The sequence below is a fragment of the Leiobunum rupestre genome, chromosome 5 (genome assembly GCF_980474605.1).
Source record: "Leiobunum rupestre chromosome 5, qqLeiRupe1.1.hap1, whole genome shotgun sequence".
Lineage (NCBI taxonomy): Eukaryota > Metazoa > Arthropoda > Arachnida > Opiliones > Sclerosomatidae > Leiobunum > Leiobunum rupestre.
This window is the reverse complement of record NC_143388.1, coordinates 62,686,395-62,830,573: the sequence shown is the minus strand read 5'-3', so window position 1 is coordinate 62,830,573 and position 144,179 is coordinate 62,686,395. Positions and strand designations below refer to the sequence as shown.

Here is a 144,179-nt window from a genome sequence, read left to right as displayed (position 1 = left end):
CATAATCTATATTTGATATTAACATCTTCTTGTGAAATAATTATAAATTCATCGGAATTTTTCAAGAGTCGAATTCTTAAATTCACTTTGTTTAAAAGAAATTTGTCTATTTTACAAGAGTCTACATGAAGTCTACCCATATATTCACAAAGTTTCGATCCCCCAATATCTTTACTTCTTTTTAAAATTCCATTGTTTTTTTTATCTTTATGAACATTGTTAAACGCTAGCGTTGGGTCGCAAAACCCGTCTTCGTAATAGCCCTCGGCGGTTTTGTAAGATTGTTTGGCTCCCTTATCAAAATTTAAAACTGTTGCTAAATATGCTAAATATGGGTAGCAGTTGTTGCTAGATTGTACTAAAGTCTCATTCATAAACACGTCTATTTGGCTAAAAATAGAATGCAATGGAAGTTTACATAGTGATACTTTTTTTTCGGCTGCTGGAATATCTATTAAAACACCGTTTTGTTATTTTTTAACCCGAATTCGAATTTTAAGCATCAAGTTTGACATGTCAATATAATAATCTCCCCCGGGGATAGAAAAATCAATCTGTGTAGCATTAGACAAGGGAGCTATAGGGAAATAGTCTACAAATTTATTCCCCTCAATATTGCCATTAATCAGGGGTTCGTTAAAAAGCTCTAACTCTGAACACATAGATTCAAATTGAGGCATAATGCTTTAGTCAAGAAAATCGGTTTTTGTTCTCTTGCGTTTTCTTTGCTTATTGCGTAATTTTGATTTGCGCTTCTTTACTCTCCGAGCTCCAGAGCCTTTCTGTGTATTTAATATGGTATCACCGAGACTATTTAAAAGATTTGTTCCAGCAATTTTACTATTTTTTTTAACGACTCCTTAAAATTTTGACCCGCAACGACATCGTCCATAATTCTCTTCCCCATAACCAACCCTTGAATACCGAGTGATTTAGCTACGGGTCGAAAAAGAGGTGTTACGAATCTTGCTAAACTTTTAAAAATTGATCCAAATCCACGACCAGTCTGATATTGGCTTCCTCGAAAGATGTTATATCCGCGTCCTGTTTGTACATAATGATGATAATATCTTTCCATGATGAGCTTGTTTTAAGTGTACTTTAGACTAAGCATCCAGTCTTTTAAATATTAATTTAATTATAGTCTTGCCTGTTTTATATGGCAGGAGTTCACCGTAATCCGACCTTAAAGAAATTTCTATAGTCTGTATTTGATCGTAGAGAACTGGAAAATAGTCTAAAAAATGAAATCTTTCAACCTGTGCTCGATTTTTATTTTCGTTTAATTTGATAATTCTCAGCAGGGGCGTATTAGTGTGTCCTGTGATTATAGGTTGTATAATATTTGTATAGACATAAATTCCGGATATTCCGTGGTTGAGATCTGCGGGGTACATACCTATTTCGTTAAAAAGAGGCCTTTCAATTTGATTGTTTGAAAAACCTAACATTCGCCCGAGTTTGGGGTTATCTATTGGAAAGGTTAAAAAACTGTTTCCACCCAAACCTTTAACTGAAACTGTCGAATCTGAATTAAAATTAAACTCGAATTTAGCCCAACTCTGATGTGGCAATGATTGTTTCATCGCTAATAAAATATCATCAATAGTGTGGTACACACCAGTTGGAATTCGACAATGGAATTTGTCTACAATATTTAGTTTTTTTTACCATGTTCGTAATTGTGGAAATCAATATCACGTTTTTGTCGTCGACTATTCTCAACTCTGTTTAAATCGTTTCGAAAAATTATAAAATTAGCCGTATTATCTAATTCTAATCTAATTTGAAGTGGGTCTAATGCTTTGCTTTTATAAACTGAGGATATATAATCTACTTTGTACTCAATTTGTAAGAGGTCTGCTAGAGGACCGAATATTTTAATTTCCAACCCACTCATTAACTCAATTTGAAAATAATAATTTCCATTTTCTTTGAAAATAAAAAATCCAGCCTTAAGTGAGATATGTGAATCAAAATATCTTTGAAGTTCATTCAAAATTTTGAAATGAACAGATAACGGTTTAAAATTCCCGCTTAAATCTTTATCAGACTCGTAATAGTTGCGTTCAAACGTATAACTGTCATTTTCCCTGTTAGGGTGTTCAATTGGAAAATTTTTATTGTACCTAAAGTCTATAACAGATTCTTCATCTGACATACACTTTTAAAGGATTTTGACTGCTAATTACACCATTTTGAAATTCTGGCGCGTTTATATTAAAAATATTTGCTAATCTCCCCGTGAAGGCCATCTGTAGATCTTTAGGGAATGAAATTCTTAAGTAATGACCTCGATTTATTTCTTCTATTGCGTAACTAATTTCGTACCGATTCAAAGGGGGGAAGTTAGTCGCCTGTTGAATCTCGTTTTTTAATTGCCTATGCAAAGATAATGGGATAATATTTCCAAAATCATCTCTCTGACCTTCAAATAAAAAAGGCTGGATAATTGATACGGAATAGAAAGCCCAATCTTCCTGCTCAAATTGCGGTATTTTTGTAGTTTCAATACGTATGTCGATAAAATTGTTGCGCGAATTAAAAGTAATATTATTTAAATTATTTAACGGGCCAAATTTTTGAATACCCGTAAAATAAGTGTCTGTTGGAATTTTAAAAAGATCTGCTAATGGATTTTGAAATTTAATTTCCATCCCTACCGGTATTTCTAAATTAAAATATAAATTATCTTCATCATCGGAAGATATTGCGGTTTTTAATCCATCAAACTGTCTTGGTTTACATCGTTCTAATAAATCGCGTATAATTAAGTGTAATGTGAACGGTTGAATTTCATTATTATATTGTCTTTCTCCCTCATATCTGTCCGCTTCAAAAACAATCGCGTAATTATTCCATTGTATTTGTTTAATAACAGGCTGAGACGGTGGATTAACTGGTATTGGGAGAGAACTTGGTAAATTATTTTCTTCGGAAGGATTTAAAACTTTTGGTTGGTTGACGTCTTCATTAATATTTAGAATTAAAGGTTCTGTTGGTAAAATTTGTTTTTGGTTCAAGTTTTGGTTTTTCCTCTTGTTTCACTTCTGGTTTTAGTTTCGGTTTCTTGTTAATTTTCTGTTTTTTTCTCCTGGGTTGTGATTGTATTTCTTCCACGGGAATTTGTCGTGGTAAATATTTTTGTTGATATTTATTTACAATTAACGCTTATTTTATTCGTACTTCGATAAAATTTGTTGCGTAAGTTAAAGAAATAGTTTTGGCGTGATTCGAGAGTGGATAATTAGAAAGATAATCACTGTCGACAAAATCATTTTCTCGAAATTCCAGAACAGATGCTAGGGGCGATGCTTGAGGTATTCTTATTTGCACATCTTTTTGTAACTGTATTTTTAATTTTGAACTGTCTTCGTTTTCACCAACTTTTACCGTATTTATTTGTATTTTTCCTTTAAGTGTTTGATTGGCCTCAATAGTTTTAGCAAACTCGTTGAGTATATTATTTTGAAGAGATGTTGGAATATTATTCTTATTTCGGTCTAGATCACCCTCGTAACGTTTGGGTGGAATTTCAATTTTAATATAATCCCATTGATTTTCTTCGGGTGAAATAACATCTGACACGTGCCCTACTTGGAAATGCGAATACTCATTTGTTATATTCGAATAAGTTTCAGGAAGAATTATTTCTGCTAATGCACAAGACCATTTTTCATTGTTAAAATTTAATGGTTTTGATAATTGAACTTTAAAGCTAGAAGGCGTATTTTCCGGGTAAATATCGGGTGATGCGTTCGAAGGTAGAAATACTACGAAACTTGACATCTCTATAATGACCGTTTCAGTTGGGCGACATCTCGTTTTATACTAATAAAAGATTTAGCGTGATAGATCGAAAGGATTGGGATTTGAACTTGAGACTGTTTGAATAACATCCTGCAACGCTACCGATCTACCACGCTAAACCTTAACATGAAAGAGTTAAAATATCTATTTTTACGTAGGAAAAATAAAAACAATATATTAGAAAATCAGCTTTATTCACATATTTTCAATCATTTGACAAGTTTGTTCAAGATTTTCCAAAACCTCGATGGGTGTTTCAACTTGATTAAGAGTTAAAATTTGATTATTTTTACAATATTCTTGAAAAAAAATAATAGCTTCCATCTGCTCATCAGATGGCATGACAAAGTCCGGTGGAAATACAACATTTGATTTCATTGTTGAATTTAAAGTTTCTTCGGACTTAATACCAGTTGTCTTTTTTTACGTTGAATTTTCTTTGGAGTTCCAGTACCATTAACAAACTCGTTTAACCATTCTTGATGTTTTACGTTAAACTCGTTCAAATAATCAATAATTTGATCGTCTAATATTTCTTCTTTGTTTGTATATTCTGGTTTCTTTGAATGAAGACAATCGCAAACATCAATACGAATTTGATTTTTATAACTACTCGATAAGTGATCCATTAAGTGTTGCTTAAAAATTGTCTTGTCAAGATATTGTTCTTGACAAATCCAGCATTTAACACTAAAGTTTAAATTATCAAAGAAATTAAAAGCGTGTTTGCGACATGTCTCATTATAATAACAAGGATTATCGGTAGGCGATTTGCATTTAATTTCTGGTTTCCCCATAAATAACTTCATTTTCTTAACCTTTAAAGAGCTCGATGTTTGAGACGTCTTACGCTTACACATATCCTTTGACTTTTAAATGTAAAAACAATTATTATTTATAGAAATAGTTATTATCGCAAGTTTAGACTCGTTTATTAGCTGTTTAAAGTACTTTGGGTGGGGCCAAAACCGCCAAGGGTATAAAGCGAAGGTCGCGAATACGTTTCCCCATCTCGCAAATAACTAATTAGCATTTTAAACCGCTAAAAAACGAAAAACAAAAAGTAACACCAAAAGTAAATAAGTGGAAGTATTTGGTGGGGTTACATATTACCTCCGATATCTCGGTTCGACCTTGTCCGATCGTGACCAAACTTGTTGGGGTGATAGACCGAGGCTTAGTGGTTGTGGACAGGTGTCAGGCGTCGAGGTCAAGGATCATCTTCAAGGTGAAATTTGAGATTTAAATTTTTGGGGGATGGGGGGGGGGGTTGTTTTGGTGGCCATCTTGGAAAAAAGCGTTCATATTTAGTCCATCTCTACTACCGGAACCGATCCGCGGCAACCCTAGTAAGTTGGCGACCCATGGGCCAAGGTTATATTCCCTTTAAGAAGTCATTTTTAAGACTCATTTCTCCTACGTCAAAACGTGTTCTGTTCCGTCCTCTACCATTAACCATAGACGAGTGCTACGTAGGGGTAGTATATCTTCGCTTAATATGAGTAATAAAACTCACCCAATGACTCTTGAAGTTAAATTATTGAAAAGGTTTAAGAACAATTAAATTTCAAAAGTTACAATTCCCCATACCCCAAAATTACGTCTCTTATCCAAGGACCTATAATGTATTTTTCGCATCATACTTTTAAAAGTAGCCAAATCTGGCGGGAAAACTTTGCAACTGGCAACTTGAATCTCAAAAGGAAGAATGAGAGACCTTTGTTCTTTATCCGTGGATAATATTGCAATATCCATAAATAACTATGAAGTAAACATTATTTACTTAAAATAGGTACAAAACTGCTTGTTCAATAGATATAAAATATGAATAAATAATAAATAATAAAATAGACTTATCTGAAAGATAAGTTATTTTACAGCTTGGAATTTTTTTTGGATTAAAAAAAATATTTATACGCCACGTTCTTTATACGTAAATACATATCTGTGGATAACCCCCCGTAGTCATTTTATCCATTATTAACATTTCATGAGCTCTTATCTAAACGAATAAATTGGATAATATTTGTTTCGACAATGGATAAAGCGTTTATCCGTTATTCATTTGTTTGATAATCCAAAGTTAAAGGTAGGTGCACTTTATTCATGGATGCTTATCCAATAAACAAATTATCGAAATTTATACGGTTTATCTACTATATTCATCTTGTTCGTAATTCCGAGCACTAATTACAATCATAGGAAGAAATGGGTAAAAGCTGCGAAACTACAGGTTAATGATGTACAGAAGTCAACACTAGTTTGTTCGTTGCATTTTGAAGAAAACTCTTTTTTGAGATCAAAGAGGGTAAAAAAAAACCCATTCTGAAACATGATGCAACACCATCAATATTTCCCTGGTCACTTAAAATATTGAAACTAAGCAACATTCAGAGCAGCCTTATTCTGTACCAGCAGAGCCTCCCAGAGAAACTTCGAAAGAACATTCTTATGTGTATAACACCGTGCCTGAGATATTTTAAAGTCAGACAGTAGCAGCGAAGATGAGGAAACATTTTCTCTAGAGGACTTAGAAAATCCCTACCCACAAGTTGAAGAACCAAATATTGAATCTCAATCAAGTACGAACACTCCCAATGTGATATTTAGTAGTCAAGCGGCAAGTAGTACTGGATCTGACTACAGTATCATATCACTGGAGAGTTTAAAAAGCCCTACTAAAGAGGAAGTGCAAAGAACCAATTTGTTGCTGTTAGAACTTCGCCAAAAGGAGAAATTTACTTCTATGCAGAAATAAGAAAATTAAATTTTATACAGGATTTCCATCGTACCAACAATTTTGGGCTTTTTATCAATTTTTGTTGCCTGAGGCAGCATCGCTTACATCAGCCGAGAAATAGCCAAAGTCCGTATTCACATTGAAAGAGCCATAAGAAAAGATAAAGAATTCCAAATTCTAAGAGGCACCATCCCTATAACATTGACACCTGTGCTTGAACAAATATTTTTCCTGTGCTGTCATTTGTCAAATTTTACTGGAGCATTAGTAAAGAAATGAACTACTACAATCCAATAATCAAAAATACCATATCGTATACCAAAATGGTCAAAACATTCCGTATCAAATACCAAAATGGGCAAAAAATTCAATATCCAAAACCAAAATGGCTAGCACTACCCAAGCCAAATAGTCCAAAAATACCACATCAGGTACTGAAAGTAAACTAATAGTAAAACAAATACCATACCAAGTGTCAAATATTACATCTATTTCTAGATTTAAACTTCTGCTGTTACTAATAAATTTTTCAAGTTTTTTTTTCATGAAGAATATTATATTGTGATCACCTGAAATTATTATTTACCACTTTTCTCATTTTTTACCATAATGTTATGTACCATTATTTACAACCTGTTTGGAACCCCATTAAAAGGTTCGAAATACCAACCAAATAGTTAAAATGCCTTATCATATACCTAAATGGTCAAAAATACCAACATGATTGATCTAAAATTCTATATAAAATACCAAATGGTTAAATATACCCGAACTGAACGGGCAAAAAAATACCACATCCGGTACCAAATAAGAAGTCAAATAGTACATATATTTCTAGATTTAAACTGCTGCTGTTACTAACACATTTTTCAAGTTTTTTTTCCAGGAAGAATATTATTTTGTGATCACAATCCCGTCTTCAGCAGAGTATAATAGGAGCAGTTACATCACTAAAAATTTATTTGCATTTTTATTTATGTAACTGTTGAAGTTCTCTGACAAGTCACTAAAAAAACTAATGAGACAGATGTGCTTTACCTCTAGGGTTGTCTTGGAAATTAGCACGAAACAATTTAAAGTTACGCCGATGATATTAAAATCCTTGTTACTGGGAAATTTGCAATGATAGTCATGGATGTTATGAGGAGGGCTCTTGCATCAGTGGAATGCTGGTGCAAGGAGCTCCATAACACAGTCAATCCTAGCAAGACGGTTCTGGTTCCATTTACCCGTAAAAGGATACAGGTTTCTTTCAATGGTATTTTCCTATTTGGAACTAAACTAGTGGAGAGGATGTAGTTTTATCTACACCGCAAAAACGTTTGTTCGCGTCAAAGTTGAGAAACGTTCTGATAACTTGGCTACTAATCTATATTTTAGTAACCCCTTTGGGTTAACTTCCTTATCCGTACGGAATGGTCTCATATCGCCCTCGGTGCCAGGGGTGAGGTTGCCTGGTTCACCGATGCCTAATTACTAATCTTGGCTTTTTCGAGAGCATTGTGGAACACGCCAGTGTTTTTCAAACATAAATTTCTGCTATCTGCTTCTATTGTCTCAAGAAAAATTATTGGGGGAAGGTTATCCATTTTTTTTGGATAACCACTTAACCAGGCCACTCTTAATGAATTAAACCAGTATAGTATTACTTCTAAACTAGTTCTTAGCTGTCTGGACCTCCTACGTTTACTGGGAACAATAAGGTTCAGCTTTATGGGGCTCCTCGACATAAAGGACATTACGGGAATGAAAAAGCTGATGCCCTGGCCAGAGAAGGTGCGGTGACCAAGCTCTGGGGTCCAGAGCCCGTTGACCCCATCCCCCGTGGCCTGGTGTGCAGGTTGGTATCCAAGCATATGGTTGACCAACTTAAGCTCTGGATTCAGATGGATGGTCAAAGGTAGGCCAAGGAGTTCATCCCAGGCCCTTCTACCCAAAGAGCGAAAGTAACTCTTACTTTCTACATCTAGTATAAGGTTGGTCACTGGCCTACTTACTGGTCACTGTCAGGTTAAGACATTTAAAACTTTAAAGATGACCCAATCTGTAAGGCTTGTTTAGCCGTGGAGAAAACGGCCTTTCACATTCTTCGGAGCTGGAACTTTAAGTGGCTCAACGGTTTGAGCATCTCGGGTTGCATCAACTGGAAACTCATGATTTCTCTAAAATTCCGGGCAAGCGGTTTTGAAGCTTTGTATCGGATATAGGACTTTTTCTAACGTCATAGAACTGGGGTTGCATAATGGACTTAAGGTCGAAGTGCGCAGTTCTCCACCCCTTTCATTAACATAGTAATAAAATACATTTTGTAATTTAGAGGGAGTAAAACCTTTGGTGTTTTAACCAGGTCAGTCACTCCCACCATGTAGAACACTATGGGGTAATACTCCCTTTAAGCAGGATTTTCAGTTACTCTACTTGATTAATCAATCAATTCAATTTTGGGGGAAAAATATTGTAAATATGTGTTAAATTTCTTAATTGAAACACCTCTTTTACAAAAAGAGGGAAAAGAAAATATTTAATTATGAAAAAATTTACGATAGTTGTATTGATTAAATATTTTAAATGCAGGACAGATACATCGTGCATTTTTCCAGTTTTTTAAAATAATAATTAATATTAATAATTTAATATTAACTTTAATTCGTTTCGTGCTAATTTCCAAGACAACCCGAGAGGTAAAGCACATCTGTCTCGTTAGTTTTTTTAGTGAGTTGTCAGAGAACTTCAACAGTATTATAAATAAAAATGGAATTAAATTTTTAGTGATGTAAATGCTCCTATTATACTCTGCTTAAGACGGCATTGTGATCATGAATTAATTTTCTTCCAGGAAAAAAAACTTGAAAAATGTGTTAGTAACAGCAGCAGTTTAATCATAAATGCAAAATTTAACCATGGTTAGTTTAAACTAGTAAATAGTAAGTAATATACTATAGAGACAGATACTTCATGGTTTAAAATAAACTTTTATTAAAAATAATATTGGGGAAGCTTTTCGAGCCCACTCGCTCCTTTTCAACCCAGATCTATCTGGATTGAAAAGGAGCGAGATGGGGTTCCAAACAGGTGGTAAATAAAGGTACATAACATTATGGTAAGAAATGAGAAAAGTGGTAAATAATAATTTCATGTTAAATATTGTTTTATATTGTGTATATTGATATATTCAATGATTGCAACTTAAGTTTAATTTTACGCAGATAAAACGGTGTGCATCAGCCTCGTTATCCTTACGTGCCCTTTAAGGAAATTAAAGTTTAGATATCATTTTTCAAATGATTTTCTTCATTTCTCATATTATTATAAACTATAAACCAATATTTACCATTATTTAGCACTATTTACCAGTGGTATGCACAATATTAAAAATAAAAGTTGTATTTTATAGGTCTTTAGCGAAATGAGGCAAAAGCCAGTCATAATAAGTTGTACACAATTTAGGGTACATTTCTGTATTTATGAAATTTTGGTCAACCTTTACAACAGTATACTCCAAGTCATTTGGTGGTACGAAAACAACAAAAAAACAGGAATCAATATTTGTTACCATCATTTGTCCTTGCACCTGATAAAAATAGTCGTGTTTCCTTTTCAAATTTATCCGGCCCACACTCTTGTCCATTTCCAAACAAAATTGTTTGTCTTCACCTAGTTTTTTGACGATGCTTTGTTTTTTGTCATAAATTGAGAATGGGCATTTTATTTCCACTAAATACAACTTGTTTTGATATAAAACAATTCGATCTGGGCTTGCATCTAAAAAATAAATTCATGGATTTACTATCAAACCTACCGTTGCGTGTTCTTGTACGCCAATTTTAGTGCAAAACAGTGCGAAAGCCTGCTCCTCATATTTTAATCCATGCTGAACTGATGGAGATGTAAAAAATGTTCTTTTCCGTTTGAAAACTTAAACACGATCTGTGTGGTCCTTCATTTTACAAAATGATCCAAAATTAGAGGCGGTTAGTCTTAGAGCCCTCTGTTTGAACCAGAATGGATTCTTGCTTTGAAGCCTGGTTTTTTTCTCAACTACTTTTGCTTCTTCAGTTGATAAATCTATCAATTTGAGCACATATTTATCTTCTTCGGATAAGTTTAAATGTTCACTAGGCAAATAATATTGAGGTGTGGATGAAATAAACTCCCATAATTGATCATAAATTTCACTGTTGTTTTCTTGAGTGCGAGTCTGTACAGGCATACAAAAATTACTCTGCAGAGTTGCTATCACTGGGAGGGAAGTTTGGCATACTTGACTGTACAGCCGAACTAATTTCTCAATATGGTTTTGAGTTACGGGAGTAGAGTTGCTTTGCACTTTTGTTTTGACTAAAGAACCCAATGAATATTTTTTTGGCTTATCTGGATCATGTTTCACGAAAGATATATCACTAAGCAAGAGTGGTTCGTCAGTTTTTGGGTGTTTCACGTGCCACATTTGTAGTTTACTAGTGCATGAAGGCTTTGAAACAGTTTCTTGGTCCAATTTTGATAAATCCAAAAGTTCGTATAAGAGGGTGGCTATGTGTTTGCATTGACCCTCGACACCAGCGGGACAAGAACATGATGCCCATTTCAAATTTTAGCTTGGAGTGTTTAAACATATATGTAGGAGATAGTTTTTCAGCTTCATTGCTGGTTCACAAGCGGCTTTTACGAAGGCAAATGGTTCTTTCAGATTTGTTTCAAGGGCTATAATTTTGTTGTCACGGAAGAGACCGTAGCCCTCCTTTCTTTGTTGTCCTGATTTTATGAAATTGACTATCACAGTATCATCCAAATCTTTCAGAATTACTTTATCTCCCCATCCATCTTTAGGAAACACTCTGCCTTGTAAACGGACTAAACCTAGATCTGAAATTGAAGGATTTACCTGTTGAATTTCTAGACAAGCGGTGCAAAATATATGGTCCATAATCTCAACTTCTTCCTGGGTAAGTTTCATACATTCTGTATGGTACCATTCTTCACACATATCACATTGTACCAAGGGTTTATTTGGATCAATTGCCTGTTTGCATATGCAGTACAGCCTAGTTTCAGGATCTATACATGTCTGTTTAGATGGACCTGCTTCTGCCAAATCAGCTTGTGGAATCGTTCTTTTCCTGCCTCTACCACTTCCTCGTCCTTTTGCCATAACTATTCAAACTATGCAAAAAAGCAAAATACCTTAAACTTAAATATTTTAATGACAAAACTAGGCTTTTATAACCCTATATATCATGCAGTATATGGCAAGGCTTAAAGTTTAATACGCCGTAAAAAGCATTAGAGACAAAATTTTGCTTTAAAAACTTATTACGAAAACGAATAAGATAAAGTTTTTTTGTTTTAACTGAAAGGATATTTCTACTTTATTTATTGGATAATTTATCCAACGAGCAATATTTTTTTTAAGATAGACCTCCTAATTGGATAAGCTTAGTCGATGTTCATTTAGATTTATCCATGGACGAGGGAATTGTGAACATACTCGACACTTTATTTAGATTATTTGAACGTTTTGTAGATAAGAGGGGTCAGAGGTGAAACGTATAAAATTACACGTTTCGATATAGTTTTAATTTTATCTGAATTGGTAGATAATAAGGTCTATTTTCATCAAAATGGATAAACCAATGAATATTAAAATAGACCTTATCTAATGGATAAAAATTACACGAATTCCGAGCACTAATTGTAATCACTAGGAAATTGAAAGAAACTTAATGATTTTAAAGATTGTTTATTTCTAGTGTCACTATGACACCCTGTCACACAGCACACTTTCACCATTTCGCAAAAAGCAGAATACCTTAAACTTAAATATTTTAATGCCAAAAATAGGCTTTTATAACCCTATATATCATGCAGTATATGGCAAGGCTTAAAGTTTAATACTCCGTAAAAGCGTTAGAGACAAAATTTTGCTTTAAAAACTTATTCAAAGTAAAGCACAAGTGTAAAATAATGAAATAAAACACTTATCTGAACCGTACGACCAAAATCCGTAACGGAAAGAATCGAAATAAATCTCCTAAACAAATGTCGAGCGAAACTATGCCGCCATTTTAACAGTATAGGCTCAGAGCAAGGTTCCTAGAAAGAAGTTGGCAAGCCAAAATATACCTCTCCTCGGAAGAATTGTCCCTAGTGGTATTAATCTCTCGAGATAACCCTTAAAGATATATCTCCGCAATTCAGAGTTATTTACTAAAAACATAGATTTCTATGAGATTTCTATGACTAAAAACGTAATCCCGGTTCAATCCCGCCCGGTATAAAATTTTAATTTTAATTTAAATAATTGAGACGAAACAACTGAGTTTAATTTATTCAGAATAATATAAATTAAGTAGTTACAACAGCGAGTTAGACGTACTAAAACCATGCACAATTGAATTTAACCCTATTTACAGAACAAGTTTATCGGTTAAATATAATACGAAGCAACGCACGCACGCACGCACGCACGCACGCACGCACGCACCCACGCACGCACGCACGCACGCACGCACGCACGCACGCACGCACGCACGCACGCACGCACACACGCACACACTCACACACACACACACACACACACACACACACACACACACACACACACACACACACACACACACACACACACATACATACAGTATCCTTGATTAAATACAATTATCAATCATAATAATATATTTCTGATAGACTGGCATTGCATACAAAATTGTCCTTGGAAAAAGATTATAGTGGTAAGTTTTCTTCGAACTGCTTCTTTTGACTATATCATTGTGTATCTGCTGCATTTTCTTAATCTTATATTTACAAGTATCCTATGGGGACTCCCCAATGGCCGTTGATAGCCACAGTCATAAATACAAGGGCTGATGTGTCTTGAGTTTACGAATCCGGAAAATTCATTTCCTGTCCATTCAGTATGTTTCTTGATTGACTTTTCACCAATAGATAACGCTATTAAAAGTTAATGATCTGATTTGTCACTCACATTTTTAATGTAGTTAAAACTCGGAACGATTTTGTTTATCCATTCTTTTAGAGGGTTAGGATGTGGTAAACAAACGTATTTTCTCAAGAAATCGTATGCTTTCGGAGAATAAAAATGAACAATCATGGCAAAGCTTCGTAGTAACCGAGGGTATTGCCGATTTTTTATTCTTCAATCCAGTTTGGTGTAAAAACTTAAACAGTTCTATTGAAGTTGGACCAAATCTTTCGTCTAAATTCAATAAAAGATTTTGTTTTCTCATTTCATAAAGAGTTTTTTAAAAATGAATCATCTTCCATCTCGTCCATTTCAGTAGATTCAAAATCCATCCATACTGACTACAAATTTTAAATAAAGTGTCGAGTACATAGAATGTTTCATATTGGACATCCGAAGACGTTTTGGGAGTTGCAATGCTTCCGTGCAACAGTAGGTAGATGTATATTATTAATCTCGAGTTTCTCCGAACTGACCAAATCATTATGTTAGGTGTAAGTCTGCTATAAAGTTGTTTTTGTACATACCGATATCACTAATATTATTAAACCCTTAAAATTGTATACTTTTCTCCCAGTTTTGTTGAATCTCAAGGGAAAATACAATTTGGAACTTCACAAGCTTCAACTATTTTCAGATTTATTGAAATTTACATAAGTACTCTAATTAAATTATTATAATTTATTCAAAATTGTATGTAAAACAAGTAATATTTCAAACTTCAAAAAAAAATTACTTTATTTATGATAATAAAGCCTATTACAAGTTGAAACTTCCTTAGAGCCTAAAGAGTTTGGCTGTCAAAAGCTGTAGTTAGTTTCTCACGCCTATTTCGTTGCCTGAAATCAAAATCCACTTAACTTCTTAAGACTTCTGTATATAGTTACGTGGATTTTGCTTTCAGGCGACGATTTTTAGTTCCTCCAGAACGGTGTGGTGGCGCTACGTGTTTCTTCCCTATAACGCATGCCACGGGGGGGGGATGAAATTTCCATAACAGAAAAGCAGCTCTTTTTTCCCCTGTCTGGGTCTCTACTTATTTTCTATCTCTATGGTTGGCGCATAAAGCCCCTTTTCAAACGAGAAAATATAAAAACTCGCGAAGGAGAGAAAAGGGGAAAGACATCGACTTATTCCCCTAAAGAAACGTCACTGGATGTCAGACAACATGTCGTCCCTGTTCCTTTTTTACAAGAATTTAAATCTTTGACTGCGCACGTGCGAGTCAGCCACACTGAGGCTAAAACCTGTTGGCAGGTGGGATTCTTTTACAATGGTGCTCTTGCCAGCTTCTAGCACTCTTCACTTGACAGTGGAATTTAAGAAATGTAAAAGTTCTTTGTCACTGATTTCAATAGATATACATCTGCCTCTATTGTTAGCCCCAAGAAAGTTTTTCGAAAAAGGAACAGTTTCAGTCTTAGTTTCTTCTTCCTTCGTATTGGGCGCGTAAAGTTTAAAATTTAGCCGTTATAACAAAAGAGAAAAAAGGTATTAACATCGCTTTTTTTCTATTTGACTCTATTTTTAAATTAATGCGCTTCATCATTCGAATTGTTCAACTAATATTCAATTAAAAATAATCATATAACTTAGCAAAAGTTATGAATTATCAATAATCGCAGGTTATTATAAAAATAATTACAATTAATTATGTATATCAAGTCAATATTGCTTAAGAAGTCAAGTTATTTTGAAACTAATAATATAACTAGTGCAAAGCGTTGCTTAAACCTGGTGCTGTTTAGATTTGTTTATTTTACTATACTATCGTAGAATTTGTAAAGCTCAGTATCTAACCTACACAAGATGTTGGCAACATAACATGTTTTTATTTTTTATTTAAATGGTCCAAACTAATTAAAATAGGTCTCAGAATTTTTAAGACAAAGCCAAATATTTTATGTATGCTATGTTTAATCTATTCTAATTAAAAAATTAAACTTTGAAAATTTTCCCAAATAACCGTATGGTCTAATATTTACGACTGCTACGTGACTACGGAGGTGACAGACAAATACCGGTAAGCCGAAAAGGTCCCCGTAAATAGAAAGCGACAGCCAGTGACATCACTCGCGTCTGCGCAACAGAAGGAAGGAAAGAACGAGCTTTTTCACCAGAGGAGCAACTTTTTTTTCGAATGCGCCCCCGTTGGGCTCAGAGCAGTGCTCAGAGACTACTTGATAACCTATTCGAGCCATCTTAATGTATATGGCGCGACCAAAATCTCCATTGTCCCCCGCTGCAGTACCCTGATTCCGCCACTAGGCGTAAATAGGAAAAAGGTCGATTAGTTGACTGGTATTAGGACAGATGGCGTTATATTTCCTAAGCTTGAAGCCTATATTTAAATATAATATAAAAATGTGTTATATTATATTATAAAATATTAAGTCACATATTTTATTATAAGATAATTTTTTTCTAGGATCCTTGAAAACCAATGGCCGGCTGACTAAATCTACGTAGGGAATTTTCCGACGTTGAGACCGACATTTAATTTTTTAATTTTGGGAGAGTTTTTAGTTAGACCAAAGGTAATTTAAACTCTTACCCTATATTCGAATACTGAGAGCTTTCCCATTGACGGTTTTGTTACGAAGCGTCTACCCTTTTCCGGCACGTGACCTCAGTAAAATCGGGCTCCATTGGTTGCGGTAAGGCGCAAACCATGGAACTAATTTTTTCTAAATTCCAGCGGGAAGTGAGTAAACGCTATCGGCAACGCGCGAGAGAGTGATTTTGAATCTAGGGTACGAGTTTAAATTATCTTTGGTTAGACGCGGTGGAGATTACGATACTGTCGTCACGGGCAACTTTGTTCACGCGCTGTTCGCGCTACAGCGGTCAACCTATTCGTTGAAGTTTCTATGTTACCCTATGAACAAAAAATATCTGTATGGTTTGAGCACCCCTAGCGGAATATTATTTTTAGAATAGTTTATGCATTGAAGCCAATATAAAAACTAGCGTGGAGTTGAACGGTTCTAATCGGCCCACCCCGAAATATTATAAAAATCTTTATAGTTATTTCTCCGATTTCTATGATTAAAATAGTTCATTGAAAATACTCAAAGATTTCTATGGAGACAACGGTTGTAACGGCTTTTGCATTAATGGCAGCACTGCATTAGTTATATTATTGCAAAGACTACATAGGTAATCTGTTTTCGTCTGTAATCTGTATATTCGTGAATGTTGAACCACGGCCAACTTTGATCACGCGCTGTTCGCGCTACAGCGGCCAACACATTCGTCGAAATTCCGCGAGCAAGGATTTTCCCCCTATAAACTGTACTATAATGTGTAGGAGGTCAGCGCCACGCTCGGTTGTTTTATTGTCTTCAATGTAAAAACTATACTAAAAATAATAATCCGCTAGGGGCGCTGACGTCATACAAATCCTTTGCTCATAGGTTAACACAGAAACGTCAACGTATGAGATGGCCGCTGTAGCGCGAGAGATGCGCGAGACATCAAAGTTGGCCGTGGTCGAACCAACCAATCCTGTTTCGATTTATTTTATGATTAGGGTTTGAATTTTCTGTTAGTGTTTTCAATCTTTTCGCTTCTGTTTTGATGGGATGACGTGAAATTTGCAGATACAATTAATTTCCAACCATGGATTGAAAATTGGTAAGGTTTTCCTCTTAAAAGAATGTTTATATTTACTTAATAATTAATATAAATAAATAGTCAAATAATAATATACTATATCGATTTCATTCTTCATGATTAAAATAACCCAACAACAGTTTTTAAAATTCTCTATGGTAAACTAACATCTTAAATTAAACTGATTTTAAATTTATTGTTAATTCGGGAAGATCTTATATGTGATGCTATATTTATCCCATTTTAGGCATTTTGATTTTCAAAAATAATCTTTTTTTATGGAGAAACATCTGATCTTTTCATTCCCTCTCCTTACTATCTATTCGGTTGAAACATTGAGGTGCTCAAGTGTCCGATGATTTAAACTTTCATACTCATGCCTCTAAAATTTGCTGGTCTTTTGGCCACTATCAAAGCTACTTTCTCAGGAGTCCGCCCTGAGCTACTCATTAGACTTTCCTCTCATTTTATGAGATAAATAAATAAAATAATAAAAATTCAAAGAGTATTTCTCTTGGATCTAGAACCCTTACTGGTCCCAGGATATTAATTTAATAGGGACTTAGCAGCCATTGGAAAAAAGAATACCAGCATGGCAGCCATAGCATGGTGTCATGCTGCCAAGTCCCTATTGGTGATGTACAGTCTAGAGCTTCTCGTGTCCCTTGATCACTTAGTCATTTACACCCGAACCCAATGTCTTGCTTAGTTTAAGTGTGCCCCTCTCTCTTCTCGTCGCAAGCTCTTAGATCTGAGTGGTCTATTCAAAATTCTTTGTGACCCTACCCAATTTTTTTTTAAATTCAGTATGATCATTCAAGAAAATTGTTTCTCAAACGATCTTAGCAAGGAGTTCCTCAAACTCCTTGAGACTTGTTCTTCCTCAGTGTCTGATGAGGTATTTTTACCCTCATCTTGGAAAGGGGGATGACACTAGCCTTCCACTACAGCGATGATGACGTCATGAGAATACACCCTATTAGGCTGGGGGATTATAGAATGAGAGAGAGAGAGGGTTATAGTAATCTATGACACTTTGGGAAAAGGAATTTAAATGGGTAGCAGTGACTGCCTGGGGTTTCGAATGTTTGAGGGAATGACCTCTTGTTTTTGACCCCTCACTTTAGGTAATCAGTGAATTTTAGAATTAGGTCATAATGAAAAAATTGGTGTAAGAAGCAAATATTGTGAATTTTATGACTAGTCCCGGTAGATTGAATATTAAGAAATTTTAAGCAGGCTGGGGCTGGAAGTTTATTAAGTTAAATGATAAGTTTGGTAAACTGATTTGAATTTTTTGGAGTTGAAGTTTATTAGATTCTAATGACTAGTGTTCGTACGGGGCCAAAATAAAGTCGGGGTCGGGGTGGGTGTAACCCCGTGAAAAAAAGTCTGGGTTGGGGATGGAAAATTCTTTGTTTTTATTATGAATAGAAAAATTATAAAAATACCCCAATTTTCTGAGCCTAGAGACTATTAGTAATAGTAACAATAGATAAGATAGGTAGGTCTATAGCTTAGGCAATTGTTTAAGTAAGTTGTTCCATAAATTCACAAGTTATTTACAAACGTTTTAATTCCACACTCCTTAGCTGAGACTAAGAGAGCCCACGAAAAAAGGAAGAGAAGGAACCTATCTATTTTATATACGATTTTACCGGGCTGCGTCGGCGTGAAAATTTAAAATTACACTACGAAAACATAACCCCGAAAAATGGAAAACCCCGACTTTGTTTGCGTACGAACACTACTAATGACCTTATGGGAATCATGCATTATTTGGAAATTCCCCCGAGGGTGGCCACACCTATATTTTTTAATTTTTCCCATATTTTCAATGCTTTCGTACATTCTCTGTTGCTACTAAGTGTTTTGATACACTCTGTCATCAAAAACTGCAAATTTTGAAAACATTTTGGACCAGTATAAGTTCTCAATCAAAATGGTAACTGTTTATTAAAAGCTTTTTTGGTTACAGGCCGATTTTTGTGATAAAACTGAAATGGCGCAGTGCTTGGCATTCAACATTAGCCCGCCTGCTAAAAAGGCAACAACGTCGTTGGATGAGGATGGTATCCCAGTCCTAGTTCTTGGAGAATTTTTAGTGTCTCCAACAGTTATGTTTGGGAAAATTCCACTTGGATCATCAAAAGGATCTGTTTTAATTGTTCGTAATCCGAATAAGGTATGCGAATGATTAGTTTTAACTTTGTTAAATGTAGTATTTAAAAGTGCCAAAACTGTACTAAGCTTTGAACACTCTCAAAGAGAGGGTATTTTGAGTATGCGAAAAATGTTTTGACAAATCGTGTTGCCCTTGTTATCTATGTACTTTATCCTAATATTTCATGATCAAAAAGGAGGGAGAACTAAAACAATAAACCACGCTTGGAATATGCTCAACAAAGATCTACACATTTATTCATTATCTCATTCTCTTCCGTACAAACAAAAAACCAAATTAAAAGCAGACGACGCTTTCGTCTGCCTGGCAAAACGGTCAACTATGTGAAGTACCGTATAACAATATTTAACAAATCTTAGTTCAAAATTTCTTACCCGATATTTTCAAAATATTTTAACTCTTACACTTTCAAAAAAACTATTGAATGTTCAAATTAGTGTTGGCGGATATCGTAATTTAACTGATAACAATTCCAATTTTGAGAATAAACTGTGACCAAACATTTAACTGATTTGGGAGATTCTGTAAATCGTTACCAATATATAACTGATAATTACTGATCAGGGTTGACTGGTTTAAATCACACTGGTTTTTTAATCCTTTGGTGTTTTAATTATAACTTGTTTCATAGGGTGGTTAGTCGTGGTTTCATAGGGTGGTTAGTCGTGGTTTCAAATTCTGTGTGTATATTAATTAAGATTTTGGAAAATATTCAATTTTTATTATGTGCAGAAGCCAAGGTTTGAAAACAAAGTTATTTTCAAAATACCCGCCCTTATGGTTTTTAAAAAAACAAATTGGTTAAACCAGCCAACCAGGTTTAAAGTTGTTGTTTTAGAGCCCAAACATGGCTTGCAAAGGTAGAAAGTTTCCTTAAATACTTTTAAAACATGACTCTTACCTCAGTTCAATATTGAAGTTTCACCAAGAGTGTATTTACTTCGAAAGAATGAGTGTTGAGATTATTCTTGGCCTCGCTACCAATCCCTCTTATGCTTGAAAAATAAGTTTCTTTAACCTAAAAAGAGTCAAATCGCCTTATCTTATTCATTCCCTATAACTTAATACCTTTTGAAACTAGACTAAATATTTTTCCTATGTGAATTTGGTTTTTTTAAGGTTCATTCGGAAGTTACATTGAGAAACATACCGGAGGGTGTTACTCTTAAACGAAAATGGCTTATCAGGGCGCTAGAGCAAGTGGAGATATCTATTGAGTGGACTCCCTCAAAACTTGGTGCTTCTAGGAAAGCTATAGCAGTTGGCACTGAATATGGGCAACATTTTCAATTTTTTATTCTTGGAGAATGTGTGTCAGAATCAAATCGTGCAATGGTAAATCTTTCTAAATGTTTAACGTATAACCTATGGTTTCAAATAAAATTTACATATTGAGGATTGTTTCCATTAAATAAAGGGTTTTTAAGAAACGCTTAATTTTTTCTTATCAGTTCAAAAAAAGGAATTTTGCTATAAAAGCTTCCTCAAATTCAACAAGAATTAATGCGGCTACCAATAAGCTTCATTTATCAGATCAATTGAATCCAATTAAAATTAACATCCAGGGGAACATAGATGATAGAGAAAACGTTTTCAAAGAAATAGAAAAATTACCTTTAACTCCAATCAGGAGGGAAACATATATGGTTGTGGATGAGAATGCCAGAAGAAGGGCATTGATGGATATCCCTCCTGAAAATGCTGACTTAGACATTCAGAATGAGATTTTTCTTAATCTTAAACCAAATCGAGAGTCCACTCATGAGAGAAAAAACTGGTCTCCTGTGCGACCTATATTAACGGAGAACCTACTTGGACTCCCAGAAGCCATGAAAGAGAGTCTGTCATCCAACGAAACATTGTCTTCCCTTGCAAGTACTGTTCCTCATCCTCCACAAACTACGAAATCATTTGGAGACAGTTTGGTACTAGATGACAGTCTAAATGAACCACATGATGACAGTTTAACTGATCAGAATGGTATGTAATTTTATTGTGAGTTTGGTTTCAGTGAAATATATTTTATTTCTATAAATATTTGAAGTCCACCTAGGAACATGGCTTTGAAGGGTTCTGTCAGCTTTGTAAAGAGGGAAGAGAGAAATACTCTATAAATTTAGTCTCTAGCAAATATTTTTTAGTGGCAGTCAGAATCTACTCTTAATGAGCTAGTGCAACCCTTAGTTATTTTGGAAGGAATTTTATTTTGAAGAATTCTTAGAATTGTTATAAGTATCATTCCATACCTTGTAGCCACTGCAACATTAGTAACCCTTTGCTTCAATACGTAATTTGAGAACTTCCCTTAAGTAGAAAGTTTAATGATATAATGAGAACTATTAGCTTCATACATCCGTTACATTTTCTGATGTATTTCTGGTGTAATAAACATCACCAACAGGAATTGATCTTTTTTTTTAAATTTCAGTGTAATTATAGCCAAAGCTTAGTTTTTATTATTTGTTTCCAAGATTGTTTCCCCTTTCTTTTATTTAATCCTATAGATCTGCCAGAATCTCATCGTAGATATGGAGAGACCATGCCAGTATGTGACACCAATTCCGTTGTGGTTGACAATGAGAAAAGGAAACCCAGACGTAGCTATTCAGATTCCCAAGTTCAAAGATTTCGTGCAATGCTCAATGAGTCTTTGCATTATGAAGTTGAGCCCTCTGCAAAAAATATTTTTGATAATCGTCGTGTTAGTACTGCTAAAAAAGAAATTAACACTAGAACTTTATGCCCCATTTCAAGTAAGACTTCTTTCGAAGTTGATTTAAAATATTTCAATCTATTTGTAACTAATTATTTCCATTAAACAAAAATTGGATGTCTTGACTTTTTCATTGTAGAAGTTTCATTCAACCTCCCTGATGTTTCTGGTTTTGTTATTGAGAATAAATCCAGTTCAGGAAGTGAAACTCAAAGCAGTGTTTCTGAAATTAATACTCCACTGTGTGATAGATTTATGAAACCTCATGGATTTCCTAACACAGTTTCAGCTTCCGCGTGGAAAGCATCCACAGTGAAAAAGAACAAGTCTTTTGTGTCACCAAGCAAATCTACAGGTAATTAATAACCTAACACATTTTCATGAAGTTATATGAATCTGTAATATACGTATCTTTAAAATGTCCTAATTAAGTTAGGAAGGTATATTAATTTTTTGAGGCTTTCTATCTCAAACGCAGAGCACAAAAACGTGCATGTCTTGTTTGACGGTATCTCTACTTCTGTGGCTGTTGTCCTCCTCTCAAAATGCACAGATGAAAATTTTAAAGATTTGGCTAGAAGGGGGAGTGAATGCCAAGAATGAGAGAGATGCAGAGGGAAAATACCATTGACGTTATTGCTATCAGATAACCTCTTTTCATTCAGGATTGGCTGTTTTAAACCACAGTGGTTTAAATCATGGTTTAAACAAGTTTTATTTAACTAAAAATTATTCCAAAATGTTTGTACATTTTCTTACCAAAATAATTATATTTCTAAAACATTTACAAGGTGACCACATTTCCTATAGTTTCAATACCTTCCTATTCACCATTGGGTTTTCAATGGATGTAGTATATAACCCGTCGTATATGATATAATTGTGTACCTTCTTCATCCAATATTTCACTACTTTTTGACAAGAATCCTTATTTTTGCTTAGAGTTTCATATTTTTATCTATAAAATTTTCGAGGCCTTTTCCTGCATTTATACAAAATATAATATGAAACTAAAACCAAGTTCGTCCTGGTGAGACTTGTAAAAAACGAAACTAAAACTTTGTTCTGATCATGTGAGACTTATAATAATACTCATTAATTTTTAGTTGATTTGTAATAAGTATGCACTATTAAACAGAAGCGAAAACTAGATTAAAAGTATAATAGAGCAGCGTTTATAAAAACCTGGTTTAAACCAAATTAGAAAAAACTTTTTTCAACCCTGTTTTCATTACCGTCTGGTACTTGGGCTAATTTCTATACTTAATTTTGACCAACTGAATTCAAATTTCATTTTGAAAAATGTATAGAAGTATTTAGAAGGTTGGTAAACTTAAAGCACATTTTGTATTTTGTGGATCACTTTATTGAATTCTTGGATTTAACAGTACCCACCTGTTCAGTTTTAGCTTTTAAGTAGCATTTAATTTCTGGCTTAGACAAGTCAGCTAAAGTAACCATCCCTGCCTCAGATTGTTTTTCGTTATTTTAACCAGGGACCTAGTTATTTGATTCTTATTAGATATTTTTTTCTGTGAACTTCAGGTAGAGTGCAAAGAGCCAAATCGTTTAGTCATTCCGTGAAACCTGTGGCCCAAGCAAAGTTATCACTCTTCGCATCTTCCACAAGGACTGTAATTCCGCAGCACCCGAATATGTTTGCTTCTAAAAATATATTCTATGATGAACGCTGGCAACAGAAGGAAGAAACCGCTTTTACTCGTTGGATTAATTATCTATTTACTCCTCCAGAGGAGTTTTTGTATCAAGATGATAAAGTAGATGGTCAGTATTATTCCTTTTTTTGTTGTCAATGATATGAGGAAACATTTTAACCATCTCATCTTTTTGCTGCATTGAGATGGTAATAGAAGTTTTCAAGTAACATTTATTGCTAATTGGTATTTGAAATAGGAAAATTCAAATCATAAATTGTTCAAACTAAAAATATTTTTGCAATAGTTGGTGTAGTTAGCTAGTGTTTCTCAGTGGCAGGGCTAGCCACAACTCTCACACGCGCTTTTAATTCCACTGTATCGCTCTTAAAAAGGGCCTGTGGCCTGTTGCAATGCAGGTTATTATCTACACCAAGTTTCTACTAGAGGATAATAAGAAGAGGCTTAAGCTAAAGCATGGTTATTGGATGAAGGTGGGATACAAAATAAATCGGTTTGGGGGGGTCTTTGTAATTTAGTAAAGCTGTGGTTTTAATTTTTGTGAAAATTTATTGATTCTATTAAACCAGTCAGTTTTCAAGAAAAATCCATGTGTAAAAAGGTTTTTAGGTACAAATTCAAACAAAGATGTGAATCAAAAGAAATTAAATTGTTTTGAATTATGAAATAAATCGCTTGCATCTTCCATCTTTTATTTTTATGAACCCTGTTGTATATGTTAAATGATCAAGCAACTAGCTATTTAACACACTAACATTTTTTTTCGCATTATTAGTATATTTGAGTTTTATTATTGGTTCAAGTTCATATTGCAATTGCAGTTAAAATATCAAAGCTGTGGACTGAATCACTGAAATCTTCTGAAAAGACATCAAGAATGCAACTAGCCCCAGATAAAGAGTCTCTTTCTTTGAAACTCTACACCAGCGAACAAAACAAAAACAAGCTTCGGCGAGCTGCCTGTTTGCTTTTTCAATCTGAAGAATTTGTTGGGGTTCTCAGAAAAATTGAAGAGCAAATTACTATTCGGAGAATTGCCATCCGTGATGATCGTAAACTTCATGCAGATTTTGGTATGTTATTTTATTCTTATATACAGGGAGACGTGAGTTGGAGTTGGGATTTTCGTTTTTGAGTTTAAGATCTTGGTGAAATGTCAGGTTTCAGTCAGATTTCACAAGTTAGGTGAAGGTGCTAAATAGTTTGTGGAAATTATTTTGCAATTCAATAGGCTTATGCGAGTATCAAATTTAGTCTAGTTAGTTTTCATTAATTTTTGTTGTATGTTGGAAAAGCAAACACTAACAAGGAGAGTACCCGAGGTGTTTATTGCCGATTTTGTTCAAAGTCGGGCGTAATGTAGACCTAGATGAGATATGAAATTTCCCAAAAGGAGACGTTGCACTACCCGTTTAATTTGCCATGGCAACCGAAAAGCTTTTTGGATACTTAAAACAAAAATAAGATATTTTCCTTATTTTACCCCAAAAATGTTCCAATTTACCGAAACTTGATGAAATTTACCTAAATGTGGTCCAAATTACCCATTTCGTGATATTCAAATTTTTTTAAAATTTTCGTGAAACCTAGAAAATCCCATGCTTTTTTTAATGGAGATTTTTTTGTTTTAAGTGATCAAAAACATTTTCAGTTGCCATGGCAAATCGAAGGGGTAGTGCAACGTCTCCTTTTGGTAAATTTCATATCTCATATAGATCTACATTACAGCCGACTTTGAACAAAATCGGCAATAAACACCTCGGGTACTCTCATTGTAAGTTTGACTTTAAATCAACTTAGTTTTTAATGATTCTTTAACAAATTAAACTATGTACAGTAATTTAGAAGAACTAATTCACAAACTCAACGTAACTAAGTAGTCATTAGAAGAACTACACCAAGACCTGACTAAAAAAGAAAATAAAGGCACTCGGAATAGATAACGGATTGGAATATTGCGTGGGATATTTTCAACAGTGCTGCGAAAAGAATGGAATACGACATGAAAGGATGAATACTTACTCGCCTCAAATGAACATTGGCTGAGAGGATTAATCAGACTTTAATAGATATGGTCAGAACTTATGAGATTATGGAAAATATAATAATAATAATAGCTTTTTATTGGAGTATCTTTTCAGTTTTACACTGGTTTTCAATAAGGTCTGGATTAACACTTAATACAAATGTAAAATAAATTGAAAGACTGGTACAAGAGTAGATTGAAAAGTTAAAAATAATTCAGTGATTTTAGATTTAAAAACTGTTTTAGATTCTTTTGTTTTTACACTATTTGGAAGGCTATTCCATAGGGCTATCCCCTTGTACTTAACTTTTTCGCTCAGGGAGAATTTTTCATTAACAAAGTCAATTTCGTTTTGTCTGCTTTTAGAAAGTACTATTTTAAAGGGTTCTGTAATATAATTAAGAGCAGATATAGATTTGACTGCATGGAGGAACATCAGCAGATGTATCTTAAATCTTGCTTGTAATGTTTTCATTTCGCATTTCTCTCTGGCTTTTGTTGCTGTTGCGCGTTTGCTGGTTTTGGTTGCAAATTTAGCACCTTGATTTTGGCATTTCTGTAAGAAGTCTGGAAGTTTTTTCTTGCCAATATTGTAAAAAAATGTGGCCATAGTCAAATAGTGGGGAGATTATAGCATTATATAATTTAACTAATGTCTTCATATTTAGAAATGGTTGTAGTGGTTTTAATAGCCATAAGCGTTGTTTGGTAGTGGATATTATAGTTTTTACACTGTAGTGAGTCTTCAATCCAAATTCCTAGGTACTTATAGACTATTACACGTTCAATATTTGTGGATCCTAGTTTATGAATACAGTTCGTTTGGAGATGTGCTTTCTTTTTTGTGGAGATTATCATAAATTTGGTTTTTCCTTCATTCATTAAAAGGCCTTTATCAAGTAATCCCTTTTTTAGTGTGAGTATATCATGTTCCGAATCTTGTATTAATTTGTTAAGATCTAGGTTTGAGGATAATATAGCATTGTCATCAGCATGTTCATTTGCTTCAGAATACTTCAGACATGTGTGCCGTGTTTCTTGTATAGATGTTAAAGAGATGTGGTGCCAAAACTGTTCCTTAACGATTTCTTTATTATGGCCTTGAAACCAGCTTCATCGATTAATCTCCCTGACACTAAATTTCTTCTTATATTGGGAGTATGAGTAACGTTGTTCAGACTCCATAATGTTTGATTCTCATCGTCATCCATTTCATTGCTATGATCTTTACTAGTGTCACCCTCATCTTGATTTTTATCATTTCTGAGTAGTTCAATTTCATTTTGAAGAAGCGTAGTGGCCCGTTTTTCATGTCTTTTCAAAAGAACTGCTTTATACCTTATGTCTACTATCGATTTTAAAGTCTGAATCTTGTTTGCAAAGCCTTTAGAAAAAAATCTGAAATATTTGTCGAAGTTCTTGAGGTAAAGAACTTTGTTCTAATAATTCAACTTGCAAGCAATGAACTGGAAAAACCATGGATAACGTTGGATATTCTTCAGCACTCAAATGCCTGGTTGCTTCTTCGAATGGTTTCATAACTTTAATTACGCTTCTCACAACTTTCCACTCCGTAGATATTAAGACATCATGATCAGTATCTAAATCAGTTAACAGGAATTTTCAGTTCTAGAAGTCTCTCTAACATGTAGAAGGTACTATTCCAACGCGTCTCCACATCCTGAATTACTTTTTTTCCTTTTTGGTATGGACCACATGCAGCTTGTTTTTTATCTAATTTAATCACCACAGGTTGTTCCCTCTGTAAATTATTCCAAGTGTCTTTGATAGTGAGCTGTAGTGTATGACAATAACAGGAAATGTGAATCCTTTTTAATTGTGGCGACAATATTAGCTCCATTATCAGTTTAAACGTAACTTTGAACAACATCTTTAAATTGATCATTTTTGAATGATTTCATCACATCAGTTATAGCTTATAAACGAGTGCTCGCATAGCCCTCAAACTTGGTAATACGGAAACTGTTTAACGAGTCTTTATCAAGTTTAACCTTAAACAAATTTTAAAGTTAAGCGAGTTTCTGGACAAGGCTTAAGCGAGTGCTCTCACACCACTACAATTTGACATTTTTTTCAACTTTTAGAAATTGTTAAAATTCAAAAGGTTTTGTACAAAGTGGCTGGGCAATGATTATTTTCAATGTGTCTTCTGTTGTGTTGGGACCCTTCCTTTTTATTTATTAAACGAGGTAAGAAATGAGTATTTTGAAGAGTTAACTGCAAAATATCATGGCATAAACCCCAATGCCTAGGCTGACTTGGGATGGCGATTTTAAATGATGTTCCCCATAATTACTGTAAAAAGTTTCAAAGCTATTCACTCTTTTAATTAAAGGGTTTGGAGTTATTTGTAATATTTTGTCAACTGGTTTTCCTAGTGATTTTATGGTTTATTTTTAAATATATCCCCATATTTCGATATCTAAGTCCAATAGAACATTCTTTATCGAAAACTACAAATATGATTTGGAAAACATTGCATTTCAGGTTTAAAGCAAATATTTTTGGATTTGCTTCTTTGCTACAACCCTCTTTGGCTGCATTTAGGACTTGAAGTAAGTACTGATTTTCATAGTGTTTAAGTCTTATGTAATATAGAGAGATCCTTGGATGTTTTTCTTTCAAATAATTACTATTTTTCCTATCATCATCATTAATTTGTGTAATCAGTTTAAAAGCTTTACTAGTTAGGGATAAATAAAATAGCTTTTTAATTTAGCAATTTTATTTAACTAAAAATTATATAAATCAAAGCTATGTTAAATACTTATAGTATATTGAGAAAACACTCAACACCAAGTGTTGCTAACCATTAGGTAGTCTAAATATTCTGGGACAACTTAACTATGTTATTTGAAAGAGAAAATAGTTGAATATGGAAACCTATATCTTACTCATTTGGCTTTTATATATTGGTATGGTTATCTTGACCTAAGAGGGAATAGCTTGGTGTTTTCCATTTGACTTATCAAGATTCGCTTCATAGCTGCCTCTGGAATTATTATCCTCACCCCAACTCAAAGATAAATGAACTAAACTAATCCTTTACTGAAAACAAATGCTAAAAACAAATTGCACAGCTGTTTGAACATGCAAAAATAGTTAATTGAGCAGTAAATGGAACATGAAATTTTCATAGGGGCAATCTTGAGCGCTAAAGAGGATCAAATTGAAAATGATATACCTGTATAATTTGTTTTAAGCTCGTATACCTTTTTTTCAGACTGTGTTTGGAGAGTATATTTATTTGCCGAAATCTAATGAGGTGGTTACCCTTTCCAAATTCATAGTCAATAGACTTCTTTTCTGCCGAGAAATTGCTCATGAGTTTCAACACAGGCTTGTTCCAAATTCTTATCGTGAAGGTATTAAAATTGAGTTAGTTTTTGATGACTGTTTTAATTTATTATTTTTTAGGGTATGAAGTTGAACTTCAAAAGTTCTTGCTGAGGAAGTTTTTATTCTTAATTTTGTTCTTGGATAAAGCTAAAAATCTCCACCTAATTGGACATGACCCTTGTTTATTCAATAAAACCTCAAAATTCAAGGTAATATCTCCAGCTTTATTTGTAAAAGAAACCTATTTTTTCACAGGACTGAGTTATGTCAGCTCCCTTTTCTTAAACTTTGATGATTAATGAGTAACGGCAATCACTTTTATAACCATGGCAACTCAGCTGAGGTTGAAATTAGCTTGTGCCAGTAGCACGACTGTTTTAACCTGTGAAGGTTTTTCTGTCTGTGTGGCACTGTGAGTAGGGTGTTAAGGGTATTCATTTAAAGTATAAAGTGGCACTGATTTTACAGCAATTCAGAGCGCTAACATTTTTTTATAGTTTAAGTAAAATTAAAAATAAGACTTATTTTTTAAATTTATTATTTTCCTTTAAAAATTGCATGATTGAGAAACATTTAGTGAATATTACTTATCATATCCCGCAATAAATACTAATAGTTATTTGTGTATTACAAAATCTACTTAATTTCAGGCTAGCAAAGACATTCTGATTTGCTTTTCTTGTGAATTTCTGAAAGGAGAAGGAGACATAACTCGTCACTTGCTTCAGTATGGCTATGCTGTTTCATGGCAACAAAAGCCACTGGAAGAGTTTAAGTTTGCTGTCACCAACCTTTCACAAGATCTAAGATGTGGAACGCGTCTGGGGTAAAACTCTTTTTGGTTTATATGAGATCAGTTCTGTAAGTGTAACATTTTGAATTTCTATAGCGCTCTCTAATTTAAAACGCCTGTTATACTTCATATTGTAATTGTGTAAAAATTATTTGTTGCAGTACTAGTACTAATATATTTTGGTTTGCATTACCAATGCACTGAAATAATTTATTAATTTGCAGAAATCCAATTTTGTTTTTTACATTACTCGCTATTGGGTTCCAATTTGATCGTAACTTTTGAATTTGGTTTTTCAGGCGTATCTGTGAACTTCTATTCCATTCCTGGATAATTGCTGACAATTTAAGAGTACCTGCACCAAGTAGAACTTTAAAAATGAGAAATGTTGACCAGGTTTTAAACGTTTTGAGAAATTGTTCAGTCAGATTATCGCCGAATCTAAAATCAACTGACATAGTGGATGGCAATCGGGAACAAACCTTGGCTTTGTTATGGGCCATAATTTTCAAAACTCAAGTTAGTAAAGTTAATAATTTCGACTGAATTAATTTAGCTAAGGTAAAATATTACTTCTAATGAATGCATGAGTGGAAAACCTATACCAGTTTCCAGTATAGCTATAGGTTTTGCACTAGGCACACGGAAATGTTTCAAAAAATGTATTGAGGACCCTCAATCATAAATATTTTGTTATGACCAATTTTGGAATATTCAACTGATTTGAGGGTCTATTTTGGGCAAACAGAATTAATTTGGCTATGGGTAAAATATTACTTAGATGAATATGTATGCCAAAAATCTTAATTAAAGTTTGTCTATTTATAGCTAGCTGTAATTTTAAAAGATATTTTGTGATTATGTTTGTAGTTAGTTTTTTTGACTCAAACGTGATCATTATAAGTTGTATTTAAAATATGGAGAAGTTTTTTTTAAATTGTTATACCTTTAATTAGGTCGAACCTCTTATATCTGATGAGAGTTTGCGGAGAGAGATTCTTTACCTGATAAAAAGCTGCCATCTTAAGAAAAAGGAATTATCTCTAAAGCACAGTGTAATGGAAACTGTCAAGAGTTCTGTAGCGGAGGCTTCAGAGCTTTATAAAACAGAGCTTAGTTTAAGATGTTTATTGAGATGGTGTCAGATTATTGGAGAATGTTATGGAATAGAAGTTAGTGTACATGAGTTTTATTTAATTCCTTATATGATCGTCTTTACAAAGTCTTCTCTCCCTTAGGTGAACAATTTCACTGTTTCATTTTCAGACGGAAGAGCGTTTTGTTACATAATACACCATTACCATCCAAATATACTTCCTAAAGAATTGATTAAAGAAAAAACTATGTCTAGCTTCAGAAATACTAGCGATTCTGTATCAGGTAACTTTTACAGTATAAAACGTGAAAAGTTAGTAAATATTGACCCAAGTAAAGAAAAGCTTTTCTGGTCAAAATAAAACTGTACTTAATTCAATAAGCCTACGTATAATACAGACAAAATTACTGAAAACATTTATTGTTTTGTACTTATTTAGATATGAAGATATAATGATAAATAACTAAAATTACAAAATTTATTTAACGTATTTTATTTGAAAGTTTTAAACTTGGCTGGATCGCGTGGCATGCAGGGCTTGCCACCACCCTCTTGCGCATTGTAACCCGGCCACCTGAATTAATGGCTTCAAAAGTCGCTTGATGACTTAGGCCTAAGGTGGTGCCTTGGGTATTAGCCTAGCTTATTATTATTAATTTTAGTTAGTGTTTTATACCTAGTTAAGTGTACCAAGTATTGTGATATTTCACTTTACACTGCAATGTACTAAATTTACGGAATTTAAGTTGATGCAAATTTTGTCATTGCCATTTTTTCATGTCTTTCATAGTGGTTTTGTTTTCATTTAGTAATGACCATTGAGCAAAACAAAATGTTTCTGAGGAATGAAAAGCAAAACTTATTAACTGCTTTTGAAAAGGTAATTACTTTTTGGTCAAATTTATTTCTAATAAAATCATTCATTTGGCTCTTGAACTTAGCTTTCAATTCTAATTTTTATTCATGGTAATATAGAAATCTAATGTTTTTCTATTGGCTACATTTGTACTGCAGGCTTATGTCAAATTTTAACTATAAACATGAATGAAGCCTGCAGAAAAAACCATTTCTTGAGGGTTTTTCCAAAATCATTGTTTTAAATCAGTCGAAAAAAGTTTATTTTGAAGAAGTGTTTCATAAAATGTTTTTTATGCTAACTTAGGGTTAATTTTGTTACTAGTAAATATTATAATTATATTTTGACGTAAAATTTCTGATTTAGATGAAAGAATTGGGTGGCATTCCAATTGTTCCTGATGTCGAAGATATATGCAATACAATACCTGATGAAAAAGTTATTATTACTCTTTTAACATACCTGAATGCCAGATTGTCCAATCTTGGAGGTGAAATAAGGGCTGCAAGGACTATTCAACTGGCTTGGAGGAATTATTGCCTAAAGAAAAAAGTCAAGATTATGATGGTAATTAAACCCTAGTCATCTTATTTCCAAATATGTACTTTACACAATCTTTTTCATTCTTTTTAGGGAAAAGCAGAATGTGCTGTTACTAAGATACAAAATAAATGGAGAGCTACCTTGTTAATGCACCAAGAAAGGAAACGTTACATCAAAGTTCAAAAAGGTGTTATTAAAGCTCAAGCAACTTATAGAATGCACTTGGTGAGAAAGAACTATCTTATAATTTGTTCTTCTGCCATTGTTATTCAACGGTTCTTCAGAGCATATTGTGAAGTTAAGAATGCCAACGAAAGGTTAAAAGCAGCCTTTGTGATCCAAAGATATTGGAGAAGATATTGCTTATTTAAGGAAACTCGTTTAAAATTTCTTCATACCAGAAACCAAGTCATTAAATTGCAATCATGTGCCAGAATGATTAATGCCAAGAAACGATTAGAAAAATATGTAGCAGCTGTTATTAAAATTCAAGCTTTTTTTAAAATGGTAATTGCCAGACAGATGTTTAAAGAATTGAAGGATGCAGTTTGTTTGATTGAAAATAAGAGAAAATTACAATTGGTAGGCAAAGTTCAACGGGATAAATTTTTACTAATGAGAAATAGTGCCATTAAAATTCAGGCCTGGTTCAGAGGAGTTAAAGAAAGGAGAGTTCTGGAGTGGCAAAGGAAGTCAGCCATAATGATTCAAAAACATTTCCGGATGTTTAGAGCAAGAATGACCTTAAAGAAACAAAAGCAGGCTGCAATCATTTTGCAACAATTTTGGAGAGATTGCCAAAAGGTGAAAAAAGCACAAGCAGAATTTGCTCACGTCAGAACCCAAATAATTAAATGTCAATCGTTAATCCGAATGTTCTTTGCTCGTAGCCAGTATGAGAAGGTAATATGTGCTGCCATAAAAATTCAGTCTAGTGTTAAAATGCTTCAGGCTCGCAATAAATATCAAAGACTTAAGAAATGTGTTAAATTAATTGAAATAATCAGAAAAACGCAAATACTTGGCCGAAAGCAGAGAGAGGAGTATCTGAAGATGAAATTCCATGCTATTAAAATTCAAGCTGCATTTCGTGGGTGGAGAGTGAGGAATGCTCAATCAATAAAAATATCCGCTGCGATTAAAATTCAAAAACATTTTAGAATGTATAAGGCCAGAGCTGACTTTAAAAAGACTGTTCAGGCGTCTCTGATCATACAACGATTTTGGAGGAGGTGTTACTTTAAGAAGATTGCTCTGGTAGAATTCGCTGTTCTTAGAAACCATATCACTAAATGCCAGTCATCTGTTCGAATGTTTCTTGCTCGTCGGCAGTATATGAAGGTAATAAGTGCTGCCATAAAAATTCAGGCAAGTGTTAAAATGTTTGTGGCCCGCAAAAAATATCTAAGACTGAAGAAATGTGTTAAAATTATTGAAACACTAAGAAAAGCACAGCTACTTAGCAGAAAGGATAGGTCACAGTTTATGAAGATGAAATGTAGTGCTGTGAAAATACAAAAAAAATTCCGTGGTTACCAAGCGAGGAAAGCTTATCTGTTGAAAGTAGCAGCCGTAATTAAGATTCAGAAACAATTTCGAATGTATAAGGCTAGAGCTCAATTTGAAAATACAGTCTGTGCAACTATTGTCATACAGCAATTTTGGAGAAGGTGCTACTCTAAGAAGATTGCTCAAGCAGAATTCAATAGTATGAGGAGCAAAGTTATTAAGTGTCAGGCAATTGTCCGAATGTTCCTTGCTCGTAGGCAATACGAAATAGTTGTTAGTGCTGCCATTAAAATTCAATCACACTTGAAGATGATTGTAGCTCTCAACAAATTTCAAAAAGTAAAAAAGGCAGTAAAGTTAATTGAGACCAAAAGGAAGGCTAAACTACTTGGCAGAACTGAGAAGAAAAATTTTAAAGCAGTAAAATATAGTGCTGTTAAGATACAATCTCATTTCAGGGCTTGGAGAGAAAGGAAGTTGTATAAACAAAAGGTGTTTGCAGCATTAATGATTCAAAAGCAATTTCGAATGCGTAAAGAACGATTGAGATTTTTAAACATAATTCATTCATCTGTTCAAATTCAAACATTTTGGAGGAAACACTACTTGAGACAGAAGGCCCAAGAAGAATTTAAACGTGTAAAGAGCCAAATTATTAAAGTGCAGTCTTATGTTAGAATGTTTCTTGCACGAAGGCGCTATAAGAAAACTGTAATGTCTGTTACACAACTGCAAGCCACTGTCAAAATGTTTTTGGCTCTTAATCGATACAGAAAATTAAAGAAAGCAGTGTGTTTATTAGAGCAAAGAAGGACAGAGCAGCTTCTTACAAGATCTCTATCTTCAAAATTTTCATCTATCAGAAAAAGTGTAATAAGCATTCAAGCTTTTTTTCGTGGGCACATAGTGCGAAAAGATTTGGTTCAAAAGAACAAATCTGCTATAACAATTCAAAAAAATTGGAGAGGTTATAAATGCAGAACCAAATTATTCAATGAAAGGAATGCCACAATTGTTATTCAACGGAGATGGCGGTGCTACTTAGTCAGAATTAATTTTATGAAGATGAAACTGGCGGTGCTGAAGATAGAGCAATATTTTCAAAATCTGATAATTGCAAGAAGGTGTCGACAACAGTTTTTAAGAAAGAAACACTCCACAGTGGTTCTTCAGGCTAACATTAGAGGATTTCTGTGCCGTAAAGAAATTGCCAGACTAAGAAATGCTGCTAGAAAGGTTCAGTCATTTTGGAGAAGATGTAGAGTTAACAAAGCATTTGCCTTTCAAAAACGAAGAGCTTCAGCGGCTATTTCTATTCAAAAGTACGTAATGATTGGGTTAAGAAATGTTAGTCCAAGAGGACATGGTCTCCCAAAATCCGGGGAGCTTGGGTGGGGGTGCCTTAATGAAAATGTGCCACCTATAATATTTTCAGGTTATAATTAGAATGGTTTTCAAAAACATATTTTAAAGAAAAAGATTGCATAGATATAAAATATCCAAGGGGTAATTTTTTTTGCTTCATTGTGCCTTTTATTTCTGTAACTGGTCAATTGGAAGTTCAGATTTTTACCTTGATCACCATTCAAGGTTGTTAAATTTTATTTTAATGAATTTTTTTATTGAAGAATAATTTGTGTGGCGATAACAAAAACTAGTTTAAATTGATCTTGACCTATACTGTATTAAAATGTAATAACTGATCTTGGTAAATAAAAGTACCGAGTTGAATTAATCTCCCTATTATGGAGTAACGTCCTTGATGTTAGTAGGATAAAAAAAAAACAGATCAGAGTGGAGATTCCAAAGCATGCACTTGAAATGTGGAACCATTTCTGGTTTGCACTTGATGTAAAATTTAAGTACGTAAATTCTCTAGCATAAGATCCATTATATGAAATTTCGGGTGAAGTGTAGTACAGCGGCCTCATCGAATTTGATATTAATTTTGGTTGCGCCTGATAGACCTTGTCACGTAGATGCCGAGGGTAATTTTTATTTTGGCCGCAAATGAGTATTTAATTGTTTAATTTAATTTTTTTAATTTAAAAAATTTCTCATTTTCATTGAATTTTATATTAATTTTGGTTGCGCCTGATAGACCTTGTCACGTAGATGCCGAGGGTAATTTTTATTTTGGCCGCAAATGATTATTTAATTTTTTAATGTAATTTTAAATTTCTAATTTTTGGGCATTTGCACGTGTTTTGTTGTACTTATTTCCGTCGTGTGTTCGCCGGCAACACAGTTTCGGTGTCCTAATGAATTCCACGTGATATTCCCTTTTTATATAAAATCAGTTAGAGTTTTTGTTCATTTTCTCGGTGTTTTGTATTTTTGGGCCACAAAGTGATATTCCCGTACTTTATCAAATCTTTTACAGTTTTTGTTCATTTACTCGGTGTTTTCTATTATTGGGCCACTTTGTTTCTGGTTGAGATTGAAAGTATATACTTGATGCGTAAGGCTTGGTACTGTCCTCTAGGTCGCGTTATAGATGGCCCATCGCTTTTTTTAGTATGGGGTTGGGGAGGCGCTGCCCGCCCCCAGCGCTTGAGCGAAGCGAGTGCGCGGCGCCGTCAGGCGCCAATACGGGGAGTTTAGTAACGTCTTTTACGTGTTTTGGAAGTAATTATCTTCGTCGGGTTGTCGCCTACACCACGGCTTGTTACTGTTTGTTTAGGTTTCCACTATACTAACGTTTTAACATTAAGTTAATTAATTTAATTATCATTTTCGACCCAAAAACAAAAGTTTCGTAATCAACGCGTCAAGTGCTACATTCTCCGCCACCCAAAAATACAAAAACACGGTAATTTCCTACAATTAGTACATTTTTAACATTAAGTTAATTAATTTAATTATCATTTGCGGCCCAAAAACATTGTTTCGTAATCTGCGCGTCACGCGTCAAGTGCTACATTCTCCGCCACCCAAAAATACAAAACCACGGTAATTCCCTAAAATTAGTACATTTTTAACATTAAGTTAATTAATTTAATTATCATTTACGGCCCAAAAAAATTAGTTTCGTAATCTACGCGTCAAGTGCTACATTCTCCGCCACCCAAAAATACAAAAACACGGTAATTCCCTAAAATTAGTACATTTTTTACATTAAGTTAATTAATTTAATTATCATTTGCGGCCCAAAAAAAATTAGTTTCGTAATCTACGCGTCAAGTGCTACATTCTCCGCCACCCACAAATACAAAAACACGGTAATTCCCTAAAATTAGTACATTTTTAACATTAAGTTAATTAATTTAATTATCATTTGCGGCCCAAAAAAAAATTAGTTTCGTAATCTACGCGTCAAGTGCTACATTCTCCACCAAAAAAAACCACGAAATTACATGAGGCCGCTGTAGTGCAATTTTGCCGAAATTTCAAACCATGACCCAATTTGAGCCCTATTTTAGGTAGACCAGTACCATTTAAGTTTGAATTGCATCTGTAAAGACTTCATTTCCCTTTTCGCAGATTTTGGAGGGGGTATGCTCAGAGGAAAAAGGAAAAAGACGAAGCCTTTTCAAACATGCGCAAAAGAATTAAAAAAGCTTCTGAACATGTCTCTGCAGAGAAAAAATACTCTTTCCTAACTAGAGATGCTGTGAGAGTTATTTTGACAGGAAGATTAAATAACTTGATTCAACACTTGATGCATTTGGGTAAGATCATGTTGTGACAATAGTTCTAGTCGATACTATGCTTCAACAGATTTATTGCTACTTCCATATTTGATAGGAAAGCAAACTAGGGTCATCAAACATTGCCTGATTCTCTATACTTCATTTATATCATGCTCTTTGTTAGCCCGGTGTATATTTAATATTTCTGTACTATAATAGTAAAGATTATGGCCTAGTAAATGAAATTCTAATTGGAAACCTGCATGTCCATTTGATTGATATCGGTGATGACCAAATCTGTAGGGCCTGTTTAATCTCCTCCCATCAACTGGATAACATTTCCTTTAATATCTCTGACTGAAGGATTGACTCTTTTTGGCTGAGATTGGACTTCTTAAATCTTAGGTCTAAATGTGCGGCTGGATGTAGTAGCGTGTTTCAACTTTCAATAAAATACAATATTTATTTTTTTTATGCTAAAATATGAACCACTGACAGAAGTAAATGAACCCAAGTTATCAAAATAGCACTCAGAATCGGAGGGCATTTTCCTTATGAAAATAGTCATATAAAAGCTAATTTACATCCCCATCTTTTGACGCGACGAATTGCACTTGGGAATTATGGGTATGTATAAAATGGTTTCGACCTAGGAGCGCACAAAACTTAAATTAGAGGTAAAAATGTAACTTCATAAGGAAAACGCCTCCAACATGGGGAGTATAGCAGTCTGATAACTTTGGTTCATTTACTTCTGCCACTGACTAAGCCAAGATATACTTCAACTATACTAATGCACTAGTGAGTGGTATTTCTATAATATTCTTGTCATTAGGAGTGAATATTAAACATCCTTACATTCACCAAATGACCTAATCCTCAATCTTTAATGCATCTAGCATCATTTAAGAATCTAAGTATAACACATATTGGTCTTTAAAAATTTTCAATGTAGTAGTTTGTAGTTGGAGCCAATTTTACTAGACCACATTAAAGTGGCATTTTTCATAAAAGCAACAATTTTTATTGCAGAGAAAGCAACTCGACTATCTGAGAGATGCCGCCAAAGTATGTTAAATGATGGGCTAATTCCAGCATTAATACATTTAATGCAAAGTTGCAATCGCAGTCTGCCACATGTTGACGTTTTGACTTGGTGTTGTAACATTCTTCTTAATTTTTCTGTGGTAAGTTTATAAGGCTTAGATTTTAATTGGTGCTGCAATTAGGTGAAACATTGTTCTCTGGTCATCAATTAAGAGGAGCTCAGAGGTTTCACCCAGTGTCATAAGCCGATGGAATCAAACCCAGCTTCTCTTGCTGCAAGGCGAAAGTGTTAACCACTCGACCATCCCACCTTCTTAATAAAGTTAAATTGATTTCATATTCCAGTATGAAGAAGGAAGTGCAGCAATCTGGTCCAATGAAAAGTTTCTTGAATTTGCTGTGGATATGATGAAAAAATTCCCAGAACGGGACACTATAATTTTACAAAAAATCACCAGTTTAATCATTGTGCTTTGTCAAGACTCAGCTGAGCGACTATATGCAAGTTTTTTAAGATTTATTAGATAAAGACTCATTTCAAATCACCAAGGGTTATCTAAATTTAAACTTCATCTAGGAAAATGTTTAACTAATTAAGGGTGATATGTATTTTATATTTCTCGATATTCAACTACATACTACCAAGGTTTTTTTTTCAAACCTACTAGATTTAAATCAAATTTTTATTAAGGTTTATACCTGTTTTTCTTGAAAAATTTATAAATAATTGGTGTGCGGCTATAGTTTAATCTTTTATTAAATTTAATTATTAGTAAAATTTAATTGCAATTTGTCTGAATTGAAATTTAAATCAATGATTTTTTTGAAATAACTTAATTTAAATCAGACTTAAATTCCTCTGCACGAAATGATCGAACTTTTCTTAAACCAACTTTGAAAGAATTATCTGGCAATTAGTTGGTTAGTTAAACAGTTTTTAGCACGAATATATCAATATCTGGCAAAATTGCACTATAGCGGCCTCATGTAATTTCGTGGTGGAGAATGTAGCACTTGACACGTAGATTACGAAACATTTTTTTTGGGCCGCAAATGATAATTTAATTGATTAACTTTAGGGAATTGCCGTGTTTTTGTATTTTTTGTGGCGGAGAATATAGCGTATATAACTAAAGCAATTTTTTGCGGCAACAAATGATAATTTTTTAATCAACTTAACTTTAAAAAGGCGTCATGTTAGGAGTTTAGTAACGTTTTGCTAAAAAGTATTTTCGTCTTGTAAACTCCCCGTATTGGCGCCGCACACTCACTTCGCTCAAGCGCTGGGGGCGCGCAGCACCACCCCAAACCCATACTAAAAAAAGTGATGGACCATCTATAACGCGACCTAGCGGACAGTACCAAGCCTTACGCATCAAGTATATACTTTTAATCTCAAACCAGAAAAAAAGTGGCCCAAAAATAGAAAACACCTAGAAAATGAACAAAAACTGTTAAAGATTTGATAAAGTACGGGGATATCACTTTGTGGCCCAAAAATACAAAACACAGAAAATGAACCACTGTAATCAATTTTATAAAAAAAGGGCATATCACGTGGAATTCATTAGCACACCGAAACTGTGGTGTCGGCGAACACACGACGGAAATTAGTACAACGAAACACGTGAAAATGCCCAAAAATTAGAAATTTAAAATTACATCAACAAATTAAATAATCATTTGCGGCCAAAATACCCTCGGCATCTACGTGACAAGGTCTATCAGGCGCAACCAAAATAAATATAAAATTCAATGAAAATCAGAAATTTTTAAAATTAAAAAAATTAAGTTAACAATTAAATAATCATTTGCGGCCAAAATAAAAAATACCCTTGTCATCTACGTGACAAGGTCTATCAGGCGCAACCTAAATTAATATAAAATTCGATGAGGCTGTTGTAGTGCACTTCACCCCAATATCTCATTGATTAACGTTTTAAACGTTTGAAGACAGTGAAATAATGGTGGTCAACTGTGTTACATTTATAATACCTTATTGACTGTGCAAATTTTGCATTTAAAATATTTCAATATACTCTTAATGTAGGTTACCTTTACTGTGTACAAAAATATCTTAAGCCTTGTTGCTTTAGAAAATACCAGCTAAAATAGAGTTAACACAGCCCAAATATTTAAAACAGTAAGACAGTTGCAAGTCCTTCTGATGTACTAATATATCTTTGGAAAGATTTTTTTTAGTTTAGGTAAAAATATAAAGGGTTCCAAACTCAAACTCATTGTTTCATATTTTAGGAATTAAAATGTGATGAAATGGCTACAAAAGGAATAACATCACTGTTCAATATTGCCAAGCGAAAATTTGATATTCGCCAGAATATTCAAAAACTTAAACAGTCTGGTGGTTGTTACAGTAAGAAGGAAAAGGAGGCGAGAAGAAGCACCATGATCAAGCATCATAATAGGACGTTTCTTAATGCTCTGGATGCTCTAACTGCCCTCATGAAACTTTTAAACTTCATTTAAACTTGTATTTTTCAAATTTCTATTTTTAAATTAAACTTTTAAATTGTTTAAACTAGCTTACTTCTTTGTTAGTATTTGTATATGGGTTATTTGTTCAGTAAGTTTAAATTAGGTTATACCATAACACATTTGCATAAGCTCTAATATTTAGCAGTTAAATAAATGAAAATTGGTGTTTGACTAACTTCAAATGAAAGGCACATTTTTATAATGTTAGATGCTGAATCATAAACTATTTTGACCAGATAGGCCAATAAACAAAGCCTACCCTAAATCATCCAGCAATTTTCAATCAAGTGACTTATAGCGTTTTCCATTGGGAACCTCAGAGCACTCCTGGAGTGCTCCAAAATCAAAATCTTATTCCATTGGGAAAAAAGGGGCAACTCCGAGAGGGAAGATCGTCTTCCATTGACCAAGGTACTCCCTCCCGGAGTGCTCCCAGCTGCCCCATCTCAAGAGTCTGAGGGAAACAAAAGAGTGCTCCGAAAACGTTTCGTATTTCATTGGGAGCTACCAGGGCGAATCCTCCGAGCACCTCCTACAGTGAGCAGTGACGTCATTCAACAAAATCTGGATCACACTCTGAGGTTTCCAATGGAAAACGCTAATAGTTATAATGTGTAGGAAAGTTAACAGCATACTTATGGAGGTAATAGTCAAGTTTTTACAGAAAGGAAAAACCAAAAAATAAGTTGGTATTCACATTTAAGTTGGTTTTAAGTGGTCAGCATATTTCAGTAAAGTTGGTAATAAGTTGGTGGGAAAATTCCCTTTTCATTAAGTTGGTTTTTAGTGGTCAGAAAATTACATTTTTTTAAAGTTGTTTTTATTAAGTAACATTTTACGTAAGTTTTTAGTTGGTGTTAAGTTGTTTTTAAGTAAGTTTTTAGTTGGTATTTGTCTCAAATACCAACTTAAATAGTTCTTAGACCACATTTTTTGGTAAGGGATGTAAGAGGAAATGCTTTTGGATTGACCTTGAAGTAAGAGTTGGGATAATCAGTCCTTGGAATCTGTGTACACACACCCGTACCCTTGGCAGTACTTATGAGAGTATGCGTACTTTTTAAACACTAACAATGTTGAGTTTAATCGGTGTACAGTATCTGAAAGTGGTTAGCTTCTCAGAAAGTACTAACCATTGCAAGTATTTGCTTATAACTTGATAATAGAAAACTAGAATATTTCACAAAATGCTCATAAAAAATTTAATAAAATGGTACAAAAAATAAAATTGTATTGAAAAGGACATCTTTATGTTGACAAATTGTAATTCACCACTGCAATCTTCTCTCTTCAATATCCTTCAGGGTTGGACTGTTGGGTGAATAAAACTGGGAATACCAACGGCGATATTTTGAGAGCAATTGGTCTTCTTTTACAATAATTGGATTTTTAAGAAATTTCTTGTTATTCCATATCATTATATCACGTTCAACCTTAGAATTAAATACAAAAGTTAATACAAAGCGCTTGTTGATATCAAGAATAATTCTGTTTTTAATAAAACAAATTCTCAAGACTGTCCCAGAAAGTAGTTTCACAAATTAAAAATAACTTTAAATGATAAAGTAAGATCAATCAACATTTAAGGCACTAATTGTTTAAACCATTGGGTATACTAATCAGATGGGCTTAAGATGGTGCCTTGGGTAATAGCCTAAGTTATAGAGCAACCTTTTAATGCCATTAAACAGATCATGTCATAAATCTGATGGGAGACCAATACTAATCGGAGCTAATACCCAAGGCGGCTTAGTTATATTGGGTAGGCAAGCCCTTCATGCCAAGCGAGCAAACAGCTTGCGCTGAGTATATTATTGGGACTGCTAGAAGATTGACCCAGATATCACAGTTATAGCTCAGAGGTTGCAGGGGTGCAAGATAAAGCCACTACCAAGTAAATACAAATTTTTAAGAGCAGAGTATGGTCTGCTATCTTCTGAGGCAGAGCAACTCGTATGAATCCATCTGGGAACTGCTCTTTTTTCCCCAATGGAATAAGTGATCCTAGCCCTCACCGAGCAGCCCAATGGACAACACTTACTGTTCCAGAGTATGACACCTAAATGCTTCAGGTAAATGTTAAGAGTTATATTCCAGCAATCATAAAAAATGACTCTTGTACTATCATTATGCATATTGACATTAATTTAAATACCTGGATAGCTTCCATTGATAGGTAGAACTTTCCAACAATTGAAGGCACTTTCCAATCGCAATAAAAGGCGTGAGTAATCCGATGTTGATAAGGCCCCTCTGGTGTGATATATTGAATGTATGCTCCTTTGAAGAAAGGTTTAGAAAACCGTAAATACACCAACGCAGGACCAATCTATATTAAAAGGCTCTATTTAAATTAAAGTTGATTATTAATATAGATGTTTTTATCATTAAATCTCCCCATGTTGCTGATGTTATTTGGTTAAAGATGTATTTTTGCAAAATAAAATTTGGAAGAAAGACAGTGCCGGGTAAAGATAATTTTTGCTTAACTATTGCACCAGAAAAATTTCCGCAATTTGTTGGAAAACTGCCCTAAGCCTGCAAGTGTAAATTTATGTCGTAAGAGATTAACATATAGTCAAATTTGATAACTGGTAATTTGACAAAAGAAATAATAATAATAATTATCAGGTGGCCGGGTTACAATTCGTAGGAGGGTGGTGGCAAGCCCTGCGTGCCACGCGAGCCAACAGCTCCCTACACTAACTATTACCGTTAACCTGGACAGGTTTTTATGGAAGGGGACACCGAAGAGCTCGGGGGAAAACCCCTTAAACCAGTGGGCAAAGAACTTGCAAACTCAACGCAGGAGTTGTTCCGATAAATGGCATCATTGGTCAGTCATTATACAGAGTGTTTCAGAAGTTAGTACAGTAACTTTGAGGTGTTATAGGGGTTGAGTAAAGATGTATGACTGTCTTTGTAACGATCCTCTGCGACGAATAGGAAAAGTGCTAGAGATTGTTTAAGTTTGGCCTAAAAACGCCTAAATGTAAGCTTCCAACGAACATAAGAACCCAGATTGAAAACCGGTTTTAAAGACCCGAACATGGTTATGAACCATAAATACATGTCGAAAAAACTAAAAACTAATTAATTTAACAGGTAAAAAGTAAATAACCCCAATAAAACTAACTTAAAAACAAGCAAAACGAAGAGAAAAAAACTCTTGACCGAACCCAGGGAAAAAACTCCTACTCACCACCACCAAAAAGGAAAACGATCTCGGCGGTGATAAATAAAACTGTTTTGCACTCGACAATCTGGTGTTTTTTGTTGTAGTAAAATTTCCTATTACCCCTTTAAAACCGGTTTTCTATCTGGGTTCTTATGTTCGTTGGAAGCTTACATTTAGGTGTTTTTAGGCCAAACTTGAACGCTCTCCAGCTCTTTTCCTGTTCGTCGCAGAGGATCGCGACAAAGACAGTCATACATCTTTACTTAACCCCTCAAAAATACTGTACTGACTTCTGAAACCCCTTACCAAAAAATAAGTTGGTTTTCACATTTAAGTTGGTTTTAAGTGGTCAGCATATTTCAGTAAACTAGTTAAGTTGGCAATAAGTTGGTTTTAAGTTGGTGGGAAAATGCCTTTTTCTTTAAGTTGGTATTTAGTTGGTTTTTAGTGGTCTTTATTAAGTAACATTTTAAGTAAGTTTTAAGTTGTCTTTAAGTGGTCTTTATTAAGTAACATTTTAAGTTTTTAGTTGGTTTTAAGTTGTTTATAACTAAGTTAGTTGGTATTTAGTTGGTTTTTAGTGGTCAGAAAATTACATCCTTCTTAAGAGTTTCTCCTTGAAAAACATCTTGTTACCCAGATAAATTCAACATGACCTATCTTTTGAAACGTCGGCCCATAAGCTATCACAAATTTCTAATCGGTACCTGACTGAGACAGCCCCAAAAACATATCCTTTTCAACAAAAGCTGTTGCAGATAAGTTTCCCTTACCAAAAAATAAGTGGTCTTGTAACTTTTTAAGTTGGTTTTAAGTTGGTATTTGGAACAAATGCCAACTAAATACCAACTAAAAACCTACTTAAAAACCACTTTACACCAACTTAAAACCAACTAAAAGCTTTCTTAATAAAGACCACTTAAAACCAACTTAAAACTTACTTAAAAAGACCTCTTAATAAAGACCACTTAAAGCCAACTTATAACCTACTTAAAAATTATCTGACCACTAAAAACCAACTTAAAACCAACTTCAAAAAATGAGTATTTTCCAGCCAACTTAAAAACAACTTAAAACCAACTTATTACCTCTTTAAATAGTTTATTAAAATATGCTGGCAACTTGAACCTACTTAAATGTGAAAACCTACTAAATACCAACTAAAAACCAACTTATTTTTTGGTAAGGGTTATTCTGATGACACCATCATTTTAAGCAGCCCCAATTACATTTAATGCGATTTAAATCATTCATATTGTAAAGAGATTTAAATACCCTTACCAAAAAATAAGTTGGTTTTTAGTTGGTATTCACATTTAAGTTGATTTTAAGTTGGTTTTAAGTGGTCAGCATATTTCAGTAAACTAGTTAAGTTGGTAATAAGTTGGTGGGAAAATGCCTTTTTCTTTAAGTTGGTTTTTAGTGGTCAGAAAATTACATATTATTTTTTAAGTAAGTTTTAAGTTGTCTTTAAGTGGTCTTTATTAAGTAACATTTTAAGTAAGTTTTAAGTTGTCTTTAAGTGGTCTTTATTAAGTAACATTTTAAGTAAGTTTTAAGTTGTCTTTAAGTGGTCTTTATTAAGTAACATTTTAAGTTTTTAGTTGGTGTTAAGTTGTTTTTAAGTAGGTTTTTAGTTGGTATTTGTCTCATTTACAAACTTAAAACCAACTTAAATAGTTCTTAGACCACTTATTTTTTGGTAAGTGACACCCTGTATGTTGAGAGGGTGATCCTAATAAAAGCTTATTTATTAACATTACATAATTCCTTTTTTAGTACTAGTAAAATTTTTAAAACCAGTAGAAATAAAAATACTCTGATTCTAAAAAATTCTGTAATTGTGAAATGAAGTTTAAAGTATCAAATATAAGTATATAATATACATATTATATCTCTTACAAGAAGTAATGTACCCTGCATAATGATAAAATCTAAAAATTACTCTATCTGCAAGTTTATTTTTTTACTTATAAAACATATTTTATGATACAGGTTTATCAGAAATCATGTAATAAGATAATTACACTAATTTTTCATGTGCACAATTTACAAACCTTGGTTATTTACATCACTTTTATAAAATTTTCAATGGGTAAATTTAATTTAAATTCCTTGACAATTCAATGACTTTCTAATCATTTTAAGTATACTGGGTAAATCCATGTCAAATCACCCGATTTCAAGAAAAGTTCCCACGGCACCATTTTCGATTTCGTTTAAACTTTAACCACTTATATTATAGACCTTTTGAGCAGGAAAGCCAAATTTTTAGCTCTGAAATCGAAGTATTTTTGAAGATACGATTTTTTTAAATAACCTCGCAAGTAGTCGAGTGTTTTGACAAGTACAATTCTGTCATTTTTGAGCATTGATATCTAAAGATCGGTTAATATCACGTAGATGTTATTTTTTGTAACGATTTTACTGGTGGTAAAGATAGCTTAGTAATCATTACGAGGTTCGAAAATAGTGTCGTTAATTTTATAAAAATCAGCGAATGTGCCATAAAAAAATCGCATTACAGGTAAACAGACCAACTTCGTCGGTCTTTAAGACAGGGTTGGCAAGAGCCAGCCAGACTGGATTAAACCACCCTGGTTTAATCCGGTTTTAACCCCCAAAAAAATCCATGGTTAAAACCATTTTTTTTATAAAAAAATTGAGAAATTAATTAGAAACATTAACAAAACTTAACCTTCACTTTTTGTCGCTAACATATAAGCAATTAGGGTATCTTAAAATTAATTTTGCGTGTGAAAATACGCTGCCATGTTAGGGTATAAAAGCGGGTAAATAAGTCTGCTATACCTCACAATGTAAAGGTACTGTCACGCGCAAAAACGTAATTTTTAAATCGGGAAATTTGAGCAATGAGGGCTTGATATAAGGAATTTGATCATTTTTTATTAATGGATTTAACCTGTTTAAACCACCGGTTACAGCCAGTTTTAACCATACTGGATTTTTCAATTTTATAAAAAGCCGGTTTTTTGCCAACCCTGCTTTAAGACATCGAAAGAATTTTATTTTAAATTCATTAATTGACCTATATAGGATGAAATTAAGCCGGGGAATTCAAAAAAGGAACCAGAATTACTCGCAGAACTATACTTTTGGAGTTATAGGGGTTCAAATGTAACATTTTTCTCAAAATCGGGAAAACATGGTAGTGAATAGTCGCGTTTTTGGCCATGTCGGATACTGAAACACAAAATAATGTTGATACCATCTGAAAGTACAGAATTCATTATATAACATATGAAATTTTCATCTTGTGTTTCCAAGTCGTTCAAGGTCAAAACGAACCCGATTTTTAAAGCTTAAAACTGAGCACTCCACGTCAAATCAATCAGGCCCATACCACTCAAGTCACCGAATATGATTAAATTTTCTGGGCAGGTGTAGTTATGGGTAAAACTAACCCCTGTACAGAAAAAGTGCTGAAAAAAGTTTATTTGGAAGTTATAGGATAAAATGATTGTTAGGCGATTTTCCGAAAATCCGTTGCATCCAAAGAATAAAATAGCTATAACTTCGGCAGTGGCGTAGCAAGGGTTTCTGGTGCCCTGGGAAAATCTCTTGAAGTGCGCCCTCTTTCCTTTAAAAATTCCAAAATGTAACTTTGTTCCTTGATCGAAAGGTCGCCAAACAGTTTCTGGCGCCCCTTAATGAGTGTCGCCCGGGATGGACGCCCCCCCCCCCCCCCTGCCCTCCCCTGAACTTCGGTTCTTAAAGAGATAAAAACGTGATCAATGACTTATTTTAAAGGTAATGAAACCCTTAACACATTATATTATTATTTTAAAAAAATTTTAAAACCTTTGAAAAACTTTCAATTTGAAACTTAGATCTACCAAATAGCTATTTAGAAAAAAAAATTGGCCTCTCTCGACTTACTTCGTCATAATGCATTCTCTGTTAAAACATTTTCATGGAGGGAGTAACTTTTAAGAAAGTTACAACCACATTACAGTACGCAGGAAGAGTACATTTTGGAGGTTTAAATGCCAATTTTACGAAATATTTCGTTATAACTCGGAAACGATTCATCCTAACTTCCTAAGGACTTGCGGCTGGTCCCATTCGATTCGGCACTAAACAATACGTTGACTCTGGCCAAAATCTTGATATAACCTTTCAATTGTTATTGAAATTTCCAAAAAAAAACATTTTGGATGTACTTTTTGTCCGAAACTATTAGTCCTAAAACAAACTACTGAAACGATACCAAACTCGACCCAATAACTAAATTTGATTTTTTTATGAAAAAAAAACAAGTTATTCAGTGCAAATTCGGTATTAACTCAGAAACGGTTGGTAGCACTCGACTCAGCGTGAAAACTACCATCCAGTACGACACCAAACACGGTCCAATTTGTTGGTCGCAAATTTTGGGGGAAACTGCCCCACTTGCCACCTTTATCCCCTCCCAAATTATGTTGTCTATACCGCATCACTGCGGACTCATCAGATCCTCAAATAGGCGCTTATAAATAAACCCCTCTCTGAATGTCTTGCCCCCCTGTTGAAAAATGCCACCAGATCTATGAATAGAAAATTCTCAGCTTTGGCAGTATGAAGGGAAACCATAGACAGACCAGTTATAGGTCCAGTCGCAGCAGCACAAACTCTATAATCGGCTTTAATGACCTTTTATTTAAAGGACTATTAGACACCAAAATTGAATTTTTAGGCCATATTGCAAGTTGGTACCAATTTTGTTGTTGAGCAACCCTCTTTTACCATTTTATCATATATAAGTGTGCCAAAAAGAACGTCTTCTCAATGAGACCTTGTTCACAAGATATGACGTAATAGACGTCACTTTCCAATCGATGACGGCTTTTTTGTCATCAAAACCAGGTCTGGCGGTGTAATGGGGAGGGACCTTGGCAATACAAATGGAAAACCCATTTTCCCAGATAGATGGCGCCACACGACTGACTGGTTTTTGGCGGGAAGGATGCGCCATAAAAGGCGGCGCTTGGACCTGGGGAGCTCATTCCGTTCACGGAGACCGTCCGTTCAACAACTATTTATTTATACTTAACTGTCAATTTAACAAAGAGAATAAAAGAGTTATTTTTATTGCATTTAAGTCGCAAGGTTTATTGTTTTGCCCTACAAACCCCCATACATTTGCATTCTTGGAGGCACCGCCGAGATATTTTTGTTTGTATGGTGGTAAGTAGGGGTTTTTTTTTGCCGTTGTATTTAATTTTTGTTGACCATAATTGTGTTAGGGTTTTATTGGGTTTTGTTTTACGTTTAAAGTTAGATTAATCTGTTAAGTTTTTACGGTGGGGGGTTTTTTTTTATTATTATTATTCAACGTTTTTCTTTTGGTCATGTACTTCTGGCTTGTGGCTATTTTTGGGGCTCTGGCGGTTGTCCTTGGTTTCTGTTGGGGCAGTCGTTGGGCGGATTCCTTACCGGTTTATCCTGAGGTTCCTCCGTTATCGCGAGGCGGGGAATGTCGGGTACCTGAGCGGGACGCATATAGGGAAAGGAGACGGAGACGTAGGGCTCACCGTACGTCTAGCGATCGGTCATGGGTTCCGGGGGCGTCTAGTTCTGATGGGGATTCTGAGTAACAAGCTATGCGGCGGGCGGCACTCGATTCCGAACTTCATCGCCAGCGTCTGGGCCTTAACCCTGGGTTGCGGGAAAGGGATAGAGATTTATTGGATTTAGTTGCCGGGCGCCCGTTGACTTTGGGGCCTTTACCTGGCCCTGGGGGGATCAACGTTCCACCTCGTCCTACGCCTATCCGGGATGGGCGACCAGCAGATGTGGCTGCGTCCTCGGACACTTTGTCGGTGGGAGGGGTTGCGGACAATGTTGGGGCTGAGCGGCTTGGGTCCGCGGTTCAGGGGAATTCGGGTGGTAATGGTTCAGTAGCTGGTCTTTGCCGGGTGGTAGCCGATCCTGAGCAGGGGTTGTCCGGTGGGGCGTCCCAGTCAAGGCCTAGTTCCGCCAACCCATTCCTGCCTTCGTCACCGGTGCCTTCTGGGTCTCGTTGTCCTACCGGCAATCCATTTTTTCCTATGGGACCGCCTAACCTCGGTCCAGTACCCTTGGTGGCCGCTGGGGGGGCGGCATCTGGTCCCTTTCATGGAACGGGGGTCTCCTTACCTTTGCCTTCTTTTTCGGGGATTCCTTTGGAGGACCCTCGGGTTTTTCTGGGCGACTTGGAAACTTATATTATGTTCCACGGGATTGGTCATCAGGCGGCTGTACACCTTCTGCCGCAAGTTTTGCGGGATGAGGCTGGGTTATGGTTTCGTGATCTCAGGACACAGCTCGCTGGGTTTTTGTCTTGGGATATGTTCAGGCGGGAATTCCGGGATCGGTTTCTCTCCCCGGACAGGGAAAGCGTCTTGCGGGCAGACCTGTGGGGGGTTGTGCAGTTGGCGGGGGAAAGCATTCCGGCTTTTCGTCGTCGGGTGGTCACCTTAAATTCCCTCTTGGGGAGTCCTTTACCGGAGGCTGAGCTCCTGAGTCTCCTTTTGTCTAGAATCGATCATAGGGTACGTGTATGTTTTTCCCGGGCGCCCTGTAGGTCGATCAAGGAGTTCGATGCAGTAGTGCGGAATTTGGGGTTGGAAACCTCGGTGGGGGTGAAATCATTCAATGATCCCTCACGATTTCATTCGGCCCATGGGTTTGGGGATGTTTATAGACCGCCAGGGAACTCGGGGTCTGGTGGGTTGTATCCTGGGCAAAGGGGTCCGTCTCGGGGTGGTCAGGTGGGAGCATCTGTTGTCCGACATACTCCTACTTGTTTCCTTTGCGGGGAGCCGGGTCATTTTGTTAGGGATTGTCCCTCTCGGGCGGATATGGGTCGCCGTCCCCGGGTTCGTGACGAGTCCGTCGGTCCTCCACAGGCGGAGTCGGGAAACTCTTGGTGAAGCCTTTGGTTGGGTCGGGGGGGTTTTCACCTAATGGCACTGGCTCTAGTAATAGTACATTGAACTCTGTTAATTGTGGGGGGCGACTTCGAGGGATTGCGGTCCGGGTTTCTAATGTTGCCTGTGTGGCGTTTTTAGACCCTGGGGCGGAAATTTGTGTAATGTCGGCGGGGTTTGTGGCCAGGTTGGGGTTGGAGGCCTTAGTCCATAGGGTGGAGCGTCTTCTTTCCCCGGCGGTGGGTCCCAGTGTTTCTTGTCTGGGATACGTGGTTCTCGATGTCGAATTTTCGGATGACATTGGGGCTGTTCCTGTTACCTTTTGGGTGGTAGAGGGCTTAGGGTTTAACCTGGTTCTTGGGTTGGACTTTGTGGATATGATGGGGGTGAGGGTAGATTATGTACGGAATCTATTTCATTGCAAGAATGGTACACTCCCCTTGTGTTTTCTTGAGTGCCGGTTGGGCGTTCTGGGGTCAGGTCCCGATGAGTCGGTAATAGGGGACTTGGGGGAGTTGGTGGTCGGCCAATTAGCTGAGGGACAGCGGGGGGATTTGGAGAACCTGTGTCGGGAGTTCTCTTCCCTTTTCTCAAAAGAGGCGGGTCGTACTACTATCCTTCGCCACCATATCCGGCTCCAGCCGGGGACGGTTCCGTCCCAGAGACAGCCTTTTCCCCGTAGCCCACATGAGAATGACTTGATTGATAAGGAGGTAGCGGGGATGCTTCAACGGGGGGTCATTCGTCCTTCGAGGAGTCCCTGGGCTTTCCCGGTTTTATTAAAAGGCAAGAAGAATGGGGAGATTAGGCCCATTGGGGATCCTTTTCCCATTCCTCGTATCGATGAGGTTTTAGATCGTGTGGGTAAGCCCAAATTCATTACTCGGTTAGACCTGAAGTCAGGGTTTTGGCAAGTCGAGATGGCCCCTGAGGATATTGATAAGACCGCCTTTGTCACTCGGGAGGGGAAGTTTGAATTTCTGGTCATGCCCTTTGGGTTAACTGGGGCCCCTGCCACGTTCCAGCGCCTTATGAACCGGGTTCTGCGGTACGCGAGGCGTTTTGGGATCTCGGTGTATTTGGACGACATTGTAATTGCCTCCCAGACCTGGGAAGAACACTTGGCTGCGTTACGGTACGTGTTTTCCCAGTTACGGAGTGCGGGGTTAACCCTACGGTTGGATAAGTGTAGCTTTGCCCTACCGAAATCGGAATTATTTGGGTTCATTATTAGTGAGGACGGGGTACAACTAGATCCTGGTAAGGTACGGGCGGTGGCTGCGTTTCCTCGTCCTCGGAGCGTACGGCAGGTCTCTCGGTTCCTGGGGATGTGTGGCTGGCATTCACGATTCATACCTCATTTCGCTACCTTGGTCGCTCCCTTGAATAAATTAAAACGGAAATCTCAACGTTGGCGGTGGGGGCCCGAGCAGGAGGCATCTTTCCAGGGGTTGAAGGATCAGATCTCCAGCGCTACTATGCTTCGCGTCCCGGATCCTGCGGGTAAATTCTTCGTGACCACCGATGCTAGTGGGATTGGGATTGGGGGTATGCTGTCTCAGGTGCAGGAGGGGGAGGAGGTTCCTTTGGCGTATGTCAGTCGATTACTTCGGGGCGCCGAGTTAAATTACAGTACCCCTGAGCAGGAAAGTTTAGCTGTGGTGTACGCGGTGGAGAAGTTCCGTCACTATCTTGAGGGCCGGGATTTCGGGGTCATCTCTGATCATCAGGGCTTGTGTTGGCTGTTGAAGCTACGCAATAAAAAGAGTCGTTTGATGCGGTGGGCTCTTCGCCTACAGGAGTTTCTACCTTTCGAGGTTTTCCATCGGGCGGGGAGGGAGAACTTGGTCGCCGATGCTTTGTCCCGTTGTCCGGTTGATTCCTGTGGTGACGTCAACATTGTGGATGGGCTCCCGGAGGCCTCTGCGGTCCCGGTACCCAGTTCTCGGAGTGGGGTGCATTCCTTGGCATGTGCAGGAGTGGGGTTGGCGGTTCCGGTGGAGGTAGTTCCTTTGTCCGACATAGTGTTAGCGCAGGAGGCCGATCCTCTCTGGGTGAAGGTTAAACAAAAGGTGTTGTCGGGGGAAAGCCCGGAGGTGGGGTTGTACGAAGTTCGGGATGGGGGGTTATTCCGGAAGGCGGTTGGTGGTAAACCGGCTAAGGTGGTCCTACCGGGTGCTTTACATTCTTTGGTTTTGCGGGCTTTTCATGATCATCCTTTGTCTGGGCATCGGGGTCGCACGGCAACATACACTCGCCTATTGGCTCGCTTTTATCACCCCCGGTTTTATAGCGTGGTTCGGGACTACGTGAAGGCCTGTGATGTTTGTCAGAGGTACAAGCCCCTTAATGTTAAAAGGACGGGTCTGATGCTGTCTTCCACGAAGCTGTATCCTGGGGACGTGGTGGGAATTGATATGATGGGGCCTCTCCCGGCGACAAAGAGTCAGAATCGTTTCATGGTGGTTATTGTGGACTACTTTACGAAGTACGTGGAGGTTTTTCCGGTCCGCAACATCACCTCGATTACTGTCAGCAAAGTCCTGGTTCAGTATGTCTCACGCCATGGTGTCATGCGGGCTTTGTTATCCGACAATGGTCCACAGTTTGTTTCCGGGTTGTGGGCCAATGTGTGTCGCCTTTTACATATTCAATCTAAGTTTACTACTCCTTACCACCCTCAGTCTAACCTGACGGAGCGGGTCAACAGGGTCCTGGGGGAGATGATTAGCATGTACGTGGGGAATTGCCATACGGCATGGGACACAGATTTACCATTAAATCAGTTGGCCATCAACAGTGCGGTCCACCAATCTACGGGCTTTTCGCCATTTTATCTCCATCATGGGTATGAGCCTTGGTTACCTTGGGATAGTGGGCAGGATCCTTTGGTTACTGATTTTTCTGAGGTGGAGGTGGTCGCGTACGAGCGGGGGCCTTTGCGGGAACTTCAGATGTCTTTGGATCGAGCTCAGGAGATGAATTCGCTAGCCAGTGACCGCCAAAAATCATATTATGACGACAATTATCAGGAGGGAACCTTGGAAGTCGGTATGTTGGTATGGCGGGTCAATCATCGCAGGTCTCGGGCCGCTGAGCGTTTAACCAAAAAATTCCTTCCTCGTTGGCTGGGGCCATACCGCGTGGTGGAACGTTTGACTCCGGTTTCTTACGTCCTTATGGATATGGTTACTGGCGAGATGGCCGGGACTTGGCATATTAATCAGCTTAAGTTGTATCTTTCTTCCGAGTCCCAGGATTCTGCGATGCAGCTCGAGGAGGTCCCGGATCCGTCGTTCCCATCTCAGCCCGAGCCGGAACCAGGGAGGGTTGAGGTACCTGTGGGTGTCCTCGTGGATCTGGTATCTGATTTCACTACTCCGGAAGAGGTTACTCCCGTGGCAAGGGTTCAGGGGGTCGCGGAGGTGCCGGTGGGGCCTTTGATCGACTTGGTGGACAGGGTTGCGGGCCCCGGGGATGCGGACAGGGCGGTGGTTCCGGGGTGCGACCCTTTGGTTAAACCTGGGTTATTCGGTTGGAATCGTCTGGTAGTGTGCCGGAAAACTGGTCGGGTGGGTGATGTCTACTATTATTCTCCCGAGCCTCATCGGGTCAAACTACGATCCCGGCCGGAGGTGGTGGCCTTCCTCCAGCGCTATCCGGGGTTGGGGGGGGACCTGGGCATCGATAATTTTTCGTTTTCTCCCCGTGCAGTTGGGGCCCCTCCGTTTGAGGAGTTCCGCGACGCCTTGTGGTGATGTCTTTTGATTTTTGTGGTGGGTTTTTTCAGATGGCTTCCTGTTCTGGCCTTACTGGCGTTGAGGATGTTCTCCTGATAGATGAACCCGTGGGGGATTTTGATGTTGCTGTGGTTCTGGTCCCGGAGGTGGTTGGTCCAGAGATAGCGGTTGCAGCGGGTTCTCCTGGAGTCTCTGCTACAGCGGTACCGGTGGTGGACATAGCACCTATGCCTCCTGCGGATGGGGTCGCCAACCTAGTGGATATCCGGGATGTGCCCTCTGCCGTGCCCGTTCCAGTGCCTTCGTTCCAATATTTGGATGGGTTTTGCTACATCCCTCAGATCACGAAGCGTCTGGCCTTGCCGCCTACGGTCAACTTCGGTCTCTTTGCGGCGGCCAATTCCGCGTTTTTCCCTGGGGGTTATCTCGGCTGTGTGTCCAACCTGTCTCTTCCGGCTACTTTACCAGTCGCCTTTGATCGGTTAGTACACTCTACCGGGGTCTGGGTGACTGTGGGTATCCCTCCTCATTGGGCTCTGGCGGCTCGTTCCCGGGATCTTCTGGGGGATTTGGAGGCTTTGCTCACGCATCGCCGGGCCATCGCCGTGGGGGCCTGTGGGTTGGACCTAGACCGCGTGGGGGGCATTCCACTGCGCGTTCAGATGGAGGTTTTTTGTTATCAGCTCTTGCTGGCCCGCCGCCTTTCTTATCCGGTGGTGGTCCAATGCCGCCGGGCATATCCTGACGTGGGGGACTGTTTGGTCGATTGTCTGCCTAGGGATCACCCGATCCTGCTACATAACTATTCGGGGGACGTGGTTATGGCTCGCCGTTTCCTGAGGGCCTTTTCTAACATATATTTCGGTTATTCCGCGATGGCCACATTCCCTTCAATGGGTGAGACCCGCGAGGCTTTTCTCTCTTTGCCGGCTACGTGTTTAATTGTGGAATCCGCATGTCCATTATTCTCTCCTGTGGGTTATTCTGCCCCGCGGTTCCTGGGTGAGGGAGTTCCTCTTCCGGGGGCGGCTTGTCACCTTGTGGAATCCTTGGCGCTCCTGAGGGGGGTTGGGTCCTCCGACTTGGCCGTGTCCTTGTTGGATAACGTGCGCCGTTTTTACGGGGTTCATTTTCACTGATCGGTTGGGGGGGGGGTTTTCTGGGTTTTCCATTTTTTGGGGGGGTGGGATGATGTAATGGGGAGGGACCTTGGCAATACAAATGGAAAACCCATTTTCCCAGATAGATGGCGCCACACGACTGACTGGTTTTTGGCGGGAAGGATGCGCCATAAAAGGCGGCGCTTGGACCTGGGGAGCTCATTCCGTTCACGGAGACCGTCCGTTCAACAACTATTTATTTATACTTAACTGTCAATTTAACAAAGAGAATAAAAGAGTTATTTTTATTGCATTTAAGTCGCAAGGTTTATTGTTTTGCCCTACAAACCCCCATACATTTGCAGCGGGAAGGGAAGGAAGTTAAACCGGTTTTGCGCGTAGTTTGTTCGTGATTTCTTTCGTGGCTGTGAAACAAGGTCTCATTGAAATTTTTAATACAGATATGTTATATAGAGGCATACTTATGAGTAATTATGTTACATATGTTCGTACTAACCATGCAGTAACATATTGCTAGTAATTCCAAAAGTAATAAAATAATAACATTTCAATTTTTATATCTCATGAAATAATAAAAAATAAAACCGGAAGGAAAAATAAATTAAAGTATGAAAACTTCTAAAATCTAAAATTGCTTGGAGGGGGCGGGGGGGGGCGCTACAGTAATTTGGTTGTAACTTCCTTAAACGTTAATTCCCCAAGAAAATGTTTTAACAGAGAATGTATTATGTCGAAATAAGTCGAGAGAGGCCAAAAATTAATTTTCCTAAATTTAGCTACTTTGGGGATCTGCGAATAACTTACTTCCAAGTTTCAAATTTCCAGATATTTAAACCTTTTATTTTTTAAAAATTATAATGTGGTGTGTTAAGGATTTCATTACCTTTAAAATAAGTCATCGATCACATTTTTATCTCTCTTAGAACTGAAGTTATAGCTATTAATTCTTTGGGTGCAACGGATTTTTGGAAAATCGCAAAACAATTATTTTATCCTATAGCTTCCAAATAAACTTTTTTCAGCACTTTTGCTGTACAGGGGTTAGTTTTACCCATAACTACACCTGCCCAGAAAATTTAATCATATTCGGCGACTTGAGTGGTATGGGCCTGGTTGATTTGACGTGGAGTGCTCAGTTTTAAGCTTTAAAAATCGGGTTCGTTTTGACCTTAACGTTTGACCTTGAACGACTTAAAAACTCAAGATGAAAATTTCATATGTTATATAATGAATTCTGTACTTTCAGATGGTATCAACATTATTTTGTGTTTCAGTATCCGACATGGCCAAAAACGCGACTATTCACTACCATGTTTTCCCGATTTTGAGAAAAACGTTACATTTGAACCCCTATAACTCCAAAAGTATAGTTCCGCGAGTAATTCTGGTTCCTTTTTTGAATTCCCCGGCTTAATTTCATCCTATATAGGACAATTAATGAATTTAAAAAAAAATTATTTCGATGTCTTAAAGACCGACGAAGTTGGTCTGTTTACCTGTAATGCGATTTTTTATGGCACATTCGCCGATTTTTATAAAATTAACGACACTAATTTCGAACCTCGTAATGATTACTAAGCTATCTTTACCACCAGTAAAATCGTTACAAAAAATAACATCTACGTGATATTAACCGATCTTTAGATATCAATGCTCAAAAATGACAGAATTGTACTTGTCAAAACACTCGACTACTTGCGAGGTTATTTAAAAAAATCGTATCTTCAAAAATACTTCGATTTCAGAGCTAAAAATTTGGCTTTCCTGCTCAAAAGGTCTATAATATAAGTGGTTAAAGTTTTAACGAAATCGAAAATGGTGCGGTGGGAGCCATCGGGTGATTTGACATGTATTTACCCTTCTATCAAATTTTCCAATTTTTCCTTACTAAATTCTAAAACTTTTTATTTCTGAGGAAATAATCAGCAGAAACCTGGGCAGTACATGTTTCAAACGCATAACATTACCAGTATAAGGAGATATATTATAGACTTATGATTATGGACATTCTGGTCATTTTCATATTAAATGGCATTAAATTCTTATCGCTTATGAAAGAAAACCACAATGTATTTATTTATACTTATGGAGAAGGACTATGTTTAGAAGATTTTTAGCATTTCTCCATCAAAAAATACTTAATTGCATAATTAACTTACTTGTTTAATTTTCAGTGATAAATCTAAGAGAGGTAGATTTATGTCAAAAACTGAAATCTGGGTATAAAGTTCTAGATGAGCAATGTGACTGTTCGGAGGGCCTGCTGGTTGCCATTTAGGATACCACTTGTGTTTAAGTGACGCCAAAAACCCTCCAGCTTTTGTCCGTAAATCATTGCCCGAGAGAATCATTTCTGAGTGAACTTCACTAAAATGAGCCAAATCTGCTCCATTCTCTGGTATTTCCTTAAATTTAGGAAAAGGAAAAACACAGATTGTATTAAATTAAAATTCCATATTATTTATTGTACTAGAATAGAAATTTTCTCAGCGGCTGTTCACAATATTGAAATTTTTAACCACCCCTCAGCCTAATAACGTAAAAAATACTAATTTTTTTTTCAAAATTAAGCCTATTTGTGGCTTTAAATCAATAATTGGGACATTTTGTTAAGTTTCTACAAACCCCAATCAACCTCTTACAGCTATATTCCATGGCTGAAAAATTTAGTGAATAATCCCATAGGTTTTTTTATTCATGAAATAAAATGCATTGATTTTTTTACATCTAACTATTAGAGGAAAAAACTATTTGGTTTTCGTTATGACATTTCGGTGTTGTTTTCACACATTTGGGACTGGATTGATATTAGGTTAAAATTGAAAAAAAAAAAGGTTTTTGCATATCCGCAAGGTCTGCTTTTATTTTTAAACGTATGAATATTATGTAGTCTATTGACTTGCCTTGAAACGGTGATTGGAATTATACACACCTGTACATGACAAAAAGCTGTGTGTTCCGTGACTCCTTTTTCATCCCATTGACCATTGACAATTTCTTCTATTTCTGGAACTTCCCAGGATGGAGGGTCATCTTCAGCATGATACCAAATAAATACGAAACCAGTCTTTTCACATGTCTTCCACGTTCGAATTTTTGCCGTTTTTAATGCTGTTTAATATTTAAAAAATAGTATAACTGTTTAATATTTTAAAAATAGTATAGCTGTTTAATATTTTAAAAATAGTATAACTGTTTAATATTTAAAAAATAGTATAACTGTTTAATATTTTAAAAATAGTGTAACTGTTTAATATTTTAAAAATAGTATAGCTGTTTAATATTTTTAAAATAGTATAAAGATATATTATGGCTGAACGAGGTAGTTCCAATGTCATTGTAAGTAATTATTTTTCTGAATATTAAACCTGTTTTTGACTGATTTTCACTTCCCTTACCAAAAAATAAGTTGGTTTTTAGTTGGTATTCACATTTAAGTTGACATTAAGTTGGTTTTAAGTGGTCAGCATATTTCAGTAAACTAGTTAAGTTGGTAATAAGTTGGTTTTAAGTTGGTGGGAAAATGCCTTTTTCTTTAAGTTTGTATTTAGTTGGTTTTTAATGGTCAGAAAATGACATATTATTTGTAAGTTGGTTTTAAGTTGGTTTTAAGTTGGTATTTAGTTGGTTTTAAGTTGGTAAATGTAATTGGGGCTGCTTAAAATGATGGTGTCATCAGAATAAACTTATCTCCAACAGCTTTTGTTGAAAAGGATATGTTTTTGGGGCTGTCTCAGTCAAGTACCGATTAGAAAATTAGAAATTTGTGATAGCTTCCCTTACCAAAAAATAAGTTGGTTTTTAGTTGGTATTTAGTTGGTTTTCACATTTAAGTTGGTTTTAAGTTGGTTTTTAGTTGGTATTTAGTAGGTTTTCACATTTAAGTTGGTTTTAAGTAGGTTCAAGTTGCCAGCATATTTTAATAAACTATTTAAAGAGGTAATAAGTTGTTTTTAAGTTGGCTGGAAAATACTCATTTTTTGAAGTTGGTTTTAAGTTGGTTTTTAGTGGTCAGATAATTACTTATAATTTTTAAGTAGGTTATAAGTTGGCTTTAAGTGGTCTTTATTAAGAGGTCTTTTTAAGTAAGTTTTAAGTTGGTTTTAAGTGGTCTTTATTAAGAAAGCTTTTAGTTGGTTTTAAGTTGGTGTAAAGTGGTTTTTAAGTAGGTTTTTAGTTGGTATTTAGTTGGCATTTGTTCCAAATACCAACTTAAAACCAACTTAAAAAGTTACAAGACCACTTATTTTTTGGTAAGGGTTATGGGCCTACGTTTAAAAAGATAGGTCATGTTGAATTTATCTGGGTAACAAGATGTTTTTCAAGGAGAAACTCTTAAGATGGGTGCCACGCTTTTTGAAACAGGCACCCAGGCTGTACAGGACCAGTAATTTATACTGACAACCACCTCTCTCATTAGGCGGCAAGTTGGAAGGGGAAAGGCAAGTCAAACCTTGAGGTAAACAGCAAAAGAATGGCACACCTAATATTTAAAAAGTCTTACGCATTTAAGGTGATTATTTACTTTTCATATATGGAAGAATTTGGTAAATTTGAAGTATAATACGATAAAACAGCAATATTTACTTAAACTTAAGATGGTGCACATTTGAAAGTTTAAAGGAAAATCCCTTTCCTGCATGCGGTTCATATTTGATTCATTGAACATTATACAACTAGTATTATACCGAGATAAAAAATTACATTACTTGACCCTCCAAGTATTTCTAAAGGTAATGCCCCTCACCTGGTTCCTACACATCTGGCTCACTGTGCCAAACCCTTAATCCTGACACCATGCAATATTTTTTCTTACTTTTATCGCTGTATGGTATTGAAGTGCAAGTCCCATCATGGCCACTGAACTTCCACCCATGAAATGGGCACTGAATGCAGTTGACATCCTTCACTTTTCCACCAATACCCAGATTCGCTCCCAGATGAGGGCAATAAGCATCAATAACATACGCTTTTCCATCTGTGCCTCTGAAGATTGCCAGATCATGCCCTATTAAAAAATTAAGTAAAAGAAATACCTTTTCATATAAATTTATTCCCTTTACAATTACAGGGTCCAATGGAAGATGTGCCTGATTCAGAGTTACTCTTTTTGACCCCATGGAATAAGATTTTTTTTGGAGTACTCCAGCAGACTGCTCGGAGATTCGCAATGGAAAACTGATGAAGTTTCATCATTACCAAGACAAGTTAAAAAGAAACTAGTGTATTTAATTTAAATGCAACATATTAAAACACAACAGAAATTCATAATAAAATGATAAAACAAGGTGGAGACTGAGTGAGCTTTGCGAGTGACTATATACAGTTAAAAATTAAAAGTGATAAGTTAAAAAACTCCGTTACAAATACAAACAATTAAAGCAGGCGGAAAGGAAAAAGTAAATATCGTTTTTTCCAACAAAAATGTTAGGGAATATGGCAATGTAGAAGTGAAAAACCATAATAACTTGCAATAAAAAATGACTTCTGTTGAGATCAGTGAGGCCAGTAAAAAGAACCCTAAGAGCCTAATACTTCATTATACAATATGACGTCATGAATCAATGAACTTACACATTTCAGCAACCTCAAAAAAACCCTTTTAATCTATTAGATAACAATGAAAAACGTCTACTCTTTATCTTATCTCAAATACCAACTGATTAGTAAGGGGGTTAAATGTAACCTATTTAGCAAAGAACACTTAATTAGGCACCAAGGCGTTCAAAAAGCATAACTTCTCAATTTAAATTTATAGCAGTAAACCTCAGCTCCCAACCCTGAGCGAGTCTTTGAGCCATCAGTAAATCAAACAATTTCACCTTTGGTACCAAGGACTGTGTTCAAGCTGACTTGAAAAGTGAACACTAAACAGCTTGTCAAAGGGTAATTTCGCCACCATGCCATCGGAACTCATCAATAAGATCGGTAACAGACTAGAGAACTGCCGAAAAAATTTGGTGTGGCTCGATTCCTAATTAGTAGACCTCCACTAACCAATAGGCAGCCATAATTGGAACTTCCTCTATACCAAGATGGAGCAGAAGAATACCCAGGAGAGCTTCTAGAGAAGTGTTTGGGGTAGTTCTTATAGGTCCTGTAATGCTGACACAGGCCAGTCTCTGTACATTCCATAATTCTGCTTGTACCAACTTAAGCACAACCATTACCCACCAGACCACAGTTGCATATGACAGCATGGGCTTGATGATCATAGCAGACCCCTTAAACAACTCTGGGGCATGACTTGATAATGGTACTCCTAACTGTCCAGAATAACATTTTAGCCTCTTGGATACTAAGAAAATGTGGCTTCCATGTTAAAATATCTCTTACATTGAACTGATAACTTTGCGTTATGTTAAAGTTAAAACTAATAACTTTGTAACAGTCATAAGCTATCAAATTAGGCCTAACAGATGGCGCATGTGTTCTAGTTTTATTAAGAAAAATGTGAGTAGATAAGAAAGCTGATAAGAGGATATGTATTAGGAATCATTCCTACAACTTATTAATACAAAAGGCTCCATAAGCCACAGAATGGGCTTCTCTTTGAGCATCAAGGGAATGAGTAAAAATAGAACAGTTAAAAAAAAAAGTAAAATTTTTTTATACAATTGTGGGAGAAAACTGTTTTAATGACAATGAGAAAATAAATAGTAAATATTCAGAGAAATGACGCTGAGGTGTGTGGCGATTAGTTATGTTTTTAATACAATGAGAGAATAAGGAATAGAATGAGAATATTATGTTTAAGGAGAATTTGAGAAAATAAACGTTATAACTAGGGGAAGTAGTCACAGAGAAAAATAAGGGAAAAGCAAATTAAGGGGGACATTACTACGTAGATAATTCAATACATGATGGCATAATGTGTGGTGATTGGGAATTTAAACAATGTCCTGTGGGTGAGAACTCCAGTAGTTTTGGCGCTAGACACAGGAGACCCTTGGTTTAGCTAATGTTAGGGAGTGACCACGAGTGAGGAGTTATTGATGGAGAAAAAACTCGGAAAAGTTAAGGGTTAAATTATTATGGAAAAATCATAGAGTAAGCAGAGGTTGTTAACGCGGCAGGATGATGAGGTACTTTGTGGGAAAGTTTAGTGATAGAATTTTGAGCATTTTGGCAGATGGGAGAGCAATAATCGTAAATGGGACGTGTAGAGAGTTTGGATTATTTTGGGGGAACAAAAAAGGAGGTTGCGTTGGATAATACAAGTGGTTGAGCAAATATTTTTAGATACTTTATTGACATGGCTAGAGAATTTTAGAGCAGGGTCAACCAGTACACCAAGGTCCATTTCAAATAGCATGGTTATAATGGGGACATCGTCAATGATGTAGATATGGTTATAGTTTTTATTACCAAGGTGCAGGATGGAACATTTGTCAGAGTGGGAAGAGAGACCATTAGAGGAAGCCCAGGAAACTACGGCGACAAGATCAGACTGTAGCCTAAGGCAATCAACAAAAGTTTTAATGCAAAGGTAAAGTTTGTTGTCATCAGCAAAGAGTGCAACAGGGAGAGAGTTTATTAAAACATTGAAAAGGGGTGCAAGAATAGACCTCTGAGGGACCCCAGATAGAACATTGGACCCGTCAGATTACTCGCCATGAACAACTCGCTATTTGCGGTGGAAGAGGTAGTTATATATGTTCCAAATAAAGAACATATACTCACTAAACATTTATTTAAAAGAACTAAAATAACACTACATAATAAATTTAGTATCTAAACAGAGCCATGCCAAAGTAGTGAGTGAGACATTAACTTTCAAAAACATAATCATGCAGCCAACGTTCTTTATGACGTCATACCAAAGACCATATAATATCCTTTTTACTCTAGGACTCAATTTATGGCAAAGCTACATCCACCCTACAACAGGTACGAAGTGAGCCAAGCAAGCACGTCACCACAAACACCAGCATTGCGAAGGGCAGAGAGAATAGTAGGGTGGGGGAGGGAATCAAAGGCTTTGGTGAAGTGCACAAAAATAATGTCAACGCCAAAGCCTTCGCCAAGCCAGCTCGACCAATGATTAGTGGCGTACAAGAGGTTGGTAAGGCAAGATTGTTTCGGGATAAATCCATGTTGGACAGTGGAAAATAAGTTAAGGGTGCAAAAAAGTACTTAACTGCTTGCTCATGGGCTAAAGATTCAGAAAGTTAAGGGACATGGTTCAGAACAATAATAGAGCAAAAGTTTGAGGGAAGAGAACGTGAACCTTTTTAAGAATAGGCGTCACATTGGCCTCCTTCCACGAAAAGGGCAGGGTACAAAACGAGAAGGAAAGGGAGAAAAGAAGGTAAAGGGGGGAAAGCGAGAGATTCAGCACAGTTGTGAAGGAGGAGTGGATGGACAGCATCAGATCCGGGGGATTTATCAGTTTTAAGTTTGTTTAATAGATGAAGGATATTCAACGGCTTACAACTAAATATATCAAAGATGACGGACACAGAAATGGGAGGGGGTCTAGGGATGAATGGTTGGGTTTGGAGTGCTGACGCGAAGTAGTTAATGAAAACATTAGCAGCCTCCTTGGGAGTAACTGTAAAGGAACCGTCAGGTTTTTGGACCTCAAAAAAATTAGAACGTGTCACACGGAATTTATTTATGTGGGAGTAAAATGACTTGGGTTACTGGCGATGAGATTGGGCAGAACAGCCTCAGACTTCAGTCTTAAAGTGCGCAAATGATTTGAATGACCATTGTGGGCTTTGAGATATGTATCGAGGTGACGAGAGATAGCAGGAAAGGTAGCCAAGCGTTTTTTGCTAGAGACTATCGATGCCGTATCTAGCCTAGATTCAGTTATTTAATTTGTGGTTTATTATAAAACCAAGCTTTATTTATTACAATCTATTAGCGAGTATGTCAGCATTATTTCAACACTGCTACCATTCACTACTTGGTTGACCCAAATATTCTGTTAAGTTAAAAGGAACCACCAAATATATTCTGTAACACACGAGTGTTACAACTGTGTCTTTTTATACTCAAATAGATAAATCAACAAAAAACTTTCTAAGTAACTGATAATTGAATTTACATGCAACTGATACTTGCACAGGCTTGTTAAATTAAAAAAACACTCACCTAAAACAGTAATGGCAATGCTCCTACCCATTTTCAACTTTTTAGATGCTAAAATAGGTATCCAACCATTAGGAAAAACTGGAGGAAGATCTCCAATCCTGGTTCGCCTTTTCATCACATCAAAAACCATCTGGGATCTTGTCATTTTCCGCTCGACATAATAATCATTCAGGTTTTCAAAGCCAACGTGAATTGGATTCTATAATAATAAATACAGATTATATTAATTTTCGTGAATTCACAGTCCGTCGCCTTGAAACCATGTAATTTATTGGTGGTCATTTTGAAAAATTTAAATTTAATTAAATATTTAAAGACTAAAGAACAGTTAAGGCAAGTGGTTTTAAAAAATTTAATATCATTGAGATTATTTGTGACATAAAGACTGCAAGTTACATAGTTTTAAATACCAGGCGACCATATTTTAAACAACTAATAATCAGCTAAGCTAATACCGAGGCACCACACAGGCCTAAGTCAACTAGCGAATTGTAAAGCCAATTACTGGTGGCCAGGTTCAGTGTTGGGTAGTATTTTAAATACGTTTAAAGAAATGTATTTAGTATTTTATTTTAAATACATTTTTTCTGGTATTTTGAACTAAATACTGAATATTATTAGTGAAAATACTTTAGCCATCATATAGTCTCCATACAACTAAATTGTCCGCGACAAAATACCATCAAGCCGCAAGTATAGAAATCAGAAAGTAACTATAACGATTTCTGCAATGGTATACCACGCGCCGATTTCAAACTGGCGCCGTCTTTTAACAATATCCTTTCTTCATAACGAAGGTGGATTTATTGGTTACAAAACTAGCGGGAGAGGCCGCCACTGGCAGATTCGGACACGTTCAGTAACGACAAAGCTACTGCTCTAATAGGCGGACATTTCGCCAATGGAAAAATCGTTCTAGTTACCTTTTAATTCCGCTTATCGCTGGTAGTGGAGTTGGAGTAGTGAGCGGATGAGTCGTCCACTCACTACTCCAACGCCACTACTTTCGAACAGTGGTCGTAGTTCTGTGTGTGTGTTTGAATTACTTTTGTTTTGTGCTAGGCCTTGTCGTCAATATTTTTAAGTTGCGGCATTTTCTCTGATGTTAGTCAATGATGGAGTCTAATTCAGAGGACGAAAATTTTCCCATTATTTTAAATGGAACTTTTTTTAAAGTAGTAAGTTTTGACAAAAGTTCATTAAACATTAAAGCCCAATGTAAATTTTGTCCACGGACTACTCTTTTCAGCTAGAAAAAATGCTACAAGTAACCTTCTGAAACATTTAAGAGTAAGTACGAAAAGAATCCAAACATTATACTTATGATGTAGTGTCGAAATTAAAATTATTTTTAATTTACACTTCAGAAATGTCACCAAAGTCAAGTTCAAGAATACGAAAATTGCAAGAAAGCTGCTAAATTGATAGTTCAAGAGAATAATTCTACTGAGAAACCTAAGCAGCAGTCTCTTGATTTTAAAGGACCAACTGCGAAAAATGTAAAGTAAATCAAGATCTGGTTGATACGCTTATACTAAACTACATTGTGAAAGAGATTTGTCCACTTTCAACTATTAAGAAAGACACCTTCAAGGAGTTGGTTCAAGGTTTAAACCCTGAAGTTTCATGACTCGGAAAACTATCTAATAAAATTGCAAATCAATATAAAACTATGACACTGAACATCAAAGATTCCGTAAAGAAGATTACTAGTATTTGCACTACAGCCGACATTTGGAGTAGAAATAAAAAAAGCTATATGGGAGTTACAAGCCACTGGATAAATCCAGATACTCTTGAGATGGTCTCTGTAGCTTTAGTGTGTAAACGTTTTAATGGAAGCCACACTTATGATAAAATCGCAGACATGCTAATACAAATATTTTCAAGCTACGAAATTGATGTTCAGAAAATATGTTTTACTGTTACTGACAATGGATCTAATTTTGTCAAAGCGTTCCAGGAATATAGAGAAGAAGGGGATAAAGGAATAAAATTTTCGGAAACTACTGATTCAGACAATGAAAATGAAGCAAGTACAGACGAAGACGATTACAGGGAAATAATTACAAACATTGACGTGGATGAAATATTATTATTGGAGATGTGCAAGTCACACTTTAAATTTGCTAGTGACTACAGATGTAAATAATGTGGATGAAAAGGTGGGTATATCTCTACACTCACCTGGAGAAACGCGTTGGACCGCTACCTACGACGCTTTGAAGAGAATACTAGATTCCCGAGTTAAACCAAAGCTTCCAGAGATAATGGATACCACGATTTTAACCACAAGAACTAGAAATATTGGAAGAGTACTGCAATGTCATGGGCCCAATTTCAATCGCACTAGACCGCTTACAAGGTGAAAAGAATTGTTTCTTAAGTGTTCTAATGCCAACTATTCAACAAGTAAAAAGGCACCTTTTGAAGATCCAAGCTACTTGTTTAAACTCTGGGGTTTTAATTAAAGCTCTCTTAGACGGATTAGAGAAACGATTTAGTTACCTTTTGTATTTCTCATCTCAAAGTAAAATCTTTGCGATTTCCGCCGTAGCTCACCCAAAATTCAAACTTAGATAGGTTCCTGAAGAAGAGAAAACTTAACTTCGAAACACTTTTCTGGAAGACATACGTTGTTCAAGTTCCGAATGTGAGAAAATGCCACTAGAAAACGAAAACAGGAACGAATCGGACGATGAATATTTTGACTTAGAGACCCCTGAGGCTGAAGTGAGGAAAGATTCAGAAAGTCACGTAGCGCAGTCCACTCTTGAAACTCTCAGATATCTGGAAGAACCCTGTCCTTCAGATTTGCAAGAACTACATAGATTTCCAGCAGTTAAAATGATATTTCTAAAATATGGGTGTGTACTTCCTTCTTCGGCTCCAGTTGAACGTCTTTTCTCCCTAGGTTAACTTGTAAAAACTCCGAGAAGAAATAGACTAACAGATGAACATTTTGAACAGCTGTTACTTCTCAAAGCAAATTTTGATAAATCGGTTTAAAGGCCAGTTCACACTAGTATAATGTGACATGAGCTTAACCTGTTAATTTTTTTAAGTAATAAAGCATTTTTCCGCTTTTCAAGAAATTGCATTATTTTGAGTATTTAGTATTTTAAAATACTAAAATGAAGTATTTTACTTTAAATACTTTTTTTTTTTATTGAGTGGGGTGGCAAGCCAAACACTTCGACCTAAGGTCCATTGTGCATCCCCAAACTGGGTGACTTAAATAAGTCCTATTGCTGACACAAAGCCTAAAATCTGCCCGGCCGTGATGTTAGAGACGTCATACGTCTCCAACCGATGCATACCCAAATGCTCAAACCTCTGGGCTGCATAGTAATCGCAGCTACAGAGTACATGTGAGGCAGTTTTCTCCTGAGCTAGACAAGATCTGCAAATCGGGTCATCACTGACCCCAATAAGCGTTAAATGTCTGTTAAAATGGCAGTGGCCTGTAAGTAGGCCAGTAACAATCCTAATACTGGACCTAGAGAGCGAGAGTAATTCTCTAGCTCTCTCCCTAGATGGGCCAAGAGTGAACTCTTTGGCCTGCCTTTGACCCTCAATTTCAGACCATTGTCTGAGTTGACGATCCGACATAAACTTTAAATACTTAATGCTATGAGTATTTCATATTTTATTTTAAATACTTTATCGTAGGAGTATTTAGTATTTTACTTAAAATACCGAAAGTAAAGTATTTTACCCAACAATGCGTAGGAGGGTGATGGCAAGTGCTTCATGCCACGCGAGACAACAGCTCCCTACACTTACTATTACCGTTAACCTCAGCAAGTTTTTATGGATACATTATGAGATAACATTAGACTTAGATTGCTATTTTTATTTACAAGTCCCTAACATATTAACTTAAGTAAATTTAATTTGTGACATTTTATTTTATGGAAGTATGAAGTTCCATATTTATAGTAAATCATTTAATTTAATATTTCTGCTACTGTATTTATCAGAGCTAGGGTTAAAAAAAAATGCAATAAGTCTTTTTATTCAATTTATAATATATTCCCTTTCAAATGAAACCTCAAAATTTTAACAGAGCATCAAAAATGGCGTGGGGAAAGCTAACTGACAGAATCTCCTCAAACAAGCACCGTAACATTGGACAAAGGGGAAATTGTGCTATGATCTAGCCAAAGGTGCTATTTTCAATCTCACTGTGCAATTTGAGCTAGATGGGCAGAAACCATATTTTCGAGCTCGCACTCCCCTCATTTGAAATGTCAGCCAATAACTACAGGGGCTCGCCCATCTCTGGTTTGAGCTGGTTCTGCCGTAGTTTTCCCCACGACACTTTCGATGCCCTTTAAGTATAAAATGTTTTTTTAACACTGCAATTTAAATTACCTTTTTAAATTAAAACAATGACTTGCTCATTTTCTTTCATTTAAAGGTTCAACCACACAAAAATGAAATTGTAGTGTGAATTTACCTTTGCACATATCAGTCATTACCATGGTAACTGCTACATTAACGTGATAACTACAGAATTCTGCCCTACATTTCAGAAACGCATTGCAGAGGATAATAAAATGGTGTAGGCATTGTTTGTGAAAATGATTAAATTAAAATTTTAAACCTAATTAAAAACATTCTGTAAAACCTTAAAAGTTACAGTAGATCGAGGTAACAACATGATTTTTGAGTAAACCCATCTCCAATAAAATTGTGTGAGAATCAGATTTAGAATTTTCATAACTAAACTTCACAAATTAGTTGGAACCTTGCTTCAATTATAACCTAAAAATTTAACAATGGTTTAATTTTCTGAATAGCCAGACTATGCATATGAAATGAGCTTACATCTTCTTATTTAGTTTCTGAAACATTTTATGTTTTAAGCAATCCACTAATGATTTAGAATAAAAACTCGGATGAATGTGAAAACTATTATACTTAGATGGCAAATTAGCCATGTCGGTTTCTGTTTCTTTCTGACATTTGCTACAAGAATCGGTTTGAATTGCAATTGACTTTGGTTTTAATGCAGAGAACATGGTTAGCGGTGTTGTTTGGGTTGCAATTGATGCTGTATGAGGTTTCACAACAAATCCGTGAGACTTCATTTTATATACTCTTCTAGCACTTCCTAAAATGTTCATACTGCTTGTTGTTGGTTTTACAGCATTAAAATCCCAGTCAAACTGAGAGGGTACTGCACCCTCTTTAAGATGCCTCCGTCCATTAGCTCGGCCTTGTAGGAAGTCTGATTCCTTAAAATGTTTAGAACAAACATATATATGTTTTACTGAATTATACAAATAATCACGACGTCTTATCCTCTTAAGCCAGAATATTCGAAGCCCTGGTTTTTTCTCAGTTGGTACTTTATGATAAGTTACCTGAAATATACTAAATTATTTAAGATGAAAACATAAATATATTTCAATAAATAATTACCTTGTTTGAAGTTCCTCTTTCTTTACAATTTAGAACACAACAAACTTTACCCATACTGACTCCAACAAGTATAAATGTTAATTTTCATAAGTTTTATCTTTTTTTTTCAACTTTTCGCGATATTTATAAAATTATAATTTATCACTCTTTAGAATTTGGTTTCGTTTAGCCACGGCCAACTTTGATCTCTCGCGCTACAGCGGCCATCTCATTCGTTGACGTTTCTGTGTTAACCTATGAGCAAAAGATGTGTATGACGTGAGCGCCCCTAGCGGATTATTATTTTTAGAATAGTTTTTACATTACATCCCTTTTGTGCTTACGCGTAGTTTTTTCTTTAAGACCCGCGAATCCAGTAAATGGTTTCCTCCCTGTTATAAAAGGGATTTGTATTTTAAAGGGAAAATAAATATTCATTCATTCAAGCAAAATTTTACATATCCTTTTGAATTTCTACGCTCTGCAGCTGTCGGGTACTGCAAGATTGTACACAAGCTATAACTAGCTTAACGATCTGTATCTTTTCTTCTTTCAAATAAATAAATAAGCCAATATAAAAACCGGGCGTGCCGCTGAACTCCTACACGTTATAGTACAGTTTATAGGGGGAAAATCCTTGCTCGCGGAATTTCGACAAATGTGTTGGCCACTGTAGCGCGAACAGCGCGTGATCAAAGTTGGCCGTGGTTTAGCGAAAGCTTATTTCTTCAAAGTCTCGTATCGTACTCATAGAAATCTCATAGATAACTAGAATTCTGCCGTGTAACTGGCAAAATAATGGACCAAACGCCATAGCAAACGATAGCCAGATCTCAGCCAATCAGAGTTCAAAGAGTGGTTATGCCAGGAATTTAATGTCACCAAAGAAAATGACGACATCTAGCTCTCGCGATAGTAGCGGACCCAAGGAGGATTATTATCCTCCTTGGCGGAACCACTCTACGGCCTCTCATTGGCTGATGGTTCAAAACGAACTGGCGACAAGCTCGGCCGTCGGCGGCAGCATTCTAGTTACCTATTAGATGTCTATGATCCTACTTTACCATATTAAGTGCTTTCATTCATGAGCTAATGGTGTTAGCCAAAAATCACAGTCACCAAATTACAGTAAGTCTATTTACACGAAAATATAAACTTCTATATTTATTATTAGGCGTTCATGACCAAAAACTATCGCTACGCCTGCTTTGGTTCGCCATTGAAACCTCGGAGAAGCTAGTGTCATTACGCCTCCTAGACTCGTAATAAGTATAGTTTACTAAGCTACAGATTGTAGCGCGTCATCAAAGTTGGCTGCCTATGGCAGCGAACGATGGCGGCTGACATTTTGAAGGTCAGGACCTGTTGCCGTCATGCCGTGAGTGGGTAAACGCTTCGTTACAAAACCGTCAATCAGAAAGCTTTCTGGTTTCGAATCTAGGATAATCATCATACGAGGTTTATAATATCTTTTCCAGCTGCAACAAAGATAATTTAAACTCGTACCCTAGATTCGAATACTGAGAGCTTTCCCATTGACCGATTTTATTACGAAGCGTTTACCCTTTTCCGGCACGTGACCTCAGAAAAATCGGGCTCCATCGGTTGCGGTAATTCGCAAACCATGGAGCGAATTTTTTCTGAGTTCCAGCGGGAAGTGGGTAAACGCTATCGGCAACGCGCGAGAGAGTGATTTCGAATCTAGGGTAAGAGTTTAAATTATCTGAGGGTAGTGTGCCCGTGTTAAGGCCATTGGTTAAGGCTTATAGATTTCAGACGAAATTAGACCATCGAAGAGAACCGAGTTGTACATAAGGCACTAGTCACGTCATTTGACTACTAAAAAAAGTGCTCTGAGCCTCTGACTACTAAAATAAATGCTATGACTACTAAAATAAATGCTATGACTACTAAAATTTAATTGAAATATGGGGGCTCACTTGTCAATTTGACTAGTGAAAAATTTACCTAAATATTCATAAATAATGGCGAATAATATAAATTCGACATTCATCAATCCCATTTAAAAAAAATCAGACAATGTAAATCAAATTATGATAAACTCCGGTTTTAATTCTGACGGGTAAAGCAAAATGTTGGCTGTCCTTCTGGTTTTTATACCCCCACTAGTCAGTGACTTCTAAAATAAATTAAGATAGGAGGTTCACTAGTCAGGCTGACTAATAAAAAAAAATATTCTTGTGTCCAGCCCTGATTGTGACGGTTACCCTGGGAAATTGGGAATGCAGCTGAAGCAATTAGAGCAGACGAAGTTATAGAAAATGAAGACGCTTTTTGCTAGGAATATGAAAACTCGGTACCCTGTAATAGAAAAGTGTATTCTCCCACTACGAGCAGAGCTCCCGCTCTCTCTCTCTACGGCAACGCAGCGCAAGCCAGAATCGCGGACATACGAGTTTAGTGCCACCTTTTCTACATGATTTAAAAAAATTCGTCTGCTAGTTTTCTAATATTAAAATTCATTGTCTATTCCTACTAAAAAGTAAAAACACGGGACTAGAAATACCGAGGGGTCCGTCACTAGGAGGAATCTCGTACGGACCTTGATTCCGTAATTCAGAATCTCAAGAATCTAATCAGGAATCTCTAGAATATTCGAATCTTTGGAATCTTGAAATCATACTCGAATCGATGAATTACATACGAATCACGGAATCTCGTGCGAATCACGGAATCTAAAATTAATTTAAGGAATCACAGTCATAAGCCTCGGTCACACTTACAGCAACTGTCGGCTCTATAATTGCTATCTGTATTATGAAAAGGCCCCTGTTACTAGAGATGTCCATGAATCTATGTTATTCTTCGAAAAAAAAAGACTTGAGTGGAGACCGTGGTGCCATGGATTAAATAATTTTGTAAGGTTATTTAATCCTTGGCGGTGCCATCTATTAAAGAAAAATGAAGTAAAATTTTAACGTCCACTTTGGATTCTCTCCCACCCCCGGCGAAAGGCGCCAGGGGCAGCGTTGCGATTCTGGTTGCTAGGTCTCTTCCGATGGTACACGATGTGTCGGGATGGAAGTGCTGGCTCTTAAGATCCGCTTTACCACTGGCTGGATTACGCTTTTTAACATCTATGACTCGGGTGGTAGCCTCCAGACAATTTTTCGACGATCTTCTCCTAGGAGTTGACACACCAGCTATTATAATAGGCGCTTTCAACGCCCACAACACACTCTGCGGTAGTAGTCATACGGATCAGCAAGGCCGCCTCATCCAGAGTTGGCTATAAGCTCAGGACCGTCTGGTCCTCCTCAACGCTGGAGGCGCCACCCGCCGCCCAACTCGGGGCCCAGAGGCTGCCCAGGATCTGACTTTCGTAAGCTCCACATTGGCTCACCCCTCCCGTGGACAGTCTTTAACCGAGGAACAAATACAAGTCCTACGGCAAGTGGTATGCATTGGCACTATCCAGCGGTGGACTGGAAACGTTTTAGAATCCTTTTGAATGACACACTGGGGGACGCTCCGTTATCTGGATACTCTGCAGAAATTTTTTTCCACGCCAGACGGCCCTGGCTACGATTCCAATCAAAAAGGGCGGATGGCGCTCGTCTCCTCGTCAGCCTCCATGGTGGGATGAACGCTGTTCTAACAAGGCCAAAGAGGTCCGTCAGACCCGTCGCAGGGCCCAGCGGTCGGGCATCCTGTTGGACCAGGTTGCTTACAAAAGGGAGAAGGCTGTCTATAAATGACTGATTAGTGACATGAAGCGTGCTAGTTGGAGGGGCTGTTGCCACAGGCTACATGCACACACGCCCCTGCCTCAAGGTTGGAGCTAGGTTAGTGGTTCAAAACCGGGATCCAACCCAGGAAGCTCCTTACGCTCCATAATGGGGCTGAAATACTCACTGACCAGAAAAAGGTTGTGGAGTGTTTGGCATCCTCAGCTGGCGCTGACATACATCCCCTGCCAATGGCCCATTCTCGGCAGAGGAGCTATATGCGGTCATCTCCGGGTTACGCAATACGGCTCTGGGCGTGGACCACATTTCTAACCCTATTATCAAAAATACTACTCTGGCGTTCCGTACAGCACTTCTGAGTTTCTACAACAGCCTGTGAGAGGCGGGCATCATGCCGTCGAGGGGGAAGCAAGCCATCCTCCATCCGATCTTAAAGGCGGGCAAGTCCCCCACTTCTGCTGATTCATACAGAGATATCTCTCTCCTCCTGAACCTGGGAAATCATGATGATCTTACCTCCCAAGTGCGAGTCAACGGAGGGATATCGGCACCTTTTACGGTTAAGCAGGGCGTCCCTCTGGGCAGCTCGGTAAGTCCCCACCTCTTCAGAATCATGCTGGATGGGAATCCCTTGCTATGTCCCAGGGCGGTCGACCAAGGTGAACACGCAGATGATATCGTCGCCCGGATATGCGGTCGGAACTTTGAGCGTCTATATACGACCATGCAGGTCACCCAGGACAATGTTTCGTCCTATGGCGTAAGATGGGGCCTAAACTTCCAGCCGCTGAAATGCAAATACATGGTTCTATCCAAGATCAAACAGATTCCGGACGCTTTTCAACTTCAGCTAGGACGCAATATCCTGTAGAGGGTGACGTCATACAGATATCTAGGGGTTACTATAGATGACAGTCTCTCATGGGCGGCCCAGATCGACGGGCTGATCTCGACTTCTCCGGAGCGTCTCAATCTTATGAGGGCGGTTTCGGCGACTGGCTGAGGGGCCGACAGGAGCAGTCCTGAGACTGCTTTATACCCATCCCATTCGCTCCAGGATGGATTATTCCAGCTCTCTCTATGCGTCGGCCACCTCCACTGTTTTTGCTTAGCTCGTCAAGGTTCAAAATGCAGCTCTCAGAGTCATCCTTGGGGTCCCGCCCTCAACGGCCATTAGTCTCATGGAAGCAAAAGCAGCGCTTCCACCATTGCGCTTCAGACGCGATTTGTTGGACCTTATCAACCTCACTCCGTGCGGCGCGGTGGACACTCCTGCTTACTCCACCTCCGACTTCGGTCAGGTAGGGGCTGGAAACTGAGTTTCGGCTCAGGCTAACGGAGAGGGTCCGTGCAAACTGGCTGCCTCTGCTGATTGGGAAGCCTGCTGTGGGGCGGCGGGCCTCCGTATGAGGGCACGGCGGTCGGGTTTCCCGGCCTATTGGAGTCACACCGGGATAGCCGGTGCCAGCTGTGCCGGGTTACTAGGACTGCTGTGTGCTCGTCGTGCCCCTTTAGGAGCTCTCTCCAAAGGGTTTGACTCTTTACCTACGTAGGTGGGGTGTCGGCTGGAGTTCCTACAGCATAAACTCTTAATCCCACTGCTGTGTGCGAAGTGAGAAATGGTCAACCCATTGCTGCTGGTTTAGTGGCTTGCGTCAAAGGTGCGAACATCAGTAGTAGGGTACTACTACCCATGCTGGATTTGTCACCTTTCTGGGCTAGGTGGACGCTGGCGTAAGGCACTATGATGATAGACCTCCGGTGGTATGGTCTCTGTTACTAGGTACACCGGGCTATAAATTCGGACACACTGCCTACTACACCTCCTTTTTGAGGGAAGGATTGTCTCCTCTCGAGACTTTGGAACATCGCTTCCCGTTGGGACGTTTACCATTCCTCCTCAGCGCTTGGCGTTTGGCACAGGCCAACAACCTGAGCTGGCTCTTCAATACCTCCCGTCGCCATTTGTCTTCCAAGGATTCGCCATCCTGGCAACCGCCCGTCGCGATGATTCTCTCGACTTGGTTCACTACCGCTAAGGAGGACAGCAGTTCGGATATGCTGCGACAACTTTTCCTCGCGGCTCTAGAATCTCACGGAAAGAACGCTACAGTCATCTATACTGACGGCTCGTTGGCTGAGGGCTCGGGTGTGGCTTTTGTGATCCAGGTTATCAATGACGGCGCGACGTGTTTTGTGGATTCCGGTCATCCCATAAATAGGATCGAACTCTTCGCTATTCAAATAGTTTTGCCTTACGCTTCGGTAAACCTCCAAGGCACTTTGGTTATTTGTTCGGATTCGAAAAGCGCTCTCACGCAGCTTCACTCTCGTTCTACGGACCCGGTGGTCTGCACCCTTCACGACCTTTGTGATGGATACCAGTGGCCCATAACTATTCTTTGATGTCCGGCTCGTGTTGGAATTCCGGGCAATGAAATGGCGGACCGTCTGGCGGGAGTTACTAAGCTTCTACGCCCACCAAAGGCAGATTTCCCACTAGGGCGGTTCTCCATCGCTTTAATCTAAGTCCCATGACCTCCTGCGCTCAGTGTGGAGCCGCAGTGGATGACGCTTCCCACGCCTTATTCGCTTGACTATCGCGACGGAGGGCTCGGGCTTTTCTTCTTCGGGCACTTACGTCTAGGGCTCTGCCGACCAATCGGCCTTTTGTTTAACTTTATGGTATTGTAGTGGATTAGTCCCTCTCCTGTGTGCATGGTGTGAAAGCTTCCAGCCATAAACACCAACCTTTTACACGATATTCTGCCCCCCCCCCCCCCCCCCCCAATGATAACGTCGTCAGAGCGCCGTTGCTGAATAATATATTTAAACAACTTAAACTCTATTTAGTGGACTTTAACTTAAATTATACATCCCATGTAAAAATGTTGTTTCTTCGCCACCGAAAACTACGGATACGCCCTCTTTATGTGGCAGGTGAAAACAGTAACAGGTCGCGCATTAGCAGACGCTATTTACCTAAGGAGGGACTTTTGAATTAAATTTGAAGAGGGTAAAATTTTTTTGTCAACGTTATGGATAAATCTGAAGCTATTAAAGGTTAATACGCATTTTAATACATTTTTAATTTTTTTTATTTTTTCATAATGCTATTATTTTAGTGAATTTGCCCCTGGTAAGGTTATTGGACTATATTGGAGACAAGAGAAGCTGTTTAGATGAAGGGGAAAGACTTTTTAAAGAACTCTCTAAAGGAGCGATTGAATTTTTTATTACTAAATATTCAGCTGACGAAACGATAGTAGAAGGTAGAGTAATTAAAACTTCAGCACCGTCAACTGATCCTCATAAAGTGAAAATAACCCTTCAAAGGCGAGTAAACTCTGATTCTCAAGATGAAGATTGGAAAGTTAATGACACCTATTGCACTTGTAAAGCTGGGTAATTAATTAATGTACATTGCATATCATAGTATGCTTAAATATTTTACTTAATTTTTACTGCATTTTAGATCATCTGGAACATGCAAGCACTCAGTAGCAGGATTACTTTATATTAACAAATTTGAACAGGTCAATATCGTAGAGACTGGTGTTTCATGCACATCCAAAACACGATCTTGGGGTAAATGCAATGAAAATGTTTTAAAGAATTATAAGCCAAAAAAAGTTATGGACCTTGAGTTTGTGAAAACTGTTAAAAAAATTAAATTCAACACCGAAGTCTTAAATAATTCTACGACAAGGATTTTGTTAAGTTTCCCTTACAAACCATTATGTGGAGATTTTTTCGATATTACATCATCAGACACTGTTAAAACCACTTATCTGGCTGAAGTTTCACCTCCAAGAAATTTTGTAGCGACACAAAACTCTTCTATGGAACCAGTTGCGGCTACGTCAATGGTTCCTAGTAAAATATCTAGTCATGCCCTAAATGAAGTTTCTACGCAAATAAATTTGAACGAAATTTTTGTGGAATCGTTTTCCCAAACAACATCAAGCATACCAAATAAAAGTGAAGTTATTCCACAGTGCGATATTGAAAATGCTCGGGCCATTTCAGTAGAAAACGTTCTTAATTCTACATCTTTAGCTCCTAATCAGTCTAGTCATTCTATAACTGTAGACGAGTTTAACTATTACAAAGAAAATGTAGTTGTGAACTTTCAGCAAGCTTGTAAAATTGCAAATATTGCTCAGAAAACTGATGAGTGGAGAAAGTGTCGAAAAGATCGTTTAACAGGAACTGTGGTTAAGAAAGTTTTCGTCAGTAAAAATAGAAACAACACTGCAACCAGAATTCTACAAAGTCATAAAATTTTAAGAGAGCTAGAGGTGCCTGCGATAGTTTAAGGGTGGAAGATGGAAAAGGCAGCCAGACAAAAGTTTCAAAATTTGAAAAAAACTAAGGTTTATGAATTTGGTTTAATTGTCAATATGAAACACAATTTTTTGGCGTGTAGTCCGGATGGATTATTTGTAGAGAACGGAGAATGTCAATTGCTCGAAATCAAATGCCCATTTACCTGTAAAAACAAAAGCATTATCGAAGGGGTTGGAAAAGAACTGAAATATTTGTTGATTGAGGGAGAAAATGTTACGTTACTTGAAAATGATTCCAACGGATATTATGCCCAAGTACAGTTTGGTCTTTATGTTCTGAATTTAAAAACTTGTTACTTTTTTATTTATTCCCCAAAAGGTTATTTAAACTTAAAAATACCTCGAAACGACGAGTATTTGGAAAAAAATATACCAAAATTATTTACTTTTTAATTTGAAAATTACCTTCCACTATTAACTGAGGATGCTAGTAGAAGGAAAGTGAGGGTCTGGCGCCGATCCCAGGTTCAGGTTTAGGTTCGGGATCGAGATCCGGGATTTAAGGGGTGAAATGGGGGTAAAATCATCGAAAAGTCAATGTATTTCTGATATTTCTCGCGACGATTTGTTTTTTCGTATATCAACATATTGTGTCCAGGCCAACTTGTTCATTTATCTACGCTTATCTCGAAAGATACTTGAACGTATATCTTATCAAATTTTATCGTACGTAATAAGATAAAATGATGTAAAAATTGATAACCTAGGCGACGCGTACGCAGATTCCCCGGGGGACGCGGTTAATTTGAATTTAAGATTGTTTTGACGTCATGGAATATTCGTTGTTAAAGTAGAATAGAAATATTTTTAAACTTCATTTTAATATCATTGTAGTACGCTTGGCACTTGAACCTATCTCACGAGTATTTCTTAAAACGAATATCTCGATCGCGTTTTATCGTACGAAATAAGTTGAAATTATGTAAGTTGTATGATACTTGATAACCTAGGCGGAAAGATAGTGTTCGCGCGCGCGTGCGCGGATTACCCGAGAGGCGCGGATTGCCCGGGGGCGCGGTTAATTTGAATTTAAAACATGGATTCCCTCTCCGAAATAATTCATGTAACCAAAATTGGACCGCAAGTTTTTTTCTTTACTAAGTTACGTTTAAAAGAACCTTTTGTAACAATTCCAATATGTAAATATAGGTATAAGGATTGAAAAAATACTTAAAGTAAGTGGTTTTACTGATAAACTCTAAAGGAATTTAACTTTAAAGGGTATCTTAGATTATTGTTTTTAATTTTATTCAAGTTGAAAACGTATTAAGAGTCCTTCAAAGTACTATAAAAGGATTTTATTAACGAACTAAATTCATATTTTCTTCAAACTTTCAATTCGCTTTTTTTACTATTTAAATACGGTAAAATATAATTCTTATACACAAATATAGTCAGAAAGATACTATAAAACACTAAAATTAAAATTAAATTAAATTTGTGTGGATAAGATTTGTAAATATCATTTTGAAACTAATAACTTTCACGCTTTATTTAAGTCAAGCCAATAAAAACAATTACCTATATTTTAAATACGGTAAAATATAAATACATTTCCGATATGTAAATAGGTAGAATAACACTATGAAAAATTCCTTTTTCTACTTTTAATACGACAGCACACAACTCTGATACGCAAATATATACAGAAAATATAAAAAAAAAAATTACTCTACGTTCGATACGTTAAAATACATTTCCGATACCCAAATATAGATAAAGAAATACTATAAAATGTAAAAAGGTAGAAAAATACTACACATTAACCATTATGAATTTAAGCTTACAACATCCTTCACGTATAGAGCATAAAAAAATACTACAACAATCTCTATACTCTACATTCGTCACGTTAAAATATATTTCCGAAATGCCAATATAGGTAGTAAAATACTACAAAATCTCTATACTCTACCTTCAATACGTTAAATTACATTCCAATATGTAAATATAGGAGGAAAAATACTACAAAAGCCTCTTTTCTTGGCGTTCAATATGTTAAAATAGATTTCTGAAATGCAAGTGTAGGTAGTAAATACTACAAAATCTCTATACTCTACCTTCAATACGTTAAATTACATTCCAATATGTAAATATAGGATGAAATATACTACAAAAGCCTCTTTTCTTGGCGTTCAATATGTTAAAATAGATTTCTGAAATGCAAATATAGGTAGTAAATACTACAAAAGCCTCTTTTCTTGGCGTTCAATATGTTAAAATAGATTTCTGAAATGCAAATATAGGTAGTAATTACTACAAAAGCCTCTTACTCTACGTTCAATACGTTAAATTAATGATATGCCTCCGATCGAATCGTTCATTTTTTCCTATTTATTTAAATATACGTTTTTAAATTAGAATTGCTTCTAGTGTTCGACAGTCGATTAACTTTTATCTATGAATAAAATAAGCTCGGCTATATTTAAATAACATTTATTTAAATAACCAATAGTTAAATAAAAATTGTTAAATGTTTAAATAATCGAAAGTGAATAAGCCTATTTTTTAAATAAAACAAACAATTATTTAAATAAATACCACTTTTATTCAAATAAATGCTTGGTTGCGTAAAAACACAATTAAATAAGTTAAAATGATATTCTTTTTACCAACGTTTTTTAAATAAATCGGAAAATTTGTGGATAATGAATAAACAATTCCGAACACTAATTGCTTCATTAAATTATGCATTTGTTCTTTAAACAATACCTGAATTTGAAATTATATAACATAAAAAAAATAGTTTAAAAATAAAACTATATCAAGGTATTACACTCGGGTAAAAAAAATAGTTGCACTATGTTTTTATATTTCTTTTTTAATTACAGTGATGTTTAAAAGCAAACCTCAAATCTATAAAACAAAGAGTTTTTTTAACAAGGGATAAATTTATTTTAATAGATGCTTTGGTGACATCTAACGGCGGCAATGGAAAATAATAAACAAAATACTAAAAGTATCATGTGTTATTAAAATTTTAATTGCTATATTATATTTATGGTATGTACTTGAACCCATTATGGTATTTGAAATAGCTTAATATATGAAGAAAGTAAACATATTTCTTAACACATAGAAATCGTTATTATTTTTATAATTTATTAATTAACTATTAATATGGTTACATTATTTGCATAGGGTTCTTAGTTAAAAAGATTCGAGTACCTTTAAAGCTCACCAATACATAAATGTAATATTTAGATGCATAATCTTATCGGTATTTATATTATCAATAAACACAAAAATACAAAACCTGATACATTAAATTATGCAGAGTCCTTCAAAGTACTTTAAAAGGATTTTATTTACGAACTAAATCCATATTTTTTTTTTCAAACTTAGAAGTTAGTTTGTATGAAATACTTTCTAATACCTGAAAAATTGACTTTAGAGTGGATAATTAAGTATTTTTTCAATCCTTATACCTATATTTACATATTGGAATTGTTACAAAAGGTTCTTTTAAACGTAACTTAGTACATTAATTTATTTCGGAAGTTCAAAACATATTAAGAGCCCTTCAGAGTACTATAAAAGGATTTTATTTACAAACTAAATTAATATTTTCTTCAAACTTTCAATTCGTTATAATTTGAATTTAAATGAAAACATCATGGATTATAGGTGCGTAATCTACTATTAGACCGAACGGATTAAAAAATACTTAAAGTAAGTGGTTTTACTGATAAACTCTAAAGGAATTTAACTTTAAAGGGTATCTTAGATTATTGTTTTTAATTTTATTCAAGTTCAAAACGTATAAAGAGTCCTTCAAAGTACTTTAAAAGAATTTTATTTACGAACTAAATCCATATTTTAGAAGTTAGTTTGTATGAAATACTTACTAATACCTGAAAAATGGACTTAGTGTTGATAAGATTTGTAAATATCATTTGAAACTAATAATTTTCACGCTTTATTTAAGTCAAGCAATTACATTTTTAAAAATGAAAGAAGTTAAACAATATAAAAATTTGTAAATATTGTAAATATTTTTAGGTAATAAAGAAATTAAGAAATGTTTTAATTAAAATATCTTTCATTTTCTACTACATTTTTAAAAATGAAAGAAGTTTAACAATATAATTATTCTAATATAATTTCAAATTCAGGTATTATTTAAAGTACAAATGCATAATTTAGTGAAGCAATTCTTATTTAAATACTTTTATTTAATTAATTTGTGTATCTGAAATGTATTTATTGAAAAATAAGTGGGTTTTACTATTTATCACGGTTATTTTTATATATATATATATTGGAATTGTTACAAAAGGTTCTTTAAAACGTAACTTAGTACATTAATTTATTTTAGAAGTTCAAAACGTTCAAAACGTATAAAGAGTCCTTCAAAGAACTTTAAAAGGATTTTTTATTCACTATATAATCCATTTTTTTTTCAAACTTAGAAGTTAGTTTGTATGAAATACTTACTAATACCTGAAAAATGGACTTTAGAGTGGATAATTAAGTATTTTTTCAATCCTTTTACCTATATTTACATATTGGAATTGTTACAAAAGGTTCTTTTAAACGTAACTTAGTACATTAATTTATTTTGGAAGTTCAAAACGTATTAAGAGCCCTTCAGAGTACTATAAAAGGATTTCATTTACAAACTAAATTAATATTTTCTTCAAACTTTCAATTCGTTATAATTTGAATTTAAATGAAAACATCATGGATTATAGGTGCGTAATCTACTATTAGACCGAACGGAGTAAAAAAATACTTAAAGTAAGTGGTTTTACTGGTGTAGTTAAATTTTAAAAATGTGTATTTTAAATTTTGTTTGTAAAAGTTTTTTTTGAAAAAGTTTAGTATTATAGTTTAAATTTATTAAATAAAATAAAATATAAATAATACATTTGGTTTAGTATTTTACTATTGCAAGTAAAAGTAACAGTAATTTCAATTACATTTTTAGTTTTTTTTTTGACAAATATGCAAACTATTTAGTTATTTCAAAAACAAATACGTCGAATTATTTGGTATTCGAAATACTATTGGTTAGTTTTTATATCTTTAATTTTATTTTTCAGAACAATTTCTCTTTGTCTAGCTACTTCTAACTTTAATTTAGATGGCCTTAAAGCCAAGTATTTAACAAATTTTGTAACCAACGTCTGACTATCATCTGGCAGTTCCATACTGGGCTATTTGACCCTCAAAATGACCAAATACACGTATATTTGAACATTTCCTTGACTACATGACTGAAAAATTGTTTAAAATGTCCATCTACTTGGTTACAAAATTTGTTAAATACTTGGCTTTAAGGCCATCTAAATTAAAGTTAGAAGTAGCTAGACAAAGAGAAATTGTTCTGAAAAATAAAATTAAAGATATAAAAACTAACCAATAGTATTTCGAATACCAAATAATTCGACGTATTTGTTTTTGAAATAACTAAATAGTTTGCATATTTGTCAAAAAAAAACTAAAAATGTAATTGAAATTACTGTTACTTTTACTTGCAATAGTAAAATACTAAACCAAATGTATAATTTATATTTTATTTTATTTAATAAATTTAAACTATAATACTAAACTTTTTCAAAAAAAACTTTTACAAACAAAATTTAAAATACACATTTTTAAAATTTAACTACACCAGCTCCAAGTCAGCTAGCCACTTTTCTTTTTTTTTAAGTAACTACTAACAACAATTAAAATCAAAGGATCTGCTATATTTTTCATGCTTTGAAAACAATTCATTAAAATCTCGAGTTTTTAAATATATGTAAAACACGAAGGAGCAGATCTTTTATCACAAATTTTCAAAAATTATATTTAATTTAGTTTATAATAATATAGGGAACTCAAAAATTAAAAAACGAAAAATCAAAAAAGTTACTTCAACCTTTCTCCCAGTTATTAGTTTCGTTTTAAACTTGGTTTACATTTTAGTTTTACTTTGCTATTCTAGAAAATTCCAAAATTCCTTTAGAGTTTATCAGTAAAACCACTTACTTTAAGTATTTTTTTACTCCGTTCGGTCTAATAGTAGATTACGCACCTATAATCCATGATGTTTTCATTTAAATTCAAATTATAACGAATTGAAAGTTTGAAGAAAATATTAATTTAGTTTGTAAATGAAATCCTTTTATAGTACTCTGAAGGGCTCTTAATACGTTTTGAACTTCCAAAATAAATTAATGTACTAAGTTACGTTTAAAAGAACCTTTTGTAACAATTCCAATATGTAAATATAGGTAAAAGGATTGAAAAAATACTTAATTATCCACTCTAAAGTCCATTTTTCAGGTATTAGTAAGTATTTCATAGTTTGAAGAAAATATGAATTTAGTTCGTTAATAAAATCCTTTTATAGTACTTTGAAGGACTCTTAATACGTTTTCAACTTGAATAAAATTAAAAACAGTTATCTAAGATACCCTTTAAAGTTAAATTCCTTTAGAGTTTATCAGTAAAACCACTTACTTTAAGTATTTTTTTCAATCCTTATACCTATATTTACATATTGGAATTGTTACAAAAGATTCTTTTAAACGTAACTTAGTAAAGAAAAAAACTTGCGGTCCAATTATGGTTACATGAATTATTTCGGAGAGGGAATCCATGTTTTAAATTCAAATTAACCGCGCCCCCGGGCAATCCGCGCCTCTCGGGTAATCCGCGCACGCGCGCGCGAACACTATCTTCCCGCCTAGGTTATCAAGTATCATACAACTTACATAACTTCAACTTATTTCGTACGATAAAACGCGATCGAGATATTCGTTTTAAGAAATACTCGTGAGATAGGTTCAAGTGCCAAGCGTACTACAATGATATTAAAATGAAGTTTAAAAATATTTCCATTCTACTTTAACAACGAATATTCCATGACGTCAAAACAATCTTAAATTCAAATTAACCGCGTCCCCCGGGGAATCTGCGTACGCGTCGCCTAGGTTATCAATTTTTACATCATTTTATCTTATTACGTACGATAAAACTTGATAAGATATACGTTCAAGTATCTTTCGAGATAAGCGTAGATAAATGAACAAGTTGGCCTGGACACAATATGTTGATATACGAAAAAACAAATCGTCGCGAGAAATATCAGAAATACATTGACTTTTCGATGAATTTACCCCCATTTCACCCCTTAAATCCCGGATCTCGATCCCGAACCTAAACCTGAACCTGGGATCGGCGCCAGACCCTCACTTTCCTTCTACTGATGCTAGCTGCATGACACGAGAATGCTAATTTTTCTAAATGTGTATTTTAAATTTGGGACGTTCACAAATTTAATAAACTTTGACACCTCTTTTCCTAGTAAAAATTCTAAAAACCACATCACTTACGACCCACTAAATAGCAATTACATCATTAACCTTATTAAGACAATTAAATTACAGGGAAAATTAATATTTTATAAAGCATTTAAAGTTACTTTCTTAAATTTCCTTTTTCTTAAACTATTTTAATTTTTTTCGTATCACTTTACATAAGTGATATGAAAAAAAACCAATCCCCTTCCTACATTGTGTTATTTGTGAACGTCCCTGATCTAAGAATATTACTAGATTTATTTATCTCAAGCATTGCCTGTAACCGAGTTGTTTTACTGTAACCCATTCTGCACTTAAAACATTTCAAACATTTAAAGTAATATATCTTCTGTATTTTTATTTTTTATAAATACATGTATAAGTACATTCAAAAAAATAATATATTACAAAATACTATTTACCTGAAAATCTTTTTTCTGACAATATTGGCTTAGATAAGTTTACTAATCCACAAACAACTGTTACAATTTCACTGCTGTAAGGTACTAAGTCTAGGTCAAATCTGTCATTTAATATCTTAAACAGCTTTATTCGTTGTATGGCACGTTCTACATGCACTCTAGCGCAAGCAATTTTCTGATTTTGTAAACTCTCAGCTTTGGAAAACTGTCTTTTTTCTCAAAAATGGAGGCCGGAAAAGAGTAACACCATTTTCAGAGCACTCATCTTCTATATAGAACCCTTTATCTACCATTATCGCGTCTATGAATGACTCGCATTCATATATAACCTTGCTTTCCAAGGTTATCAATTTGTCAGAGGCTTTGCCTCCCCATGGGTCACTAATAAGGGTAATTGCACCTGAGGGAGAATTACCGACTAGCAGCTTTAATGTATGAGTACCCTTATAGTGGCTATATGTGGCCATTCTATCATGTAACGACTTTGGCTTTTCCATGGGTGTTTCAAAACAATCTAACACTACACGTGTATTTTGAAACTCACGAAAACAATTTGGAAGATTTTGAACAATCATGTCTTTTTCTGGCCAAACAACAAATTTTTTCAATATCTCATACATCGCACAAAGTGTGTTTTTAAAGTAGGTTGATACACTTCTTGATGATATTCTAAAAAGTGACGCTAATGCCTTGTACGTCAACGAAAGTTTCAGTTTCATTAGAGTTAGAAGAACTCTTTCTTTGCATGGTACTATGGTTTCAGGTACACTACTGTTATTTTCAAGAAGAACTTCCGTTGATAAACTTTCAAAAAGGCTCTGGCATATTCCGATCAATGGAAAAAGCTCTGAATTACTCAAACCATTACTTGATATGCGGTGATTACAAGGTGAAGATTTTATTAAAGTTTGAGTACCAGTGGAGTGAACATTTACTGAAGTATTATTCTGCTTTCGTAAAACTGTTTCAACAATAGACTGATTTGTGGCCAATTCTTTCAAATGAATGTCATTTTCCATGTATTTTATGTTGAGATTATTGACAGATTTCAGTTCAGTTACCTCATCACACTTCTCCCTGGAAATATTATTTATGTTATATTCCAAACTTTTGGTCTGCTCCAATGCTGTGATTTCATTTCCATTAGATTTAAGATCAACAGTCTTGTTCATATTAAGGTCAATGCTCTTATTTGTACTGAGACCAATAGTTAGGTCCGAGTCCAGCTCCATAGCCTTGTTAGAGTCAATAGACGTTGAACTAATGGTCTCATTAATGCACAATGATATTATCCCATCAGTAATGACAAAACCATGTAGTTGATTACTGGTAGTGATACCGCATGTTTCACTGCAGCTTTTTCCTAGTTTTAAACTTGGTACTGCATTCAGTTTCAGTCTTCTTATTGCAACTCCCATATCTACTAAAAATATTTATCATAATTTTTAAAATTATCACTTATACATTTATGAAATTATAAAAACTAACCTGAAGCTCTTTTGTGAAAATCATCTTCTTTGAAATGATCACTACAAACTTTAGACCACTTTGTAGGCCTTTTACTAGAATTCGGGAAAATTACTGATAACCATAGTTTTAAAACTGACTCGTTAAGCGGAAACTTATTAAAAGATATATTTTTGCCTTTGGAGTTACTTGCTTTATTATTAGAAGGCAACACCGAGCAGCATCGACTTCCAGACAAAGTTGAGCACACTTTTCCAGATAAATTTTTTTCCTCTCAAAATATAGTAGATGGCGATGCTATCAATTTTCTCTCATTTTTTTTTATTTCAAATATTTAAAGAATAGATTTTTTTGCGATTTAGATTCAATAGATGGCGGTAAACTCTCAATGAATAAATAAAATTTCCGAGATTTTGTGTCTATATATAAATTTACTCGCGTAAAGTTAGTAGTTGAAAATTTACGATCGTATCAGTATCAATTTTTTCCTTAATGACTTATTGGTAACTATCAATTATATTTTTTTTTTGCATTCTACATATAAATTTTTCTCACATATAAATTTTTCTCTCATATCAATTTTTTTACAGATAAAAAGCTATAAATCATACCCCCAATAAAAATATTTTTTTTGTAATCCTATCAAATCAAACTCATCAATGAAATGTTATAATCTAGCCTATCAAATCAATCATACCAATGAAATGTTATTTATTAACCTATCGAATCAATATTATTATTTTTAAAATTTTATCAAATAAAATAATATACAGCGAAATAATTAAATAATTTTTTTCAAAACAATCAATTTTAATTCCTCGTTTGCGAAATAATGATAATCACAAATGCTTTGTTTAGTAGATATATATCACAATAGGCTCAATAGCTTTCACATGGAGTTTGACATTGTACCGCCCCAGCCTCTTCCAGTTAATAAAACGATAATTATGAGGTAAATCAGGTAATAAGTAAAAATGCGATGCAAACATTCTATAAATCAAAAACAAATCCAAAACTAAAACTTTCGATAGAACTTTCGAAACGTCCCATTGGCCTTTAACCGTCACGTGATAATACCCCCTCAGTTGACTCACCTCACGGCCTTTTCACGTTTGCAGCGAGACATAAAGAAATCCGTGTAAGCCTCCCCTCTCTTCCTTCATCCCCCCACTTTGAGGAGGGAGGAAACGCTTTGAAGTTAAAAAAAAAACAGTCGCATGGTTCACATCATCATCCTTAATATCTGCCCTTTTCTCGCCTTTTCTGCATGCTTCAACTCTTTTTAAAGGTAAATTAAATCTTTCAAATCAAACTATCAAAAATCGTCAAATAAATTTATAGAAGATAATTTTAAAATTTTTATAGTACAGGAATAAATTTTTCTATAAAAACTTTAGCTTTTCATATCGTAACTATCAAATTTTGAAAGAGATGGCGTGAAAAACATGTTTCAAAATTTCAATATTTATCCCAAAAACGCAGGTCGCATTATTTTTTACGTAATTTTTTAAACTAGGATAAGTACTCCTTTCAAGTGAAAATCTATAAATTTTCGGGTAAATTTTCGTCAAATCTATCAAAAAACTAAAGCCTTTACCGAGATTTCAACTCAATAAATCATTTAGAAGTTTAAATCGATGATAGATCCTTATCAAAAATTATATTTTCATAGTATGAAATTTGATTCCCTATCATATCAAGTACCAAAACAATCAAAAGATATGATAGTGCCCAACTTTGCTTCCAGATTTCCGCATTTTCCCCCGAATTCTCTTAAATCTTCAATAAGACTCTATTTCAGCTATAATAGCAGACGTCACACACAAAAGCGGTGGCGAGATAAATTCCGCTCCGCAGCGCCACCTAGAGCCGTTTCGGTCGCGTATAATTGCGGTAATTTATGTTATTCACCAATTTACAAACGATCCAATCAACGCGAGGTGTACCTATAATTATCGCCTTTTCGGTCAAAATGTCACTTAACTATCTTGTTTTGGTGTCAACGATGGCGACGTCTGATGAAAAAAGAGCTACTTGGCGTCGAGCCGACACTTGCTTTAAGGCCCGAAATCGGTTTTTTAGAGATTTAAGCGATTTAACCAGAGATAATTTATATCTTATTTAACTAGGTTCACAGTTATGGTCGAAAACGATTTGAAGAGCTTCGAAACCTTTTTAGACGTATCGCGTATGTGTGAACGTGGCTAAAGTTGAATCGTATTCGTATTACCGAGCGTATTAGCCTCGGTATTAGCTCATCGTATTCTCAGGCGAATTACAACCGATTATCATTTGGTTGGCTCGAATTTTTTATTCGATTGTAACGTGTGGGACAGTTCAGTCCTCTCGTCCATTTGATTAATCAGGGCGAGATATGTGTAACGGCCAGTGGCGGAAGTATGCCGACCACCCGTTGGGAGATTGGTGGTCGTCCTCACACTGCCATCCACAAACTCTGCCTCCCGGACGCTTGGGATTACAGGAGTGAGCCACTACTCTCGGCGTTGGCTCAAATTTGGAACTTTGAAGGCGAGGTTTGAATCTCAAGCAGACGTTAAATAAAGTGAGCCCCTTTACAGGGTGGGAAATAAGGAACTTTTTAATGTGAACCAGTGAGTGGCAGTGACCATCAACTTAGCCATCGACTCCGTGCCCTGAAATACCTGAGTTAATCCATAATGTGTATCCGTAGAACAAGTGGAATTAAAGGCCACACTGGCCTTCGAATTATTACAATTTCCTGTGCGAAATTATGACGTAGGGAATGAAAAGTCACCTGCTACTCGATTTTCGGGCTGGATTTTTCAAACACCAGTGGGACCCTTTTATTAAGTGGGCCAGTGAACCACTGACCCCTCAACTGACCACCTTCGATTTAATTTTAAACTGACCTAGACAATTTATAACTGCTCATTTGCCTAGTCACACCGCCTCTTCTATAATATTCGAACAGCTAGATTGGTTTTGGTTGCGAATAGATGAATCAAGGAACCTTGTACAAGTGTGTAGCCGAACAATAATCACGGAACTAAACAAGAATCACGGAATCGAACAAGAATAACGGAATCAAATAAGAATCAAAGAATCAAGAGTGGAATCACGGAATATTAAGGAATCATGGCGGAATCACGGAAGCTGGCTAGAATCTAGAATCTTAGCAAAATCAAGAATCTTGATTCCAGATTCCTTGATTCGGAATCTCGTACACGATTCATCGAAGTAACGGACCCTTCGAGAAATACGCGAATAGAAAAACTAGCGGACGAAAAGCCGATTAAAAGTGTAAAGGTTCTACGATAGATGGCGATACTTGTTATGTCCGTGAGTTTTTACTGCCGGGCCTAAAACGGGAGACGACCACTCCAGGTTTACTTGAATCATCCAAGCTTATTGGTTAATAATGACAGAATATGCGTTTCTGCAAATTTCCGACGGTCGTTAATGCGTTTCTGCCATAGACGAAGAACGGGTAAACCCTGGACACGTGACCTACGCCTTCCACAGAGATTATGAAAATTGTTAGGAATTGGCTGGTGCATGACGCTGGCGCCTCTAGTGGCCGTTATCAAAATAAACAAAATTTCGCGTTTGCGCAGTAGCCGTTATCTCTCATTTTTTTCCAGTCTCGGGGTCATAGTCGAGGCAAGGATACGAAATAACCCGCGATTTTCGCTCCCCTTCCGTAACAGTTTTACTCCCACAAGTTGGGAGAAAAGGGGGTACTAAAAAGGGGGAAATGTGTATGATCCTGGTAAGACCACTTTGTAGCGCCCTCTCTACTAAGGATATTTGAAAATATCCTTAGTTTTGCCGCCAACGGCTTTGGACCACGCTTTTCTTTATTAATAATGAGATATTAATAAAAATCACTCAAAAACAACGTTTTTTCGTACACTATAAAACTCGATTTTGTACGCGTTTGAAAACGGCGGCGTAATTCGCCAATGCCGAAACATGTCACGCGCCTCTTTTAAGGCAAATTAAAGAGTTCTATAGTGTACGAAAAAACGTTGTTTTTGAGTGATTTTTATTAATATCATATACACTAGTTTGGAGTATCAAGTTATAATAATGAGATATTAAGTATAATAGCTAAATAGGGATCACAATTATTTTAAGTTAAAAGCTTTGAAAAAAATACTAAGGCGCAGCAAAAATTTTACACTTACTAAACACACAGTATTTTCCCATTTTACAAAATAACTATTTAAATCAAAGCTCAAATCAAATCGCGCTTGAAGTTAAAAGTTTTAAAGCTATCCCGCCACTTGACCTAAGCCTAGATCGAATCACCGTTTATTGTCGCCAGGAGTCGCAGATTTTAGCCTCTAGATGGAAACAGCAAGGACAGCTAGCGTTTTACCAGGATGCGATCCCCACTTTTTCCACCCACCCCATCCACCCGTCGGGGGAGACTCCTTTCACGAGAGAGGTACGAGCTCGCTTCGCCATTTCGTATACTCTAGCTATTATCCTTGGTCGAGGTGAGTCGCGCCGTTTTGAGAGCCTTATATCCTGTCAGTTTGAACCAGTCTTGCATTTGTGTGTTATTTGTAAATAGATTATTAGAAATAATCGACTATTTACCGTGTGTTTTCCCTAAAGCAATTCAACATCGTGGATTTATAATTTTAAGTATGTTTTTATATTTATCCTGTGTTGATTGTAGAAATGTTTTTTTTTTATAATCGCATGATTTTCGATAAATAGGCCTTTGTCACCTAACTTCTTTACAATGCCTAAAGCCATCACAGTCTAAATTACAAAAAATATATAATATTAAGGCAGTTAGGAAGAGTGAAATACAGAAATGTTAATAGTACTCACCATTAAACATTTCATCAATAAATTGATCGTTATCGTTTTTATTCATCGTTTATTCAAGTCCAATTGCTAAGCCTAATGGCGTTTTCCATTGGGACTGCTCCGAGCGTGATCCGGATTTGCCTTCTACGTCATCGCACTACCACGGAGAACTCCGCTAGGTGCTCGGAGGACTAGACTTCCAGCCCTCCCAATGGAATACGAATTTTTCTCGGAGTCACTTTGCTTAAAAATTGCTCTTTTTTGGTTGCCCCGTCCCTCGAGTTGGGGCAGCTCGGATCAATCCGCGAGGGAGCAACAGTGCCAATGGAAGACGTGCCTCCTTTTTGGAGTTGCCCTTTTTGTCCCAATGGAACACGTTTTATATTTGAAACCGGAAATTGATAAGAGAGGAAGAGGAGGGTGGAGCGCGAGTGCACTAACATTTTTGAGCGGAGAGAGGGGTACGTCGCGTGCCCAGGGTTTAGCCGTTCTTCGTCTATGTTTCTGCGGAGTATTTTCGAAACTTGTTTTTAATGCGTTTTTCACATCTCGGAAACTAGACCTGATAAAATAAAACAAATTTAGAATCAGCGCTCTAAAATTAGTATAAGGATCATTCAAACTCAAAAAGTCGAAAATGGTCGATAATGCGTTACCATCACATACGTGGATTTGTTTACCTATTTAATATTAAGTAAAAGTGCATATACTCTGGAGCAACTGATAGCTTATAAAAGCTTAGAAGCTCACAATTTCTACATTTGTGGTTTGTAATGGAAATTTTAGCGAAGCAATATGCTAACAACTTCCTTTTCGTAGGCAAAGTAGGTGTTACTTATAAACTAGTTAATTTAGGGTACATAAATATATTAATAATGGTGTATCTGATTTTAAAAAGTTTCAATGAAAAGTCAACTCAGCCTTCGGTTATTTCAAGTTGGCATTTCCTACTAGAACTGTGTCAGTACGTCACTCCGTCGTAGCGAGTTAAACGACGACTTCTTTGCTGTCACTGTAATTTTGGATTTTTCCACTTTTTTTGTAGGGGTCAAAAGTTTAGAATCGATTCGACTAGTTTCTCTTTGCAATATATCATCATGGATTTTTGATGTTCAAAAATACGAGTGGATGAGTGTTTCCAATAATTAAAGAAGGTTGAACTGAAAGATGAAGGCGAGTCTGTTGTATTAGGAACTAATTGTTGAAGTTTTATAGCAGCAGAACTTCGCAGAAATTAAGCCAGTTTATCGTTTACGTCTTGACGATAGGAAGCGTTTACAGCATTGTCACAGGAAGTCGTACGGAACCAGTACGAACCGATGAGACAGAGGCGGCGTTTTCTGCATCCCTAGAGAAATACCAAGTTGCGTTCAGTACAGCCCGTACTGTGATCTGGTCAGCGTTATTCCGGAAGGTCCAGAACATGATTGCTCATTGTGAAACACCAAGGGAAATAAACTCTTGGAAATCTTTGAGCAAAAGTCGTCCAACCGGCTTCGGAAATTACTCGCCCAATTGATAAAAACAGCAAAGATTGATAAGAACGTTTCATTTGATGACTGTATCCTGATCGCCTACATTTTCGAGTCATTACCTCAAGAAAGTTTGGGATGCTCTGGGACACATTGCCCGAGGAAAAGCAGACTGTCGCTGAGTTGGAGCGCCTACTGATTGGTCGTTCCACACTGATGGAAACGCCTTTGAAGAGTCATTTGGTCTTCTAGCCCGTCGAGATGGTAGAAGAAATGTCAATAACACTGGCAATAACTAAAGAGGAAATTGCCCGAGATGTTTCAAATGCAAGAAGTTTGGACATCTCTCGAGGGACTGCAATGGAGGGAAAAAACCATCCGGCAATCTAAGAACTGGAGAAAACAGAAGCAACACTTTCGCCGACAACGGCAGTGGTCTTTTTGCGGTAAATAGCCTGGTTGCTCATACCACGGCAGACACTGTCTTGTATTTCGACTCCCGAGCTACGCAGCACATCACCAATGACGCTACGAAGTTTATTCAGTTCAGGAGGTTCGACAGTCCAGCCACTCTACAAGTTGGGAACAAAGCTCAGATGACAGCGGACGGCTAGGGTAACATTCGCGTACGTTTAAATATCAGACAGTCCGTTCGTCACGAGACTATCCACAACATTTGGCACTTCGGAATTTCAAGCCACTGCGTCATCCTGCGGCCTATATGAGAAAATCCAGGGAAAAAGCATTTACGAAAATCGAGTCACTGTTCCGGATGGATATGACTGTGGAGCAGCCATCGAGTTCCATATATCATGCCACTGGGTTCAAGGAACGAGAAAATGGTGGACCTCCAAGTCTGGCACGAAAGATCTAAATGACCTCATCCGAACTCGAGATGTCAAGTTCGATCCTGAGAAGTGTATACTCGAATCAGGGAGAGCAGAGTTCCGACGATTCGGATTCGTCGATGTTCCCGAAGACATGACGATTCGGATTCGTCGATGTTCCCGAAGACGTGACGATTCGGATTCGTCGATGTTCCCGAAGACGTGACGATTCGGATTCGTCGATGTTCCCGAAGACGTGACGATTCGGATTCGTCGATGTTCCCGAAGACGTGACGATTCGGATTCGTCGATGTTCCCGAAGACGTGACATTCAAATAGCCGAAATTTAGACTTGGAACCCAGTCCTGATTTCGATCGTCTAGCAGCTTCGCAGGGGTTCTTGTAATAAGTATTTGTCAAATTAACATCTTGTACTCAAATTTTAAAGTGAACTTTTAATATTAAACTGACCTGTAACAAAATGAAGAGAACATATCCTTGAGTTTTTAATTTTTTTCTTTAGGGAGATCTTTCCTTCTTAAAGCGTTTATCCACCTTTGTATTCTTACTTTTGGAAGTTTCACTATGCCTTTGGTTTTTACTCTTTCATTAAATGATGAAAAGCGATATTATAGTACTTTGTTTCCGTCTCGATTTCCCCGCATCGAACACCCGTACACAGCGCCAAAATTTACCATTTTTAGGTTGTTTTAAACTGATTATTTACTTAAAATAATATAAGAACTAAGCACTATTACGCTAAGCTCTATTCGCCGCCAAAACTGTTTGCCATCCAAAGCTTGTTTTTAAATTGACGTCACACTTAAGTTTTTTTAAGACTCCGCCTAGTGTCAGAGCTCTATAGGTAAAAGTTGTAAAATTAATCAGTGGCGAAACTACTCTTTATGTTGCAAAACTGTCATTTCGTCGATAGGATATAATATTTGTATTATTATATGTAACCTTATTATTAATTTAAACTATAATAGTTTTCCTCTATCCCCACCCAAACTATTTGATAAATGGATACATTCTATAAGCTATGAAAACCAGAGTCTATCTATAGAACTGTAATTTGTAGTGATAACTTTACAGAAAGTGACAAAAAAGTTAGAAATGGAAAACGGTGCCTTATAAAGGCAGCAATTCCAACCGGTTTTTATAAAATACCAAATAATTGATTAGGTATTGAAATAACAATTTATTATTTTACGTAAAGAAATTACAGCAAGTTAAAACACCAGAAGAAACAAGTCTCACACTATCTTCCAATTTTGATCACGGATCTTTACGAGTATGTCTAAGAATGGTTTAACTATTATGAAGCGGAATATTATCAAGTCTTTGAAGGGTCAAGATCCTAATGGGGCAAACGAAGGCACATTCCACTTTATGAACGTTTTAAAAGATAGGAATTTCACTATCAAATTTGCACGTTATTCAGAAATGTTACGGTAGAACTAGAAATGATAATTTAGTAAACGAAGTTGAGGAGACTTATCAAACAATCGCAAAACGCGTATTTTTGCCTTACTAACAACTGGTTTTGCGATGAATATGGAACAAAAGATTTTAGTAGTTGAATGAACAATCAGCGGAGTTAAGCTCTCAACCTTCAGATGCTCCCTTGTCAATCTTTCCTTCAGTTTGCGAGGACTCTTCAGCAGTACATTATTTCGACTCTTATAACATGCCATGCTAAGCAATAATATCTTTTGGACAATTGAACTTTCCGTTCTACGCGAGATAGTTGGCATGGATATTTTTCCTTACATTCATGAACATATGTTTGATGCCGAGGTTGGCATTCATCATCATCGTATAACTTTAATTCAAACAAGTTGGCAAGTCAAAATATACCTCTCCTCGGAAGAATCGTCCCCAGCGGTATTAATTTTTCGAGATGACCCTTAAAGATAGATCTCCGCAATTCAGAGTTATTTACTAAAAACGTAATCCAGGTTCAATCCCGCCCGGTATAAAATTTTAATAATAATTAAAATAATTGAGACGAAACAACCGAGTATAATTTATTCAGAATATTATAAATTAAGTAATTACAACAGTGAGTTAGACGTACTAAAACAATGCACAATTGAATTTAACCCTATTTACGGTACAAGTTTACCAGTTAAATATAATACGAAGCCAATTTTAATGAAAGAAATATCTACAGAGGGTATTTGTATTTTTCGCGCTTACGAAATACTTGCCGCATCTTTAACGCTCATTTTATTTCAAATTAAACATCTTAATCAGCCGAGAAAACGTTTAAAATAAATTACGAAGTAATGACGACCCAGTTAAAAACCAGACCAACATAAGTGTAACCGCACGATGTATACAACTCGATATATATATATATATATAACGCAGTCAAGCAATAAATTAGTTCAAATACATCAAGCAATAGAAAATATAATATCAAGAAGCGCAACACCTTACCATTCACAAGTACGATTTTTCACGTTATTATAATGAAACCGGATAAGCTTTTGGGCATGACTTACGCGCTTAAAGGTTCCTCTAAGACTGGACGATTTTGCGGGTAAAAGGAAATTAACTTAAAAAATAGTAGATACAAATATAAGACAGAAAAAACCACTAAGACGAATATCGTGAACAATTGGTGGAAACCCTGCCATTGGATGTTGAGAGGTTGCCATAACACTCAGCACTCGATCCGTCCCAAAGGTCAAGAATAAGAAGAAATTGGAGAAAAAACGCGCATACATACATACATACAAAACACAAACACAACCGTCATAACACAGACTCAACATTCCCACCCAACACATAAACATTACAAAAAAATATCCAATCAAACTGAGTTAAAACTGCCGCGACGGTGAGCGTTAACGAAAAGCAACAACAAAACCCAACCCAACCGCAAATTTATACATTAACGCTCACCGTCACACGGTGGTTTTGCCAACCTTTCCTAATTCCAAGCAATTGCGAACGCGAATTTCGAGATAATGCGTACGCAATGATTACACTTTGCTACACAAATGCGTACGCGTTCGCAGGACACACACACAGACACCCTGACAGACAGACAGACAGACAGACACACAGACACGGTGATTGTAAAACCCCTCCTAGGTTACATAGTACCCTCGGATAGGTAAAAACTATTCGTTTATACTGCCAAGTTAGGCTACACAAATTAGACAAACACCAAAATCTGGAATTGAAGGGCCAAGCCATCAGGCACAAATAAAATTATAATAATAATAATTTCTTACATTTAGATACTCATCACATTCTTGTAACTGACAAACTGTATGTCAGTTTCACAACTTTACATTATTTACATCAAGCCCACGAAGCCTAAATGTTTCTTATATTATCAAAACCAAGATACTTTCTTAATTAAAAGATTAACTGGCCATTGTCATCAGTGGCGTAGCCAGAAATTCGTCAAGGGGTCGAAGTATGTGAATGTTAAGGGAAGGGTCGAGAAGGGGGTGGAAATATAGTACAGTCAAGGGTAGGCCCAAGGGGCGTCTCGTCCCGGAAACCCCCCCCTTGTCTACGCCATTGATTGTCATTGTTTTCCCATAAATGAGTTGACTTTTTCCGACTTATAATTGGAATTGATGTTATTTTTTAAAATTTTACAGCCAAGATTGAAACGCATTTGCTTTATCGGTAGCAAAACACTAACAAAACATAGAGTTGAAGTCACGTGCTATTTCTTTATTTTACTTTTTGTGGATAGATATAATTGAGCGGAGCGAACGAGCGAAGCGAGTGAGTGGAGCTCTCATTGTAGTGACTTCAATGGGAAAGTTGGCTGTGTGTGTGTGTGTTTGGGGGGGGTGTGGGGGTATGTGTGTGTGTCGCACTTGGGGGAGAAGAGAAAGGGACTCAGAACGAGACGGAGAAGAGAGAAGGAAATTCGCGGTAGACGACCGACCCCCAGTTTCCTCCCCCCTCGCTCTCGGTACGAAAGGACGGTCCGATGGAACAACCTCGTGCAGATTTCCAAACTGCATGGAGAAAGAAACCCTATGTCATGTTCTACAGGACTGTCCGCGTACCAACGATATGGTAATTTTAAGACATAGCAACGTGGTGAATAAACTAGAGACCGGTCTTAAAGAAGCGGGATACGAAGTTCTTAAGGAAGTATATTGTGTCGATTACTCTAGTAATATGAACAAACGCGCTGATCTTGTGGTTCTCGATAAAACTAGTAAGGTGTTACCCTGCGATCCCTCGCAGACATTTCCTAAAGTGCCGCATGGCTATATTTTGGACCCAACAATTCGGTTCGAACAATACGCGGACCAAGCGACCCGTGTGGACAACGAAAAGAAGTTGTACATGGATACAACGCACGAATACTTTAGCGAAAAGTACCCAGACATAAAAGAATGGGAGACCATTGGCTTGTATGTTGGTTCCCGTGGTACGATAACAAAATTCTTCGCGGACTTTGTTCGTCGCTTTGGGCTTCAAACAACTATACTAACCGATATTGCTATAACAGTTATACGTGACTCAATTTCGCGGTTGAACTTTCATATGTATTCGGCGCACTAATTTTTTTAGGTATATTTTTAAATATATTGATTATTAATTTTTTTTAAACAACAAAAAAAACTTTCTGTTAACGATGTCATTTTTGATTGATTTGGTACCCTGTGTGTTTTGCAACCTTTTATTGTAAAGGCAGTATACTTTTTTTAATTTTTAATAAAAGTAATTTCATTTCATTGAACCCGTTCCGGTTGTCCCTCTTCGTTTTCGCCCTCCCGCAGCCGCTAATTAGTCTCGGGCCAACAAATATTTTTTACCGTATTATTTTTCCGTATTCCTTCGCGCATTGAAAGTGAGCGAGTTTTGCTTTTCGCCCGTATTCTTTACCGTATTATTTTTCGGTATTCTTTCTCGCATTGAAAGTTAGCGAGTTTTGCTTTTCGCCCGTATTCTTTACCGTATTATTTTTCTATTTTTTTTCCACTTTTAATAAAGAGTGGACTTATTATAAATTATAAAAAAGATTGGACTAATAATTCACGATTATCGTAGCGCCCACGCTCCGCTCAAGTCTTTGTCGAGAATGCCGGCTCCGGGTTTTGAGACGTCCTAGTATAACGTAGCGCATATATGAAATACGCGTTGTCTGCTAGTTTTCGCTTCCGTATCAGCCCCTCGTAGAATTATGGATCTATGCTATTTCATATGTTGAAAACTCGGTTGCTATCTAGCACGACACCTATTGATTTATATCAAGGGACATGCAAGCTTAAGCCGGGTTTTCATGGACGCTTGTAGCTTGAAAAAATTTGGCTTGAGCTAGAAATAGTTTAAAGCTCGCGCTCACGCTGCAATCGCTTCTGTTTTCAAGAATGCTTGTATTTTGCGCTTGGAGTGTGCGCTTGTGAAAATAGATTGGACACGCTTCTAGTGCCGATCAAATCCACCTAGATTTTTTTACGCCCAAGCGAAAATTTCGCGCGTGACGTCGGTCCATGTGACTTCAGCCAGCCAATGGGTATGTAGTATGTGCTAGTGTTGGTACCGAGGCTTATCACACCAGTGGCGTAGCCAAGGGGGGGGGCACAGGGGGCACATGCCCCCCCGAAACGTATGGTCGTACGTACAAATATTTTTATTTTTTTACTTTTTTTTCAATTGTGTGCCCCCCCCCCCCCGAAACAAAATCCTAGCTACGCTACTGTATCACACTATTGTATCTTGGAGGAGAGAAGGGGTTCCTGTTGGGGAAATATGAAAACTATAGCTCGGAACGTTTTTTTTTACATCGGACTCTCGTTAAATGCTGCCACCATTGAGGGGAATTTGGAACTATATTATTTTTTTCCTATTTGACCTTGACCGACAACACAGATCGCGACTAGCAAGCTTTTAGGATGTTGATCGGAATGTTTTATACAGTTTTTGATAACGTTATAAACTTAAAATGGAAGATGAAATATTTTTAAAGTCGGTTGTTTATCAAGAGCATAATTACACCTGTATTTCCATTTTTGTTTACTTCAAATTAAAAAAAACTGGTCGCTCATCAATAGCCTCAATTGGTTTTAGAGGTGGATATGGATATGGGCCTAGTTTATCAATGAAATGAAAATTGCAAACATAATGATGTTTTTTTAAAGTTGATGCGGTAATGGAGTTGCGGTTTAAGGGATCCATCACTCACAACAGGGGGAGGCATAGGGTTAACGTAAAATCCAGACTTGCAGTGTGCTTCAAAAGAAGTTTTTTTGTGACCCCTATGCCTTCCCCTGTTGTGAGTGAGGGATCCCTTTAATACTAAAAATCCATTTTTGGGTGAGCTCTAACTTAGCATTAATCTTTCCGGGTTTAGGTACTGGATAAAAATTTATATTCTTGTGAAATCTTGAATCACTTCTACAATCAATATAACAGCAGTACTTTCCCATAATAATGAATTAATTGTAAAAGTTTTAATATTTAAACTAACGCATAAAAGACCGTTGGGCATTCCTAAGCCTTGTGTGATCTAAATTATTTTTTAGAAAATACATTATTTGTTAAAAATTATCCCTCTGGGCCCACCCCTTCCTTCAAAATTTTATTTTGGGGACTTGTTTACATCGTTGGAGGGACACCCGCTATCGTTTGAAGTCCCGTATTTCAAAATTGGTCACTCCTTAGGAGCGGCAATGTATCTAAAACTTTCAAAGCAATTCAGTGATTTGATGTGACTTTTTTGAAGACTCTCAGAAAGATCAGGGTTATGATATAATTTTCATATCACGCGACACTAGGTGGTGGATCGAGAAAAAAAAGGTCTTCATTTTTATAGAAATAGGTTTGATTCCATAATTATAGCATTGCAGAATATGGTTGAAAACGGATAACCCGAGGAAGCCGCTGAATGTCGCGTGTATGGTACCCAATGAAATAGCTTCAGCAACTTGACTTAAATTGTGGTCTTAGATAAAGTGTTAGATTATACAAATTATCTTAAGTCGTATTAACGGAAACTGTTGCTATTTGTGAAGCTCCAGTTACAGTAGCTAGCTTCGGTGTAAGAAGGTCTGAACGGTTGGACTTAACTTGGAATGAAACTGAAAGTTGGAAGAATCTGCCATGTTCTGGTCCCGGCAGTGCCGTTTTAGACCATGACAGGGTCCCTAGGCTTCGAGCTTCTTTGGGCCCCTCAACCCTTCAACATCCCCCTCCGCATTGTGACGCGTGTGCCCCTAGGTTTAAGCTTAGTCAGTCTTATGGATAATGCGGCACTGGTTACCGGCTCTTAGCAGCTAACTACTTCGACTACTGAAAGCGGAGCATTAGAAGCAAATACCCTAATTGAGTGGATGAGAATCACTTACTTCGAAATAATTGATAAATTTATCAGTAATGGAAACTACACTATAAGAAAACACTCAAAGCATTCATGGCGTCTGACCTCCACCCGGAAACTTTTCTTCACGAACACGATGTCCTAGCTCATTGTTTATCATACAACCGGTTCCAATTTGATCTCCATTGGTTAAAAAAATGGAACCATTTCTCTAAATCCATTGGTTTTTGAGATAAACTTAGAATGACCTTAATTGAACCCTACTAGATGAGTATGTCTAGCAAATTTTGATACTCTAGGATGAGTGTTATTTGAGTTATTAGCCCTTCAACCTGGTCTCTGGTCCAGTATTTTCATCACGACCTTCAGGTTTTTTTCTAAATTCTTTCGACTTTTTTATGGTCAAATAAGGAACCAACTTTGTATCTCTAATGGTTCTCGAGATGAATTTTCAGTGACCTTGAAGACATAGTTCAAGGTCATGAAAATTTCCTTTGTCAAGGGACCCCGTGCATGTTCTATGTGTCCTGAAAGTTGGAAATTCCTAGCTAAAATATTTAGAGTTATTGGCCTTGTATCGTTTCTTAGTTAACACCCTGTATAGTCTGTAATATTTAATTGTAAATAATTCATTCAATAATTATATTTAAATAATTGATTTATTTAATTAAATTGAAATAATTAAATAAAATATTTTGACTAGTTAACTATCAACGAAAATTACAAAGGAGTTCTGGATGGGGGACTCTTAATCATGCGTAGGAACGTTTTGGATGCTAAATTTGGCACCCCCCTCATCGGCAGGGTTTTTGCACCCCTTCTAAAACAATTTGGCGCCCTTATCCAATTTCAAGGGGGTACAATGTTCCCCTGTACCCCCTCGTTCCGACGCCACTGCTCGTGCTATAACCGTTATCTCAACAAGTGTTTAAGGAACGGGGAATCCGAAGAGCTCGGTGGAAAAACCCCTTTAAGGAGTGGGGAGAGAAGTTCAGGGAACTTGAAAACCCAACGCAGGAGTGGTCTAATATCAAAAGCGTGCTGCATTCAAACCATTTTTTCTAATTTACGACTGAAAGCTGGTCTAGTCAGCCTGCTAATACGCTTAAGATAGAGAGCAACGTCTCCTTTAGGGAAATTTCATATCTCATAAAGGTCTTCATTACGCCCGACTTTAAACAAAATCGGCAATAAACAGAAGTCCACAAAAAATGTCTGATATTTATTTAAAATGATAGAGAAGTGACATACCAAGAATGTATTTATTTATACTCAGGGAGAATGAATTTATCGATGATAAAATATGCGAAAAAGTAGATTAGTCCATATTTAAAAGGGATAATATAGCTAAAAACTTACTAATAACTCGTACCAATAGGTCTTCGAGCAAACAAAAAACGCGAAACTCGGATCAAATAGATCTTCGAGTAATAAACTAAATTAAAAATTATCGAGACTATCGACGGACACGTTGGGGCCCTAACCCCGTCACGCTAAGGGGGGGGGGGGAACCGGAGGCGGTCTTATTTTTTGCGTCCTCGCAGCAGCGTTAATCGCGTCGAAAAACGTAATTTCTAAGAACCAATGAGATTGCAGTATTATTTGATTTTATTAAAGCGGAGGAGCATACCGGGGCCCCCAACGGGTAGAATTGGAGAAACGCTAAAAATAATCTCGACATATTCATTCTCCCTGAGTATAAATAAATACAATCTTGGACATACTTATGTGAAAAAAAATATAATATTATGATTAGGTCTGTAGTTTACATGTTGGTTTTTTTAAGAAATGTTCTTTTTCACTTATTCCGTAGTCGCGAGCCTATAACTGTCCTGAGATCGTGATATATAAGGTCCTATAAACATCGTTATCACCTAAAACTATTTTAGATCTGATCGATATCATTAATGTAAACCCCTTCTATGAATTTCTTTTAAAATAGTTTCTCTCTATAAAAAATTTCAGGATCATTAAAATTGATCACAGGCTCAGCTAGGATACTCATTTTATCTTGCTTTCCATATATGATCCGCCATACCATTTTCCAACTCACCCATTTTTATACAGTTTTTATGCTTTACTCAGAAAGGGCTTCGTTTCACCAATTAAGGTTTTTTGGCGCTGTATGTTAATAATTTTTGTTAGAGGTCAAGGCGTATTAAAATTTAAATCGTTTTCATAATTAAAACCTACACTTGCTTCCCCGAAATAATGACAAATTATTGAATCGGAACGTATTTTGAATTATGCGAGAAAAAACGCGTCTTTTTCGTCATCAACGTCCCAACGAGGGGTAATTAAGGCACTCTGCAAACTCGGTGTACACTGCCATACCTTTGACAGTGATAAATGGAACTCGTAAACTCTTGAAAATATGTACCTTTAACAGTGCTAAATGCACGAACTCGGTGTACAGATTATCTGAGACTGTCTTACCCCTCGCGTTCCAAAAAAATTAAAACTAGTAGCCAATTAAGTAGCTTAAGTATCAAGTTCCTCGTATGTAGACGAGGGTTATAGGGCCTTAAAGAAGTGATATGAAAACGGTATACTAACCTTTATAATGTTGTACGATTTATACAAGAAACGCAATATTACTAACGAAAGTAGTATTAATAATGGTAACTCAATAATTAAACATTCCTTTATACACGCTAAGATGTTTCTAAAAACATCCAAAGCAAAATCAAATCCCTTAAAATAAAATTGTGGCCTTTCCATCGCCAAAGTAGCGTGAACTGCGCGCGTGGTTCGCTTTCCGACTTCTAACCTTTACGATTAACTTTCCCAAATAATTTTATCAGGGTAAACTTAATAGGGTAGAGTGAAGTACCAGTAACTGTCAAAAGAGGGCATTCTAAACCGCGCCAAAGCTGTCCAACGCTACCTGGTGGCATTGGCAGAAGTAATAAAATCCTTCCCTCTTCTATTTGGTTGTATTTTGATGGTATCGCGTTAAAAAAAAGTAAAGTTTTCTTAAAAAAATCGATACATTCATATACCGATACATATATCATATTTTATTGTAAAAATGTCATTGTCCTCGGCTACAAGGATATTTTTCTAGCTCTAAAGGAGATTGAAATTTGATAAGCATTTTTTTGTAGTTCTGATATTTGTTCCCAAATTTATGACCGATGTCAAAAAACAATGTTTTATCTTCATGATATTTCCCTGGTGTACGCTCTTGAAACATCCGCGGTTAGCATTTATTTATCGTCCAGGAAAATGACTATGTCGGAACGATGTGCGGGCATCAAGGTCAAATTTCTTCACGGCACGAAAAGGGTGGGAGGAAGGTCATCATCGGCGTCGCGTCGGACATAGACAGTATATATCCCTAAGACAGTATATATCCCTAAGGGGACGAGAATACGCTCTGATTTTTAGACCCCATCACAGTCGCTTTGCGGCTAGCTGCAAGAGTTCGTGTCGATGCTAGGGCCCCAACTGAATAAAGACGGCCGTACTTTAAAAACGGGAACTTTCAAGGTCATTTGAAGCGCTTAGAAGCTTACGTGTTTTCCCCCCTCTTTCAATAACAAAGCGTCAGTGAGAGAAACAGCGACGTTAATGCAGTGGAAGGTAGGCGATTTCTCGTCCCCTTAGGGATTTATACTGTCTATGGTGTCTCATTGTTAGGCTACACCTCAGTCTTCCGACGCATAGACAGTATATATCCCTAACAATGAGACACCGAGCTTATTTAGTTTTATAACGGAAGGTGCTTACTCTTAAAGTATGATGGGGATTAGGAGAAACGGTTACATCGTTTTAACATTACACCAGAAGTAACTTGGAATGGTTAGTACTGCCGCCTCGCAGCAAGAGGAGCCGGGTTCGATCCCAGATTGTGGCACTGGGTGAAAACTCTGGCAGTGGCCCGCAAATTGTTAATCGTATTAGATGTCTAATATTGGGTAAAGTTGATCATAAATTATGACAGCTTAATAAATTAATGCGGGGTTGCAGGCGATCATTTCGAATAAAAATCTTTAGTAGATAGGGGTCATATTAATGGGTTATTTATATACAGGGTGTTTCAAAAGGTTATGCAAAAATTTTAAGGAGTTGTAGGGGGTGATCAGTTGAAAAGTATGCCTGCTTTTGTTTTCTACGATGAGTTAAAAGAGCGCCAGAGAGCTTCAAAGTGTGGCCTACTAGCCCCTGGAAGTATTCTGCAACAAGCGCAAAACCAAGCAGCAGGGACTTTAAATACTGTTTAAGTTTATTCTTTTACGCTGGTTACCTAGATTTGTTTACAAAGTCCTTTTTTACCTATTACACGAACCAAAACCTTGAATGTTCGCATTTCCCTGCTGCTTGGTTTTGCGCTTGTTGCAGCTTACTTCCCGGGGCTAGTAGGCCACACTTTGAAGTTCTCTGGCGCTCTTTAACTCATCGTAGGAAAATGTGAAAAAAAAAACATGCATACTTCTCAACTCACCCCTACAATAGGCGCTTAAATAAAACATCTTCCCAGAAATTGCCAAGAAGTAATATTTCCGACAGCCTGGACTCATAAGTTATTATTTATATAGTGCTTGTTGAAATATTAGAAAGCTGGAAACTTTCTCGAACGTAACATCGGTTTTTTGCTAAGCCTTAACATGCCAAAAACGTTACCTGGTTAAAAGGAAACACTTGTTGCATACCGTACTGCAAAAGTAATATGTTTAGTTCTAAATTAATGAGTTTTCATCTTTTTTCCAAAAGATAATTTTATACGAAATGAATTAACTCTGCCTACATGAGAAGATTTAAAATTGCGCGGTATTATAAAAATATTAGATATAATTTTAATTATCTATACCATCAGAGGATTATAATAATAACAATATTATCTTCTTATACTTAGTTTTAGTAACATTATATATTTTACCTTAAATTATATTATCGAAAATTAACATTAGTATGTTCCTTATACACGTGAGCCGACGCGTTTCTTATCTGACGCAAAATTCTCATGAGGGCAAAAACGCTTCTCCAATTGGCTTAAATATGACTTTTTGGCTAGCCATTCTAACCGACCGACCGGAAATAGCTCCTTCCCAGATAAATTTGGAGAGGGGAGTAGAAACCGAAGATCTTTTATTGAAGCGTCCATTCCTTAAAAATTTTGCATAACCTTTTGAAACGCCGTGTATAATGTAATATATTAATAAATAAACTATTCGCGACCAAAAATTATCGCTACTTCCCCTTTGATTCGCCATTGAAACCTAGATCGGTAGCGGCTAAAGCAGACGATATTAGTTTTTCCTCGTCGTTATTCGTAAATTTGACTTTATAGAAAATGATACTTGCGTTTTAATACATGTATAATTTTGGCATCGTTTACTTATATTTTGATAAGTTTATTTAAAAAAAAAACATTCTTATGACTTTTTAATTTGTCCGTAGCAAATACTAGATCATAGGCTCTACCTTGGAGAAGCTAGCGTTCTTACGCCACCTGGGGCCCTATTCTGTAAGCAGTTCTCGATCGAGATCTCTCTCGATCTCGAATCGTTCTCACGAGATGTCGAAAAACGCTATTCTATAAAATATTTGTCGAAAAATGCTACTCGAATTCGATGGACTTCTCGAAGTCGATCTCGTCGTGTCCGAAGCTTAGGAGATCGCTTTCGACAGAGGTTTCAACCAATCATCGAGCTGGTAGTTCTTATTAACTCCCTCCCTCCCCCCACCCTTATCCCGTGTTGCCAAAAAGGTACTACTAGTCCACTACCCAAACCGTCTTTCTTACTTTCTTAGGGAAAAAAGCAATGGCGCTTGCTATAGACTCTTTAACGGAGTTTTGTCAACCCCCTTTTCTCCCCCAAAACGCCCATTCTCTGGCGGATTATTAGGTGGGAGGATAGGAAGTAACGGGGGTAAGGTGGCGGCCGCTCTCTCCGTCGGTGATCTTGGCCAAGTTCTCGACCTTTCCCCTCGTTTCGATAATTCGCACAGTACACGTGTCGTGTCCGGTCACTCGGTTATTTTTAAACCAAGGCTTAAGAATTAATAGGTAAATTTTACGATAAAATTTTTAACAATTAAATCGATAATATGGGTCGAGGAAGAGTTTGCGCGGTAAAAACGTGTAGAAATAATCAAAATAAAATAGCGCAGTGGAATAAAACGCTGTGTGATATTCATAATGAATTAAAAAGAGACTGCCCATGCCTTCTGCCGTTTAGCCTGCATGTTTTTCCAAAAGACAACGACATAATATCAGCTTGGATTTCTACTTTGGGAAGAAAAAATTATGTTCCAACGAAACATTCCAGGGTAAATTTAATTGAATTTAAATTGAATACTTTTATATTAATTTATGCTTTATTTAGATTTGTAGTACTCACTTTGAAGATGGAAAACCCACTCCTAAAAATCCCATTCCCACTTTAAGCATAGGATTAAGAGAAAATGTAAGTATCTTTTAAAAACGTTTCTAGCTAGTTTCCTGTATCATAACTTCATAAGTAAGTGAAGTTTTAATAAAAACTAGGCAACCTGATGAAGCTCCCGAATGGGAAGCGAAACTAGTAGTCTACTTTTTATTAAAACTAATTTTTTTATACATAAGTGGTTTTATTTTTATTTTATCTCGCTACCAATATTTTTTGTATGTAGATGCAACTTATAAATCAAGTTCCGAGATCTCCAATCAAAGCCAGCGTCTTTAAAGAGAGACCACAGATATCTCATAATGATAAATGTCATGAAGTTGGTTTTGTTGAAAGAGAGCAAGCTACTGTTGATCCAACAGGATTAAGGATACTTTCAAGTAGCATTTTATGTAGTAACATTTTTTCAGAGCAGGATCTAAACCCCATGTGAAACCTAAGATCGAGAGAAAATGTACGTACATTTTTTTATATTTTATATTTTATTGCTACTATTAAAGAGTAATAATATTTTGTTTGTAGATGTAAATTAAAATCACAATAAAATTTATTGAAAATCCAACTTGGAATTTTAATAAATTCTATTCTAAATTTAGTGTTATCATAAGTTACGTAATATCATAAGTATGACACTTCGTACTCTCCCAAATGTTTTTCTTTAATTCACCAATGACCATCTAAATCAATATGTGGCTAAGGACTTTCAACTTTCCACAAAAATAAAATTTATTATTAGACCTCAAAAGAGAGGCCTAAACGTGTTTTTATTCAACTCAGGTGACAGTTATTTTGCCAATGAAAAGAATATGAAGCCAGGAGTTTCCTGTTCCAAAACTTGTTATTGGGCAATGTGAGGTGACTGAGTGGTTAGCCTCGCAGCAAGAGGAGCCGGGTTCAATCTCAGCTTGTGGTACTGTGTGAAAATCCGGAACCACTCCTTCAGCGTAGAGTTTGCAAGTACTCTCCCCACTGGTTAAAGGGGTTTTCCCCCAAGATCTTTGGTTTCCCCTTCGCATAAAAACTTGAGGAGGTTAATGGTAATAGTAGGTGTAGGGAGCTGTTGGTTAGGTCGCGTGGCATGAAGGGCTTGCCACCACCCTCCTACGCTGTATAACCCGGCCACTGGTTAAAAGGCCTTATATAAGTCGCAAGTTGACTTAGGCCTATAGTGGTGACTTGGGTATTAGCCTAGCTGATTATTAAGATAATTATATTATTATCGTTGTCATATTTATGTTATATGTTACTTATGGTTTAAACTATTTGTATTTGTAGACACAACTTATACATCAAGTTCCGAAAACTCCTATCAAAGCCAATGTTTTCAAGGAGATGACTCTTAATGATCTATGCCATAAAGTACGTTTGGTTGAAAGTGAGAAAGCAGAATTAATGGTGCCTTCAAGTAGGGAAGATCTGAATTCACCAAAAAATCCTGCAAACCAGTTGTTCAAACACCAAGGATTTACAAATGTAGCCCAAGTAAACGTGCAGTAGTCCGAAGGAGAATGACACTAGATTGTGATCAAGATAAATTTAACTCTAATTTTTGTCATTTGGAAAATGATTTGTTTGAAAATAGGGAAGATTTTGAAAATGCATCAACTAGTAGGATAAATACTATTACCAGTACACCCGCAAATGGAATAGATGGCCAAATTTCCACATTACGTGGTATGTTTTCAAATATTTCACATGAAAATAATACAAGCTTTGCAGATGCTGAGTTTTTAAGCATGACGTACAAACCTAAGGCTTTTTCAATAAGTGGGACTAAATCTACTAATTTGGAATTAACGAATCATCACCTTCCTAGTAGGGCAGATCTAACTAGTTCCTTAAATGTTGTACCAAATGAAACATATCTCAAATCTAAATGTGATACATCAACTCAGTATGAGAAAGGTTGGTATTCAAATGTCCATGATGCATCAACACAAACTGACTACCTTTCTATTAAAGATCATAGCTACAGTAGAGAAGCCACTGATTCAACCACCAATAGTATTGGGATTCAAGTGAATACACCCCATTTAAGCTACAAACACCTGACCAATTCTGATTGTTTGTTTTACACTGGCCTTCAATTGGAAGTATTTCTCAAGCTGTTAGGTTTTTTATTGCAACATGTATCTGATTTTCCTTTTCAAATGGACAAAGGTGACCAGCTTCTAATAGTACTCTTATGAGTAAGGCTCGGACTACTTTTGGAAGACCTTGGTAGACGCTTCTGCGTTTCAACAGCACTAGTATTAAATATTATTCAAAGGTGGCTTCCGGTCATGGGTAATAAACTTGAAAATTTGGTTTTCTGGTTACCGAGGGAAACAATCAGGTCTACACTGCCAGCATGCTTTGAGGAGTTTTACCCTAATACAACTTGTATAATATATTGCTCTGAAATTTTCATTAACCGATCTTCATTATTAAGAGCCCGGGCAGAAACTTATAGCTCTTACAAAAGCCACAACACAGCCAAATTTATGGTAGGCATAGCTCCAAATGGACATTTCATGTTTGTTACCAAATGCTATGGTGGGCGATCAAGTGATAAATTTATATTTAACAATTCTAAAATAATAGATTACACTGTGCCAGGAGACGAGTTGATGGCTGATAGGGGTTTTACAATTACAAATTAGCTTTTAATTAGCCAGGTTAAATTAAATACCCCGGCATTTACTAGAAAAAAAAACAACTTAGTGAGAGTGAGATTGTAAGTACACGTCGCTTGGCAAATGTAAGAATTCATATTTAAAGGGCCATCAAACGACTCAAAGAGTACCGTATTTTAAAGTTTGAACTTAACATAAACACCGTTTCAAATCAACTTGATAACATGTGTTATGGAGTCATGTAAATAATCATCTTTTGTAATATACATTCAAATATTCCCGCGTAAATATAAGTGTTGTAAAGTTACTTATTAGCTGGTAACCATGTTATAAATATATAAATATTGCTAGCGGGTAACCATGTTTAGGATATACGAGACTGCCGGATATAGGTGAACAGGCGAACCAGTGGCGTAGCTAAGACCCGCGAGGCCCCCCCGCAAAACAATATTCGGAATTTTATCCGGTATCTAGTATATACTTTGATATGAAATTAGGGGGCCCCTAAAGCTCCGGGGCTCCCCCGCACTGCGGGGTCTGCGGGGGCCTTATCTACGCCACTGAGGCGAACTAAGAATGAAGACAGAATAAAGATTCCTCATCTCAAACTAAGCTTTCTACTTATTTATACTTATAAACAAACAACCACAACATGGTGTCAGAAGTTCGGAATCCTCGCTCTCTTCCCCGCAAGTAATAGTTTCCTGTTACGCCGTTTATATTGCTTTCCTTCGCCGTTTTGTTCTCCTCTTCGCTAAGCCTTGTCCGCCTCATGGCGGCCGCTGCTCCCGCTTTTGCTGGGCCCGACGCTTTTGCTGCCGACCCCAACAATCCTGCCGCTTCCTGGGCGGCTATGAAAAGAAATTCCGCAACTACGCCATTGCCACTCGCCTCAACGTCGTTCAGGTTGCAACGTTTTTGCATTTTTATGAAACCTTTGATATGATAGTGCCCAACGATGGTGAACTAACACTTGACTTGGTGTTCACGGCTTTCGCCGCTCACTATGCACCGTACAAAAATCTGATAGCCACGCAATTTGACTGCTTAACGACCAAACAATTACCTCAACAATCATTCGATGATTTTTTGACCATAATCAAGACTAAATCTCGACTTTGTGAGTTTGGTCTGGCTACCAATTCTCTTTTATGCACTTTGATTGCCATGGGCATTTCCAATGATGATCTCCGCAAGCGCATCATCAGCAAACGCAATCTCACGCTCCCTGAAGTCGTTGCTCTGTGCCAGGCCGACGAGTTACGTAGTTCTTTTGTATTGCATAGTAGACATTTCAAGGTCAGTCATGGCAACTACAACAGTGATAGGAACTTATGGACAATGTGACAAGTTCAATCCAAGAGCGGAATCATGGATTTCTTATTCTGAACGCTTAGACGAATACTTCGTGGCTAATGGCATAACAGATGCAGACAAGAAAAGGGCTATTTTGGTTACATGTTTAAACGCAGAAGTATATGGCAAGTTAGCTGCTCTTGTGGTTCCACAGAAACCCAAGGATAAAACGTATGCTGACATAACTGCATTACTTGCCACTCACTACGATCCAAAACCCAGAGAAATAACCCAGAGGTTTAAGTTTAATAGACGAGTACGCAGTCCAGACGAGTCTATAGCGAATTTTGTGATTGAACTAATGAAGTTAGCAGAACACTGCAACTATGGGACACAACTAGAAAACATGGTACGGGATAGATTTATCTGTGGTATAGAGAATCAAGCCACACAGACACGCTTACTTCAAGAAGACACACTTACAATGGCGCAAGCAAGGACGCTTGCAGAAGCCATAGAAACCGCAAACAAAGATGCCAAAGATATGAAATCAGGCAACGGAAATACAGCTCAACCCGTACACCACATGAGGCAATATCAAGCTCGTGGAAAGCAATCCACTTCTGCCCACAGTACAACAAGACAACGCGACCAGAAAGGAAAGGCTTTATATGCGATTCCTACAAAACAAAATGGCCGTTTATTCCGTTGTGGTTCCAATTAACATCGTACTAACTCTTGCAGTCATGCTGATGCTGTTTGTAACAAATGCAAGAAGACAGGTCATCTAGCACGGGTCTGTCTATCAAAGAGCAGTAAGACTGAACAAGTAGTGAAACAAATAAAGGAGACAGACGAACGTAGGTACGAGCACAAACTGATGGATGAATACCAAGCTTCAGCATATCACGTAACAGCTGATGTACAAACATTGGGACTATCAGTTATCAAGCCATGTGAACTCTCATGCAAAGTTAATTCTACTTTCGTTGACTTTGAACTAGACACAGGTTCGGCTTTCACAATTGTTTCTGAAAACATATTTAACAAGATTCGCAATACTCCACCATTGGATGTTTTTCCCTTCAAACTTCGTTCAGTCTGAAATAGAAACTTGAATACTAAAGGTTACACAACTGTTACGGTACAATATCATCAGAAGACAGAAAAATTACCACTAGTAGTAACTGAAGGTGACGAACCCAGTTTATGTGGACGTAACTGGATCTTCTCTACTTTGAGGATTTTGGAGCAATTTACTCATCATTTGGATTTAAAGGGTCTCACTTTAGAAAACATTCTTGATAAACACAGGGAAGCTTTCTCACCTGGTTTAGGACATTTTCAAGGGGTTCTGGTACACCTAGTAAAGAAACCCGATGCCTAACCAAGATTCTGTAAACCACGCACTCTACCATTTACATTGAAAGAAAAGTTCATTAAGGAAATTGACAGATTAGAGGCAGCTGGAATCATCACGCCAGTTCGTACATCTAATTACGCAGCTCCACTGGTACCAGTCATGAAGCCCGACGGATCAATAAGATTATGCGGTGATTTCAAGCTTACAGCAAACACATCAATCGACACGGAGCAATATCCTCTCCCCATACCTGCCCACATTTTTGCCACAATGCAAGGCTGTAGGGTGTTTTCGAGAATTGACCTTCGTGAAGCATATAGTCAATTAGAACTCGATGAAGAATCTAAAGACTTAGTAACAGTAAATACACCAAAGGGGCTATACACCTACAATAGACTACCATATGGCGTATCATCAGCTTCGGCTATTTTCCAGAGAGCCATGGAAACTTTATTCAGAGGTCAGGAACGTGTATACCCGTTCCAGGATGACATCCTCATTGGAGTTGTCTCTGTAGACGATCATTTGCCACAACTCGATAAAGTTTTCAACACCTTACAAACCGCAGGGTTGAAGCTCAATAGAGACAAATGTGCATTCTTGAAGGAATCACTAGAATTTCTAGGGTACAGATTAGATGCCGAAGGAATACATCCTCAAGAAAGCAAAATTGAAGCTATCACAAAGGCCCTGGTTCCAGACAATGTAGAGCAATTGAGAGCCTTCCTAGGTCTCATAAATTATTATGCTAAATTTGTTCCTGAAAATTCTACTCGTCTCGCACCACTCTATGAGTTGCTCGCTCATTCTTCCAAATGGCAGTGGTAAGCACGTCAACACCAAGCCTTCTCCACGGCTAAAGCCATGTTGACATCTCACACTTTATTAGTACACTACAATCCCGAGAACGACATTTCTTTAGCGTGTGACGCATCCTCTGTCGGCGTTGGCGCAGTTCTAGCTCACTCAATTGATGGAAATGAACGACCCATCGCATACGCTTCACGCACGCTGACAAAGACTGAACAAGCCTATCCACAGATAGAAAAGGAAGCTCTAGCCCTGGTCTTCGGGATAACTAAATTTCACGATTATATCCTCGGACGACATTTCTATTTATTAACCATCATCAACCCCTCGCTGCTATCTTCTCGGAGAATAGGCAAGTACCGGCTACGGCTGCGGCACGTCTACAACGCTGGGCATTATTATTGGCATCGTATCGCTATACCATTATTTACAAAAAAGGGATTAACAACGCTAATGCGGACGCATTAAGTCGACTTCCCATGCCAATTATCGATACCGTTACGCCTCAACCCGCCGAATATGTTTATCTTCTCCAATCATTCGACGATGGACCGATTACCATTCCCATAATGTATGCGGAAACTCGTAAGGATCCCACTTTGCACACTGTTACTACGTTTGTGCGCACTGGATGGCCTCCTTCATTGCAGGGGAAGGACGACTGTCGTCCTTATTTCCTGAAGAGACACAATTTATCTCTCATAAAGGACATTCTTGTTCTAAACAACAAAGTCGTTGTACCTACATCTTTACGTACACGAGTACTTGATGATTTGCACGATTCACATCAAGGAATGACCCACATGAAATTGCTAGCACGGACTAAAGTCTGGTGGCCAGGTCTCGCTTACGACATCGAAAACAAGGTGAAACACTGCCATCAATGTCAAGTCAATTCGCCCATGCCGAATAGACGATATACACCATGGCCTACAGAAACAGTTCCTTGGTCACGTGTACACGTGGACTTTGCCGGTCCGGTGGAAACCAAGTACTTGCTCATAATAGTGGACTCAGCCTCAAAGTGGATAGAGATCGCTATAACACACACCACCTCTACTAGCGAAGTTATTAAACATCTCAGAAACCATATGGCTCGATACGGAATCATTAAAACCTTGGTTACCGACAATGCAAGTTGCTTTTCTAGTCATGAGTTTAAGGTATTTCTCACACAAAATGGAACAACACTGGTTCATTCTCCACCTTACCATCCAGCATCCAATGGAAGAGCAGAGCGTGCTGTACGAACGACGAAAACGACACTAAAGAAACTAGATGGTTCAACGTCAGAACTTATCGAACAAGTTGACGATGGTCTATAGCAATTCCCTAAAGGAACTCTTTCTTCACGTGTGGACAAATTCTTATTCAACTATCGGCGTACCCCATTGAATAATGGACTTTCACCCGCTGACATAATGTTAGGCAGAAAACTCTATACCACGTTGGATATGTTTCACCCAGGACACATCATGAATCAATCTCCAGGAAGTCAAATTAAGACAACGAAGTTCACAGCTATAATGACACAGTCTACGTGAACAACTACTCGCAAGGACCAGATTGGCAGTTAGGCACAGTGACAAGAACCATCACAAACATGCTTTATGACATACAAACACCAATAGGCGTTGTACGTAGACACGCAAATCAAATGCGTCCAGCTCAGACAGAGAAGTCAAGAGAAGTTGAACTTCCTAAGGCTCAAACTGTAAACATTCCCAAGGATAACCTAAATGGAATGCAGTGGGAAAAAATCACAATCATTGGTAGTACCGGACACAAACTCCAGTCCTCAAAGTCAAACTTTCCAACATCAGCCAAATCAAACACCAAACGACACTAGTGATGAAGGACCTACCATATTACCTCACAGAAGATCTGCAACTTCAATTCCTTCTCTAAGCACAAACACACGGGATGATCATAGTGGAATCTTGCCAGAACCTACCGTCAACATTTCACCGTCATCACCAAAATTGGATAATCAACAGTATCAACCCAGACGTACAACTCGTATCAGTGTTAAACCAAAAAGACTGAACTTATAAGTGTTGAATTTCGTCCGGGAGGGTATTGTTATGGAGTCATGTAAATAATCATCTTTTGTAATATACATTCAAATATTCCCGCGTAAATATAAGTAGTTCCTATTTTGGGTTAATAGATGGAGCTAGCGTCACTAGAACAAAAAATATAACAAAAACAAGATAGATCAGAGTTAGGAGCGAAGAATGTAGATAAGTTCATTTATTCATTATTTGTTAATAAAAAGTATTTAGTTCATAACAACCATCAGAGCTTTATTACAACCCACGACACAACAACATGGTACTTGTTTGTGTTGCTTTGTGCAATTTAAAACCACTACTGATAAAAAGCAAACGTGAAAATTCTATTGATACAATTAATTAAACTAGTTTTATTTTAAAAACATTCTTTTAAATTGATTAATTAAATCATTCTTTACAAAACGACTTATACTCCTCATGAACATTTAGGTAATTAGTATGGAAGTCAGTGGTAATTTTAGGCAGCATGTGTTTAAAATAGAATCTCCTTAACCTGGTAAGTATTTGGTTTACTGTGCATTCATCATAAGCACATCCTGTTAAAAAAGAGTTTTCTGGTTTATCTGATAAATAAACATAAAAGTGAGCGTACTTCCTTCCTGTACAGTGCATGGTTAATTGAACTTGTGTGTAATACCCTCCTGCACCCTTTGGATTTAACTGCAGCGTTTCATCTATAATTTTCAAATCGACTTTCTTTAATTCAAATGGTTTTCCATCTGGAAAAGGACACTTTACCTCGATGATCTCATCATCCCTCACCAACCCATCCGGGCTGGCTGACAGCCATGGTTCCGATTGTGATATAAATGTTCCTCATGGATTTACATCTAGATCAAATATTTTTTTAAACTGCTCTATTGCGATGCTTTCAAATGTTTTGCCATGCCCAGTAAATTTGTTTCCTTCAAAATTCTTGTACAAGTGATTTAGGAGAAATTTTTCAGGATTATTCGTATCACGTTTTGGAACGTTGTTCGCAATAGATCCTGTTATACGAAACCGATGACTTTCCCTCCAAAGTCTTGACTGTGCTTGGGTAAGTGTAATATTCTGGAGTTCATCTATTTTACTATTGGAAATATGAATATAGTTGTTGTAAAATTCTGCACAAAAATCACACGAATCGGGTAAATTTTCTTCATCCGCGTGATTGTGAATTGGTTGGATTCCCACAATTTTTAGAGGAGAGTGAAAGTGTCCTTTAAGAATTTTTGGTTCTGATGAAATTGTATTATTAAGAATAGTACCAGGAACTCGCATTAAGTCTCCAAGACCCTCTTGTTCTAACTTTTGAATCATTTCGTTATGTGAACTGTAATATTTAAGTTTAAAAGTCTGCTCCTTTTTGTCCACATTGGCTGTATGCATTGTCACTTGGTCACCAACTTTAGGTTTTTTTTAAATAATATCCTGAATAAGGATAGGCTCTATGTTTCTTTTAGAACCAACGTTCCATTTCATTTGCTCATCTGTGCATGATGCACCAACCAAACTTAAACTGTTGGCCAAATCAATTTTCCATAAAATTGCACCTACATGGCTACAGGTTTTACCCAAACCAGCCATGCAAGTGCAACCTCCGCACAACACTATTCCACATCTTTTAGCACACACCCATGCTTGGTGGCAGTCAGAGATGGATTGGGACGGTGTCACTTTGGCCTTTAAATATATAATATCCTTTAAAACTTCATAAGCATACACAGTTTCAACCCATCCACTTTCTAAGTAGTTATGGGATACAAGGCTTTTGTAACAGTTAATTTTTTTTTCAAATCGCAAGCTTGCGTTTCAACTAAATAGCAAGCGATTTGGGGACCTCTTGTTAATGGCCATATTTTGGTGTCGTCGACCCACAGATTATCTGCTAGAGTTGAAGGATGCGGCAATGACGTTCCATCATCTGAATTAAGATGAAATATTCCTAATACAGAACGTTATGGTGCTCACATACTGATCAATTTATAAAAACTTACCAAGTTTGATTTCATTCATTTCTTCTGGGAATAATGTGTAAAATTATTTATAAAACTTTGGATTAATCTTATTATTCCAAGTTTCCAAGATAAAACTACCTATTTAGTTTAAAAATAACCGAGTGACCAAGATCACCGACGGAGAGAGCGGCCGCCACCTTACCCCCTTTACTTCCTACCCCCCCCCTAAAAATCCGCCAGAGAATGGGCGTTTTGGGGGAGAAAAGGGGGTAGACACAATATGGCAGCGCCCAGAAACTATAGAATGAAAGAATCTATAGCTCGGCTTGAATTGTTCATGATGAGACAAAAATTCCACTATTGCCTCTTGCTGGGAAACTGAAACACGACTTTGTCTCTCCGACATTGAAAAAATTAGTTCAGCGATTAATTTATTTCTTTATAGAAGATAATTCTAAGCTAATGAAAGAAATTTCACTAAAAACACACAACCAATTCTTTACACCAAAACTTTTTACCAAACAATAAATCCTTTGGACTTTAAATATATACTGCAGTATTACAATGAAAATAAATATCCTTTCTCTAAACTATAAAACATGTGCGTTTGTAATCAGCTGTTTTTGTGATGGTGTATTCTTATTGGTCGGAAAATAGAGAGCCTATGCGCGATTACAACTGGAAATATGTAGAACCCACGTGGTCTACTCGCTTGTCGAGGGTCGAGATGTATCACTTCGAAGTCGATTTCGATGAAGTATAGAATAGCGTTTATCGAGAAATGACTTCTCGATCGAAGTGATCGCCTTCGAGATCGACTTCGAGTCGACATCGAGAGTGAGATCGAGATAAATTAGAGAATAGCCTCCCTGGTCTCGTTCCATGCTTATTACATTTTCTTATTAAAATTATAATTTAGAATAAGAAAACGTAAGAGGCACGGAATATAGTATTAGTTTATTTATTTATAAATTACATTATTCGCTAACGAAAACTATCACTTTGTCTAATTCGACAATTATAGCAGACGCTAGATCAAAGGCGCTACCTGGAAAGAACATGGAGCCACAGCGCCATCTACACTCTCTTCGGTTTCGAATATACATGTGCAGGAGTTACGGATACGCATGTCAAAAATTAAGTGACGTGTTCTTTGGGTCATATTGAGTCGAAAATGTCTCATGAATATGGGTCCCAAAATGCATTGCTTCCAAGAAATTGGTCGTCATAAATCGGCCTGAAAAACGTCGAAAAACGAGCAATGTGCAGTTCCTATGTTCCTTGGACTCAATTGTTTCCTTTTACTAAGCATTTGCTATTTTTCGAAAAAGATACGAAAACAATCACAAGTGTCAAAAGTGCGATATTAAATTAGAAAAAGTAGGATAAGTGTGTAAATTACATGTTACGTAAAATGAAGGTGTTTTAAAGTGTCACCGTTGTTTAAATAAAAGTATCTAATAGAATTGAGATCTTTTTATTCTTTAAATGTCATGAAACATGTATAAATTTAATTTAATTCAAAAATTGTTCAAAATGACCACCTACAAATGATTCTTGAAACCATTCGAAGATTCCAGGAGTGTTACGAATAGTTTCACAGGCATCAATAATTCGTTGTCGTAGGTCATCATCATCATCAATGTCGCGAACCAAGTCTTTCATGTGTCCCCAGAGTCTAAAGATATTAAAGTCGGGATATCGCGCGGACCACGTAACAGTGACCCCTCGACCATCTCATAGGAAACGTCGCATCAAGGTGAACTCTTCTCGGTTACAATGTGGTGGGGCTCCGTCGTTCAATTACCACATGCGTATCCGTTGCTTTGTAAGTCTTCCAGTAATTTGGGCAAAGTATCTGGCATTAACCATATATACGCCCCACCATTTAGCCTAAGTGGAAGAAAGTAAGTTCCAAATAAATGGTTACTAACAATACGACTACATTGCTGTTGGAGTGACTTAACACTTGTCGCAACTCGCGTGACGTTTCTTTGACTCCACTGGTGGTTAACTTTTTTGAACATTCAGTATAAAACCACGGAAAAATTGCATCTTATGGATTATTTAATTGGGCTTTAGCAACATTTATTTAACTTCCAAGGGAAATTCGCGGAGCGGAGACTGACTTTAACATTTCCAGGGAAGGTTGTTCCCGTTCTTGGGATGATCTCGTGCTCTCTTAATCTGATCAGCATTAACTAGTCTCGGCTTTCCAGCCAGATTGGAATGGAATCGGTCTCTTGGTTTTGTGCTCCTTCCTTTTAGCCTGGAGGGGAAAATATGAAAACCATAGCTCGGGACGTTATTTTTTTTTGGTCGGACTCTCGTTAAATGCTGCCACCTTTGAGAGGAATTTGGAACTATATTATTAATTTTTTTTGCAAATTGCAAACATAATGATTTTTTGATGCAGTAATGGAGTTTCGGTTAATACTAGAAATCCATTTTTGGGTGAGTTCTAACTTAATTTAGCATTTATCTTTCCGGGTTTAGGTACTGGATAAAAAGTTTATATTCTTGTGAAATCTTGAATCACTTCTACAATCTATATCACAAGTTCACAACAGTACTGTCCCGTAATATTTAATTAATTGTAAAAGTTTTAATATTCAAACTAACGCGTAAAACACCGTTGGGCATTCCTAAGCCTTGTGTGATCTAAAAACGTCTTCCAAATGTGCAGACGACTAATTCGAATTTTTTAATAAATTTATCCACCGCTATATGCTACTAAAGTCCAAGGTCCGACCAAAAACTAGCGCCCCTGCCTTCCCCCTGTCCCGCGCTCGGGTACTTATCGCCTATGCTGTTGGTATTATATTTTCCCCTCCAGGAACCCCTTCTCTCCTCCAAGCTTTTAGCAAGGATAATAGCTAAAGGATACGAAATGGCGAAGCGAGCTCGTACCTCTCTCGTGAAAGGAGTCTCCCCCGACGGGTAGATGGGGTGGGTGGAAAAAGTGGAGATCGCATCCTGGTAAAACGCTAGCTGTCCTTGCTGTTTCCATCTAGAGGCAAAAATCTGCGACTCCTGGCGACAATAAACGGTGATTCGATCTAGGCTTAGGTCAAGTGGCGGGATAGCTTTAAAACTTTTAACTTCAAGCGCGATTTGATTTGAGCTTTGATTTAAATAGTTATTTTGTAAAATGGGAAAATACTGTGTGTTTAGTAAGTGTAAAATTTTTTCTGCGCCTTAGCAGGTTTTTTCAAAGCTTTTAACTATAAATAATTGTGATCCCTATTTAGCTATTATACTTAATATCTCATTATTAATAAAAGAAAAGCGTGGTCCAAAGCCGTTGGCGGCAAAAATAAGGATATTTTCAAATATCCTTAGTAAAGAGGGCGCTACAAAGTGGTCTTACCAGGATCATACACATTTCCCCCTTTTTTAGTACCCCCTTTTCTCCCAACTTGTGGGAGTAAAACTGTTACGGAAGGGGAGCGAAAATCGCGGGTTATTTCGTATCCTTTAGCTATTATCCTTGCTTTTAGGTTGAGTGCAGTGGAAAGGTGAGGTGCCGGAAGCGTAGGGTTGGGTGTATTAGTTACTTGTGGTTGTGGTCTCGGTTGACGTGAAAATGCAACCAAGTTTCTGATTGCTGATCTCAATCCGTTAAAATGGCAAAGTTTATCTATTGGAACTCTCTATTGGGCTTTCGCAGTCTCTCTTTTATCTGCGGTGTATGGTTGAAAAACGGAAAATGTCACCCTCGTGCTGTGAATTTGGGCTCGTATGAGGGAAATCTGCGGAAACGGTTAAGTTTTTATCAAGGGGGTGATGTTTGGGGGCTTGTTTCTTTCGTGACCAGGTTCCTAGGCACGCTGGGGTTGAGCTCCGTCTTACAACCGACCTTTGAGTTGTTGCTCTCGCCCTTTCTCTTTTTTTCGCGGGGTTCGGGGGAGGTTGAAAAGGATATACAATCTGAAGGGTCTCTTTAGCTAAGCCTTAGCTAGAATAATATTTAAATGGGGATTTTACGGTTGATTTAAATATTTTATGTGACTTGATTTTTTTTGGGGCCATATAGTGATTGATGGGGCTTTTAGAGATACTAAACATGGCAATTCTCTATCGGGGTTTATAATAATAAATAATAATAATAATTAGCTAGGCTAATACCCAAGGCACCACCTTCCGTTAACCTTAACAAGTTTTTATGGGAAGGGAAAACCGAAGATCTCGGGGAAAACCCCTTAAACCAGTGGGGAGAGAACTTGTAAACTCAACACAGAAGGAGTGGTTCCGAGTTTTCACCGAGTGCCACAAGCTGGGATCTATTTTTTTACTGACCATTTGATATTAAATAATACAGGGTTAATTTGGTTTTACCTTATTCGTGGGGGTTTATACGGGGGGAGCCAACTTGTAAATCTACATGTATATGTATACCACATAAAAAATATTTAAGTAAACAAAAAGACAAAAATATTAAAATTTTTTACCACTATGTATTTACCAAACTCTTTAAATTAACAATAAGCTTCGAGCTTATAAAAGATAGCGCCATTTACATTAATACCTGTCAACTTATTGTGTGAAGAAATAGCAAACTACTTTGATTATGAATGTTCTTTAACTGAAACGTTCAGCTTTTATATCGAGATAATTTTCACTCATTTGATTTAAGACTCAGTCGGTAGGCGGCGATACTTCTAACCGAAGTTAAAACTACGCACGCAAATTATCGGGGATTGCTTTTAATTTTATTCTTAAGTTTAACATCAATTACTGTCAATATTAGGGGGCATCACTTACAAGTTAGAGTTGATATTGTCCTATGATAAATATTATTAAAATTAAATTATTGTTTTTTTATTCCCTTTATGGAAAAGGATTTTTTTATTAGGCTTTATGAATTAAGTATTCCCATTTTTATGTATGATAATAATAATAAATACACACTGAGAAGAAAAAAAATGCTTATGAAAAAGAAATAAAAACTTTTCCCTTTTATGAGGGGTGTTTTCGGCATACTACTCGCGCACTCTTGTCTTTCTTCCTTTGATTTTTATGGGGGGAGGGGGGAATATTACTCCGACGGGTAACATAAGACCCCACAGACGCCGCAATGCAGGAGGGCCACAGGGCTTCAGGGGGCCCCTAAATTCCTATCAAATAATATGCTAGATACCAACTAAAACCCAGAAAAGAGTTTCGTGGGGGGGGGCTGGTTGTCATAGCTACGCCATTGGTTAACTCTACCTATCTAGGTTTCAATGGCGAACTAAAGAGAGCCTAACAATAGTCTTCGGTCGCGAATACACCTAAGCCTTAGGATAAGAAGAGTTTTTATTTAGATTGCCTCGAAAATTTTTAAGATGTTAGCAGAAAAGACAAGTTGGCAAGCCAAAATATACTTCTCCTCGGAAGAATTGTCCCTAGCGGTATTAATTTCTCGAGATGACTTTTAAAGATATATCTCCGCAATTCCGAGTTATTTACTAAAAACGTAATCCCGGTTCAATCCCGCTCGGTATAAAATTTTAATTATAATTAAAATAATTGAGACGAAACAACCGAGTATAATTTATTCAGAATATTATAAATTAAGTAGTTACAACAGCGAGTTAGACGTACTAAAACAATGCACAATTGAATTTAACCCTATTTACGGTACAAGTTTATCAGTTATGAAAGAAATATCTACAGAGGGTATTTGTATTTTTCTCGCTTACGAAATACTTGCCGCATCTTTAACGCTCATTTTATTTCAAATTAAACATCTTAATCAGTCGAGAAAACGTTTAAAATAAATAACGAAGTAATCACGACCCAGTTAAAAAACAGACCAACATAGGTGTAAGCGCACGATGTATACAACTCGATAAAAATATACGACTGAAAAAACGAAATAAAATACAAATAAAACGAAAGATATTTAAAATTAAAAAAACTGATCCTAATAAAACGTAAAAATACCCTCCACATCACGCACATTCGAAATACGCAGAATTAACGTTATACTATATCCAGTTTAAAATATTAGAGTATCAAAAAATAAAAATAACGAATAAAAAATACACAATAAGAAGCCAATCAATCAGACTTCAGAAACAAAACTCATAGAAAAATATTTTAACGCAGTCAAGCAATAAATTAGTTCAAATATTTAGAAATCAAGCAATAGAAAATATAATATCAAGAAGCGCAACACCTTACCATTCACAAGTACGATTTTTCGCGTTATTATAATGAAACCGGATAAGCTTTTGGGCATGACTTATGCTCTGAAAGGTTCCTCTAAGACTGGACGATTTTGCGGGAAAAAGGAAATAAACTTAAAAAATAGTAGATACAAATATAAGACAGAAAAAACCAACAATACCAAAGATTAGGCAAAAAAGAACGTAATTGGGATCAGTTAAAAAACACAACAAAAAAGCGTATCCGAAACAAGATTTCACCTTTAAAATTTCATACGTAAAAAATGTAGACTTTAAAAACCATTAATATCCTCTTCCGAGAAGCTGAGTTTATAATTTTCAAAGAAGAGTAACATGTATCGGTGGTTCTGTGGTAGAACAATCGCCTGTCACGCAGGAGGGCTCGGGTTCGAAACCTGGGCGGCGCTTTCGTTTTTAATCAACAGAAAATACGATACATTAGAATTACTTCGATGCAATAATTTAAATGGAACGCGAAATTTCGTTCTATTTAGTAACAACCAAAATTTAATACTCCGTTAATTTGTAATAAACGCTTCCGATAAAGCTGAGGGTCTAATTTTCGATTAAGCGTAATAAGTGTCGGTGGTTCTGTGGTAGAACCATGGAAGAAGTAGAGAAGGAACGGCGGCGTCATGTTTAAAAACCTGTCGCAAAAAGCTTTAGAAATTCCCCTTTTTGTTCATTCCCCCCATACTTTTACCCGGCATCAAGTTTCGTTTGCGCAACCCTCACGCGCATTATACCTTATGTTATTGGTCTGAATGTCCGTATTCAATGCTCTGTAGTACAACTTATTTGTTTGGTCATCTACGTAAGACTTACACATGAAATAATATCCGTTAAAATTTTAAAAACAGTACGCAGTAGATGACCAAACAAATAAGTATATACCATTGTACATAATTATTCATAAGCTAAACTTAAAACTATTTTAATTTTTTTTAAATAAATTAGGCCTTTGCGCCTTGCGAAGCTCAACACAAACACGCGGAAGATATATTGTAATGTTTACAGCTGACTAGACTCCACCTCGTGACGTAGTGCGCGTCGAATAATGCGCATTAAGGTCGGAGTGCCCTACGAAAAGGGGGTTGAAATGAGAGAAGACAACAACATTTTCGGTACAGGCTTTCCTATTCTGGCCGCCGTTCCTTCTCTACTTCTTCCATGGTAGAACGTCCGCCTGTCAAACAGGAGGTCTCGGGTTCAAATCCCGCCTGGTGCGATCGCAAATTGATACTAAGACGAATACCGTAAACAATTGGTGGAAACCCTGCCATTTGGACGTTGAGATGTTTATCGTAACCCTCAGCACTCGGTCCGTCCCAAAAAGTCAATAAGAAGAAGTTGGAGAGCAAAGACGCATATGTAAATTCAACACTCACAACCGCCATTACACAAACTCAACACTCACAACCGCCATAACAAACAAGTTGGCAAGCCAAAATATACCTCTCCTCGGTAAAATTGTCCCTAGTGGTATTAATTTCTCGAGATAACCCTTAAAGATATATCTCCGCAATTTAGAGTTATTTGTTAAAAATATTAACCCATTTCTATCCCGCCCGGTATAAAATTTTAATTATAATTAAAATAATTGAGACGAAACGACCAATTTTAATTTATTCAGAATATCATAAGTTAAGAAAGTGGACCACCCACAGGGTCTACCCTTTAACCCTCTAATCTCGGCTGACTGCGCTAAAACAAGATTTAACCTTTAAAAAATACCAGATTAGGCCTTCATAAATTCATTAATAAAAAAAGACTTTATTACCTATTATGCTTACGATGCCTGTCTTAATTTCAGTGAATCTAAGCAGCTATCGGTGGTTCTGTGGTAGAGCGCTCGACTGCCAAGCCGAATGGTCTGGGTTCGAAACCTGGGTGGCGCATTTGTTTTTAATCAATAGAGAAACGCTAAATTAGAATTTCTTCGATGCAATAATTTCAATTTCAATTCTATTTCAATTAAACCAAAATTTCGTACTCTATTAAATACGCTTCCGATAAAGCTGAAGGTCTAATTTTCAATAAGGCGTAACAAGTGTCGGTGGTTCTGTGGTAGAACGTCCGCCTGTCAATCAGGAGGTCTCGGGTTCAAATCCCGCCCGATGCGATCGCAAATTGATACTAAGACGAATACCGTGTACAACTGGTGGAAACCCTGCCATTGGACGTTGAGAGGTAGCATTACACTCAGCACTCGGTCCGTCCCAAAGTCATTAAGAGGAAGTTGGAGAGAAAACGCCCATATAAACACAACAGACTCAACATGCACAACCATCAGAACACAAACGCAACAAATTCAACACTCACAACCTACGCATAAACATTACAAAAACGTAAAACACCAAACCGTCACGACGGTGAGCGAAAAAACACCATACAAACCAAACCGCAAATGCTTCCGTTAACGCTCACCGTCACACGGTGGTTTTGCCAACCCTTTGAGAAACTGCGTACGCAGTGATTACACTTTGCACCGAAAATGCGAACGCGTTCGCAGTCCTGACAGACAGACACACCCACAGACCCACCCACAGACCCACACACAGACCCACCCACAGACCCACCCACAGACAGACACGGTCGTTGTATAACCCCTCCTAGGGGACTTTGTCCCCTCGGAGAGGTAATAAACTCAACATTCTTACACTACACATAAACATTGCAACAAATTCCCATTACAACTGAGCCGAAACCGAAACGACGGCGAGCGTTAACGAAAACAAGTTGGCAAGCCAAAATATACCTCTCCTCGGAAGAATTGTCCCTAGTGGTATTAATTTCTCGAGATAACCCTTAAAGATATATCTCCGCAATTTAGAGTTATTTGTTAAAAATATTAACCCATTTCTATCCCGCCCGGTATAAAATTTTAATTATAATTAAAATAATTGAGACGAAACGACCAATTTTAATTTATTCAGAATATCATAAGTTAAGTAGTTACAACAGTAAGTTAGACGTACTATAACAATGCACAATTGAATTAAACCCTTTTACAGAACAAGTTTATCAGTTATATCACGACCCGTTAACTTTCGGGAGTGATCATCTTGCCATTTTATAACATTTTTTGAATTTCTACCCTCAGTATGGCCATCTAGGGGCCGGCTAAAAATATCATTTTGTATAAATGAATCGCGTCTATTCTGGCAGCCCCGTAATTCGTTTTTTCGAACCCTGAAAAGATAATAGTTTTTTTTATTTCCGTATATAAAGCCAAGTCAGCTTTATTTTTGGGACAGTATGAAACAGAATTAGTATGAAAAAGAATTATTAGAAATATTATTGGAAAGATTAATTATTTATTTTTGAGATTATGATGTTTGTCAGATTACAGTTTAATTAATACCTTGTTATAATTTTCATTAACGTTTAGTATTATTTATCAGGATGTTGCTATTTATTGAGTTATTGAGTTATAGTTTAATGTTTAAATTATGGTGTGTTATTCGGGTTAACCAAGGTACAGAGGTGGGCAAAAAGTTGCGAGCGTTCGGAAAAATGAGCATATAGAGTTTTAAACACGGCTTGCTCAAGTGAGCGAGTACTCAAGGCAAACGAGTTTATTTTCTCTATCTCTAATTGAGAAGCCTCTGGGCGAGCGCCGAATAGTTCGCTCTGGCGTTGATGGCTGACGGCGCGCTGAGGGAGATTCCCCCCTCGACGGGTTAGTTCCCTCACTTTTAAGCGCTCACCGCGCGCTGAGCGAGATCTCCCGATCGTCGGAATAGCCCCCTCACTTTTAAGCGACGCGTTAGTACCCTCAGTAGAAAGCGCTGACGCAGCGTTGAGGGAAAATTACCGAGAGAAGGAATAGTTCGCTCAGATTTGAGCGCTAGCTACGCGCGGATTTTGATCACGGTGAGCGACGGTAAAGTTCGTTTACGCAAATCGCTCACAGCGCGGCGAGCAAAAATTTCAAAAATCAAACATTAAACTATTACTCGGCTATGGGTTTATTATTTACTTTTTTTATTAATAAAATGAAGGGTACTCTAAACGTCGGGAGTTAATGATATCTCCGATTGAATAAAATTCAAAGGTTCTTCCGAATTTATCCAACGATAAACTAGACTGCAAATATTCCGTTTAGTGTTAAAAGAGCTTTATTAAATATTAAAAGCCACAAATTATAACAATAGGCGCTAGTATACATTCTTTTGGTCTTGACAAACTTGGCAGGTGAAATGGGCAACGCGGTACGCGTTTCTTCATTTTTAGGGGATTGTGGCTCGCGCTACTTTAAAGGAAAATATTAGCGCGCTCTCAACTTAAATTAATGATCGGTACCATAAAAACAAGTGGACATTTACTAACCCCTAATCCAACTCATTTGTAAATCTCCAGAATTTAATAGACAGTTTTAGCAACTACCTACAGGGGCGGTGCCAGAAGATTCTTAGGTGTAGGCTAATAATGTTTATCATTTGTGGGCCCCTGTTCCTCAATATTGGACTTAAAATTAAATTTTGCAAATTCAGGTAATTTATTTATTATTTGATATTAGTGCGGTTTTTAAAATTTTACAGTATTAACTATCATCACATATTTTATTTGAATTTAAAAATCGACTTGATGTGGCCCCATCAGATCGATTTGTGGGCCCCTATTTGAACACAAAAGTAGGCTATAGCTCGGGTTGCCTACCCCTAACGCCGCTCCTGACTACCTACACCGGGATTTTATTCACAGTGAACGACGACAAAGTTCGTTTACGGTAAATCGCGAAGAGCAAACATTTCAAAAATTAAACTTCACATTTGACGGTATGAACAAGTTAATAATAAGATTATTTTTAATGTATATATAAAATATAATACAATATCTTTGCATATAACCATCTTCGATTTGGTCCATTGTTTATGACATCGACAAAAATAACCATATCATCAAATGATCAAGCTAATTGCGAAGATTCACGGTTTTTAAATAATAATTTTTTTCAGAAAAAAAGGGAGGGGTTGGAATTAATATAATGGCCAGCCTGTGCCAATATTAAAACTGTTTTAGTTCCAAATTGAGGTAACTCGATTTACGCGAATTTTCTTTTTTGCCGTTTTTCAAACTTCCTTTACACTAAAAATATAAATATTACAAATAGCGGCCAATGTATAGTTACAAAGTTATCGATTATTTTCCATTTTTAAAAAGCATTACGTTATAATTTTTTTTCCAATTTAAATAATATTTTTTAGATACCTGGTTTTGAAACTAATAGCGTTCTTTTCGTTTTTATTTCACACCGAATTTTAGTAATAATAAAAATGTTTGAATAATTCTAATGTCTAGTTTGTGCGGGTAACAAAAATCAACAGTGAAGAAGCTGTCAAAGATCACCGTCAAGCTCAGCATGTGGGGAGTGGGGACCCGCTGGCTGCCGGGGAGTATGAACAAGGAGGAAGGGGGGTGGCATTACCAAGGTAACCTATTTAAAGTTACTATAGACAGTAGGCTATAATCACTATGCTGTAAACATCTGTGTCGCGCGAAAGCGATCCAAATGTAACGACTGACGATTACGATAAAAATTACATCATTCTTCCGAACTTCAAAAGGGCGTTATTTTATTTCTGGGGGGGGGGGGATTTCTATTTGAACTTGTAATAACTTACACACAAATATTTTCTTTACATTTTTCTGTTTTTATTGCTTACGATGTTACACTTAATATACAATATTGGAAGTATTTCAATAATTATTTAAATCTTCGCTCTTGCTTGATACCTACAAAGATTCTCAAAATAAATTGTGTGGATCGTGTCATTTTCGCCTAATTTGGTATGCACATGTTTCTTAACAATGAAACGAAACCAAAATTAGTTACAGACATACGCCAAACGAGGAGGCAATGAACACCGCTAATGCCCCACAATGGAACATTTTGAAAAAAAAAGGAAAGTGTTCATCTTGTAAAATACGGAAGCGAACTTAAAGCCTGAAACTGAATAAAAAAACTCAAGCCACAGTCGAAGTACTATAACTCCAAAACTATGGACTCGAAAAAATTAAATTATGAACAGCTAAAGCAAAAAACACGAAAAAATTAAACTAAGGAAGGACCGAAATACGAATCGAAAGACGCAGACTTGAGAAAAGTCGACAAGAAACTGTAACGAAATGAGAAAGGAACCTACTATTTATACTATTATTGTAGAAAGGATTACGAAGCGAGGTTTAAGTATAGGAAACTTCGAAATTGCCCTAGCATTGGCTAAGACCCAAGGGAGGGGCGACTCATTGGCGTCAGTTCGGAATTCTGGCGTTGACCCCCCGTCATATGACGTTAAGAAGTACACGCTATTGTTGAAATTGAAAACTGCGAGAATGAAGAAAATGGGTTCGATGCTAAATAGAAAAAACCCTCCATCGACTGTCCCCCTATTTTAATATTTTTGTCAGGTGCTGTAACGAGTAAGTGGTGCCCTTGCTGTCTGGAATGGGCAGTGTTGAAAAAAAAAAGCCCAAAGTGGGAAAAAAGGTTTGCAGAGCCAAATAGGATTTTATGAATCGGGCCAAGCCGCCAATTCAATGCTTTTGAATTAACTAATATTATTCTAATGTCTGAATATGTCGGCTATAGATTCCAAGGTTCAATAATATCTAATCGGCCCGATTAGTCGCAACTTAGTAAATAGTAACACAGAATAAATAAATATTGTAAATAAATGTAGTAAAAATAGCTAATAATACCATTAGTTAATAATATTGTTACATAAGTATGACACGTCTTATTCTTTATATGCAAAACGTTTACTGATAACTAGCCACAAGAGACACTCTATATAGAGGGCTTCTCGTGTATGACGTGCCCTTTATCAGCATCTCGCTAGGGGCGATTTTTTACCGTGATGACGTCACTCTGTAAATAGCTTTTAGTGAATTATTTCCATTAAATTATGGATTTATGATATTACGTAGTATTTTTATTTTTATTGATTAACGTTTTCATGTTAGTCTATCCGTAGTCCAGAAAAATATACTTTGGAGCTAACGTTCCGTAGACGCGGCCCGAATATACATGGTTTTCTCCGTTTTCCTATATACTTATTTCGGTTTCAGAAGGGCTAGTTTTGATCTAGTCTATCTATGAAGCTATACGACTCATTTTTAGGGGGAGTTCAGTTTAGCGAAAAGTATATTTATATATGTATATTATAAGTCAAGCCTAAATTAGCGAGTGAATGCCTATTTCGGGGAAATATTTGGTTAGTCATGTCCCGCTGCGACTAAGAGACGTTTCCTATGAGTGGTCAACCTTTGCCTTTTCGTTAAGATGCCGAAAGAGACGCCTTCGTGTCTGGACTCCACCTGCGGGTCCCAAAATTGAAACGATTGGGATAGTTTGGAAAGGGGTTGAGGTTCCACCCCCCCCCCCTCTTTTCAAGCTTCAAGTTGAAAGCCGATCGCTAAAACGTAAATACAGCAACTTAGTTTTACATATAGTTATTATTATTGTTACTAATTATTGATAATTTTTGTTTTTTTATTTCTTAGGACGATTTACAGAAAAATATTTTGATATTTTCTGTAACGAACAAGAACTCGCCCAAAGGCCAGACGAGCTGATGAATGCCAAGTTAAAGAACGGGGCAATGGAATTTGAACTCCAGTTGTATAAGGAGCAGTTGGACAATGCCAACAAAGCCCCCTAAGTGGCTGTAGCTGGTTGTTCTTGCGTAAAGGTCTCAAAAATTCAAAAACCAGAAGAAGCCAAATAATTGGCTAAAACCAAAACGGTCCTTTTCAGGACCACCTTCGTTTGGTCTAAAGACCATTAGACTGTGTGATTCTAAAATGCTGAACTATTGAAACTAAAATATATTCGCTGTTTTAATTGTTCCGTATTTTACAAGATGAACACTTTCTAATGACATACGAAGTTCCACGGTGGATCCTTTTTTTTTTCAAAATGTTCCATTGTGGGGCATTAGCGGTGTTCATTGCCTCCTCGTTTGGCGTATGTCTGTAACTAATTTTGGTTTCGTTTCATTGTTAAGAAACATGTGCAAACCAAATTAGGCGAAAATGACACGATCCACACAATTTTTTTTGAGAATCTTTGTAGGTATCAAGCAAGAGCGAAGATTTAAATAAATATTGAAATACTTCCAATATTGTATATTAAGTGTAACATCGTAAGCAATAAAAACAGAAAAATGTAAAGAAAATATTTGTGTGTAAGTTATTACAAGTTCAAATAGAAATCCCCCCCCCCCAGAAATAAAATAACGCCCTTTTGAAGTTCGGAAGAATGATGTAATTTTTATCGTAATCGTCAGTCGTTACATTTGGATCGCTTTCGCGCGACACAGATGTTTACAGCATAGTGATTATAGCCTACTGTCTATAGTAACTTTAAATAGGTTACCTTGGTAATGCCACCCCCCTTCCTCCTTGTTCATACTCCCCGGCAGCCAGCGGGTCCCCACTCCCCACATGCTGAGCTTGACGGTGATCTTTGACAGCTTCTTCACTGTTGATTTTTGTTACCCGCACAAACTAGACATTAGAATTATTCAAACATTTTTATTATTACTAAAATTCGGTGTGAAATAAAAACGAAAAGAACGCTATTAGTTTCAAAACCAGGTATCTAAAAAATATTATTTAAATTGGAAAAAAAATTATAACGTAATGCTTTTTAAAAATGGAAAATAATCGATAACAATGGACAAAATCGAAGATGGTTATATGCAAAGATATTGTATTATATTTTACATATACATTAAAAATAATCTTATTATTAACTTGTTCATACCGTCAAATGTGAAGTTTATTTTTGAAATGTTTGCTCTTCGCGATTTACCGTAAACGAACTCTGTCGTCGTTCACTGTGAATAAAATCCCGGTGTAGGTAGTCAGGAGCGGCGTTAGGGGTAGGCAACCCGAGCTATAGCCTACTTTTGTGTTCAAATAGGGGCCCACAAATCGATCTGACGGGGCCACATCAAGTCGATTTTTAAATTCAAATAAAATATGTGATGATAGTTAATACTGTAAAATTTTAAAAACCGCACTAATATCAAATAATAAATAAATTACCTGAATTTGCAAAATTGAATTATAAGTCCAATATTGAGGAACAGGGGGCCCACAAATGATAAACATTATTAGCCTACACCTAAGAATCTTCTGGCACCGCCCCTGTAGGTAGTTGCTAAAACTGTCTATTAAATTCTGGAGATTTACAAATGAGTTGGATTAGGGGTTAGTAAATGTCCACTTGTTTTTATGGTACCGATCATTAATTTAAGTTGAGAGCGCGCTAATATTTTCCTTTAAAGTAGCGCGAGCCACAATCCCCTAAAAATGAAGAAACGCGTACCGCGTAGCCCATTTCACCTGCCAAGTTTGTCAAGACCAAAAGAATGTATACCAGCGCCTATTGTTATAATTTGTGGCTTTTAATATTTAATAAAGCTCTTTTAACACTAAACGGAATATTTGCAGTCTAGTTTATCGTTGGATAAATTCGGAAGAACCTTTGAATTTTATTCAATCGGAGATATCATTAACTCCCGACGTTTAGAGTACCCTTCATTTTATTAATAAAAAAAGTAAATAATAAACCCATAGCCGAGTAATAGTTTAATGTTTGATTTTTGAAATTTTTGCTCGCCGCGCTGTGAGCGATTTGCGTAAACGAACTTTACCGTCGCTCACCGTGATCAAAATCCACGCGTAGCTAGCGCTCAAATCTGAGCGAACTATTCCTTCTCTCGGTAATTTTCCCTCAACGCTGCGTCAGCGCTTTCTACTGAGGGTACTAACGCGTCGCTTAAAAGTGAGGGGGCTATTCCGACGATCGGGAGATCTCGCTCAGCGCGCGGTGAGCGCTTAAAAGTGAGGGAACTAACCCGTCGAGGGGGGAATCTCCCTCAGCGCGCCGTCAGCCATCAACGCCGGAGCGAACTATTCGGCGCTCGCCCAGAGGCTGCTCAATTTAGCCCTCTCGCTGAACAAGAGCAGCTGGAATTCGAATTTGAAGCGCTCGCTCATTACTGCAGGATTTTCAAAAACGAGTGCTCACTATTTTTGCCCACCTCTGCCAAGGTAATCTTAGTACCGTGTGTCGGACGTTGTGTGTGTTGGCGAATGCCGAGTGACCATCATAAGGTGTTGTGTTTTGTGAAGAAGACTTTGTATATAGAAGATTGATAAGTACTTTTAATTTATTATTTTGGACGTTAACTGATTCATCCGTATAAATTAAACCAAGTCCTCCAGCCCAAAATTAAACTCTCTTGTAAATATCCGGAAACTCAACTAACCAGAACTGTTTAATTTCAATCTGTTACCGACCCATCGGGCCTTATAGCGACAGCCATATCCTTAAGTGCCTTTGCAATATTCCATACGATGTTACCAAGTACAATAATAAAGAGTTACTATTTTTGCATAACTACTATTGGTTTCATTTACCTACTACGTAACAATAACGACTCTACGGATCCCGAACAAATAAATTCTATACATACGGCACGGGGAAATAGTATTTAAATTTCCCTCGAGTTTAGTGCGTGGGTCAGATTCTCAAGGTTACATTTGGAACTTTTTGAATCTTCCCTCCCTTCCAATCTCCACGACTCCCCTAAAACCCCCCTGAAAGTTATAGTGTCGTAATATCTGGCGCAGTCGGAGCTATTCCAAGTGCCAAAAATTGACCCCTTATCCGCGATTAATTCAATGGGGCTTATTGCTGGGAGCAGCGTTGCCAGGCAGAAATGATATTGCAAAGACAACAGAGTGTATTAAAACAGAAGTCTCGTAGCCTTCTTCAATGCAACTGGAATATTTAATATTCTTTGGTTTGTTTTAATTGTGTAAGTAATGGCTTGAATTTACGCGTATACAGATTATTTTGACCACTATGAGGTAAGTTAAATTATTTTTTTTGAATGCTTGCATTTTTGCCGTTTTATTTCCATCGAAGGGCTTTAATTAGAAAACGAAATATGATATCGCAATATAATTTTTGAAAACCAAGGCTTAATAATCAGTTTTTTAACCAATGAAGTGAAAACAGATAATTTTATGTAGAGTGGAACCGGCGACGAACTAAGAAATATTGAATATTTTTAATACTTTTGGTTATTTAATAAAAAAATTTTATTGCTGAAAATGAAAGAGCACCCATTAGTTAAAATAATAATAGTAATGTAAAACTATCTGAGAAATATGTTGTCAGAATTTATAGCCCGGTGTACCGGTAAGAAAAGAACCACACCACCGGAGGCCTATCATCAGAATGCCCTACGCCAGCGTCCACAAGCACGGACAGGTGACAAAACCAGCATGGGTAGCAGAACCCCACTACTGATGAGAAATAATATTATTTGTTCTCTTTGCCATAAGGCTAGCTCTTTTTGTATAGTTACAACTGTATTTTACGTTAATGGTTTCAATTTGTGGGGCCGGTCTAAGCAAATACTAAGTTTTAAAATAAATATTTAAATATATAAACTTGTAAAAATTTGTCTTGAAAGTTCAAAAATTTGTCTTGAAAGTTCAAAAATTTGTCTTGAAAGTTCAAAAAGTTGTCACGGAAGTTTAAAAAGTTGTCGCGGAAGTTTAAAAAGTTGTCGCGGAAGTTGTTTTGATACATACATAAATATGTGTTGATACATACATAAATATGTGTTGATACATACATAAATATGTGTTGATACATACATAAATGTGTGTTGATACATACATAAATGTGTGTTGATACATACATAAATGTGTGTTGATACATACATAAATGTGTGTTGATACATACATAAATGTGTGTTGATACATACATAAATGTGTGTTGATACATACATAAATATGTGTTGATACATACATAAATATGTGTTGATACATACATATATGTGTGTTGATACATACATGTGTGTTGATACATACATATATGTGTTGATACATACATATGTGTGTTGATACATACATATGTGTGTTGATACATACATATGTGTGTTGATACATACATATGTGTGTTGATACATACATATGTGTGTTGATACATACATATGTGTGTTGATACATACATATGTGTGTTGATACATACATATGTGTGTTGATACATACATATGTGTGTTGATACATACATATGTGTGTTGATACATACATATGTGTGTTGATACATACATATGTGTGTTGATACATACATATGTGTGTTGATACATACATATGTGTGTTGATACATACATATGTGTGTTGATACATACATATGTGTGTTGATACACACATATGTGTGTTGACACACACGTATGTGTGTTGACACACACGTATGTGTGTTGATACATACATATGTGTTGACACATACATATGTGTTGACACACACGTATGTGTGTTGATACATACATATGTGTTGACACACACGTATGTGTGTTGATACATACATGTGTGTTGATACATACATGTGTGTTGATACATACATGTGTGTTGATACATACATGTGTGTTGATACATACATGTGTGTTGATACATACATGTGTGTTGATACATACATGTGTGTTGATACATACATGTGTGTTGATACATACATGTGTGTTGATACATACATGTGTGTTGATACATACATGTGTGTTGATACATACATGTGTGTTGATACATACATGTGTGTTGATACATACATGTGTGTTGATACACACTTATATGTGTGTTGATACACACTTATATGTGTGTTGATACACACTTATATGTGTGTTGATACACACTTATATGTGTGTTGATACACACTTATATGTGTGTTGATACACACTTATATGTGTGTTGATACACACTTATATGTGTGTTGATACACACTTATATGTGTGTTGATACACACTTATATATGTGTTGATACACACTTATATATGTGTTGATACACACTTATATATGTGTTGATACACACTTATATATGTGTTGATACACACTTATATATGTGTTGATACACACTTATATATGTGTTGATACACACTTATATATGTGTTGATACACACTTATATATGTGTTGATACACACTTATATATGTGTTGATGCGTACATATATGTGTGTTGATGCGTACATATATGTGTGTTGATGCGTACATATATGTGTGTTGATGCGTACATATATGTGTGTTGATGCGTACATATATATGTGTTGATGCGTACATATATATGTGTTGATGCGTACATATATATGTGTTGATGCGTACATATATATGTGTTGATGCGTACATATATATGTGTTGATGCGTACATATATGTGTTGATGCGTACATATATGTGTTGATGCGTATATATATATATGTGTTGATGCGTACATATATATATGTGTGTGTTGATGCGTACATATATATATATGTGTGTTGATGCGTACATATATATATATGTGTGTTGATGCGTACATATATATATATATATATATGTGTGTGTTGATGCGTACATATATATATATATATGTTGATGCGTACATATATATATATATATATATGTGTGTTGATACGTACATATATATATATATATATGTGTTGATACGTACATATATATACGCGTTGATACGTACATATATATAAGCGTTGATACGTACATATATATAAGCGTTGATACGTACATATATATACGCGTTGATACGTACATATATACGCGTTGATACGTACATATATATATGCGTTGATACGTACATATATATATATACGCGTTGATACGTACATATATATATATATACGCGTTGATACGTACATATATATACGCGTTGATACTTACATATATATATACGCGTTGATACGTACATATATATATATGCGTTGATACGTACATATATATATACGCGTTGATACGTACATATATATATACGCGTTGATACTTACATATATATATACGCGTTGATACGTACATATATATACGCGTTGATGCGTACATATATATACGCGTTGATGCGTACATATATATACGCGTTGATGCGTACATATATATACGCGTTGATACGTACATATATATACGCGTTGATACGTACATATATATACGCGTTGATACGTACATATATATACGCGTTGATACGTACATATATGTACGCGTTGATACGTACATATATGTACGCGTTGATACGTACATATATGTACGCGTTGATACGTACATATATGTACGCGTTGATACGTACATATATGTACGCGTTGATACGTACATATATGTACGCGTTGATACGGACATATATATACGCGTTGATACGTACATATATATACGCGTTGATACGTACATATATGTATGCGTTGATACGTACATATATATACGCGTTGATACGTACATATATATACGCGTTGATATGTACATATATATATGCGTTGATACGTACATATATATATATACGCGTTGATACGTACATATATATATATACGCGTTGATACGTACATATATATACGCGTTGATACTTACATATATATATACGCGTTGATACGTACATATATATATATGCGTTGATACGTACATATATATATACGCGTTGATACGTACATATATATACGCGTTGATGCGTACATATATATACGCGTTGATGCGTACATATATATACGCGTTGATACGTACATATATATACGCGTTGATAAGTACATATATATACGCGTTGATACGTACATATATATACGCGTTGATACGTACATATATGTACGCGTTGATACGTACATATATATATACGCGTTGATACGTACATATATATGTACGCGTTGATACGTACATATATATGTACGCGTTGATACGTACATATATGTACGCGTTGATACGTACATATATATACGCGTTGATACGTACATATATATACGCGTTGATACGTACATATATGTACGCGTTGATACGTACATATATATGCATAATCATAAATAATAATATATTTTGTTTTTTCGGTCGCTTATAAACAAAATATATTTAGTGAGCAGAATTTAAAAGTAATAGGTGTAAAATTATGGAATAGCTTAGATAATGAGATGACAATGAATTTGTCGCTCTCTTCATTTAAAACTAAATGTAAAGAGACAGTATCTCTAATTGACTCTTGAATTTGTTGACAATAATTATTTTATTATTTATTTATTTTAGTATTTATTTTAATTTAATTTAGGACTCCTTTGTAAAACAGTTTTAACTGATTGGGAATATCCGAATAAAGCTTTTTATTATTATTATTATTATTATTAATATATGTATATATATGTGTATGTTTAAACACCCATATATATGCATGTATAAATACGTGTTTATATATATATACATATAAGTAAATTAGATTCAGTAACTGATCAGCTCTTATTTTAAATCAAAAAGTAGACTATAATTGATCACCTTAAACTGTACTATACACGCTTAACCAGAAATCAAAATTTGTTTAATCCTATTGATAAATATAATACTACCATTTTTAGTAAAGATAATGATTTGTTTATGAAGTGGAAGCTCTTAAATACGAGTATAATTCTATCTAATATGTAATTTGAATGAGAAAATTTTATGCAAATTTTTATTTTATTTAAGTAGTTATTATGGCTAATGAGATATACCTGGTATTGAGGGGATTTGTAAGGAACTAATTTTTCTACCTTGGGCATTACAGATTTATATTCAAAATTGTAAGTCATAACTGATGTAAGTAAAACTAGTTTCTAATAGGTTAATGATGAGTAATTAATCACGAGAGCGAGTGCTTCGTAAAAACAAAAGGGCTAAACAACAGATAATTAAAAATGGGTTTAGTACAATTGGAAAATATCTAAGTAATAATGGTTATCAAGTGATGAGCTAATACTTTGTGACCTTAATGCTGTATTACTAGTGGTCAGGTAGGAGGGTAGAAGCAAGCCCTTAATGGATCGCATGTTGACAGCTCTCTACACTACTGTTATTTTATTTTGTAAATATATCTAAGTTAGTTGAAATACAACAGAATCTACAGCTCTGATTTTCAAACTCTCTGCCCTTTTGAAAAGTCTTAATTCTTAAGTCAAATTCTTTATGCTCAAAAATTAATAACTAAACAAAAGTATCATCTAATCACTTTGGTCGTCGTGTATCTTGACTTAAGGAAGCGAGTTGTAATATTATTTAATCAAACTTCCTTTAAAAAGTTTTAAATCTAAAACAATTAAATTTATAACTTTGACTTCTCATAATTTAAAAAAAAAAATACTTGGTTTTCCCATGTACCTAGTTTAAATTTAAATAATTCTTTTATAAAATGAAGAGACACGCATGGATTTTGTTTAACAATTTTAATTTGGTTGTAAAGGGACCTAATAACTGAGCTTTCAGCCCGTAGGCCTTCGTCAGAGTAAATGAGGTAAGAGCCACAAGATTGAAAATGTAAATACATCAAAGAAAAAAAAAATATAAAAAGCCATGTATTTTCACTTTTTTTATTTTTAAATTGATATTTCTTATCTATAACCCCTCAACATTTTGCATCTTCAAACCCCTTATTCAAATTCATTAATTCTTTTTTATTATTATTAATATATACAACTTCAACAAGCCTACGTTTAAAAATATTGCCTTCTTTATACAAAACAGTGGGGTCATCAAAATTTACCACACAATCATTATTTGATTTCCAAACATGAACCACAGGACCATTTTCCTTGTCACCTTATGGCCATAAAAATGCTTGTTCAGAGGAGGCTTTGTTTCACTAATATATTCAACCCCACACTTGCAAGAAACATTATACACCGCGGCATTCATATCAAGAACATCAAAATTGTTTTTTTGACAATTTTTTGAACCATGTGGATTAAATATTCTTTTTAAATTCATAAAACCCTTATTAACTGAAGTGATACCATTCTTTTTTAACAGACGCGACACTTTTTCACTGGTACCTTTGAAATATGGTTAAACCAGGACATTTCTATTTTCTTTAACATCACTAATAATTTTTAACAAAATTTTCATCTAGAATGTTATTTACAACCTTTGGGGAATAGCCTGAATCAACCAACTGTTTTTTAATAATATTTTTGTCACTAACAGGATTATCCGATATAAATTCAATCCTATGTTTTAAGGCTGTAACAACACCAATTTCAGTTTGTTTAGGGTGATGTGAGTCAAAATGTAAAAAACGATTACTATGAGTAGGTTTTTGATATAAACTAAACACTAAACTTTTACTTTCGAAATGTCTTTTCCAAGGGTAAATTTAATATCTTGATCCAGTAAATTTATGTAATTGAGAAAATAATCAATATCACCCCTATATTGTTTCTAAAAATTATAAAAATTTCATCCACGTAACAAAACCATTTTTTAATATGCCTACTATTCCTTTGGTCACTACAAACCTTCTCTTCAATAAACTCCATATACTTATTCGCTAGAATGGAGATACAAGTATGTTGAGTTTTACTTAATTATAAAGTTAAAATTTTTGGTTTTGTTTCCATTGCAACTAGTAATATATTTAAAATTGCCTAGACCTCTCTGTAGTAGCTAGTCCAGGATTTCTGAGAGATATATTTTGTGCTGAACTTTGGCCTAAATACTAGAGAGTTTTAGTGATATTTTAATACATTGAAATGGTCTAGGTCATGTCAATTGGAGAACCTGACTATGAGGAATAGTTTGAAAGTCAGGTGTGTCCACCCTTTGAATTTCAATATGACTAGAATCAGCGCATCTTAACACCTAGTGTAATGTCTCTAATTCATAAAAACCCAGTTTTAATAGTTTTGTTCTAAGATTTTGTACCGTCATAAAACTTCACTCAACAGAAATTGTAACAGCTGGTGGCGTGGTTTGCTCATAACTTTGTTCTTATTGTTAAAACCAGTGGACAGTGGATACTCTTTTATTAAAGTTCTTTACTGGTCAATATTGTGCTAGCTAGCTTCTATTGAAAGCCCAATCATTTCAGCTAATGTAATGTTTTGCTCCCATTTATTTTATATGGCGATTTTTGTTTTGAGTCAATTTTTCTAAATAGAGAAAAGTTAATGTTTTTCTAATAATAATAATAATAATACACCAAAATTAGTTAGGAATTTGGCCGCAGTAATTTCAAAGTATTTTTTTATATTTAATTAATCTGTCACTTATGACGGCAACGTTTCCCGACATTTGGAAAACTGCAAGAGTAACGCCAATTCATAAAGGAGGAGATTTTGAAGATCCTGAAAATCTTCGACCAAGCCTCTCATTCAGTGGCGTAGATGAGAACTCAGAGCCCCCCCCCCCCCCCGCAAAAATCTCTATGTGGCCCCCTTTTTATTTTTTTATGGTGAGGGGGGCGCCCTCCCGAAGCTCGAGGCCCCCCGCACCGCGGGCCCTGCGGACCATCAGCTACGCCTCTGCTCTCCTATAAAAACGTGTATAAATACTTGGAAGATACGAGTGTCCTGTATGTAAATCAATCAGGTTTCCGGACGGGCTACTCTGTAAATACAGCTATTTTTAATTTATATGAACAGATTATGCACCATCTAACAAATGGAGAGAATGTGATGGTTATTTTTGTAGACCTATCGAAGGTATTTGATACAGTGCAACACGATATAATCATAGATACTCTGAAAGAAAAGGGTGTTTCTGGTAATGTTTTAGAAGGGTTCATTTCTTATCTTAAGGACAGATCCCAAATAGTTGAAAATGATGGTACGGTTTAGAAGTCCCTGAAAGTCAAACATGTTGCCCCGCAAGGGAGTGTAATGGGCCCGCTTTTATTTAATGTGTATACATCTGACCTTCATTTTTATATAAAAAATGGTGTTCCAAACGAATATGCAGACTGTAGGGACCACCTATAGATGGCGATAGATTAATATATGACGTCACCATAAGTGACTAAAGGTAGTTTATATAGGGTTCCCTGGAGTAGGAAAAGAGGTAATCAAGTGAGACCACTCTTAGAAGCTAGACGTGCCCGTGCAAGAAACGAAGAACAGTAAAGGTGGAGGTATGAACTAATAAAGTGTTGAATAATAATTATATTGGCGTTTACCCTAAATTTAAATATAAGACGTGTAATCTCTCTGTAGTTTCATAATTTGCATTATTTGAAGGAGAGTTTATTACAGAAGATATCGCAATAGTAATTGCAGGTTTAAAATTAGACGAATTGGTAAAAAAGGCGAAGTTGACTTATATTGTTTAAATGAAAGCCTTAAATAGATAAAAACAAATGTGCTATTTTCGCCAAATAGAAAAATGAAAAAAGATGCCCTATGTGTTCGAACAATTTGAAATAATACGATAAAAAGAACGTATTCTTTCAAATATCTTGGCCTATGGATTGACGAGAATCGTACATGGGTCACGCATGTAGATTATCTAGCAAGTAAAGTAAAGTCAAGGTTATGGCTCTTAAGACCTTTACAGAATTCTG

The 144,179-nt window shown here is 36.5% G+C and overlaps 4 protein-coding genes across 7 annotated transcripts; 1 reads left to right on the top strand and 3 right to left on the bottom strand.

The window, feature by feature from the left end:
* Positions 1-10,865: 10,865 nt before the first annotated feature.
* Positions 10,866-11,798, bottom strand: LOC149945563 (uncharacterized). Its single transcript, XM_090175759.1, has 2 exons — positions 11,484-11,798; positions 10,866-11,413 (listed from the first exon to the last, which is right to left on the bottom strand). The coding sequence occupies exons 1-2, from the start codon at positions 11,521-11,523 to the stop codon at positions 11,142-11,144; spliced, it is 312 nt and encodes a 103-aa protein (XP_090031885.1). The 5' UTR covers positions 11,524-11,798; the 3' UTR covers positions 10,866-11,141.
* A 5,265-nt stretch (positions 11,799-17,063) lies between these two features.
* LOC149945562 (uncharacterized) lies at positions 17,064-41,119 on the top strand. Its single transcript, XM_090174306.1, has 22 exons — positions 17,064-17,165; positions 19,123-19,329; positions 20,449-20,664; positions 20,781-21,309; positions 21,834-22,082; positions 22,182-22,397; positions 23,588-23,827; positions 24,540-24,791; positions 28,253-28,320; positions 28,989-29,130; positions 29,183-29,313; positions 29,755-29,930; positions 30,197-30,416; positions 30,854-31,069; positions 31,136-31,277; positions 31,803-31,873; positions 32,216-32,416; positions 32,483-35,223; positions 37,385-37,572; positions 38,566-38,720; positions 38,926-39,081; positions 40,837-41,119. Exons 2-22 carry the CDS (start codon positions 19,147-19,149, stop codon positions 41,065-41,067), a joined length of 6,723 nt encoding a protein of 2,240 aa, XP_090030432.1. The 5' UTR covers positions 17,064-17,165; positions 19,123-19,146; the 3' UTR covers positions 41,068-41,119.
* Positions 41,120-42,254: 1,135 nt separating this feature from the next.
* On the bottom strand, positions 42,255-104,991 carry LOC149945560 (cholesterol 7-desaturase nvd-like). 3 transcript variants are annotated; one of them, XM_090175927.1, is made up of 7 exons: positions 104,748-104,991; positions 65,129-65,327; positions 60,843-61,034; positions 58,959-59,137; positions 58,186-58,431; positions 43,232-43,405; positions 42,255-42,509 (listed from the first exon to the last, which is right to left on the bottom strand). In XM_090175927.1, the coding sequence occupies exons 1-7, from the start codon at positions 104,910-104,912 to the stop codon at positions 42,345-42,347; spliced, it is 1,320 nt and encodes a 439-aa protein (XP_090032053.1). In that variant the 5' UTR covers positions 104,913-104,991; the 3' UTR covers positions 42,255-42,344. The 3 variants fall into 3 exon arrangements, with proteins under 3 accessions (XP_090032053.1, XP_090032055.1, XP_090032056.1); XM_090175929.1 differs by lacking the exon at positions 104,748-104,991 and adding an exon at positions 67,637-67,711; XM_090175930.1 differs by lacking the exon at positions 42,255-42,509 and having other exon boundaries at positions 43,305-43,420.
* LOC149945561 (uncharacterized) lies at positions 69,110-70,778 on the bottom strand. 2 transcript variants are annotated; one of them, XM_090175934.1, is made up of 3 exons: positions 70,559-70,778; positions 69,962-70,371; positions 69,110-69,898 (listed from the first exon to the last, which is right to left on the bottom strand). In XM_090175934.1, exons 1-3 carry the CDS (start codon positions 70,610-70,612, stop codon positions 69,892-69,894), a joined length of 471 nt encoding a protein of 156 aa, XP_090032060.1. In that variant the 5' UTR covers positions 70,613-70,778; the 3' UTR covers positions 69,110-69,891. The 2 variants fall into 2 exon arrangements, with proteins under 2 accessions (XP_090032060.1, XP_090032059.1); XM_090175933.1 differs by having other exon boundaries at positions 69,121-69,898; positions 69,962-70,500; positions 70,559-70,773.
* Positions 104,992-144,179: the final 39,188 nt, after the last annotated feature.

What these genes read in the sequence shown, in the direction of transcription:
- LOC149945560 (XM_090175927.1), bottom strand. Translation starts at nt 104,912, where the DNA reads ATGGAAAGGCCACAATTTTATTTTAAGGGATTTGATTTTGCTTTGGAT. An exon ending in AATCGTACAACATTATAAAG is followed by an intron (nt 65,328 to 104,747) that starts GTTAGTATACCG and finishes TTATTATTATAG; the next exon opens with AATCCAATTCACGTTGGCTT. An exon ending in TATCAATGGAAGCTATCCAG is followed by an intron (nt 42,510 to 43,231) that starts GTATTTAAATTA and finishes TTTAATTCTAAG; the next exon opens with GTTGAACGTGATATAATGAT.
- LOC149945563 (XM_090175759.1), bottom strand. Translation starts at nt 11,523, where the DNA reads ATGGTACCATACAGAATGTATGAAACTTACCCAGGAAGAA. An exon ending in TGAAACTTACCCAGGAAGAA is followed by an intron (nt 11,414 to 11,483) that starts GTTGAGATTATG and finishes CTTCAATTTCAG; the next exon opens with ATCTAGGTTTAGTCCGTTTA.
- LOC149945562 (XM_090174306.1), top strand. Translation starts at nt 19,147, where the DNA reads ATGGCGCAGTGCTTGGCATTCAACATTAGCCCGCCTGCTAAAAAGGCA. An exon ending in GAGAATGTTATGGAATAGAA is followed by an intron (nt 31,070 to 31,135) that starts GTTAGTGTACAT and finishes TCTCTCCCTTAG; the next exon opens with GTGAACAATTTCACTGTTTC. An exon ending in TACTAGCGATTCTGTATCAG is followed by an intron (nt 31,278 to 31,802) that starts GTAACTTTTACA and finishes GTTTTCATTTAG; the next exon opens with TAATGACCATTGAGCAAAAC.
- LOC149945561 (XM_090175933.1), bottom strand. Translation starts at nt 70,612, where the DNA reads ATGGGTAAAGTTTGTTGTGTTCTAAATTGTAAAGAAAGAGGAACTTCA. An exon ending in AAAGAGGAACTTCAAACAAG is followed by an intron (nt 70,501 to 70,558) that starts GTAATTATTTAT and finishes AGTATATTTCAG; the next exon opens with GTAACTTATCATAAAGTACC.